This window comes from Schistocerca nitens, chromosome 9 (assembly GCF_023898315.1).
Source record: "Schistocerca nitens isolate TAMUIC-IGC-003100 chromosome 9, iqSchNite1.1, whole genome shotgun sequence".
Taxonomy (NCBI): domain Eukaryota; kingdom Metazoa; phylum Arthropoda; class Insecta; order Orthoptera; family Acrididae; genus Schistocerca; species Schistocerca nitens.
Genome location: NC_064622.1, coordinates 66691253 through 66829106, shown reverse-complemented (window position 1 = coordinate 66829106; position 137854 = coordinate 66691253). Strand labels below are relative to the sequence as shown.

The window sequence follows — 137854 nt, the reverse complement described above, 5'->3', positions numbered from 1 at the left end:
AAATTTTCAGTTTTGGAAAGAGATGGAAGTTTCAAGGAGACATATCAGGCGAATAAGGTGGGTGTGGCAACAACTCATACTTAGTTCATGTAATTTTGCCATGGTGACGGCACGTGTGCGGATGCGTGTCAAGATTTACGGCAGCCATCTTGCAGATAATTTTTTTCATTTTTAATTCTTCAGTTAAAATGTGATACACCCTTTCAGATGATGTCTGGCTGGCAAGCGTGAGCAATTTCATGCACTCTCAATCAGTGATCCTCCATGATCATTTTGTGCACTTTTGCAATACTTCTGGAGTACTTTTGGATGACCATTGTGCGGATCATCATCTTATCTCTCCCGACCAAATTTAAGTTAATTTGTCCAACTGACAACAGTTGAATATGAAGGAGCAGAGTCCCCCAGTGTATTCTGGAAATCAGCATGAATATCCTTTGCTTTCATATCTTTCTTTACGAAGTACTTAATCACTGATCGTATCTCGATTTTTTTTTTTTTTTCCACCTTCGCAAATCACTACGTGGGAACAACAACAAAGACACGTCACCAACACAGCTCTGTTCCAAGAGCACTGACATGGCACATGTTTACAGCAACAGTCCAATGAAGATCATGTGAACAACTCGTTCCACTACCACTGACCTCTCATCGTGATTCCGAGAACTTTTCAAACTACCCTCGTTTGTAAGACAAATAATCGGAAGCAAAATCTGCCTGGAACTAAAAAAACAAGTCTTATTTTGTTAAAAGGTTAAAACTGAAAGAACAGTACTAAAATTAGTGTTAAGAACTGTAAATTGATGGGATTATACAAGACTTGTGCCTCATTACTAAAGGAGGAGTGTTTTCTCTGTAACAAAAGTTCAATTACATTATGTAATTGTGTTTTATAGTATTATGTTATGAGAATTCATTTGTAACTAGCAGAGTGAAGAGTTGTCCGGACATCTTTCCTTTAAGCGGGGGAATCTGTAGTGTTATATGCCATTAAGGCAAACATTTCTCACTCCCTCTTTATGACATGTAAAAATTGATTGTGACAAAATAATAAAGTAGTATTAGGTAAGGAATAAGTGCAAAACACACATTGTGCACAGTCAGTTTGTTTCACATTTCTGGAGAGAGGTGTGATGGTGAGTAAGCGTCTTCACCGGCTGTGCATGGACCCTTTTATGTTTTGACTTCGCAGCTTGGTGTCTACTCCTTGACAGTCAAGAAACTGCCATCTCCAAGAATGAAGGCAGTAACAGGCAGGAGAGGCTCTAAAGTGGAGTTTCACTTATTTTTTGTTGAGCCTTCAAGACAGATGTTGTATTTAATATATATATATATATATTGTTATTTGTTCAAAGTTAAGAAGTAATTGTACTCTGTACACCCAGTGAAACAAATACACGACAGTCAATGAAGAAGTGGTGATATCATTTTATAATGAAAGTAGATACTGTTTTGAAGTCTTTCCGGGGCTACACTCGGTTCTGCAGAGATACAGCTTCACAGGACCTCCACATTACGAAGATAATTAATGACAACCAAGTTACATTAAAGGTAAATTCATACACGATACTTCGAGTGACAGATCAAATGTGAGTGTTCAGACTTGGCGTTTAACACAAAAGGAGAGGACATTGTCATCAGGAAAAGCAAAACTGGCATTCTTTGGGTTGGAGAATGGAAAGTTGGATCACTTAATTGGGTAAGTAGATTAAAGAATTTAAAAAGGGAAATGGATAGCTTGAAGTTGGATGTAATGCACATTAGTAATGTGTGGTGGCCGTAAGAACATGGCTTCTGGACAGTTTGGTACAAGGTTATCATCACAAAATCAAATAGGAGTAGGCCTAATAATGAATAATATAATAGGAATGCGGGTAAGCTACTATAAATAGCATAGTGAATCATTATCACAGTCAAGATAGACACGAAGCCAGCACTCACCACAGTAGCATAAGTTAACTAGCTCTGCAGATGACAATGAGATTGAAAGAATGTATGATGGCCTAAAGTAAATTATTCAAATACTTACGGGAGATGAAAACTGAATTGTGATGGGTGACAAATTTGATAGTAGGAAAATAATAGAACACTGACAGGGGCAAAGGAGTGAAACAGGAAGCTATTCGGTGGAATTTGGCACAGAGCATAATTTTAATTATCACTGAGACTTCATTTAAGAACCATGAGAGAAAACTGTTTATGTAAATTAGAGCTGGAGATACTGGAAGATTTCAGAGTACTCATAAAATAGTAAGACAGAGGTTTTGAAACCAGATTTTAAACTGGAAGACATTCCCAGGTGCAGATGTGGACTCTGACCACAATTGTTATTAATTGTAGATTAAAACGCTGTGAACTGCAAAAAATGTAGGAAGTAATGAAATGAGACCTGGTTAAACTGAAAGAACCAGAGGTTGTTGAGAGTTCCAGAGGGCACATTAGGCAAAACTGGACAGAAAGGATAAAGAAATCCAACAGAAGACAAATGGGTAGCTTTGGCAGATGAAACAAGGATGGGAGCAGAGGATCATATCGGTAAAAAGACAAGGTCTAGCAGAAATCATTGGATGATGCAGGATATACTGAATTTAATTGATGACAAGGCTGTAAAATTGTGCATGGCTAGGTAAAGGAAGATGCCACCTCTAGGAAAATTAAAGAGGCTTTTGGAAATAAGAAAATCAGCTGTATAAATATTGAGGGCTCAGATGACAAACCGCTGCTAAGCGAACAAGGGAAAGCTGAAAGGTAGAAGGAATATACATAGGGGAAACAAACTCGAGGACATCATTACAGAAAGAGCAGAAAAAGTAGGTGAAGATGAATAAATATATACGATACTGCAAGAAAATTTTGAGAAAGCTCTGAAAGGTCATTGTGGAAACAAGGCCACTGGAATAGACATCATTTTCGCAGAATTATTGAAATCCTTGGGAGAGCCAGCTATGACAAAACTATTCCACCTGCTGTGCAAGATGTATAAGACAGACGAAATACCCAGAGACCTTAAGAAGAATCTAATTATTCCAATTTTAAAGAAGGCGACAGCTGACAGATGTGAACATTGTCAAACTATCAGTTTAATAAGTCATTTATACAAAACACTGACGTACACTATTAACAGAAGACTGGAAAGAACTGATAGCTGACCATCAGGAACACCATTTAGAATTCCAGAGAAATAAAGGAACATAGGATGCAATACTGGCCCTACACCTTTCTTCAAAAACAGGCTGAAGAAAGGCAAACCTATGTTTGTAGCATTTGTAGACTTAGATAAAGTTTTGAAAGTGCTGCTTGAACTACTCTGAAATTGTGAAATTAATTGGGATAAAAAACGGGTGGCAAAAGATTATTTACTACTTGTACAGAAACAAAACTGCAGTTGTTACAGTCTAATGACATGAGAAGCAAGCCATAGTTGAGAATGAGTGACACAGGGTTGTAGCACATCCCCAATGTTATTCCTCTTGTATATTGAACACAATACATAGCAATGGTATGTCACCCCACTGTGCACGCTCATCTCACTAGTAATAAGTTGTTATAGTAAAATAATTAAGGAGAGAAATAATCAGGAGGAATCATAAAAGCCACATCATGACCTGCACGAAGAACCACAAGATACCTGAAAGCTCGATGGTCCAAATTCACATGTGCCAGTGGCAAGCGCAGACAACCACTGTCGAGGAGAAGCACTGGTGCACACGGACAAACAAATCAGCATGTAGCGAATACGGACTACAATGTCAAGAATTTTCGAAGGTTGGTGGGGAATACTAACCATAGCTTAAGTAAAAATACTGTGTAGTTTGGAGGGATGGATATCCTTTTGCTATGACTTGGTGGGAGAGAAGTAGGGAAGAGGAAAAATAGTAGCTACATGATAAAGTTATGGATTGTCATATTGAGGAAGTATGAGAAATTCTGAGTGTGCCATGGAGCCCTAGATTTAAGCTAGTATAATATTAGAAACATTAATACTTCTTAACATGTATGATGTGATATCACTGGTGACCACGACTGACAGCAGTGGGGGCGTCATGCCCATATTAGAAGCAACATGGAAGGGGTTGGAGGATCTCATACGTGCGGTGTACATCAGCTCCCGAGTTATGACATAACAAGCTTTGTTTTTGTTCATATTGAGTCAACAATGTATAATCAAGTAAACTCACATAGGAAGTCAATTTGTTTGGTGTTGACAAAGAATATTTCTATTTGTGACAGTATATGAAGACTTAGACAATGCTAGGTAATAAGCTCAGCTTATGCCGGGCAAGACACTGTCACTCCAGCTGATGTCGGTAAGTTAGTTACTTAGTCCATTGATCAATCCCATGGTAACGGTTATGTGGAACGTGTCGAGTGTGTAAGAAATGCATGCATGAATCAAGGGTGTTTTTCTTATTTTAATATTTAAATTTTTTTGCCTACCACATTCCCTTAAGTGGCAAAAAAGCATATATTAAACCTACAGATTTATTTACTCCTATTCAAGAATTCATCTGTGGCACAGGAGTTGTCAAGGCAATATGATTTCAGTTTATTTTTGAAACTATTACTGCTGTCTATCAGACATTTTCTTTCATCTGGTAATTTATTAAAAAGTTTTACAGCAGCATATTTTACCCCTTTCTGTGCCAAAGATAGGTTAAGTGGAGGACAGTGTAAGTCTTTCTTTCTTCCAGTATTATAATATGAATGTCACTGTTTTTAAACTAGTCCATATTGTTGAGAACAAATTTCATTACTGAGTAGATGAACTGTGAGGCTGTTGTAAGAATTGCTAACCTTTTAAACAGATGCCTAAAAGATGTGTGACTGAGCCCCCACACATTATTCTAACCACTTTTTGTGCAGTGAATACTTTATGCCTAAGTGTTGAGTTACCCCAACATATTAGCATGCAAAGTGTTTTAGCTTACTAGTTTCTATATCCTCAAACTTCACAATTATTCTGATTTCAAAAGTTACTGAACCTAGTCACTTTAGGAGATCCAAAATATGAATTTTCCAATTAAGACTCTCATCTCTATGTACACCCACAACTTAGTATGCTCTACCCTGGCTACTGACTTCTGTTGATGTGTTATACTTATTGAAGGAACTGGATGTAGTGTGTTTTTTGAAGTGCAGAGAAAGCCCATTTACACAAAACCAATCAATAACTTTCCAAAGACATTTGTATCATTTTTTTATTGGAGCTTCTCTTACTGGATTAATAATGATGCTTGTATCAGCAAAAGTGTCAGTTTAGCTTCTTGTTTCAGATAAGAAGGGAGGTCATTCACTTATATCAAGAACAGAAGGGGACCCATGATCAAACCCTGTGGAACACCTAATGTAATTTCATCCTGTTAGATGAAGTGGGGAACTTCCTTAAATCACTTAAACCATATACAGAAACTTTTTACATTCTGTTCTGCAGATATGAGTTAAACCACTCATATGCTGTTCCGTTTATACCATAGAATTGCAATTTCTGTAACATGTCATGCTTCACACAATCAAATGCTTTCAATAAGTCACAGAAAATTCCTATTGGTGACATTTTACTATTTAAAGACTCTTGTGTGGACAGTGAAATTGTATATTGCTGTCTCAGTGGAACAGAATTTTTTGAAAGACGAACTGTGATGGCCAACCACTCGAGTGCATTACTTTAATGATTTTTGAAAATGCTGTAAGCAAGGATATTAATTGACATGTGGGGTTGTCGTTTTTTTTTTTTTTGTTTGTTGTAGAGAGACTTGACAATGGCACATTTTAACCTGTTACTGATCCACATTGTTGTAATATCTTATTAGAGATGTTATCTACTCCAACAGACTCTTCCATATACTGCTTGGCTTTTTCTTTGGAATTATGCTCACCAATTTTTTTCACCGACACTTAAGAAATAGCTGTTAAAAACATCAGCTACTTGTGTACTGTTGGTTAAGATAGTATCATTCTCTAATAGCAATACTACCTACCCCAGTGGTTACTTTTCCTGTCTCCCTTCTAACAACATTCCACACTGATTTGATTTTTATTGCCCAAAATGTTAATTTCCATCTCATAAAATTATATATATTATTTCTTGATTTTCTAACAACTTTTCTCATAAGTAGAATGCTTCGACTATTCCAGTGTGTGTGTGCTGCGATTTTATCGTTGTCGCTGATAAAATGGTAACAGTGTTAGGCTTTGTTTATTTGTATCTCTTGGAAAATTTAGGTTTATTTATTGCCAACATATCCTAAGCTATACTGGAGTTGCAGTTTGAATTCCTGCACGGTGGCAGAAAGCTTAACTCATATGCCAGGTAGCATAGCAGAGCTGTGGTAGAGTAGATTTTTAATTTCAGGCATGAGTAACTTTTCTGTTTGTATTGGTGGTATGTCGAGAAGGGGTTACGGTTACATGGGCTGCACGAATTCTGATTAACACAATTGTTAACTTTGTGTAACTGATGTAACTAATTTACATCTACAAGATGGAATGACACTGGACCTCACCAATGTAGTACGATTTCACCAGATTTGTCTGCTATTCATTTACAGGTGTACAAACTTCTCACAAAGTGTTACTGTCTTGGAATCACCCATTATGAGAGTTCATATGTGGACGCAATCTACTAGAAGCTGCACTGTACGTAAAATCAGGCAAGTTTAACAGGTCGAGGATGTGCAGTATGACTATTCAATAGACTCATCCACACCTGTTAGCCTTCCTGATACAGGCAGTCTGTTTACAGTACGTTGTTGGTTAGGGTTTGGACATCACTTATTTTCTCTCCTTGTCAACCAATGCATTTTGTTTTGCTTGGCACTAAGAAGTCCCATGGCAAATTGACATAAAATACAAGAGGAAGCAGTGGAAATATGTTTCAAACAAGCCAGTAATGGAAACCAAGCAACAATTTCAAAAGGGAATTAAAGTTCAGTAAAAAGAGCTAAAAACTTTGAGGTTTGCCAATGACCCTGCAATTCTGTCAGATGGTAAAGAACTCTAAAGAGCAGTTGATGGAGTAGTGTCTTGAAAATAGATTGTATTTTGAATGCCAACAAAGGAAAACAAGGGTAATTGATTGTAGTTGAATTAAATTGAGCAGTACTGAGGACATTAGGGTAGAAAATGAAACAGTAAAAGTAGTAGATTATTTTTGCTATTTGGCAGCAGAACAACTGACAATTTCTGAAGTAGAGGGGTTTTAAATACAGACTGGCAATATCAAGAAAAGCATTTCTGAAAAAGAATTTGTCAACATCTAATATCAATTTAACCATTGCGAAGTATTTTCTGAATATATCTGTCTAAAGTGTAGCTTTGTATGAAAGTGAAATGTGGATGTTCATCAGTTCAGGCAAGATGACAATAGAAGATTTTTAAATGTTATATATTGTTGTTGTTGTTGTGGTCTTCAGTCCTGAGAGTGGTTTGATGCAGCTCTCCATGATACTCTATCCTGTGCAAGCTGCTTCATCTCCCAGTACCTACTGCAGCCTACATCCTTCTGAATCTGCTTAGTGTATTCATCTTTTGGTCTCCCTCTACGATTTTTACCCTCCCCGCTGCCTTCCAGTACTAAATTGGTGATCCCTTGATGCCTCAGAATATGTCCTACCAACCGATCCCTTCTTCTGGGCAAGTTGTGCCACAAACTCCTCTTCTCAATTCTATTCGATACCTCCTCAGTAGTTATGTGATCTACCCATCTAATCTTCAGCATTCTTCTGTAGCACCACATTTCAAAAGCTTCTATTCTCTTCTTGTCCAAACTATTTATCGTCCATGTTTCACTTCCATACATGGCTACACTCCATACAAATACTTTCAGAAACGGCTTCCTGACATTTAAATCTATACTCGATGTTAACAAATTTCTCTTCTTCAGAAACGATTTCCTTGCCATTGCCAGTCTACATTTTATATCGTCTCTACTTCGACCATCAGTTATTTTGCTCCCCAAATATCAAAACTCCTTTACTACTTTAAGTGTCTCATTTCCTAATCTAATTCCCTCAGCATCACCTGACTTAATTTGACTACGTTCCATTATCCTTGTTTTGCTTTTGTTGATGTTCATCTTATATCCTCCTTTCAAGACACTGTCCATTCCGTTCAACTGCTCTTCCAAGTCCTTTGCTGTCTCTGACAGAATTACAATGTCATCGGCGAACCTCAAAGTTTTTATTTCTTCTCCATGGATTTTAATACCTACTCCGAACTTTTCTTTTGTTTCCTTTATTGCTTGCTCAATATACAGATTGAATAGCATCGGGGAGAGGCTACAACCCTGTCTCACTCCCTTCCCAACCACTGCTTCCCTTTGATGTCCCTCGACTCTTATAACTGCCATCTGGTTTCTGTACAAATTGTAAATAGCCTTTCCCTCCCTATATTTTACCCCTGCCACCTTCAGAATTTGAAAGAGTATTCCAGTCAACATTGTCAAAAGCTTTCTCTAAGTCTACAAATGCTAGAAACGTAGGTTTGCCTTTCCTTAATCTTTCTTCTAAGATAAGTCGTAAGGTCAGTATTGCCTCACGTGTTCCAACATTTCTGTGGAATCCAAACTGATCTTCCTCGAGATCGGCTTCTACCAGTTTTTCCAGTCATCTGTAAAGAATTCGTGTTAGTATTTTGCAGCTGTGACTTATTAAACTGATAGTTCGGTAATTTCCACATCTTTCAACACCTGCTTTCTTTGGGATTGGAATCATTATATTCTTCTTGAAGTCTGAGGGAATTTCGCCTGTCTCATACATCTTGCTCACCAGATGGTAGAGTTTTGTCAGGACTGGCTCTCCCAAGGCCGTCAGTAGTTCTAATGGAATGTTGTCTACTCCCGGGTCCTTGTTTCGACTCAGGTCTTTCAGTGCTCTGTCAAACTCTTCACGCAGTATCATATCTCCCATTTCATCTACATCCTCTTCCATTTCCATAATATTGTCCTCAAGTACATCGCCCTTGTATAGACCCTCTGTATACTCATTCCATCTTTCTGCTTTCCCTTCTTTGCTTAGAACTGGGTTTCCATCTGAGCTATTGATATTCATGCAAGTGGTTCTCTTTTCTCCAAAGGTCTCTTTAATTTTCCTGTAGGCAGTATTTATCTTACCTCTCGTGAGAAGCCTCTACATCCTTATATTTGTCCTCTAGCCATCCCTGCTTAGCCATTTTGCACTTCCTGTCGATCTCATTTTTGAGACGTTTGTATTCCTTTTTGCCCGCTTCATTTACTGCATTTTTGTATTTTCTCCTTTCATCAATTAAAATCAGTATCTCTTCTGTTACCCAAGGATTTCTACCAACCCTTGTCTTTTACCTACTTAATCCTCTGCTGCCTTCACTATTTCATTCCTCAGAGCTACCCATTCTTCTTCTTCTTCTGTATTTCTTTCCCCCATTCCTGTCAATTGTTCCCTTATGCTCTTCCTGAAACTCTGTACAACCTCTGGTTCTTTCAGTTTATCCAAGTCCCATCTCCTTAAATTCCCACCTTTTTGCAGTTTCTTCAGTTTCAATCTGCAGGTCATAACCAATAGATTGCGGTCAGAATCCACATCTGCCCCTGGAAATGTCTTACAATTTAAAATCTGGTTCCTAAATCTGTCTTACCATTATATAAAATATCTGAAACCTTCTAGTATCTCCAGGGTTCTTCCATGTATACAATCTTCTTTCATGATTCTTGAACCAAGTGTTAGCTATGACTAAGTTATGCTCTGTGCAAAATTCTACCAGGCGGCTTCCTCTTGTATTTCTTAGCCCCAATCCATATTCACCTACTACGTTTCCTTCTCTTCCTTCTGTCGAATTCCAGTCACCCATGACTATTAAATTTTCGTATCCCTTCACTACCTGAATAATTTCTTTTATCTCATCATACATTTCCTCAATTTCTTCATCATCTGCTAGTTGGCATATAAACTTGTACTACTGTAGTAGGCGCGGGCTTCATGTATCTTGGCCACAATAATGCGTTCACTATGCTGTTTCTAGTAGTTTACCTGCACTCCTATTTTTTATTCATTATTAAACCTACTCCTGCATTACCCCTATTTGAATTTGTATTTATAACCCTGTATTCACCTGACCAAAAGTCTTGTTCCTCCTGCCACCGAACTTCACTAATTCCCACTATATCTAACTTTAACCTATCCATTTCCCTTTTTAAATTTTCTATCCTACCTTCCCAATTAAGGGATCTGACATTCCACGCTCCGATCCATAGAACGCCAGTCTTCTTTCTCCTGATAACAACGTCCTCCTGAGTAGTCCCCGCCATGAGATTCGAATGGGGTACTATTTTACCTCCGGAATATTTTGCTTAAGAGGATGCCATCATCATTTAACCATACAGTAAAGCTGCATGCCCTCAGGAAAAATTACGGCTGTAGTTTCCCCTTGCTTTCAGCAAGGCCATTTTGTTTAGTGTTACAAGGCCAGATCAGTCAATCATCCAGACTGTTGCCCCTGCAACTACTGAAAAGGCTGTTGTCCCTCTTCAGGAACCACACATTTGTCTGGCCTCTCAACAGATACCCCTCCATTGTGGTTGCACCTACGGTACGGCTATCTGTATCGTTGAGGCACGCAAGCCTCCCCACCAACGGCAAAGTCCATGGTTCATGGGGAAGGGGTGGTTCTATAGACAAACACTAAATATTAGATTGATACATCAAATAACAAATGTGGTGGTTCTGAAATGAACTGGGGAAAAGAAATACAGTATGTGGCATAATTTTCTAAAGGAAACTATCACTTGATATGACAGCAACAAGGAATGGAGGGAAGTATGGGGAAGGGGGATAAAAACTGGAGAGGGAGACATGGTAGGAGTATGGTAAGTACATTCGAACAGCTGCAAGTTCCAGTAGTTGTACTGAGCTAAAGAGGCATGAATGGGATAGACTAGAGAGGGGAGTTGCAACAAAGAATCCTTCGCCTGAAGACATTTAGTCATAGCATATGGAACCATTCTATGGGACCATACAAAAGGTGGCAGGGGGGGGGGGGTGTGCAAAAGTACTTAAATTACAAAGTAAGGCAATGAGGATAATTTGCAGCCTGGCACGAAGAGGTTATTGTAGACATAGATTCAGAAAACTAAAGATTATGTTCTACCATCATATCTTCTTGTGTGTAATGCACACAGCATTCATCAATCCCAAGGTTGTTTTTAACACCACAGTGCTTCACTAGACCTGGTCCTGTTGGAGGAGGTATGCTGCTGCCTTCCTATGGCCTTCGAACTGGCTAATGAAGCCAGTTATAAGAGTACCTACAGTTTAACATTGATTCTGAACCAATGTGCAACTCAGCATTTTTTTGCATCAACTAACATTGCCAGAGATGAAAAAAAGTGATAAGTGACAAAATCCTAGTTGTAGTCTGCCACTTTACCACATACCATACATAATTTAAAAAATGTATCAAGGTCTTTAATGAATCACCTCTGTGTATGAGTGAGCTACCAGATTTACTTTTATGAAACTGATGAATTTTTAATTAAGGCCTAGAATATGGCATGACTCGTGTTTATTACTGTATTTGAAGAATTAGCATGTAACATCAGTGAGCAGTACTATAACACAAACTTTCCTTTAACAGTATAATGAGAAGGATAGTTGCTCCTCACTGTACAGCGGAGATGCTGAGTCGCAGAAAGGCACAACAAAAAGACTGTCACACAATTAGTTTTCGGCCAACAAGGCCTTTGTCAAAGTTAGACAACACACACACACGACCACAGGTCTGACAACTGGACCCAGTGCTCCAGCTGCCAGACACTGTCGTGTCTCTCTCTCTCTCTCTCTCTCTCTCTCTCTCTTTGTGTGTGTGTGTGTGTGTGTGTGTGTGTGTGTGTGTGTGTTTTGGCTAATTTTGACAAAGGCCTTGTTGGCCAAAAGCTACTGTGTGGCAGTCTTTTTGTTGTGCCTTCCCATGTGTGCCTGTATGTTGAGTAACAACTACCCTTTTCGTTATATTGTAACATTCCTTCCTGCATTTTCAAATGTTTAAACTTTTCTTTAATGTTGTGAATGGTTTATAACTATTGGTAATATTAAAATACTGACATGTAATGCCACAAACTAATAATTTGTTTCATATGTAACACTTGACAATTATAATGCCTCAGATCACTATAAAAATAAAATTAAATTTGTTACAAGGGGCTTTCTTCTTTTGCCCTTGGGATGGAAGAAACTTACAGTGATTTCTGTCAGCTTTCTTTGTTAATTGCAGTATACTTTGAAGACCATTTCATCCTCCGATGAGTAGTCTTCTGGGTCATCAGTTATCCCCCAGTCAGATGTGACTGGATGTTTCCTGTGCAGACTTTTGGCTTCCTTGTATTATGTATTTATATTTTTAGGGGGGATTTTGGGGCAGTCACGAGACTTAGCTGAGTTTTTGTGTTTGCCTGTGTCTCCAGTTGAGGAGTGCTTACATGAACATCAGATTATTGTGGTGCTTTCTGGTTTTACCTTGGCTGATGTATTGCTGTAGGGGTGACTCACCTTTGCAATGACAGATGCAACTTTTGGAGCTGGCAGCAGTGGTGGCTCATGCAAAATTTTATCAATCTGCTACAATACTACAAAAATAAACCGACTGTTTCACAGTGTCGTCACGATAGGCAAAACTTAATATGGTTGCGATATTAGTTTTACCTAATGCACTAAGGTAAAGTATACTGTTTATATGTTTGATTTTTACCCTTTTTACTTCTTATTAATGCTTAATATCTTTAGCTCTTTGACTGTCGCTGTACCCCACCCATAACTGATCCTGAATGATGAATTCTGAAAGCAAAAAGTGCACTGCAACCATCACACCCACCGATCCAATTCTCTTCATAAACTGTAGAAGAAGACAGATTGCTACTTACCGTAAAGGAGACACGTCATGTTGCAGACAGGAAAAATTAAAAGACACTTACATATAGCTTTTGGCCACAGTCTTAGTCAGTAAACACACACACACACACACACACACACACACACACACACACGGAAGCACTCTTCATAGCCACTTATGACTCCTTAGCTGTAGCCGAGTGAGATATGGAACTGTCTTTATAATATGCCTATATCCTCAGCTAGGAGACAGCCATACTGCAGTGTCTCATTGTTCAGGTACTTACAAACAGAAACACCTACACAACTAAAATATTTTGTCTGATTTAATGATTACCCTCAAGTATTATTTCTAAATGTTGTCAGCCCTTGTGCAATACAGAGTTACTGTATTGTGTTTCATGCAAGTTCAGCAACAGTCCATTTGCATGGAAACAGTTATTACTTTTCAAGAAAATATAATTTACATTTCCAAGTGTTGATGTTTTCCACTGGGCTTGATAATAGTACTTGAATTTTCAGCAAAAATAATTTGTTTTTCCTTTTTGGTTCTATGGAAGCAAATCACTTATATACAACAACAACCAAAGTGGACCCAATATCTCTCCCTGTGGTACACTTGGGATTACTCCACATTCTGAAGATACTGTCCCTACTGAGAGCAGGATAAAATAGCACAAGGACTAGTAAGATATTTAAATGGAAGTTGGTTGGAAATATTATGGAAGTACAATGCAGGATTAATGTAACACACATTGGTTTCATAAAACTGTGAACTGAATATGTTAAATAAAGCACCTTGGCATAATTCTGCTCATCTGCTGAAGCAGCTCACAAAACACTGGTCATGATCCTTTTGCTACTACCACAGGGTGCCGCAGCTTCCTACAGTAATTACTGATATCTTGCAAGAAGTGCACAAACTATTTTGAGCGAGCATCCTTGATGCCTTGTAGGTTTTACTTTTAGACAAAAATTGATCTTTTTTCTTTTTTTCCCCGTATTCAGTCTTCAGTAATCGTTTGAATTCTCTCCTCTCACAAAATTCTCTTTCACCTTTACCACATTATATGCTCCCATTCTTTATGTTGATTTACCTATGTGATGACCACCTCAATTCTGTGTATATGAAGCCTACCAGCCTAAATATTTATGAAGCAAAGTGACTCAGGATAATGTTTAATGTAATGATAAGGGGCATACCAAGCATTTGAATCTTGAGTCAGAGCCCCTCCTTAATGATGTTTGCATAGTTCATATAATTTTGATAATCTCTTGATTTGCCACAGGTTTAATTTTTACCAATACACTTAGTGAAAACCCACAGTCCGCAATAGCCCACTAAAAAAACACACACACAATACAGTAAAAGAACTTTCAGTCTTCTTCCACAAATCACAATACACTAGGTGTCACAAATGCACAAAAGTTGTCTAAATGTATAACGGGTCTCCTAATCTGTCTTAATTCTGAATTACTCAAATTTTACAACTGCTTTTCAAGAATGTTTTACTTTTTCAGTAATTTCTGCTTATTTGTAGAGCAGAGCTATTGTTCACAAAAGTTTCTTACCACCAACCTTTGTCTTCATATAGGGGGCTTAAGATGAACACCGTTATCCATTTGGCAACGAATAATTGGACAGAGAACTGTTTTAAGTCTTATTGAGCTGCTTTGCACAAAACAAACGTAGTTAACCTGACATGCAGCCTTCATAACTAGAGACGAAAATTTTGCATTAGCAATAATGTGAAACCAAGAGTTTTTTCCATTGTAACAAAAAATCAGCAGTTTATGAAATAATGTGAAATTTCCCAAGTTTTACATTCTAGTGTAAGGATGTTGTAAATTTGAGGGCAGCAGTTTACAAACATTAGTAACTGATAGGTATTGACAGTTGACTCATTTTTTTATCATTTTCTCAAGAATGTGAACTTACAGGTGATATTAAAATGACAGTTTACCACATACAGAACTATGGCTCTAGATTTAATCTGAAGCAAAAATACCCTACTTATAATGAACTCCATTCCCATATCAGTTTTATGATGATGTCACATTTCCCAGACACTTATGCACAACAAATAATTTAAAAAAATGAAGTGTTTCTCAGACATCTGCAATACAATCCATCAACTCCATATTTTCATAGTTCATAAGTATACATATAAAAGCAATCACCAACTATGACAAATCATGTTTGCAAATAAATAACTGAACATTGTGTCTACTCCATTTGCTTCTGTTAACTACTCATAGCACAGGACACATTCTGTATTTGATGGTTTTTCTATTTATGTTTACATACTTTATAATATAAAGTTTAACTGATGCACCACATTATAAATCTTTCAAAAATGCATCTTCTTTCGCACAATTTATTCCAAAAAAATATTGGGAAATGTGAATCACCATACAAAACTATTACTTCTATTCCATGTTATTTGTTTCATTATTGTTGAAAAAGGAGTTATGATGAAACCATCAAGTTTGAGGCATACAGAGGGATGAATATGTCAGGCTGAGGCAAAGAAAAAAATTGAAACCCACTGGGTTGCACCTTAAAAACTAGGCTAACAACCCTAATGATCAAAGCACTAGGTTCTTGTTTCCATCACAGCACAATAATGATGAAGTGTCTTATGCTGATATGGCAAAGTCTTGTGCATAACTGGAATGGGAGGTCTCAGCCACATATTCTAAACAAGTCTAAAGTCTCTCACAATTTAGTGGGAAAGCATGTCAATGCCAGCACAAAATGTGGGCACTGTCAAGAGTCTGTTATGGCTGTTTTTCAAACTGTAATGAAGTACTGACAGATCAACAGCATAAAGTCTCAGAAGATAACTTTGATGCACAGTTGCAGAATTACTTTCTTCTTTAATTGATTAGATTTAGTGATATTAATTAATTTACTTTCTTTTCAGTAACTTAATTAAATGCGTTACAGTGCAAATAATTATGAAGTAACTGATAGGTTTTTTTTATCATTTTCAGCATAACACTGTAAAACAATGAAATAAAACTAAATAAAAAGTATATGGTACTTCAAAAATAAACCAGGATCTAATACCAAAATTTGCCATAAAATAAAGAGATTTTTCCTGTCTGTATTCATAACTTATTACAATTTGTGGGTTTTAATATGGTATTCATTTTTATATTTTAAAGAGCTCAACTCATTTTTAATTTAAAAAAATGCAAGAAATCCATATTAATTGCCCTTATATAATAGGTTTCAACATATTCAACTAATGTTTATAACACTCGGTACAAATGCAGTTTCTGCTAATTTTAAGTTATTTGTAAAAACTTAGACATACAGGGAAAGGTGCAATTGAAGTGCCTCTAAAGATGGTTATTTCATTTATTTCTATAACATTAGTTTTATTTAATAACTTAAAATTTGACACAAACACAACACATACACTAAGATTCTCTTTTAGGATTCTTTTTGAACATTTAAAGGTCATTGTATATGCTCCTATGAAGAACAATTTATGACAACAGTTAAGACTGCTCATGTAACTCACTTTATGACAGACATATCCAGTCAGTCACAGACATTAACATCCATCCATATAATACCCGGCAGTTTACAAAGTTACGCATCTGAAAGAGCAGCTACACCAGGGAGAACTTTACCTGTAAAGAGAAATGAAAGCCTCATAAATGCATAATTGAGGCTTAGTATATCAACAACAATAATAAATTTTTGAAAATATAATAGGAAAGACAAAAACATCTATTCACCAAATGGCAGCAGGAGAAAACACATACACAAGTTAATGATATGTGCAACCTTTCGGAGCCAGTGGATCCTCTTCCTGATGGAAGGGTTGAAAAATAAGGAACAGCGATGAGGGAAAAGGACTGGAGAGATTCAGGAAAAGGGAAAATTACAGAAAAGTCGCCCTGAAGCCCGAGATTTGAATACCTGAGAGCTTAAAGGTGGAAGATGGAGTAATAAGCAAGACAGATACTACTGACAAAACACTGTGCAAGAGTTAATAAGAGCTTGAGTTACTGAGAAAAAAATGCTGAGACTGAATAAATGAAGGTAAATTAAGCCCAGGTGAATGGTGAGAAACAAGAACATGTTTTAACACCAATTCCCATGTGCAGAGCTTTCAAAAACTAGTACTGGAAAGCGAGGTAGTGAACAAACCAAATGACACACACTGTGCAACAGCACATGCTCTGCAACGGGATATGGTGCCGCCTGTGTACACACCCTCTGCTTATCCCCATTCGTCCTACCTGTGGTAGTCATACCAAAGTAGAAGGCCAAACGTGTTTACATAACAGCTGGTCCACATCATGTGTCGTTTCACAGGTTACTCTCCTTGTGATAGTATATGTTTTGCCAGTTACATGGCTGGTATAAATGCCAGTAAGATGGTGCATAGGACAAGTCTTACAGCAGGGAAAGTCACAGGGGCAGGAGCCATACAGTGGGGAAATGGGTGCAGAAGCAGGATGTCATTTCAGGGTATGATTTTAGAAAATTATAGCCCTGTTGAAGAAGCTGATTAACACATTCAAGACCAGGATAGTACTGAGTGACAAGAGGTGTATTTCTGAATTGTATTTTAGAGGAATCAGCAGCACCAGTATTGGACGTGATGGCCTGAGAAATCTGCTTATGATCTAGGCTGGTGGGGTAATTACGCCCAGTGAAGGCTGAGGTGAGAATGGTGGTGTATTATTGTAAAACATCTGCATCTGAACAAATAATATGTTTGCTTTAAATGCTAAAGCTGTATGGGGGAGAGGAGACATTTGACATGGAGAGGATGGCAGCTGTCAAAATGTAAGTATGTTTTTTAGAAAGTTTAATTTGAACAAAAGTGTGAGCTGGCCCTCAGTGAGGAAGTGATCAACATCAAGGAAAGCGGAATGGGACCTGGAATAGGACCACATGAAATTTCATCAGGAGAAAGTATTTAGAGATTCTAAACAATTTAACAGGTCAGCCTCACCGTGAGTCCATATTGCAATGACGTCATCAATGTATCTAACACAAAATAGGGAAAGCCCCCTCCAAGTGACCCATGGAAAGGCTGGCAATGGAAGAAAACATCCTGGTACCCACGGCAGCACTCCTGATTTGTTTGTGTGCCTGCCAGTCAAAGGTGCCTGCCAGTCAAAGGTAAACTGTTAAGTATAAAGTTGGTTAAGGTGAGCAGGAAGGATGTCATATGTTTGGAGTCCGGTTGGTGCAGGTTGAAGTAATGTTCAGCAGCAGGCAGAAACACCATGTACATGGGGATGTTGGTATAGAGGGAGGTGGCATCAATGATGAACAGCAAGGTGTGTGATGGGAGCAGGATGGGCACACATTTCAGATGATCTGGGAAATGGTTGGCGTCTTTAATGCAGGAAGGAAGTCTGTACTATAGGTTGCATGTGTTGCTCAACTAAGGCAGATATACGTTCAGTGTGTGCTTTGAAGCCAGTAACTATGGTATTGCCAGGGCTTTGTTTTAGGGTGCAAGAACAACTAGTGTCATGCACAGGGATTGCTGAGGTGATTGGGGTTTTGGAGCTTAGGAACAAGGTAGAAGGTGGGAGGTGGTAGTGTGTGGTTTGGGTGGTGTAATAAGTTCATAGATTCAGGTGTTAGTGCTTGTGAAGTGCCTTAGGTTTTATTTCAACAAGTCAAGGACTTCCTATAATATGTTCTGAAATTAGGTCCATTCTGTGACACTTTGGCCACCACAACTAGAATAGTTTTCAACCCCCCCCCCCCCCAACACACACACACACACACACACACACACACACACACACACACACACACACACACACACACACACACACACACACACACACACACACACATCTCTGCAATACCCAGGTCAGACCCTATGCTCCTTCTGCGCCATTTCCCTGCGTTATAGCTCCTACCTCTGTGACTGTCCCTATGCTCCCTCCTACCACCACCTGTACTAGCCTCTTAACTGGCAAAACATACACTACCAAAGGTAGAGCCACCTGCAAAACACATGTTTACTAGTGTGGTCTTCTACATTGGTATGACTATCACCAAGTTAACAGCTAGGATGAATGGGCAGAGGGTGTATACTGGCAACACACAATATCCTGTTGCGTAACATGCATGCTCAACGTGACATTCGTGACCTTGGTGCATGTTTCACCACACATGCCATTTTGATTCTCCTCTGAGACACCAGTTTCTCAAAACCCTGCAGGTGGAAACTGCTGTTACAACATGTCCTTAGTCCTCTCAACCCACCTAGCCTTAATTTACATTAATTTCTTCAGTTTTAGCATTTCTTCACATTAACTATTTCTTTTTTCATTTCCTTTTAATATTCTGTATTTTTATTTTGTGACCCGTGTTTTCCCCACCTCCACCTCGTATTATGCACTTAGCTTTCTGCTCTTATTAACTCGTGATATTTCGTCAGTAACCTCTGTCTTACTTATTAACCTATCTTCCACCTTTAAACTCTTAGGTTTTCAAATCTCTTCTGATGAAGTCCACAACAATTAGTATTTCCTTCTCATCCCATTCAGTAAGTCTCTCTAAATCATAGTTCTGGGCAACTGTTGCCTAAGTCTCCCCATTTTCTAAACCTCATCAGCCCTTTCCCTTCATCCTTATTCCTCCCCCTTCATTCTTTCCGTCAGAAGAAGCCACTGCCTCCAAAAAGCTTCCATGTTTTGCTAACTTTTGTGTGTGTTTTCCTCCTGCCCCTGCTTGGTAAGTAGATATTTTTGTTCACCCAGTTACATTATATAAGGGGCGATCAAAAGGAACTAGCTGGAGACATAATTTCAGAAACCAGTGCCTGAATGTTAGAAGTATTGACACTGGCTGTTGAGACACTTGTCCCACTGTGACAAGGTGGTGAATGGCTGTCTCATACAATTCCTGGGGTTGCGATTTTAACCAGTTCCACACACACAGCTGGACGTTGTGGCCCGAGGTGGATCGTTTGTCCCTATGCTGCTGCTGTTCTTTGACCGAGATGGCCCCCTTCTGACACTTCCTGCAGCACAGGACAACAGTGATTGCCCAGCATTACTCGCACACCTTGACCACCCTTCACCAAGGGATCAAGTCAAAACGACCAGGCAATCTAACCTGTGGGGTATTTCAATGAAAAGCCTCATACGGCCAACTCAGTCGTGGCACTCTGCAGAAATTCAAATGGGAGGTTCTCGGCCACCCTCCATACAGTCCGGACCTCTCTCCCTGTAATTACACCATTTTTAGTCCCCTTAAAAAGGCTCTGAGGGGCAAACAATTCACCTCTGACGATGACGTATGTGCGGAACTGGTTAACATCGCAACACCGGGAATTTTATGAGACTGCCAGTCACCGCCTTGTGTCACAGTGGGGCAGGTGTCTCAACAGCCAGGGTCAATACTTCTAACATACAGGTACTGGGTTCTGTACTTATGCCTCCAGCTTGTTTCTTTTTGAATATCCATTATAATTAAGGCTATAGTCATTCAAGTGAGAAGCTTAGTACTGGAAAGAAATGTAGTTCTTCAAACGGACTAAGGGCCAACACTATGCAAAAGTCCAACACTAAACATCAACAACTTTCACGATGTTGGGACCCACGAAATCTAGAGAATGAAAAGATTGGCACCTCTGGTGTGTGGAGCTTGCCCAGATGAACTTTCAGATCTAGAGTGTATGATGCTGGGGTGTTCAGGATTGTGAAGTCAGTAGGACAGGTTTCTAGAGTATTAATAAAAGCAGTAATACCTGTACTTACCTGTATTACAACAATACTTCAACGATCATGCACATTTTTGGAAGGAGTGGGCATACAGTTCCCATAGTTTCAAGTTAACTTTATACTTTTTGTATAAGATGAGTGAGTGTCCTAATTACTTGACAAATCACACGTAAACTATCTTGACCGCCAATAATGGCTACATAATACGTGTCATGGTTATATGCATCAAGGCCAAATTAAATAATACTGCACAATTACATCAGAATGCCATCACACAACAGTCAGTTTTAGTCCATGACAAAGACGATGATGGATACCATCGAAAACTTTGAATTTTACCAGAATTTGACACGGCAAGTAAACCGAGAAAGTTTTATGCAAGGACTCTGCCATGAAAAACTTTGTAGCAATGACAGACTTGGTGGCTGCCACAAGTGCATTACACCTGTGGCTTTGTGTAATTATTGCTGGCACGGCAGTCTTCAAGGATGTGGAATGTGTCAATATATACATTAATAAAAGACAAGCAAATTACTGAAACTATCTGTATATTGTATTAAACTACCACTGCACTGGTTAACATTTTTTGTGATTAAGCCAGCTAAATTTGATCAAATAACTTAGAAAGGGAGCTGCTACTTTGAAAAAAGCTGTTAACTCATTTATACTAAATAACTGCACTATCTCCTACTAGAAGCTGAATATTTACTTTATTACATTAATATTTTTCAAAGAACATAGTTACCCACTTATGAAAGTTGAGTACAGTTCACAGTACATTACTATTTGTAAAGCAGATTTACAATGAACAATGCTACTTGCCTTGTAGCTAACATAACTTTTCAATTTTTGAATCTACATATTCACATAATTTGTAGGAAGAACAGCTTTAATTTTCTTCTGAACTGATTGGAAGTCCTAATATCTTGCTTTATGTTAGACTAGCAACCCACCCCAGGTTTTTATGGGTAGCACAACGTGTGTACTGCCAGACAACTTGTCTGGCATAGAGGTAAGTTTGTTTACACACCACTGTGTGGAGTTATTATTAAAATTCATAGAACAATGGTAGGTAACTGAATATCATCACTCTCGTGACAAATAATTTAAGCAGTGCACTGCAGGAAAGTTCTCAGGAAGCACAACTTAAATGACAATCATCATAGTTCAGCCCTTTTGCTTGAAATGTTTATATTTGAAAACCTTCCTCATTAAGCAGTCTATGTATTTGTGAGAACCATATAAAATTCCTACAGTAGTTTCTGAGATTAGCCAGAACATACAGGCAAATTGTGTGTGTGTGTGTGTGTGTGTGTGTGTGTGTGTGTAGAAGAAAGAAAAGTATGGAAAAATATGAAAGATGGGAGCTTGTTGAATACCTCTGCACCATAGTACATAACTCCACTGTGAACCACAGACAGGGAGGCAAAACATACATGAAAATCATTTTTGTGCCTTATTTTAACCGTGCAAAAACTACAGTTCAACTGAAACTGATTATTATCAGCAACAAAAAATCAATAAGCAGTTAATTATGATGGAAAGTGACTAAGAATTCCAAGATAATTAGAGAGACCCACAAGATGTTTGGTTATCTACGTTACACAATGTTATAACTGGTTCTGCTTCTGATAAATACTTCATTTAATTTGGTTGCACCGCTCCAGAAGACAATTCCACAATGCAATAAGGAGCGACAGTATGCAAAATTAAGCAGGCCCCTTCCTTCTCTTTAGACAACACAATGAGAGGTACTTCTAAGAACAAACCAAGCTGAACTAAGCTTGTTGATCAGTTTAGCTACATGTTGACTCCATTTTAATTTTTTATCCAGCTGGACTGCAAGAAATTTTAGACTGTGTTAAGTGTTTGACCATTAATGTTTACAAATCATTATTGTTTGTTTGAAATTGTATACCCCTCACAACCACCATCCTCCCACCATCCCCAATAACCAGCCACAAAAGAGTATCTCCATCACTCAGTACCATGCTGGATTGGAACAAGTGAACCACATCCTTGCCAGAGCTTTGATTACCAATCATCATGCCTTGAAATGAGGGACATCCTACTAGAGATACTTCCCATCCCTCCTAAAGTCATCATCTGTCTACCACCCAACCTCCACAACATCCTAGACCATCCCTATGCTACTCCCAATCCCAGCCCCTTACCACAAAGAACATATGCCAGTGGAATGCCCAGGTGCAAAACCTGCCCAATCCACCCACCCAGCATTTACTATTCCAATCCTGTCACAGGCTTATCCTACTCCATCAGGGGCCAGGCCACTGTGAAAGCAGCCGTGTCACTAGCTCTGCTTTTGAACACTACCTTGCCCAACACCTGAAGGATTCTAAACCTACAACCTCCTTCCTGGTTACCATGATCAACTACATCCTCACCCACATTTACTTCTCCTTTGAAAGCATCACCTACAAACAAAACCTGGGGTACTGCAGCAAGGGGCACCATCATGATACCACCCAATGGCAACCTGTTCATGGGTGGTATAGAGGAATCCTTCCTATCCAGCCAGAATCCGGAATCCTTCGCCTGGCTCAGATTAACTGATGATATCTTCATGATCTGGATCACAGGTGAGGACACACTATCCACATGCCTCCAGAATCTTAACACCACCTTCCCCATTCAATTCAGCTGGTCCTCCTCAACACAACAAGCCCCCTTCCTAGATGTTTAGCTCTTCCTCAAATACAGCTATATCAGTATCTCTGCCCATGTGAAACCTACCAATCCATATCAAACCTACAAACCACCAGCAAATTCTCTGCGTCAACAGTTGCCACCCATTGCACACCCATTCCATAGAGCCTACTAGCCACACGTGGCCATCAAAATACACCTAGTGTCTCACTGAGGCCTTCACATACTGTAATTACCCTCCTAACTTTGTACAAAAACAGATCTCCTGTGCCTTGTCTTTCCAATCACTCACCACCTCCCAAATTTCCACCATCCAGTCATAGACGAGCATTCCCCTCATGAGTCAGTACCACCCAGGGCTAGAGCAACTGAATCACATTCACTGCCAGTTTTTCAGCTACCTCTCATTGTGCCATGATATGAGGGATGTCCTACCCACTATCCTTCCCATCCCTCCTATAGGGGTATTCCACCACCCACTGAGCCTACACAATATCCTCATCCTTCCCTGCATACCCCTGCTCCCATCCTTTTGCTTCATGGCACATATTTCTGTAATAAACCTAGCTTCAAGACCTGTCCCATACATCCTCCCACCACTTATTCCAGTCCAGTCACAAGTGTTGCCTATCCTATCAAAGCTAGGACTACTCATGAAACCAATCACATGATCTACAAGCTAAGCTGCAACCACAGTGCTGCATTGCACATGGGCACAACAACCAACAAGCTGTCTGTCCACATGAATTGCCACCGGCAAACTGTGGCCCAGAAACAGCAGGACCACCCAGTTGCTGAGCATGCTGTCCAACACAATGTCCCAAAACAACATTACTCATTTCAATGACTGCTTCACAGCCTGTGCCATCTGACTTGTGCAAGTGTGAACCCTCCCTGCAATATATCCAACATTTCTGTAACTCTCCTGCCCTCAACCTCCAATAGCCCCTGTTCTTCATCTAGTATCCCCTTCCCTGTTCCCACTCTTAGCACTACACAGCCTTCTATTCCACCAATGCACCTACTGTCTTTACTTCTCTCCTCCCCTCCCCCCCCCCCTCCACCCCATCTTACCTCCTGGCTGTGCTTAGCTTCCCTACTCTCTCCCCACCTCGACCCCGCATGCTCCCACAGCCAGCACTTTACCATCCTCCACCCCTACCCTGCTTTCCCTCCCTACCCCAACCTCCTCCTTACCCTCACCAACCACACTGCAGCTTCTCCCATCAAGTATTGTTGCTTGCAGTCTGGCCTCATCAGACAGAGACAGTGGTTGTGTGTGTGTGGGCACACGCGCGTATGCATGTGTGCAAGAGTGCGTTTTGTCTGAGTCAGAATAAGGTCTTTTGGCTGAAAGCTCACTTGTTTAGTATTCTTTTTGTTGCGCCCACCTGCGACTCAACATCTCCACTATATGGTGAGCAGCAATCTATCCTTTTCAAAACACTGTCCTAGTTTGTTTCTTAGGCTACACGAAATTCTGGTACTGGTATCCCCAGATGACAACCTACTATCTCCAATCAACTGCTAAAACCCACAGAGAGAATATATTAGAATAGAGTTAACTGTTGAAACATTCACAGTCAAGTCCTAAAACTCATCTCTGAGAAAGTGCAAACTATTCACAATGATGAACCTACAATGAAGAAATTAAGACATGACAATTGAAGATTTCTGCCAGACTGACTAACTTAGATTTCCTGTCACAGTGTCTCTTGCTCTTTGTCATCCTCCTCCTTGTTGGTCCAGAGACTGGTTTGAAACAGCCCTCCATACCAATCTATCTTGTGAAAGCATCTTTACCTCTGCAGAACTACTTCAACCTCGATTGCTCACTGCAATTATGTATTTGTTTCTCTCTACAATTTACTTCCTCCCTTTCCCATCATCCCAACACTTTTCTCCATGGACAAATTGACCATTCCTTGATACCTCAGAATGTACACTATCAACCAAATCTTTGTTGTAATTAACAGCTTCTGTAAATTCTTTTCTACACAAATCAATACAGAACCTGTCAGTTATTGGATCTACATCTTCAGTATTCTTAAGTATCACATTTCAGAAGCTTGTATTCTCCTCCCCCTGGCTGTGTCTAAGCAAAGTATCTGCAATTTCTTCCAGAAGTGCTTGTCCTACAAGGTTTGCAGAACTTGAAACAGAAGTTTGGAAGGTAGGAGACGTGATGCTGGCAGAAGTACAGATGTGAGGACATGTTGCGAGTCATGCTTGGGTAGCTCAGTCAGTGGAGCACTTGCCCATGAAAGGTAATGGTCCCCCGACTTCAAGTTTTGGTCCAGTACATAGTTTTAATCTGCCAGGATTTTTTTACTTCTGTTCTTGTATGAATTGTATCATGCATGTTTCACTTGTACACCAGACATATACCATCAGAAAAGACTTCCTAACACAAATTTATATTCAATGCTAAATTTCTCTCTTTCAGAAACGCTTCTCTTGCTATTGCATCTGCATTTTGGTGAAAGTATAGCTCAGTGCCAGTGGGGGCCAGTGGCACACTTACATGTGTTTCAAGTAGTATTATCATCAGCACTCACTGTGAGGCATCATAGAAATGAAAGGGAGTTTGTCAACTGCTGGTTCTACACTTACAATGAAAGAGCAGTGACAGAAGACATGTTTTGAAGCAAGAGATGATGAAACATTGTCACATTTTCAGGCCATTATACTACAACCTTGTAAGTCTTAATACAGTCAAAGAAACAGTCAAATATTTGTGACAACCAAGACTATAAATTTATAATGATGCTCTTTTCACTCTCAGCAATTTCAATTTTGCTATTAGGTCTCAATCTAACTTCCTCTCTTAAATCATGACATATTAGAAAAAAAATGTGTCAAATATTTCTTATAATATCAAACAAGAGAAGGAAATAAATTGCCTCTTCTCTCACCTGTGATTGGTTACATGAAAATACCAGCCCACTGGCTACACAAAACCAACAGTCCCAACCTACGAGCAGTAAAGAAACACCACTGATTGCCATGGTCCTGAATCTAAACCTTAGCCCTGCATTTTACATCCTCTCAACTTTAACTGTCATCATGTTAAATTGCTACACAAGTAGCTACACTCTTCTACTTGTCTTATTTAGTTCCTTAACTAAGTAGCTCAGCATCACCTGATTTAGGTCTTCTATATTTCATCACCAGTTTCTGCTTTTGTTGACATCCAGCTTATAACCTCTTTTTATACCCTATACAATCCACTCAACTGACCTTACAGGTCCTTCACCATCTGGCAGTAATAGAATTTCAGCTACAAACACCTAAGTTATCATTTCTTCTACCCCAACTTTAATTCTATTTCTAAGTTTCTCTTTGGTTTCCTTTACTGCTTGCTCAATGTGCAGAGTAAATAACATGAGAGATAGGCTTCAATCCTTTCTCACTCACTTCTCAACCACTGCTACACATGTCCATGTCCATCTCTAGTAACAGCAGTCTGATTTCTGTACAAGTTTTGAACAACTGTTTTATGCCCAATACCTTCAGAAATTCAAAGAATATTCTTGTCAACATTGTTGACAGCAGTCTCCAATGAACAAATGTTCCGGTTTTCTCAGTCTGCTTTCTGCAATGTGTTTAAAATTAGTTGTTACTCGACTTTTGGCTCACTGGAGGGGACATGATTTCATTGATGAGCTGGCTTTCCCTATCGCACAGCCAGCGATGTGGCTGGTAAAACACTCATGCTGCTACACCATGGATAAACAGTATCGCTTTGTGTCACATATTAAATATATCAATGTTTGTCATGATCAATGTTTGTATTTTATGGCATTTTGTGTTCTGCAGTCATTAGATGTTGTGAACAAGTGTATTGTGTTGGCACTGCATTAATAACAACAGAGTAGCATGTCTGAGCACAAGCTTCACAAATGTCCAAGAACACATTCACTGGCTGCGAAGATATCTAGTGTTGGAAGGGGAATTACAATCCCTAGCAAAGCTCAAAATTCGTATGCTCTATGCACAATTATTTTGAACTCTAGTGCAATACTGGTGGTCCGATTGTAGATGCTACAAGAGTGGTGGACAGAACAGTTGCCGTGCTTAATGTTCACTGACCCACGGTACTGCAAATGATGGAGCAACACCAGATCATTCTTTACTTGAAACTTTGGGCAAGAAAAGAAGTTACAAAATGCGGGTAACCGAGATGGAAGCATTGAAAAGATCATCAGTGAATGGAAAACTCCACTTTAAGTAAAATTATTTTCAGCCTCAAACAACCAGAGCTGTTCAATGAAAGTAGGCAGTCCTTTGAAATTGTCTTTGGGAGGTTTGTTCTGGCACAAAAAGTTTTTGTCTCTGACATCTATCATTGACAAAAGTGAAATAATGGCCTGGAGAGGCCAATATCTGCATGCCATGAGGAGCTTTTTATTTTAACATTGTGTAACTGGATAAGATGTTGGTTAATGTATACCATATGCTGAGGAAAGGGTGGACTGACTGCACAGCACAAGGAACGACTAAAGCACAGTCAGACAAATGTTACAGGATAATCATCCTTCACACTGGCTCTGCTAGTGGCTTCACCGGAAATGTTTATTGCTGTTCGGTTCGAGGAAGCAAGGCAACTATCATGAGGAAATAAACACCAAAGTTTTCATGGAGTGGTTTTCTAATGTTCTGCTGGAAAACATTCCCCAAATTCAACAACAGTGATGGACAATGTGCCATACCACTCTGTAGTGATGGATAAAGTTATGACAATGCAATGGACGAAAGGATATAGTTTGTTCTAGGTTCAAACATATGTTCCACTGGATCAAATTTAACAAGGAATTAATAAGGCAGAGTTAATGGAATGTGTAGCACTGCTACCAGGTCGACAAACTGGCTAACGCTAAAGGGCACAGAGTAATCAGGCTCCTTCCAGATCACGCTCATTTAAATCAGGCAGAGGCGAGAGGTAATGTGGCAAGAAACAAAAAGTTTGCACTCAGTGAGGTTGAAACGCAACAAAGCCATCGCAAAGGTTACCTCACAGGACTGATCTGAAGTTGTCAGATATACCAAAAAGGTAGTTGAGGAGACGTGGATTTGTGAAGGATTACTGGAAGGACAGATTGAAGAGATGGTCATTTCAGTCAGCTCTGGTACCAATTGCAGGTCTGGGGAAGAGGACAGGGACAATTCTTCCCTTGGGATTGCTCCACTTACACTATAACTGTGAGTATGTACGAAAGATTGATTTCATAGCTCTGTTCAGTACTGTTTCTTTACTGGCAAAGAATGTTTGCCTGGCGGACAGCTAACGGTTGTGACCTAAAGTAGGTGTGAAATTATCTCCACCTGCTGACATGCTCAGCACACGCTGGCAACTACGATTCCCTGCACTCACTCTGTACTGAATTGTCAAAAGTTGCAACTTATTTTAAGTGCACTATAAGGTAAATAACAGGCTCAGTACTACCTCATGTGTTCGTAAATTTCTCAGGAACCCAGACTGATCTTCCCCAAGCTTGGTTCCTACAAACTTTTCCATTCTCCTACAAATAATCCAAGTCAGTATTTTGCAGCCATGCCTTATTAAACTAATATTTTAGTAATAAGCCTCTCTCCACTGGAAAACAACCATGTGAAACTTCAGTAAAGTCCTCCTTTGGTATGAGGTTCAACTGACAAGTCACATTCACACTACCATCATCTTAGTGACCCATCAGAGACGTATTCTGAGCATCATTTTGTGTTAGGTTCGTATGGATAAGACTAAGTCTTGATATCTGTGATTTCCTTTCTCCAAATAACTGTCCATGTTCTGCATTTTAATCAAGTCGTGGCCTGGAACACTTAATTTAGAGATTTTCTGTCCATTACTCCACTGCGATTTGCAACAACGAAAACACTGACATACTACAACCATACGTATCCACTACGTAACACTGACAGCTCTCAACCGATTGGTCAAATGTATACCCATTTTTACAGTTGTTTGCTCAAGCTGCAGCTGTAGTTACTGTGCTGACATTTTTATGCCAGAAAGAAAACCAGTCTCTGAACTCTTCGGATGAATGTTACCTTTCCCATAGTCATTGCTGCTTTTACAGTTCTGCATTTCTTCTCTAGCCATTTCAGCTTTGCCATTTTGCAGTTCTAGTTGATCTCATTTTTTTATTCTCTCTGGCCTGTTTCATTTGCTGGAATTTTAAGTTCTCTCCCTTTATCAAATTGCAATATGTATTTCCCAACGATGTCTAGTGGTCTTTGTATTTTTGCCCATTTGATCATCTGTTGTCTGCACTATTTCATTCCTTAAAGCTCCCCATTCACTTTACAATGTATTACTCTACCCCATTTCATTCCACAGTTGGCAAACATTCCCTTTGAAACTTCGCTGAAGGTATTTGTCAGGTGTGTAACCTTTGTACGGAAGTGAAACATGACTGATAAAAAGTGCACACAAAAAGAGAAAAGAATAATTTGAAATGTGGTGTTGCAGAAGACTGCTGCAGATTAAATGTGTAGATCAGATAAATAATGATTTACTGAATCATATTGGGAAGAAAAATTTATGACTACTTGATTAGGAGAAATGATAACTTGTTACAATGCATCAAAGAATCATGGATTTAGTGATGGAGGAAAGTGTGAGGGGATAAATGCATGAACCCGGTAAGCAGGTTCAAATTGCAGTAGTTATGCAAAGATGTATAGAGTGTTGCACAGGGCAGACTAGTGTGGAGAGCTGCAGCAAAACCAGTCTTCTCATTGAAGACAACTATATTACACAGAAGCTTGTCTTATCCATGTCTGTTCTCGGAAAGCAGCAGAGCAATTACAGCACTGTTACCGTTTTGGGTATTTCACAGAAATTCTGTAAACAGTTTTGTATGTTCCTTTAGTACTTGCCTCCAGCTTTAACGACTTCTAGTGACATAGTGACTGGCATCATTTCTAGAAATGTCATTTTCCTCGTTAACAGTGTATATTTCACATTTATCTTGGTACTGCACAAACATTTATTGAATGTTTTCATTTTTTTTTCATATTATTGTTTTCAATCCTTTTGCTACATAAATTAATCACCTCTTTCTTTAAGTATGTAACTGATATTTTCCAAGATACTTAACTTGTTGCTCAATTTAATCTGGTACACTTCTCTAACTTAAGTGATGAAGGTTTTCAGTTCTATCAACAGACAGGCAATTTGACAATGATGGGGAAGAATGGGACATGGAAACATCCTTGTGTTTTTCAAAGGTATCCTCTCGTAATTTATGTAAAGTGACTTACGAAATACATGAAAAATCTAAATGTGGATGGTTGTACAGGTACACTGCCCTTCTAAATGAGAATCCAATGTATAAAATCACTGCACTACCTAATTCCGTTACTCTTAGGTTAGCATACCCCATATATTTCTGATTCTCTGGCTGAAAACCAATGAAAACTAACTCTAGCTTCGTATCTACTATTACTCTGTGCCTTACTAGTCTGACCCTTGCAACTTAAACATTATTTAGGACACTGTTGATATTCGTTTTATGGGCATTAGGCTGCGGTCCAAAGCATCTGCCTAACGTTTCGTCTTCCAATGCTGGCGACATCATCACAGGCTTTAGTGACTCAAAGCAGTTCAAGAGTAATTAACTTAGAAAGCTGAACTATTTACAACTATCAACGCAACACAATGTTTGGTTCATGACATCATCAGAGCACTGCCTAAGATCGCAGTCACACTGACATATGCCATGGATCTTGTAGTGGGGAAAGAGTTGGCACCGAGTTTTATTTAGCATTAAGATACACAACTCATCTAATTTCAATTCTCCTTTTCTTTTGAAATTCTTTCTATGATCCTGTACTTCTATGGGCACTCTACACATTCTAGTGTGGTAACTATTAGATCTTGCTAAAACTACAGTGTCAGAGAAACGAATTTGGTGGTTTCCTGGTCCTCGTTTATTATCTGCTTACTGCTGATTTATCTGTCCTGTCCAGGTGACAACTGATCTCATGTACCTTAAAGGAGGTATTAATGCTTATTTTTGTAGTTCCTATGTACACTTGGCCGTGAGTGTAAAGGATTTTACATACTCCTGATGTGGCAAGTAGTGGGCCTTTGCAGAGTCCAAATATTCGTGCACCTTTCTCGTTGATTTAAACGCTGTATCAGTACAGTGTTTCCTGAGTACTTCACTGATTTGATCTGTGACAAGTAGAACTGAAATTATAGAAGTTGTGCGCCTTAGTGTGAAATAAAGAGTGCCAACTCTTCCTACATTCATTAGTATGACTCCTTGTCTTAGGCAGCAGTCTGGTGAAATCACGAATTGTCCGATGTGATGTGTTGATACCTTTAAACAGTTTGGCTTGCTGAGCTTTTAAAAGTCTTAACTGTTTTCAGAGTCATTAAACCCTCTGACGTCAACAGCATTGAAAGACAAAATAAACATTCGGCAGAGAAATGTGCACTGGATTGTGGTCTAATGCCCATGAAACAAATATCAGTAATGTCACAAATACCAGCTTTGAAAACTGTGCATTCTGATTATTTAGGACAGTCTCATTCTGAACAATTTCTTTGTTTGGTAAAATATAGTCAATGTCACTTCTAGGTTCATGTTATATTTGCTTTCTTCTAGAAGAAAGTGTCACCATGTTGTTCTCTGCAAATTCTACTAACGTACGACCTCTGCCACTTCTGCCAGCATATGACAACGTCTCCTACAAATATTTTTTAATATTTATCCTATTTTTTACATTTTATTGCCTGAAACAATAATTGTATCCTTAGATGACATTATACACTTCATTTCCTTTCTGTTTGGGTTAAGAACAGAATATAACTTTTTTTAGAAAGTTAATTGAACTTCTTATTTCTTGTCCAAACCAGTCAACTTTGGCTGCAAGAAAATATCTTAGTATTTTGTTTTTTGTCGGACTGAGCGTACTGATGCAATTATTCAGAAGCGATACTTATTTAAGTACACTTTCACACTGTGGTTTATAACCATTTAAGTGATGATTTAAAGAAGAGACAAAAAGATTTTAAATTTTTAAAAGAATGAAACAGGTTACGTATGTGGCCATCTAAAACGCACAGAGATTATAAAGATGACAAAGTAAGCATGGTAATGAAAGGGTCACAACTTTTATTGTTCTTTCACACTTACCTTCCAGCAACTCAAGGCTAGCACCACCACCTGTGCTTACGTGGCTGACTTTGTCTTCAGTGTCCCATTTGGCACAACACGTGGCAGTGTCACCACCGCCAATGATTGTGATGCAGCCTCTTCCTGTAGCTTCCACAACAGCATCCATCATTGCTTTTGTTCCCTTAGAAAAGTTGTTAAATTCAAACACACCTGCTGGGCTGAAAAAGCATCACTACATCACTGCAATATTCAGTTACTTTTCATGAGCAAGATTTGAGTGCTTGTATAATGTAAATCAATGTTCTTATTATATGTCTACTTTCAATCCATGCCAAGATATTTTGTGGTTCATTATTTGCTGCGAGAGCAAAATGCCTGTAGGTAAGAGCAGCAAGAGGTCATATTTTGTTTATTATAATGGTCTGAAAGAAGAATTATAACTAGAAGGAGAATGGAATGATGTACTAAGCGTCCCAACAAATGCAGAGAGAATGCTGTAGAGAATACTGAACACAATTTATAATCTCTTGTTTTAAGGTCATAGTTCTAGTTTGAGTATTAAAGTTATGGAAAAATGTTATATGGATTAGCTTTAATATTTTTATTCCTGTATACAGGATCTACAGAACCATTCCTTATCTGCTTTTTCACCCTCCAAATCTCCATTATATCATGTTAATCTGCCCCATAAATCACACCTGTCCCTTCACCCCACATCAAAATCTCACCAATGTCTGAGTTTCACTACTGAACATGTATCTGCTGGTAACACTGACTACTAGAAGTACCAGAAGTGAAAATAGTATAGTACAGATGCATGTGTAAACAAAAAACTTTAGTGACAGTTTCATCAAGAAAATAGTTCTCACCCATTCCACACTATAACTTTAGCCCTTCCTATAGGCTGTTTGAAGAGAACAATACTTTTTGGACCAACATCTAGTCCCATCCAACCATCAGGAATGCCTTCTTCCAGTGTAGCAGCTCCAACTTGTGCATCTTCAGCAAATTTATCTGCAGTTACAAAGTCTACTGGCAGGTGTATTAATACTTTGTTCTTCTCAGCCTTGGCTATAAGATCTTTTACAATGTTTGCACCATCTTCATCATACAATGAGTTCCCAATCTGTGAAACAGAAAGTAACAGGTAAGTACTAGGTTTGGTAAGGGAAGAAATGGTGCAGAAAATGACAGAAAAGGAAAAGTGAGAGTAAGCATACAGGAGTGGGAAGGCAACAAGCAGTTCAGACCAGGGGAACTGCAGGGACACAGGATCTGCAGCAATGGAGATGGTTTCCACCCATGTAGTTCTTCTCATGTAAATCTTTCCTAAAGTTTCCAAATACTTTGCACACTGTATATAAATTATTATGATGAACACATTAAACATGTTCAGATTGGTGCAAGCTGTAGTAGTCATTCAGAGGTGAAGGAGATGCATTAAACCAATCTTCAGACTGAAGACGACAACAGAAAAAATTAAGCAGATTACCCTACAATGGCTTAAATCATACTTATCAAACATAAAGCAAAGAGTTAGCAACTCTTTAAATGGGGCAAATTATAATTCTGACTGGAAAAAAAAAGAGCTCAGGACATACCAAAAGGCCACAAATTAGGCCTAGTCCTATCTCTTATATGTTAATGACTTATTAAAAACAGTCTCCCATCAGTTCTATTTGCAGATGCTACTGCTGTCTTAGATGAAAATCTGGATTCAGAAGAAATTCTCAAATCTGTGATCAGTACCCTCAGAACCTTAGAAACTTGGTTTCAGTTAAATGGTTGAATCTAAACATATCTAAGATTCACATAATGCAAATCATATGGACCTCAATACAAGAAAAGTATATGAGGCACTGACCTTGAAATGTTATTACTCAGTGGATGAATCCAAGCAAAACAAACTGCAAATTTAAGCTGGATACAATGTGTTACATACCCCCAAGAAATATCATTATAGTGTCATTATTTATTTAGTGCTGTTATTTATTAATGCAAAAATCATTGTAACTGTATTATAAATTTTTGACATGTTCCCATATGCAAACCAAATGGATAGCAAATGTACATCACAAGAAGAATGAACCACAATTCCACAACACCATCTCCGCTCCCAATCAGGTACCACTTGACATTCAAAGAATGGACACACTGTGCTGCCAGGTAGGATGTACGGGAAGACCAAGTTTTCTATCATGTGTTAACCCAAGAATATTGTGTTTTGATGACTGGAAGAGCAGTAGGACTGAGATACGAGAGTGTGAAATAAACTACTTTCACTGTAAAAAATTCATATAAACTTTTTGGGTGGAAATGTGGAAGCCTTGTCTATTCTGCATGAGTAGAGGTGGTCAAAACTGTGCTGAAGTTGCTGCCTGAGCAAACAAGTCCATAGAGAGCTGCAATAGATTGCTTAACTGTCAAAGAGAGGAGACAGTTGACTGCTACAACAAGTAAGGTTACATTCAGAGTGGAGCCCAGAGGTACACAGTTCTCCTGGTAAGTGTCCAACTGAAACAATTTGTCTCATACATTAAAAACCCAGTCTTTGAAAAACTTCTGCATACAATCATGCAGGCAATCTCAGATGGCCCATCTTCGCATTGTACAGAGGATTCCCATCCAACAGAATGTCTCTCTGACTGTTTACAAATAAAAGAAATACAGTCACAATCTGGCGATTCTGCAGAAAGTCATCCATGCTGTAGGTTGACAAGGTGACAAGATGGTTAACTAGAGATATACCTATAAAAGTCACACTGGATGTTTGCTTGCAATTTCTGAGACTCAAGTCACCATACCAGCTGCCCTTTCATCACTTGGTCCATTATCTGGTAGAAATTACTGGTAAGGAAGGCAGGATGGTAACTCAAAATCTCTGAAGTACTGACTCAAGGTGTTTGGATATATCAACAGCATCAAAATCATTTGCAGTGGCTGGGCAGGCTATTGGAAGATGGCCTCCTTGCCAGCAACACAACTATGTTCATCTCCAACAACAGCCAAGGGTGTAAAATGGTTAAAAGAATTTACAAAAGAGATACAAGAGACTTTTTTGCTAACTACCTACGATTATTTGACACCCTTTGCCTGCATTTGTTTATAACAGATACAGTTTTCTATCATGGTATGTCATTCAAAGACAAGGAGAACATGTCTCCATGTGCAAACAGCATCTTGACGTTCCTTGATCCATCAGGACATTGAGGTTCATTGCTGGTGGAAGACATTCGGGATAAGGAATGTTCAGTGGAAGAGACAGTAACATTCACAAGGCACTTTACTTGATCCTCACTGGTGCTGAATTATTGTTCGCCGGCCCCTAGTCTGCTTTGGAAAGTGCCAAATGGTCTTACATGTAAATTAACTACAAGCTGCAGTATCTTCGCCATGGTTCCACGAATGGAAATCTGACACAAACAGCTTGTAACCGGGTGTTAAAAGGAATGATCTGAGTATGGACATTTTACTGAATGAGCATCACACCCCCATGAGCTGGAGCTGCTTCCTCTGTAAGGAGGGTATAATGTATCAGGTGCAGTGTAAAAGATCAAAGTGGACTTGAATGCATGTTTTCGTTTCTTGCATGTGTAAATCTAGGGATTGTGATGTAATGGCAGCTGCCGTTCTGCCTTCCACAATTTGATGCATGCATTCCGACTGAGGACACTTATATTTAAGGAGGAGAGATGCCTATTTTGTTAGTGATGGTAGCCTCAGAGAACCTGGTTTCACATGTGTTTGACTGCTGGATTCAGAGCAGGAGTATCCTGCACTATTATTTCTTCACAGATCAGTAGAAGTTGGCCAGGCAATGTTTCATTGCAGTGTTGCGTCGAGAAGGATCTCAAGTTGGGCGAAGGGGAAATGGTCTTGTGCTGGTGAGAGACAAGCAAAAAACTGTCTCTGGAGCACTTCATCTTAAGTTTGCATTATTTTGTATGGATCATGAGAGTGAAGGTTTCTTAGCATGTTTTGCGGGTACAGTAGTGGTAGACAAAGATGCCACTTTAAGTACTGCGAGATTTTACAACTGCAGCACTAAAACGGAGGCTTTAGGTCCGTGTGGCCATACCCTTTTTAGCCATAACATAGCAACAATAGAGCTTTAACTGTACGATCATGGTACAGAAGGCTTTCTGACAGCAAATATTTTCTGGACAGCAGAATGGAAGACCTTTTCCCTCACCCAGCCCACTCATCAACGTACACGGGCCATTCGCGGAACAAAGTGGCATGGTCTCCTGTACAGTTACTGCAGAGAGTGATACACATCTCCCTCATGTGCATCTTTGCCTAAAGTTACACATTTGGCTGCATTTTTACAGGACATGCAAATATGATTGAAATGTTGCTGCTAGTAGCAACGTATCAGGTTGTATTGGACAGGCAGACAGTTTTAACTCCATACACATAATTTAGTACGTGATAAGTCTCTACACAAACAATATATTCATGGAGGAGTATAAATTTCAACCATTTTTGATCCTGAAAGGCAATGACTGCCCCTATTAGTAAAGATCCATTGTGTATGTGAGAACATGACATCACTGGGCTAGCAGTTGAGTACACTCCTTGGTAAATGATGAACTGATTTACTTTAACTGAACTCTACCTGCCTTCCATGTGTGATACTATTAGGTAGTGAGGTTCAACTGGAAAATTAATCATTTCCTTTGTTTCATTCAATTTCTATTTGTTGGGCGGATGTTGAATATGTTTGGTGTACTCATTTCAGTTTGATCTCCACAATTGCCAGCATTTCCAATAGAGCACTCCTGCCTTCTGGGTGGGAGTGGGTGATTCCACACAGGTATACTATTCTGCCTTAGGAGATTGTACAAATCTCAGGTCACATTCCCTAGACACCAAGTAGAGTCATCAATTGGCAACTGAGAAGGTACAAACTCAGGCAGTCACCCCTCTCTGGTCCTGGCCTTTACCAGAAGGTACAGCATAGAGAGACTGAGTAACAGTGTCAGAAGCAACCATAGAGGAGGAGATGAAGACTGAGGGCAGAAGCTGGCATGTGGAAGAGGAAGCAATGCCAGTACTGGCTGGGAACCCAGTGGGTGCCAACCACTTTTTCATTGGACATGAGTTTCACAGAGATTGGTGGTGGAGCAGAGTGAAGAAGAGGAAGACATATTTGCAGCATGTAAAATGAATTAATATTGCAAGGGCCAGTGAAGTGTCAGTAAGTGCACAAAGTAATCATGTTTATATTAGAGATCTGTAGACACCGAATATCTTATTATGGCTCCTTCAATGACCACACACAATTGGATTTCATTCGCTCTACTTTTGCGAGTGGCATGACAACAATGTAATGTAACATCGAAACTGGTACCTTCAAAACTTACAGTGAAAGTGTACTGCCCTTTAATTCATTCTTGATAGTTTCACTGATCAAATTAAGTTTTCTTGACAATTTTTTATTTTTGTTTTACTATGTAACTTTGTCATATACAAACCACCCATTCTATGTATGTAAAGAACAAATTATAGCTGGAAATATAAATGAAAAAGGCATAACTGTTAGATTAAGGAACAGATAATTTACAGGGTATGATGAAATATTTTTTATAAACACTATCACTTAACTTTCTGAGAGGCAGGTAAACGCTACAAAAATTTATCCTAACGGAGCATGAACAATAATTTACATTTTTCCAATTTGATCCATTTGTAAAGTTTTAGTTTTATTATTGTGGTATGTTTTCTACAGTAGGCTTGTAAAAATCAACCTCAACAACAATAAACTATGAGCATTATATGTAGTCATTGCAGCTAACCATCACCCCATTACAGTATACAAGTTCAATAGTTGGTGATTCAACTCTGGTATAACTTCCTTTTAATTTGTGTGGTATCTCTTGAAGCAGTTCTCGCCTGCTCTCAGGCAGGAAGGTACTTTGCACACTGAACATATCCACACAGTTTGGACCAGGTCTTTTCTTGAACTTCAAACTTTTTAAACGAGTGAATAAGCTGATGTTTATTGCTTTCATGGCAAATACTTTCTTCTATGAATGGCTTGTGTCCCTTGATATGAGATGACAAATTATATTTGTATACAAAGGATGAAGCAGCAGCCACTGAAATTACTACTGGAGCCAATTGTTTTTACATCTCTCAACAAAAGTGAATGTTGGGTCATTATTTTCACCACTGTCAACACTGTTGTCCCCTCCCAGAGGACACTGTCTTGTAGTAGGCACCTTCAGTGCCGGGCGGGAGGGCTTGCGTGCTTCCGTGAAGTTGAGAGCTGTGCTAGCATTAGCATAGCTACTGGCAGGGTCACCCAAGCCAGATTGGTCTCTACTGAGGTGTAGTGAAGCCAGCTTCCCTGTTGTTGTTGTTGTGGTCTTCAGTCCTAAGACTGGTTTGATGCAGCTCTCCATGCTACTCTATCCTGTGCAAGCTTCTTCATCTCCCAGTACCTACTGCAACCTACATCCTTCTGAATCTGCTTAGTGTATTCATCTCTTGGTCTCCCTCTACGATTTTTACCCTCCACGCTGCCCTCCAATGCTAAATTTGTGATCCCTTGATGCCTCAAAACATGTCCTACCAACCGATCCCTTCTTCTAGTCAAGTTGTGCCACAAACTTCTCTTCTCCCCAATCCTATTCAATACCTCCTCATTAGTTACATGATCTACCCACCTTATCTTCAGCATTCTTCTGCAGCACCACATTTCGAAAGCTTCTATTCTCTTCTTGTCCAAACTAGTTATCGTCCATGTTTCACTTCCATACATGGCTACACTCCATACAAATACTTTCAGAAACGACTTCCTGACACTTAAATCTATACTCAAAGTTAACAAATTTCTCTTCTTCAGAAACGATTTCCTTGCCATTGCCAGTCTACATTTTATATCCTCTCTACTTCGACCATCATCAGTTATTTTACTCCCTAAATAGCAAAACTCCTTTACTACTTTAAGTGTCATTTCCTAATCTAATCCCCTCAGCATCACCCAATTTAATTTGACTACATTCCATTATCCTCGTTTTGCTTTTGTTGATGTTCATCTTATATCCTCCTTTCAAGACACTGTCCATTCCGTTCAACTGCTCTTTCCAAGACCTTTGCTGTCTCTGACAGAATTACACTGTCATCGGCGAACCTCAAAAGTTTTTACTTCTTCTCCATGAATTTTAATACCTACTCCGAATTTTTCTTTTGTTTCCTTTACTGCTTGCTCAATATACAGATTGAATAACATCGGGGAGAGGCTACAACCCTGTCTCACTCCCTTCCCAACCACTGCTTCCCTTTCATGTCCCTCGACTCTTGTAACTGCCATCTGGTTTCTGTACAAATTGTAAATAGCCTTTCGCTCCCATTCCAGTTAACGTTGTCAAAAGCTTTCTCTAAGTCTACAAATGCTAGAAACGTAGGTTTGCCTTTTCTTAATCTTTCTTCTAAGATAAGTCGTAATGTTAGTATTGCCTCACGTGTTCCAACATTTCTACGGAATCCAAACTGATCTTCCCCGAGGTCCGCTTCTACCAGTTTTTCCATTCGTCTGTAAAGAATTCGCGTTAGTATTTTGCAGCTGTGACTTATTAAACTGATAGTTCGGTAATTTTCACATCTGTCAACACTTGCTTTCTTTGGGATTGGAATTATTATATTCTTCTTGAAGTCTGTGGGTATTTCGCCTGTCTCATACATCTTGCTCACCAGATGGTAGAGTTTTGTAATGACTGGTTCTCCCAAGGCCATCAGTAGTTCTAATGGAATGTTGTCTACTCCCAGGGCCTTGTTTCGACTCAGGTCTTTCAGTGCTCTGTCAAACTCTTCACGCAGTATCTTATCTCCCATTTCATCTTCATCTACATCCTCATCCATTTCCATAATATTGTCCTCAAGTACATCGCCCTTGCATAAACCCTCTATAAACTCCTTCCACCTTTCTGCCTTCCCTTCTTTGCTTAGAACTGGGTTGCCATCTGAGCTCTTGATATTCATACAATTGGTTCTCTTTTCTCCAAAGGTCTCTTTAATTTTCCTGTAGGCAGTATCTATCTTACCCCTAGTGAGACAAGTCTCTACATCCTTACATTTGTCCTCTAGCCATCCCTGCTTAGCCATTTTGCACATCCTGTCGATCTCATTTTTGAGACGTTTGTATTCCTTTTTGCCTGCTTCATTTACTGTGTTTTTATATTTTCTCCTTTCATCAATTAAATTCAATATTTCTTCTGTTACCCAAGGGGAGTAAATCTAATACAAATCCTGGTCCTCCAGGTTGTGAGTTGGGCATGGGGCTAACAAGCCTGCCTTGTAAAAATTTTATACCATTACCGAAACATTTAAGAGAGCAAACCAGATGGACACCTTGTTGACGACCTTTGGCTTTAAAACAAGAACAAGAATGAGGTTTTGGAATGTAAGAACGATGTTTGAGTAAGGAAATCTTGAACAAGTATCTAGGGAGATGGAATGATACAAAATGGTGATACTTGGACTGAGCGAAATGTGATAGAATGGTTTTGGGGGATTCAGGTTGAGAGACAAGAAGACACCTCCGTATTCAGGGAAAGAGGAAAGAAGACTATGAAAATGAAGTGAGTATACTACTGACAAGAGAAGCAAGGAGAAGCTTATTAGAGTGAAAGCTAATCTCAGATCATATTATTACAGTACAATTCGAGAGCTGAGTAAGAAATATATATCTTGTGCAGTGTTATGCACCCACAGAACATGCAGACACCCAAGAAAAGGACAACTTCTATGGACAATTGGGAGAGGTTCTGGCCAGGATCAAAAAGAAAGACATAAAAATTGTGATGGGAGACCTCAATGCCAACACTGATTGTGAAATGAAGGGTTAGAGAAAGTTATGGGAAAACACGGTGCTGGAGTCCAAAATGACAACAGGGCATTTTATTAATATGTGCCTAAACAACAGGCTGGTTATTGCAGGATCGATGTTCCCACACAAATGCTGCCATAAAATAACATGGCTCTCACAAGATGGCACGACACAAAATCAGATCGATCATTTTACAATTAGCCAGATGTGGAGGCGTTCTTGACATGCGAAACAGAAGAGGTGCTGACTGCAGAAGTGACCACCATCTTGTAATAGCTGAAGTGGTTAAAGATTGCTGTTATTTGTCATCAAGATGCAACCTGCAGGCAGAAAAGACTCAATATTAGAAAACTTCAAAACATGAACGTAAGAGAGTTTGTGCTGGAGTTGAAAAAAAAAAAAAACGATGTAGTCAGTTGGAGGTGGAGGATCAAAGTGAGGAATAGGCTAGTACACAAGTGGAGAGGAAGTGGAATAAAATCACGAAAACCTTCCTAAATTTCAGTGAGAAGGTATTAGGATTCCAAAACACCAGAAGGAAGCCATGGATATTTGATCATCCCAGTGTAGGGACAATTAAGAAAACAACGCCTGAGGGCAAGGTACAATGAAGTTCATCAGCAATTGAAGAGAAGCACAAGAACTGATAGAAGAAATTGGGTAGAACAGCTTGCAGAAAGCTCAAGAGGCAGCAGAAAGGGCATTTCTTAAGAGCTATATATCATAACCAAACAGCTGTCCCAGAAAAGCTTTAATGAAAGTAAGCCAGTGAAGTCTAAAGAGGGTGAACTGTTGACCAACAGTGAGGTATTCATGCAAATCAATACTCATCCTCTCAGCAAGAGCAAAATTATCAAGGCTCATTAAGGCTGCAAGAATAACAAGGAACCTGGTGTAGACAGTGTTGTGGAACAAATCCTGAAGGCAGACTATGAAGTAAGAGCAGATATGTTACTGCCCCTGTTCCAAGAAATTCTAGAATACAGACACCATCCCAAAAGATTGGAGGAAGGGAATCCTGATCAAGTTGCCCAAGAAAGGAGCTCTGAAGAAGTGCAACAACTGGTGTGGCCTCACACTTTTGGCAATACCCAGTAAAGTATTTTCAAGGATTGTTTTAAACTGTCTCAGAGTGCCCATGGATAGTAAGCTCAGGAAATAACAGGCTGGTTTCAGAGAAAGCAGATCATGCACAGACCAAATCAACACCTTGAGGATCATTATTAAGCACTCTATGGAATACTTGTCTCCTTTGTATCTGGCTTTTGTTGACTTTGAAAAAGCCTTTGATAGGGTACAGCGTGAAGCCATCTGGAAAACAAAGCACAGTTATGGAGTACCTCCAAAGATCATCACTATCGTTAAGATGATGTACAGAGAATATACTTGCCAGGTGAAACATGATGGAAATCTCTCAGCACCAGCCAGTTTAAATTCTGGAGTAGGGCAGGGTCGTTTGCTTTCGTCACTGCTGTTTTTTCTGACATTAGATGGTATCATGAAGAAGGTAACCTGAGAGAAGAGAAGTATACAGTGGACTCTTAAATGATCGCCTGGAGGACCTGGACTTTGCAGACAACATCTGCCTTCTGTCCCACACTTTCAAGGATATGAGTGAGAAGTTTAAGGAATTGGAAAGAGAAGCTCAGAGAGTTGGATTAAAAATAAACACGGCTAAGGCTAAAGAGCTTAGGACGAACAGTAAGAACAAGAATGTACTAGCCGTGAAAGAAAAGGAGATTGAGCAGGTGGAGAGCTTTTGTTATCTGGGAAATATTGTTTCCAAAATTGGAGGGGCGACAGAAGACGTCGAAAGTAGGATCAAAAAGGCAAAAGCTGCGACCAGTTTGGACACCTTGTGAAATATTGTTGAAGGTACAGCTTAAAATCTTTGACTCACATGTAAAATCTGTTCTCTTTCACTGGTGTGAGACGTGGAAGGTGACAGCACAAATTGAAACAGGAGTACAAACCTTCATAAACAAATGTTTGAGGACTATATTGGAAGTTCACTGGCCAAATATTATCTCAAACCCGGAATTATGGCAACACACCCAGCACTTCTGCCACTGGTCACAAGTTTTCTGGTGGTCCTGTTCTTTGAGTGTGTTTACACCACCAGCGATGCTTCTCGAATCCTCTCTAGAGTGTCGAACCAATGGCCTTTCAACATGAGTTTCAGTTTTCGGAATAGTGAGAAGTCGCAAAGTGCCATGTTGTTTTTTGCCAAAAAGGTCAGGGTGAGCAAGGATGTGTGACAGGGCGTGTTGTGATGCAGCAGCCAGTTCCCTTGTCGCCAAAGTTCGGGCTGTCATCGCCGTCACAAAACATCACAGTAGTAAGCAGAATTCACTGTTTGGTTGGGTGGGACAAATTCTTTGGGCACAATTCCCTTGGTATCAAAGAAAACGATGATCATGCTCTTCACTTTGCTCTTCACCTGTCTCATTTTTTTGGGTCTTTGAGAGCCCGGGCTCTTCCACTGGGATGATTGTTGCTTTGTCTCTGGGTCGTAACCGTAAATCCAGCTCTCGTCACCGGTGATAACCTGTGACAAGAAGGTTGGATCATCATATGCAGTCTGACGAAGGTCCGTGCACACTTCAACATGCTGTGCCTTCTGATCAGCAGTCAAGATCCTTGGCACAGATTTTGCGGCGCCACGATGCATGCCCAATTCATCAGTCAACATTTATTGACATAACCAACACTCACTTCACCTGCAAGGCCTTGAATGGTTCAATGTTGATCCGTATGAACCAATTTTTAAAGTTTGGCAACAATGTCTGGCGTTGTGCAGCTAACGGGCCTTCCAGTGTGAGCATAATCTTCGACATTTGTAGGGCCCGCCCTGAACCAACTATGTCACTCAAACAGACATGTATGGTTCATGCTCTGTCCCCCAAACACTTGCTGAATCATTGCAAGGGTCTCAGTAGCACTTTTCCCGAGATGCACACAGAATTTGATACACAAGCGCTATTCTGTTCGCGGATCCATTGTAAACTCGCCACACACCAGACACAGAGTATTACGGAAATCACTATGGACATGCAACGCGTCCTCCCAGCTGAATGCCACTCCACAAACTGACTCATCAAATATGCAGCTCTCGCCACCTAGCAATGCAAAGATCTACTACTTCTATTTTCCAAATGGCAGCACCAGTCCCGAAAATTTTGGATTCCACCTTGTACTGCATGTAGATTTATGGAGGATCAACACAAATATTACAATTACTATCAAAAACAGCTGTATAAAAGAGAAACTACAGAGAGAAATGCATGACACTTCCATGAACACCAACAATGCATGAAACATCAACTCGTGTCATAAAAACGTGGCAAAAGTACTGCACTGTGAGTTGCCTACCATCTAGTGAAACTTAATAGTCATCAATTAGTTGGTTAGTTGAGACCATTACCAACCCTGAAGAGTAAATTGAAAAATGCAGTTAGCCACAGTGAGCACCACCTTTTCAAAATGTCTACATATGTGGTAAGTTACAATGATGCCCACCCTTCAGAAAGTTATGGAATATTTGATACAATTGAAGTAATACAGTACTTCAGTAAAATTGATGGAATTGTTACTATCTACACAAAGCATACATTAAATTCAGCTTTCATTTGGCACTACTGTTTTCTTAAGTGTATGTTTTACATATTAGTTAATGAGTTATCGATAACTGCTTTTCCTTTGAGGGGAGGATATAAAAAGAAATCTGCTTGCTAGGCATGAGGACCATCCTGTACCACTCGGCAATCGAGAAGAAATGTCCCTAACCACTCAAAACCCTAAACCCCTGTATGGTTCAGATTCATTGCCAATATCTTTGTGATCTGCTTCCAGGAAAAAGTCACCCTAACCTCATTCTTCCACAGCCTTAATACTTTCTCTCTCTCATTTGTTTCACCTGGTTCTCCTCAGGCCCACATACTATTTTCCTGGATGTTTACCTCATTCTCTCATAACACCAGCCATACCTCTGCCCATATCAAGCCCACTAACCACAACAGCCTCTGCACTTTGATAGTTGTCATCCTTTCTGCAACAAAAACTCACTCCCATATAGTCAGCCAGCCAGTGCATCTGTAGTGAGAAAAATTCCTTGGCCCAGTATGCTTTCATAGACAAGCACGATACCTCAAACCTAGTCTGCAGATGACTTCCTGCACTCTTTATCCTGTAACAACCCCCAGAAACCTGCTGTGAAAGAGCACTCTGTAAAGTATCTTACCAGCCTATAACAACTGGATCATATCTTTTGCCAGGGCTTTCACTGTGTCATCATGCCCAGAAAGAACATCCAATTCACAGTCCTTCCCACCCCTTTGAAAGTGGTAATCCACTGCCCACCTAATCTATGCAACATCCTTGTCCATGCTTATGCCATACCCACTATGAATCTCTTCCCAGTGGTTGAAACCTCTGTGGAAGGCCCAAGAGCAAGATATGTCTGATCCACCTGCCCACCCACTATATCCTCCTCCAGCCTTGTGACAGGATTATCCTATTCTACCAGAGGTAGGGCCATACTTGAAAGCAGTCATGTCATACCAGCTACTATGTCAATTGTGCACATGATTTTATGTGGGCATCACCACCAAGCAGCTGACAACCTGAACGAAGGGCTACCATCAAACTCACCAAAGTTTGCAGCCTGTCTAGCATCTGTAATGAGAGGTGGCTGCCCAATCCCACAACATCTGAATGTGGTTTGTTTCGGCACGTGTTAAGGCACTCACCGCAGCACTCCTTGAACATCCAAAAGTCGTGTAGCTTCTGAAATGCCGTGCAAAGCCTTTGTGCCACTAAAATCTGCCCTCAGTCAAACTCGCATAGATCAAGCGCCTTCCCTATTCTACACACAGAGAGCACACTCACTGATACTACAGGCATCGTGTGTGTGTGTGACTAGCAGCCATTCCTCACCAGGTGACGTTGCTGCCATCAACTAGAGGGATTTATATCAATAGAAGTTCAGTGGTCATAATGTTCTGGTTGATCAGTCGTACAGTACATCATCAGAAATAATAGACAACTTACATTTTGTTGCAGGAAAGCAACGTCAAATGATAAAAACAGTAAAAGTCAAGCGGATTTCGGAAATTTTCACACCAAATGATGTCATGAGAAAAATGGGTATATCGTAATTATGAAAACTGTACAACTTGATACATTAAAACTGTTAACATGATTTAGCTTAAAAAGTATTATATTTTGACGTGTTTCACAATTGCATGTTTTTCCAAATAAAATGCTGAAAAAATTATTTGGGATTAATGAAAGTGTAAAATAGTTGCAATGAACAAGGACCACAAGTCAAGTACAAAATCTTTAAAGGAAGTTGTCAGTAACTGGGTGAAAGATATCTAAGAAATTGATGCTCTAATGTGCACTGCTCATTAAGCATCTTTTTCTTGGCTTTTTTCAGGTGAGTGTAAATTTCTCCCTCTTCCCTGTATGAAGGATTACAAGAGCTTTTTTTTATACAGTGTACCTTGTGACTATTTTGTATAAGGTGAGCTGCAAACGTGCATTTACTTCCTATGTTTTTCTTTTTAGTGCCACCTGTTCCTCATATCACATTTTGAAATTTCTTCCAGTATGCCTGATGTAAATTGCCTTACAGTCACAGCAGTGAATTTTGTACACTGCTACTATTTTGGTATACGCCACATGTGTTAATGACATGTATTAAAAGGCATAAAAGTGACAGTTGAGATTTGTGCGTAATTTGTACATTATATATATTTTTTTAAATTACTTAGTCTTTATGAGACCTGGTCACTGAAGAGCAACAATACAATTTTTTTTAATGTAGTACCTCATTTTGGATCAACTGATTCATTTCTACGCTAGGCAAATTTTACATTTATTAACAACCATGCTACAATAGCCATTATTCTGTGCTATATTTTGCAACCAGCCAAATTAATTCAACTTCCTTGGTATGTAGAGGCAATTTAAGCAGTCTGTTGATTGCTGAATGAAAAAAGGCCGTTTTATATTGGGCAATACGACAAGATGCAGCTGGAATAACAGCATCAGGAGATGAAGGTTTATGATAAATGCCAAAAACATGTCTGAGTTCAGTCATAGTGATGGAAAGATCTAAGAAATGAATAGTGTTATTTCACTGGTGCTCGACCGTGAAAGTAATATGATTGTGCATTTGACTAAATGTATTTGCGAATTGGTCAATTTCTTATTATGAGCCATGGACTAAGACCAGAATGTGATCAACACATAAGTAGCACACCATACAAGTGTTAATTTCAGCATTATTGACAAAAATATTTGCCAGTATACCTGCCAACAGAGATCCCATATCTAATGCATCTTTTGAAGGAAGATCTTGTCTCGAAACGAAGTAATAGTACTGTAGCGTGATTAGTACTGTAGTACGATTTCAAATAACTCTGTAATTTCTATGATTGTCCCACAGGAAAGTGTCTTGTGAATCAGCAAACTAGTTCTAGTAAGTTATTGTTTGTTCACAGAAAAATTAGCATGCATTCTTCCTTATACAGAGTGTTAGCAGTTACACAAATGTGTGTAATTGTTTCTGTAAGTTCTTAGTTGTTTGTACAGAGTAATCATTTTGGAAAGTATAATGATCTTTTAGTACTTCATTGAGTTATTTTTCCCAAATAAGTTGTTAGGTTTGTCTGTAACATTAACTATTGGACTGGACTACAGCCCACAACAGTTACTGGTGGTTTAAATTTTACTCATTAGAGATCATACCTTTACGCTCGACTTTGATACCTAGTTCACTGCAACTATATTACATTTTTATTAATTCCAAATAATTACTTTCAGCTTTTTATTTGAAAAATACACACTTACAATTCTGAAACATGCCAGTATTTAACTCTTTTTAAGCTAAAGCATGTTAACAGTTTTAATGTATCTGACTGTACAGTTTTTATAATTAAAACATGCCCATTTTTCTAGTGATCTCATTAGGCATGAAACATTTTTAAATCCACTCAATTTACTGTTTTTATCATTTTATGTAGCTTCTCTACAGAATAATGTAAGTTGTTTATTCTTTCTGAACTGAGTGTACGTATGTAAGTACTATCTCATTTCCTATTATACAAGAAGCATCTACAGACCCATCATATTATATAACATTTGGCAGTTTCAGATACACTTGATAATATCTACATCTACATGGATACACTGCAAATCACATTTAAGTAACTGGCAGAGGGTTCATCAAAATAGCCTAATACGAAGGTCAAAACTGGTCGTGTACTTAATAAAGCACTATTTAAATAACTGGACTGGCTTTTCGTTAATTGAACAACAGTTGCAGAATCGGCATCATCAAAACATGGACAAACTAACGAAACAAAGTGTGACACTGTGTATACTGTATTAGTCAGTCATAGCCAACAGATGGGAGTCCTGCATTTGATGTTTGTAAAGTACTGTAGCTGCATGTTAGAACTCATGGTAACAGAGTTCTTGTAGAACAAACTTAATTTGGATAATATTCACTGAACTGTGTAGATGAAGTTTAATTTTCATACATAAAGGTTTGACTCCAGCAAAAAATGTGCCTCAAAGTTACTTTTTGGAATACTAATGATCAGAGGATCCATTTCAACATTGATAAGAGAATCCAGAAATAAATTATAATGGGATTTGAACAACATATCTGTCACATAACAGTTAGAAAAACATAAGTAATTTTTCTATTACACTCTCACTTTGCTCATTTGATTTCATTTACTTAATATGCTATATACTCATTACTGTCTTGGGTACATCACTGACTTTGAATACTGAGTTGCTGATGGCAAAATTAGGAATTTACTTTCTTCTAGAAACTTCAGGTTGAAGTAGTTTTTCCTCCTCATAATATTCTAGGACATTCCAGTCTATCACACTATTGCAGAGAGTTTACTATATTGTATTACAAAGAACAGACACTACAATATAATGAGCCAAAGTGCTCTGAGCAAAGAATCTGTTGTAGCTAAGATAGTAAACTGCACAAACACAAAGTAAGAGAGTAGTATTTTACATTTTGGCCTTACTGTGACAATCAAAATGATCAATATTATTACCTGCATTCCCTTCAAGACTTTCAGGAATGTGTAAGCCATACCTCCTCCAATTATCATCTCATTTACTTTATCAAGCAAATTTTCTATTAGTTGGATTTTGTCTGCTACCTTTGCACCTCCCAGAATTGCTAAGAAGGGGCTGAAATTGAAAAACTATGTAGAAGCACACTCGTCGATTTCAACTATGAGAAAATATTTAAAAACCATTTGTGAATCACAGATTTCAGTTACCGTTCTGGGTTATCGAGGGCTTTAGCAAAGTACGCCAGCTCTTTCTTCAACAGAAAGCCAGATGCTCTCTGATCGAACCCCTCTCCCATCATAGAGCTGTGCGCTCTGTGTGCTGTTCCAAATGCATCATTTACATAAACATCACCCAGTTTCCTCAAAGATTCTCTGAACTTTGCAACATCTTCTGGGGTGGCTTTGATCTGCAAACAAACCATTACATTACATCATTATTACTCCAATCAAAAGATTTATTCATGAAACACAATAATAAAATAAACCTCCAGTCAGGACACTGTCGCTAAAATGCAGCAGCATAGTTTTCTTATCTCAAGATATTGTTTCACAAAATATGCTGCAATTAGTAGCATTTCTAAATGTTGTAACAGAATGCAATGGCACCAATGACACACAATTTTCAATTATAAAGGGCAGGTAAACTACAATCATATGCTGTACTGCATAGAGTGAAGTTACGGAGATCTTAGCTGCTCTACTTAGTTACAACTAATGCTCCTGGGAAAAATAATAAATAAATAAAAATATTAAAAAATAAATAAATAAAAATATAAAAAAAAATTCAACCACTATCTGTGCAGCATTGACACACATAATGTGAGTGTACTGAAACCACGCAATGTTGCCACATACTAAGAAGATTGTGAAGTAACAATACAATGAGATTATGTCACAGCATATGCCATTTTCTGCAAGTATTTTCTTAGTTAAATTAGTGCATAATGGACATTACATCATGTTTATGTCGCCAGGTAATGAAATGTGAGACCAGACAAAATAACAATCAGACATCACTCTTATTACATTGTGATCAATATCTTATTCAGTCAAACAGTGGTCAGCTCAGCTCTGTTTTTCAAGATGAAAATATTCATTTCAAATGTGTGTCTCCATTCACTAAATAGACTTCCACATAAAATACATTAAGAGCAATGACAGCTGAGTCAATGCATCATTCTCCAGCAATGTTTCAGCATGTTTCTTACTTATCTTCAGGCGAAGTGTGGGGTTCGTGGGGTTCATGTCTCATCTGGGTCTTTATATCTGCCAGGCAATGGGCTTCTCTGCATCCTTGGCACCAGCCAGGTTAATCAGGTGCGAGTGGAATCTGTGCAGTGGCGCGGGGCAGCCACAATCGCTGGGTCCTGGCATCTCGTCTCAGTGCAGCCTGTTTGTTCCATCAGCCACCACCATCCTGCCTCCATCAACAGGCTCTTGTCGTATTGTTGGTAATTTTGTGTCTCACTTGGTGCTGAGTTGGAAGCCACCATCCCGGTTGACCAGGTTATCAACACACACCTCCACTGCCTCTTTAATAACAGAGTCCCAGAAATATTTTGCTTTACACAGCATCTTTGTTCAAATTGTAACTTATGTTCTTCAGTGAGGTTGTGCTCCACTGCCATGGATTTTTCTTTTTGTCTGAGGATAATGCTTCTCACAGATGCAGAAATGCATTGTATAATGCAATGCTGCATGTGTCCAATATATTGTTTTCCACAGTGTTCTTAGATCCAAGCTGCCCTTCATTGAGCCCAGCATATTCCTGGTTTTTGCTGGAGGATGGGAGATGGTTTTGATCTTGTTCTTCAGTATCCTGGTAATCTGTGGCATTGTGGCCCTGCATGCTGGAGGAACACCAGGCCCTTGTTGTCCTTTTCTTCCTGAAGGTCCTTCTTGCACATCTTGAGAGCGCGTCTAATCTGAGTTTCAGTGTAGCCATTCCTCTGGAAGGTTTGCTTCAGGTACTGCATCTCAGTAGGTAGACTGTCCTTGTAGCATATGTCACGAGCTCTGTGGACAAGGGTAGTGGGCACAGATTTCCACTGTGCTGGGTGATAGCAGTTGTTGGTGTTGAGGTAAAAGTCCACGTGTGTAGATCAAGTGTCCCTGAGTGCCGTCAATTTTCTTCTTTATTAGGACATCGAGGAAAGGTAAGCACACATTTTCTTCTAATTCCATTGTGAACTTAACGCTCTAATGTATGCTATTCAGATGGTTGAGAAGCTCTTTTAGGTGTTCAGGCCAAGCAGCCAAACTGTGAAAGTATCATCCATGTACCGATAAGAGACCTTGGGTTTAAGATGTGCTGTTTCCAAGGCAATTTCTCGAAGTATTCCATATACAGATTGGCGATACATGGTGCCAGAGGGGATCCCACAGCAACTCCATCCACATGTTGGTAAAACTTGCCCCCACATTGGAAATATGTGGTTGTGTGCACATGGCGAAATAATTCCACTGTGTCTTCATCAAAATGATTCCCAAGTAGTTTCAACAAGTCCTCTAGCGGTACCCCTGTCGAGAGATATGTGACGTCAAAACTGCATTTTTGTCAAGAAGCCACTCCTTGAGTGTCTTAACAATCTCCGTGGAATTCTGGATGTGGTGGGGACATTTACACATGAGGGCTTGAGTAGTTGTGTCAGATGTTTGGCTGTACCATAGGTAAGAGAATTTATTGTGTGTACTAACAGAGGTAGCAGTACCTCCCTCTTGTGTATTTGGGGAGCACATATAACTGGTGAAACCAGAGCTCTGGGGTAAAGCCTTTCTACCAGGTCCTGGTTCAGACATGAGTTGTTGAGAAGACCGATGGTCTTTCTAGTCACAGCTGTTGTAGGGTCCTCCTCCACTAGTCTGTAGGCCTGGCCCTGCAACAGCGAATTAATCTTGTCCCAGTTGTCAGCCGCTCTTAGGAGCAGCATCGCTTTACCTTTCTCCGCTGGTAGAATGCCAGTATCCTCACCTTCTCTGAGGTGGCATATCATCCTGCTTTCCGCCGCCAAGAATGCCCAAAACCAACATCTCGGCAGCAGAAAGCAGGGTGGAACACAACCTCACAGAAGGTGAGGATATTGGTATTCTACCAGCACAAAAAGGGAACACAACACTGCTGCTAAGATTGGCTGACTACAGGGACAAGATTAATTCCCTGTTGAAGGACCAGGCCTACAAACAAGTGAAGAAGGACCCTACAACAGCTGTGACTAGAAAGATCATCGGTCTTCTCAAGATCTCAGGTCTGGATCAGGGCCTGGTAAAAAGGCTTCACCCCAGAGCTCCGATTCCAAAACAGTTATATGGGCTCCCCAAGATACACAAGAGGGAGGTACCACTACACCTGATAGTAGACTGATTAATTCTCCTACCTATGGTATAGCCAAACACCTGGCACAACTATTCAAGCCTCTTGTGTCGTGGGTAAATGTCCCCACCACACCCAGAATTCCACAGAGCTTGTTAAGACACTCAAGGAGTGGTGTCTTTACAAAAATGATATTACGGTCATCTTTGGCGTCACATCCTTCTTCACGAGGGTACTGTTAGAGGACTCCTTGAAACTGCTTGAGAATCATTTTGATGAAGACAGAGTGGAATTATTCAGCCACGCGCTCACAACCAAGTATTTCCAATCTGAGTGCAAGTTTTACCAATAGGTGGATAGAGTCACTATGGGATCCCCACTGGCACCATGTATCGCGAACCTGTACATGAAGTACTTCAAGGATATTGCTTAGGAAACAGCATGCCTTAAACCCAAGGTCTTACTGGTCAGTGGACGAGACTTTTGCAGTCTGGCCACATGGCGAGGACACCCCAAAAGAACTTCGAACTTCTCGACCATCTGAACAACATACACAAGAACATCAAGTTCACAATGGAATTAGAAGAAAATGGGCATCTATCCTTCCTCGATGTTCTGATAAAAAAGAAAACAGACGGCACACCAGGACATCTACAAAAGCGCGCACGCACACACACACAGACCTTCCTCAATGCCAACAGCTACCATCACCCAACAAAATGGAAACCTATTCTCACTACCCTTGTCCGCAGAGCTCATGACATGTGCGACAAGGCAGTCTACCTATTGAGATGCAGCACCTGAAGAAAATCTTCCAGAAGAATGGCTACACTGAAACACAGATTAGACACGCTCTCAATATGGGCAAGAAGGACCTTCAAGGGCTTGGAGTTCCTCCAGTGTGCAGGGCCACCCACGGCGAAGATTACCAGGATACTGGAGAAGAACAAGATAAAAAATTAGGAATATGCTGGACTCAATGAAGGACAACTTTGGTCTCAGAACACTGGGTGTTTACAGCATCTCTTGTGAATGTGGAAAACAATATATCGGACAGACACAGTGTTGCATCACACAACGCATCTCCAAACATGTGAGAAGCGCTATCCGCAGACAAAAGGAAAAATCTGCGATAGCGGAGTGCAGCCTCAGAGAAGAACGCACATTTCAATTTCAAAAAACCAAGATGCTATGTAAAGAGAAAGGTTTCTGGGACTATAAAGAGGTGGTGGAGATACGAGTCAACGATAACCTGGTCAACCGGGATAGTGGCTTCCAACTCGGCACCGCATGGGACACAAAATCAGCAAGAATACGAGGAGAGTGCACTGATGGAGGCATGACAGTGGCAACTGATGGAATAAGGCTGCAGTGCCGATTCTGCATGCATTTGATTGCCCAACCAGCACTGAGGAGGGAGAGAAGCCCGTGGTCCAGCAGATATGAAGATGCAGATGAGACATGAACCCAATACCTTGCCTGAAGATGGGAAGTAAGAAACTTGCTGAAATGTTGCCACAGAATGACATATTGACTCGGCTGTCAAATCGATACTTTAGCACCAAGATTCACTGAGAAAGCCTGCATTCTCATAATATTAAGAGCACTTTACAACTCTCAAAAGTGAGAAAAGGCAGACAGAAACAAACAGAAAACATAATAAACATGATGTTTTGGAATTTTCAAGACAGTTATTCCAGTAGAAGGAAAGACAAATAAGAAATAACTGCCAAAGAAAAGAATACACCATAGGCCAAGTGGCTGTGGAAGCATTCTGTACCCCATCCAGCATAGCTTAAGTGTTTTTGTTATGGCTCAGAACTATTAATAATCTGTAACAGCAGAAACACTAATTTCGATGCACAAACTGAAAATTTGTAGCTCAAACATCATGGCAGGTACTGGAAAAAAATTAGACTGCAAACATTAACTCAAGGCCATAGAAAGAAAAGATTTGAAACAAAGCCAAAATCAAAGAGATAAAAATATATACTGTATCAAACCAGTGACAAAGTCCGAAAACTGAAGCATGAAACAGAAGAGCACCAAGGCAGGAAAAGCAAGAACCTAGTTTGTAAAAAAACTTTTATACTGGGAATAGGTGGATGCCAAGAGCCAAGCAAGTGCTTTTGGCTCAATCTCTCCTCTCCAAAATTCAGATGCATTACTGACAACCACCTCATCTAAATGAAATCACTATCAAGCATCTGCTACTATGCTCCAGAATCTTTTCAATGACATAATTAAGCACTTTCATTATACAAATTTCTCTGTGGCCTTTCATTTACATAGTGCCAACAGTATTTGTCAATTAGTTGATAAATAACTTGCTTACTCCCTCAGATGTCACTCTTCATTTCACTGATTGTACTTAATCACTGATGGGTCAGCAGTACATGGTACTGAGCAGATTTTACAATAGGATGACTATTGTGCAGTATCATAGTGGGGACATTTGATATTCAACATTAAGGTCTGTCGCACCCTGGCTATTAAATCAAAGGTGCATTTAGATGAACTATATTTTATGGCAGTATTTTGCAGTAATAGTGATCCTGTCAACAATGCTGCAATGTGGCTCCAATAGACAGCACTTCTGCAGGATAGCTGGGCAATATTGCTTATGTTCAAAGTAGTTGCCAACATATTGCCCATGGGTTGCCAGTGTGGGTGGAGATTATTTCATGTTGCAGGGCAATATCTATATGTACTTGTCTGTAAATGCTTCCCTCTCACATTCACCTGCGTATCCTATTTCTCTCACTGAAAACAATGAAGTCACATGCCTGAGCGAAAACTGAATCATTTTGCTTTTGTTCGAATGTTTCCACTTGTACAAATAGGCATGTATTGTTTATTGTGCACAACAATATGGTAGCAGACAAACATGCTATAAGTGTGATTCTTTTCCTACCAGCTACCGGACATCACAATGTAGCCTTTATAGAGATTGCAGTCTGAAAAACCACAGTTCGCAAGCTATTGCCGAAGCTCTCTTGAATCATCTTTATGAAGCGCACAAAAATTTCTGAAGCCTTTGAACCTATGCCACATGCAAAGCAAAAAAGTTGCTCAAGAAAAATGGATGTGCAGGTGGCAGTGTGATGGTTTGCATTTGGCATCAGGAGTTTGTAGTGCTCTCCAATGGACAGATGGGAGAAGGCCAGGACTTCAAACCGAGAGATCAACGGCCGAACATGTGCCATGTGCCATACTGTAATGTTTGGGGGCACCTGTATTTAAGAGGCAGATGTCGAGTTGTGACAGTAAATTTTCGACATCTCTGCCTCAGCCAGTAAGCACAGTGCCACCCCACAAGGAGTTATGGGAGTTCAAATCTCCCAAAAGTAGGAAAGGTTTAGGGAGGGAGTTGATCAATCAGTGCAGCCAATGTGTTCAGGGGTACTGCACCAAGATATACATTAGGGGTACTGCACCATCTGGAGGAAGATATACATTGCAGACAGTTATTTCCTGTGTCGTCCTTATCCTGACAGTCACAGCTTCAAGAGAGGTTTGAAAGGGCACAGGTTCACTGCATACTGAGTTCAGGAACATAGATGCAAACTCCACCTTACACTCAATTATAGTTATTATGGTTCCTGTAGTATCCCTTAGAGCCATGAAGGGCAGGGGTCCACATTGCCAGGAAATAGGTTTCCTGGAGGGCAATGCAGAAAGCAGGTGTAAAGCTTAAGAGTTGCCGTAGCTCAGCCAGGTGGTGGATAAAAAATGCCGCAATTCCACTGGAAGATGGCGTTACCATGAGGCTGGGAAGGCAAGAAGCACCCAAGGTGGCGTGTTATGCCCTAGGGTTACCTGCTGCCACCGAGTGAGTATTTGTAGCCATTTCTAAAGTGGATGAGGCATCAGTGAGATCCAGGGCCACAGGGGACACTAAGATCTCCACTGCATCCTCAGATGCAGAATTGATAGATAGTGGTGGCATTGGGGCCACCAGAGGGTCCTGTTTCTTAGCAGACTACTACTTAGTTTGCTTGTTTGCTTACTTGCTCGCTTCTCTTTAGAGGCTTGCTGGGAAGATTTGTCTGAAGCAGCTTCAGGCATGGAGGAAGACCGTGAAGCTCTTCATCCAGCAGCTTTTGGCTCCTTGAGCGACTGACGAGTGTTTACTGAGGCATTAGCGGAGACCTTGGGAGAGATGGCTCCAAAGGACCCCTCCCGCCAAAGTAGGTGCTTTGGGAGCAACAGAGGAAGCTTTGTCCCCTACCAACAAGGGGGCGTATATATTCTGGTGGCCTGGAGGGCCCACTGTTCGTGGCACAGATTGAGGAACCACTGGCACTTGGGACAGCGACGGTGACTTAGCTACAGCATATGTCGACGTCAACCGAATGGGGTATAATCTTTCAAATATACATTTAGCCTCTGTATAAGTCAACCGGTCCAAGGTCTTTTACTCCATGATTTTCCGCTCTTTTTGGAGTACTGGGCAGTCTGACGAGCGGGGCGAGCGGTGCTCCCCACAGTTGATTCAAGTGGGAGGTGGCACACATGGAGTATCTGGGTGCAGTGGATGTCCGCTGTCTTGACATGTGGTGCTGGAAGTGCAGCGGGAAGACATGTGTCCGAACTTCCAGCACTTAAAGCACTGCACACGGGGAGGGACGTAGTGTTTAACGTCACAGAGCTAAACCATCACCTTGACCTTTTCAGGCAATGCATCACCTTCAAAGGCCAAGATGAAGGCACCAAGTCCCCTGTAAATGCACTGGATGAAATGGAGACCCCGCCGTTCTAGATTGGCACGGAGCTCGTTGTCAGACTGCAAGAGGAGATTGCGATGGAAAATGTCGTCGTAACTGCAGTCTGCTTCACATCTGCTGCGCAGCAAGCTACGTAAATTTAAGTATTAACTATGTTTTTCTTACTTGTCACTTCTTTTTCCGTGTGTTTTTGCTTTTAGGAAGCTTTAATTTTCAAATACTAGTAATATTGTTCCGTATATTTCATGTGTTTTGAATACAGTCTAGAGACAGTTAGTGCTTATTTTCATTGTTTCCAACAAGAAGTGTCTAGTAACCACAGTTTGGTCAGCTATCAGTCGCCTTTAGTGAATTAGCAGTCTAGTTAAAAGTTGATTACTTAATACTCTACAGTAATTTGTTGATTTCTTAGGATGGATAGGATGTGTGACTGCTGTGTACAGATGCAGGAGGAGCTGGCCACTGTTCGAGAACAGCTGAATGTGCTGATGGCTGCGGTCAGCCGTCTTCAGGCTGCTGCCTCTGAGTGTAGCGACAGTGGGGAGTCTGATGTGTCGCATGGTACACCCCCGGTGTTACGTGCTTCACCCACCGTCCCTGCTGTCGAGACATCTTTGTGGGTACTAGGTGCGGTTGGGCCACCCTCTCCCCAAGGGAAGTGGCGGGTTCAACGGCGTTCACGCCGCACGAGGCGGAGTGTCAATGTGGAGGCTGGTCGTGTGGCATCGCCCACTCTGCCTGTGAGTGGACATGTCGATGCTCCTTCAGCAAGATCCGAGCAGGCACATGGGGGTAGGGGTTTATTAGTGATTGGGAGCTCCAATGTTAGCAGGTGATGGAGCCCCTTAGGGAAATAGCGGAAAGGTCAGGGAAGAAGGCCAGTGTTCACAGTCTGCTTGCCAGGGGGTCTCATCCAAGATGTGGAGGAGGCCCTGCCAGCAGCAATAGAGAGCACTGGGTGCACCCGACTGCAAATTGTTGCTCATGTCAGCACTAATGACTCCTGCCATCTGGGTTCAGAGATCATCCTCAGTTCATACAGGCAGTTGGCGGAGTTGGTGAAGGTGGAAAGCCTCGCTCGTGGGATGGAATCTGAGCTAACTATTTGTAGTGTCGTTCCCAGAACCAATCGCGGTCCTCTGGTTTGGAGCCGAGTGGAAGGTTTAATCCAGAGGCTCAGACAATTCTGCAGAGATCTGGGGTGCAAATTTCTCAACCTCCGCTATCGGTTGGAGAAATGTAGGGTCCCCCTGAATAGGTCAGGCGTGCACTACACACAAAAAGCGGCTATAAGGGTAGCAGAGTACGTGAGGAATGCACATGCGGGTTTTTTAGGTTAGAGAATTCCCTCCCTAGGCCCGACAAGACGCCTCCTGAGATGTGACAAGGTAGCAGTAGGAAAAACGCAACAGGGAATGACAATATTAATGTGGTAATAGTAAACTGCTGGAGCATTTATAGAAAGGTCCCAGAACTGCTCTCATTAATAAACGGTCACAATGCCCACATAATACTAGGGACGGAAAGTTGGCTGAAACCAGATGTCAACAGTAATGAAATTCTAAACTCAGATTGGAATGTATACCGCAGAGACAGGCTGGACAGTGAAGGGGGAGGCATTTTTATACTGATAAAAAGTGCAATAGTATACAAGGAAATTGACAGAGATCCGAAATGTGAAATAATTTGGGTGAAGGTCACTGTTAAAGCAGGCTCAAACATAGTAATTGGATGTCTCTGTAGGCCCCCTGGCTCAACAGCTATTGTGGCAGAACACCTTAAGGAAAATTTGGAAAATATTTCGAGTAGATTTCTCGACCATGTTATAGTTCTGGGTGAAGATTTTAATTTACCAGATACAGATTGGGAGACTCAAACGCTTATAACAGGTGGCAGGGACGAAGAATCAAGTGAAATTTTTTTAAGTGCTTTATCTGAAAACTACCTTGAGCAGTTAAACAGAGAACCGACTCATAGCGATAACATATAAGACCTTCTGGTGACAAACAGACCCGAACTATTTGAAACAGTTAGTGCAGAACAGGGAATCAGCGATCATAAAGTAGATACAGCATCGATTATTTCAGCCGTAAATAGAGATATTAAAGAAGGTAGGAAGATTTTTCTGTTTAGCAAAAGTGACGAAAAGCAGATTTCAGAGCACTTGACAGCTCAACACAAAAGTGTTATCTCAAGTACAGATAGTGTTGAGGATCAGTGGACAAAATTCAAAACCATCGTACAACATGCATTAGATGAGTATGTGCCAAGCAAGATCATAAGAGATGGAGAAGAGCCACCATGGTACAACAACCGAGTTAGAAAACTGCTACAGAAGCAACTGAGTTAGAAAACTGCTACAGAAGCAAAGGAAACTTCACAGCAAATATAAACATAGCCAAAGCCTAGCAGACAAACAAAAATTACACGAAGCGAAATGTAGTGTGAGGAGGGATATGCGAGAGGCGTTCAATGAATTAAAAAGTACAGTTCTATGTTCTGATTTGGCAGAAAATCCTAACACTCTGTGACCAAAATGGTAATGAAACAGAGGACGACAGACTAAAGGCCGAAATACTAAATGTCTTTTTCCAAAGCTGTTTCACAGAGGAAGATTGCACTGTAGTTCCTTCTCTACATTGTCGCACAGATGACAAAATGTTAGATATTGAAATATATGACAGCGGGATAGAAAAACAATTAAAATCGCTCAAAAGAGGAAAGGCCACTGGACCTGATGGGATACCAGTTCGATTTTACACAGAGTACGCGAAGGAACTTGGCCCCTTTCTTGCAGCAGTGTACCGTATGTCTCTAGAAGAGCTTAGCGTTCCAAAAGATTGGAAAAGGGCACAGGTCATCCCCGTTTTCAAGAAAGGACATCTAACGATGTGCAGAACTATAGACTTATACCTCTAACGTCAATCAGTTGTAGAATTTTGGAACACTTATGTTCGAGTATAATGACTTTTCTGGAGACTAGAAATCTACTCTATAGGAATCAGCATGGGTTTCGAAAAAGATGATCGTGTGAAACCCAGCTTGCGCTATTTGTCCACGAGACTCAGAGGGCCATAGACACGGGTTCCCAGGTAGATGCTGTGTGTCTTGACTTCCGCAAGACACTTGATAGTTCCCCACAGTCGTTTAATGAACAAAGTAAGAGCATATGGACTATGAGACCAATTGTGTGATTGGATTGAACAGTTCCTAGATAACAGAACGCAGCATGTCATTCTCAATGGAGAGAAGTCTTCCGAAGTAAGCATGATTTCAGGCGTGCCGCAGGGGAGTGTCGTAGGACCGTCGCTATTCACAATATACATAAATGACCTTGTGGATAACATCGGAAGTTCACTAAGGCTTTTTGCGGATGATGTTGTAGTATATCTAGAGGTTGCAACAATGGAAAATTGTACTGAAATGCATGAGGATCTGCAACGAATTGACGCATGGTGCAGGGAATGGAAATTTAATCTCAATGTAGACAAGTGTAATGTGCTGCAAATACATGGAAAGAAAGATCCCTTATCATTTAGCTACAATATAGTAGGTCAGCAACTGGAAGCAGTTAATTCCATAAATTATCTGGCAGTAGGCATTAGGAGTGATCGAAAATGGAACAACCACATAAAATTAATCGTCAATAAAGCAGATTCCAGACAGATTCATTAGAAGAATCCTAAGGAAATGCAGTCCGAAAACAAAGGAAGTAGGTTACAGTACACTTGTTCGCCCACTGCTTTAATACTTCTCACAGGTGTGGGAGCCGAACCATATAGGGTTGATAGGAGAGAGAGATTCAATGGAGAGCAGCGGACTTCATTACAGGATCATTTAGTAATCACGACAGCATTACAGAGGTGACAGATAAACTCCAGTGGAAGATTCTGCAAGACAGACACTCAGTAGCTCGGTACGGGCTTTTGTTGAAGTTTTGAGAACACACCTTCACCGAGGAGTCAAGCAGTATATTCCTCCCTCCTACATATATATCGCGAAGAGACCACGGGGATAAAATCAGGGAGATTAAAGCCCACACAAAGGCATACCAACAATCTTTCTTTGCACGAACCATATGAGACTGGAATAGAAGGGAGAACCGATAGTGGTACACAAGGTACCCTCTGACACACACCGTCAGGTGGTTTGTGGAGTGCAGATGTAGATGTAGATGAAAATGATCCCCTGCACCATGTTGAGGCTTTTATGGAATATCACTCAGCTTTTCACAGGCGAGTAACGCTCAGGATTGGGCTGGGTTGCTGCCTGAATCAAGACTGTGCCATTTCGCATCGTGGACAGCGCTGTCACTTTTCCAAACTTATCCTCGAGGTGTTCAACAAAAAATTGAGGCTTTGTAGGTAGAAAGGGGACCCCATCAGTTATGCTACAGACTAAAAACCGAGGCGAATATGGCTCTCTCCGTTCTGTAGCCCTACGTTCCTCCCATGGTGTAGCGAGGGAGGGAAACAATTTAGGGCCACACCTGTTGGCATTGTATTCAAACTTTCCCTTCTTAGAGACTGCTGGTGCCATACGGTCACAAGCAAGAAATGACTTAGTCCACTTCAATGTGGGTCATCTGCCCTGATGACACCCACTCTCATCAGGGGCTCTTCCCATGGGCGCCCCCCAGCCACAGCAAAGGGCAACTGGCATGATGACCGTTGCTGGGAGTCCTGATGCCTCAGGAAGACCAGCATCTGCTCCTTGACATATGTGAGGAGTTTACAGCACAGGCATCAGCAGTGCGATCCCTGTGTTGTCAGGGGGCTACCACCAAATGGGTACATGATGGATCCACCACAACGAATTAGCTACCGTGCTGGATATTGGGTGCAGAGAAAGCCAATATTGTCACGGGGGCAAAAGGACGGGAGACAATGGAAGATGACATACCCCGGAAAGTGTCCTCACCCAAATAGTTGAATCGCAGGTGGAGATGCAAAGCCATGACGAGAGGTTCAGGAGATCATATCTAAGGGCACTGTGGATAACTCGTGCACCACATACGGCGTCCTTCCCCATATGGGCCGCACTTCTGTAGAATTTGGAAAGTCAAATCGTAATATGGGACCGGAACTCCTAGGGCCAAAAAGTGAGAGACTCCTTTTAGTCGCCTCTTACAACAGGCAGGAATACCTCGGGCCTATTCTAACCCCAGGACCTGCAGAGGGTTCTCCCGCTAGGGTCATCACTACTAAACATTAACTGGGTTACACGGAACACAATCCAAACTTCTCTCACAGGAAGTAATGAGCCTCTTTGTTGATGAGGCTTTCTTTGGTATTGTGTAAATGTTCTCTGTTCCAACTAACTGTTGCCCCTGGACTCTAAGACTGTCATCTGGTTTCTGTACAAACTGTAAATTGCCTTGCACTCTGTTTTTAGGGCTGCTATCTTCCGAATTTCAAAGAGTGTTTCCCAATCAACTTTGTCAAAAACTTTCCCTAAGTGTTCAAAAGCTATAAATGTTGGCTTTAACCTATCTTCTAATGTAAGTCATAGGGTAGTACTGCCTTGCGTGTTCCTACATTTCTATGGAATTCAAACTGATCTCACCTGTGGTCAACTCCTACCAGTATTTCTGCTCTTCTGTAAAGAATTTGTACTACTACTTTGTAATCACGACTTATTAAAATGAAATTCTTCTTGAAGTCCAAAGGTATTTTGCCCATCTCTAACATCTTGCACACCAGATGTAACAGTTTGGTCATGACTGGCTTTGCCAAGGCTATCAGCAGCTCTAACAGAATGTTGTCTACTTTCACAGCCTTGTTCTGAATGAGGTATCTGACTACTCTCAAATTATTCTCACAGTATCATATCTCCCATGTCATCTTCCTCTTCCCTTTCCAAAATATTGCCTTGAAGTCAATTTCCCTTGTATAGCACCTCCCTGTACACCTTCCACCATTCCCTTCTCTGTTTAGTACTGGTTTTCCACCTGAGCTCTTGATATTCATACAGCTGCCTCTCTTTTCTCCAATGTGTCTAATTTTCCTGTAGGTGGCATCTACTACCTTTTGCCTAGTGATAAATGCTTCCAAATCCTTACATTCTGCCTCTAGCCATTCCTGTTTAGCCATTTTGTACTTACTGTCAATCTATTTTTTTTTTTACACATTTATATTCTATCACTTGCTTCATTTGCTGATTTTTGCGTTCTCACCTTTCATAAATTACGCTGAATATCTCTTGTGATATCAAAGGATTCCTACAAGGCCTTGTATTTTACCCTGTTTCATACTCTGCTACTTTCACTATTTCATCTATCAAATCTATTAATTCATCTTCTACTGTATCCCCCCCCCCCACGTTTCAGTCAACTGTTGCATAATGATAATGTTCCCTCTGAAATATCAACAACATTTGGTTCTTTCAACTTATCCAGGACCTGTTTCCTCAATTTCCTACCTTTTAGCAGTTTCTTCAGTTTTAATCTACCGTTTATAACCAATAAATGTGATCAGAGTCCAAATCTGCCCCAGTAATGTCTTGCAATTTAAAATTTGGTTCCGAAACCTGTTATCATTATATAAGCACTATGAAACCTTCCAGTGTCTCCTCCACGCATACTATCTTCACTCATGATCCTTAAACTAAGTGTTAGCAATGACTAAATTATACCCTGTGGAAAATTCTACCACATGTCTCACTTTTTCATTCCTTTCCCCTAGTTCATATTCACTTACTTTTTTCCTATTATCGAATTTCAGTCCCCATCACAATGAAATTTTCATCTCCCTTAACTATCTGAATTTCTTTTATCTCATTGTACATTTCTTCAATCTCTTCATCTGCAGAGATAGTTGGCACACAATCTTTTAGTACTGTTGTCGGTGTTGGCTTCATGTCTAACTTGGCTACAATGATGTGTCCGCACTGTTCATAGTAGTTTATCCACATTCCTAAGTTCTTATTCACTGTTAGGCACACTCTTGTGTTACCTCCTACTTGATTTTGTATTTATCTGACCAGAAGTCCTGTTCCTCCCATCATCACGCTTGACTAGTTTCCACTATAACTTCAACCAATCCATTTCTGTTCCAATCGCAAACAGAGCAAGGGAGAAAAGGCATTGTGCCTGCATCATGGCCCCTTACACGAAATGTACATTGCAGCAGCAGGCTCATTCTGCAGTCAGGTTTAAATAATGGCTCTCCAATTTTTCTCAATAGCGCTCCTTGAAAAAATGTACCTGACCTCCAGGGATTCCCAATTGAGTTCTCACAAAGCTCAGTCCTGAATCGAATCCATGTCTCCTTTGAATTTGCCTGGGGAGGGTGAGGGGGGAAGATTCCAGACACTCAAACGGTACTCAAGAGTGAGTTGCACTACAGATCTTTACGTGGTCTCCTTTACAGATGAACTACACTTTCATGAAACTTTCCCAATAAACCAAAGCTGACTAGTTGCCTTCCCACAACCCTTACTTATTTAATTTTGAATCATTTTAAGTGTAAACCTACATATTCAATCAATCTGACTGTCAAGTAACAAACTACTAATGCTGTGTCTGAACATTACAGATTGTTTTTGCTACTTATCTGCACTAACTTACGTCTTTCTATTCATCACACCAACTAGAAATTTGTCAAGTCACCTTGTATCCTTCTACAGTCACTCAATGAAAATACTTTCCCATACACTACAGCATCAGCAGCAAACAGCTGCAGATTGCAGCTCACCCATCAGTCAGGGATTTATGCATGTAGGTAATAACAGAGGTCCGCAAGTAGGTAATAGTAGTGGTCCTATCAGATTTCCCCAGAGAACTTTTGATGATGCCCTTTTTTCTGACTAACACTCGATGTTGAGGAAAATGTATTAGGTCCTATTACTTCACAAGTCTTCAATTCACTCGCAGATCTAGGAACCTATTCTGTATGCTCATAATTTCATTAACAGTCTGCAGTGGGGCACCATGTCAAACTACTTTTTGGAAATCTAGAAATATGGAATCCACCTGCTGCCCTTCATCCATAGTTCACAGTATATCAAATGAGAAAAGGCAAGCCAAATTCTGCACGAGTGATCCTTGCTGAAAGTGGACAGAAGTTCTTCCGTCTCAAGGAAATGTATTAAACTCAGTGCATGTTCAAGAGTTCTGCAATACACTGAAGTTGAGGGTATTGGTCTGTAATTACTCGAGTCCATTTTTTTACCCTTCTTATATACAAGAATCATCAAGTTTTTTCCAGTCACTTGAGACTGAGCTTCGCAAGAGATTCACATTAAATGCAAGCTAAGTAAGGGACCAATGCCACAGAGTACTTTTTGTAACAGCGAAGTGGGATTCCATCCAGACCTGGTGACTTGTTTTCAACTCTGTCAGTTGCTTCTCTACGCCAGGGAGGCGTATTACTACATAAGCCATATGGGAGTCTGTGTGATGTTAAGATGGCACTATGTCTGTACAATCCTCAATTTCTTAAATGCGAAATTTAAAACTTCAGCTTTCCTTTTGCTATTTTCTATCACCACACCAGATCTGTCAACAAGAGAGTGGTTGGAAGTCTTTGACCCCCTAAGCCATTTTACGTAGGACCAATATTTTCTCGGGTTCTTGGCTAGTTCCTTTGCTAAAATATGGCAGTGACACTGGTTGCACGCTTCGTGCATTTATCTTTTTAATCACATGAATCTCTGCTAACTTTTGCCAGCCATAATTTGTGTGTTCTCTTTTGAACCATGAGTGCAATCATCTTTGTTTCCTCAGCACTTTTCGAAGTTTGTTATTAAACCACATTGGGTCTTCTCCATACTTAATCTGCTTACTCACTGCACACTTCTCCAGAGTGCAGCTTACAGTCTGTTTAAACTTTTCCTCTACTTCTATCATACTGGAACAAAACGATTTTCAGCCACTGTAACGCTAGCAACTGCTTATCTGCTCTTTCTAGCAAAAATACTTTCCTTGCCTGCTTGACTGATTTGTTAACATTAGTAACCATCATCACTGTGATGGCAGCATGATCACTAATCCCTGCCTCCATTCTGATACCATCAATAAGGTCAGGACTGTTGGTAGCTACAAGGTCTAAATACAAGGCCTCTTCAAAACCTATCAGGCTTATTTATAAGAACAGTCTTTATACAGATACAGTTGTCGGACGCTACAGCCACCTTCGAAGTAGCCCCCTTCAGCTTCTACAAATCTTTTCCAATGCTGCTGCCACTGCCAGAAAGCCTCTTTTGGTGTGGTACACAGGTCCTCCATCCAGTTCTTCATAATGTCTTCCCTGCTCTAAAATTGGGTCACCTTCACAGTCTATTTCGCTTTAGAAAAATGCTACTTGGTGCTAGGTCAGGGGAATGAAGAGAATGACAAACCTCAGCCATGGTGTGATTGGTCAAAAAATTTTAAACTATTTGAGAATGATGGGCGGGCACATTGTTGTGATGAAGGAGCAAACTGCCTGCTGCCCACAAGTCTGGTCATTTGCATCTCACTGCTTCATGAAGGCGACGCAGAACTCTGTGGTAGTACTCCTTACAGATATTAGTGCCTTATGAGATATACTCGTAAAGGACCATGACATTGGTGTCAAAAAAGGAGGTCAGTATGACTTTCACACTGCGGTAGACTTTCCATGCTTTTTCCGGTCTCGGAGATGCCAGATGCTTCCACTGCGATGACTGGAACTTTGTCTCTGCGTCATACCCATAAACCCAAGGCTCACCACCAATGGTCACTGTATTAAGTTGAGATTACTGTTGGCAGTATCCAGCATGTTCTGTGTGACCTCCAAAGTTGCTCCTGCTCAGTTGTTAGCAACTTTGGCAAAATTTTGTTGAGATCCTTCTGACGTCCAAATGTTCCATTAGAAAGGAATGAATGGATCCAAAACTAATTTAATCTCGTCTAAAACTTCTCTGGCCACGATTCATCTGTACCGTATCACCAGGGTCCTTATATGATCACTAACAACCTCATTCGCAGATGTCGAGGATAAATCTGAAAATGCTTCACTGTTCACTGATGAGAAGGGGTTGTACTACTCTTCTATCTGTGTGGAACCCATTGCTTCATCCCCAAACACTTGTTGATCTAGTGAATTGTTTCAACTTGAGAATCACCTAGCTTAAAACATTTGATGCAACAACGTTGTTCCACTTTTTCTGTCATATTGCCCACAATGCAAAATCTGCCAACTACCACTTACACATCTTCACTTGCCTATGGCTAGGCAGTGACTGGTTTCTGCAGTCATGAAAAAAAATCAGGTATGCGCACTTTGTATTTCTACAAACCTAGAGAGCACATGTGCTCCGATACAGTTGTTGGTTTCAAGTATAAAAAACAAGGCTGGATACTTTTGAACAGCACATATATATATATATATATATATATATATATATATATATATTATATATGAGAGAGAGAGAGAGAGAGATATATATATATATATATATATATATATATATATATAGATATAGAGAGAGAGAGAGAGAGAGAGAGACACCACACATGCTTGTTTGTGTGTTTTCTGTACTTTTACTCTAGACTGAGAATGGATTCATTTTAAACGTTATTGAGTTTTCTTTCTCTTTTGTGTGTGTATGGTGGTAACGAATGCTTCTGCTATTGTGTGAAAGGTCTCCTTTACTCTTAAATTATTTAGTCTATCAGAACTTTCCTATTACATTCATACATTAACATCACTCTCAACAAGCGATCTGCTGCAATCTGAACAGTTGCTACTGTTGACATAATTCCCAAATGAAAAATTTTGGTTATGATTTTTTCATACTGTGTTATCACGTATCAAACTACCCCCATGGGCGTCACAGCAACAGAATTTCAAGTTTGCGTCTGACACCAATAGCAGTCACGCAGGATCTGGTGGGCACAATGCTGCACACCTGCTCAGCCAGGCCTCCAGTGGCCCTGTACAATAAGCGTATCCTGCCACCGCAATATAGGACAGCCAGCAGCAGCCACTCAGTCCACTTGCACTGAACATCCAGACCCTTCCTTACAACAGGTTCTCCAGATTCCAGGTTATCAAGATCTCTGGAAAAGTGCAGCAGACAGTTTTGAGGAAGCACCTATCTGTTCTGTAGATAGCTGCAACAAACAGGCTTCGTCGCTGTCTTGCCAACAGCTGTCTGGCCAGCTGCAGTCACAGGGCTCCTGCCAACATGTGTGTCATCCAGCACAAGATGTTGAGTAGTGCCCTTGCTGTAATACGACACATTCTCGTCCCTGGTGTGAAGTGACATGCTTTATTTGCAGCAAATGGGGGACGTGTACACACTGTATGCTTACAGCAGTATAAGGAGCCCTCTTGAACTACTACTTCTCGCAAATCAAAGTCACAAACAGCGTGTAGTGTTTTCAAAGCCCCACAGTGTTGTTAGTGCAAAACAGAGTATCAGCCATTCATGAAAGCCTCCCAACTCATTGTATATGAAGACAAAACATTTTTGTTTCTTTTACTATTGTTAGACAATCAGTCCATTGGCAACTTGGCACTGATGCTTCAGTGACTTTGCTCAATCACAGCACTTACGAACTGCTTTGCAAAACTAAATTATTCACATCATGCCATACACTGAAAGTGTACAACAGCTAAGACATTCCTGTTTTAGGCACTTCTAGCCTTCCTACAACTTTCCGAAATTTGACATTTACACTGCTTTCCTCCTGAAACTGTGGTAATATTATTGGTCTAGGCTCTCTCTATTTGCGTGGGTTAAGCATTTAGAACAAATTACTTTTTGTTTCTTCCTTTGTTCCTTAGGACAGTGTTACTACATTACATGCAGAATTTTATGATTTCTTTTCTCAGGGGATAGGCAAAGCCAGTAATTTTGTTGCCCATGTCACAATGAAGGACAATGCACAGCCACATTTCGTTAAGGCTCGTCTTGTCCCTTAGGCTCACCGAGAACAGAGGCCTCAGGAACTTACTGCTTTGCAAAACAATGGGATCGTAGCACCCATTACTGCGTCAATAGATGTCCCCTCTTGTTACTCTAAAGGAACCGTCTGGCAGACTTTGGCTATGTGCTGATTTTAAGAAAACAAACCTCAAACAGTCATTGAAAGTTATCCCGTCACACCCGGAAAAACTGATTGATGAATTGGATGCCGGTTGTTACTTTTCAAAAATTGTTTTGCACGAAGCTTACTTGCGAATACTTCTAGATGACCAGATGCAACAATTTGCCATTAACACTCATGTGGGTCTCAACAAATTTCTGAGACTGTCATTTGGCAGTGCTTCCACACCTGCCATATTACAGCACTTTCTGGAGCAGCTGCCTGCAAATGTTCCTTTTTGCTCAAATTATTTAAATGAAACTGTCCTCAGGTCACACTCCTGAAGAACACATGAGCAATCTTCGCACTGTTTCAAGTGTTATCTGCAGCTGGTCTCAAATGGAACAGAGACAAATGCTTGCTTTTTCAGACTGAACTTGGGAACTTTTATCTTTAACTGCCAGGGTGTTCACCCATTTCAATCACAGCTGCTTGCTATCTGTGACCTACTACCCCCACACAATGTGCAGTAATTGCAGTTTGTGTTATGTAAACTTGTTTATTATATCCGATTTATACCAAATGCCACTCATATTGCAATTTCCCTGCACTGCTTGTGCAGGAAGAATGTTCCTTTTGTTTGGTTAAAAAGACTGTCAGTCTGCTTTCTAGAAGTTGAAAGACGCTTTGCCTAGTGATTGATGCCTTGTTCTTTCTGATCCAGCCAAACCTGTGGTCTTGGCTGTGGATGCTTCCTCTTACACCATTGGTGTAGCCTTGTCAAATAAATTTGGTGCTGTTGACAGGCTGACTGCCTCTGCTTCAAAATTGTTGAAAAGAGCTAAATGTAATTATTCACAAATTCAAAAGGATGCGCCCACCATTGTCTATGGTGTCACTAAGTTTCACCTGTGTCTTTTTGGCAGGAACTTTTGATCTGTGACGGAGTATAACCCCTACCCTTCTCAGTCAGTCCCCAACTCTGATAGCACTGAAGCTGCAATGATGGACTCATCTTTGGCCAAATTAGCAATACAAGATAGGGTAACGGTCCACTTTGAAGAATGGATGAAGATGCTCTCTCTCGCCTCCTTGTTGGTCCAGACTCGACACTCAACAAGTCCTCTGCTTATTGTTTCTACACAGGTGCAGAAGACAGACACTTTAAATAGTTCGCTGATCACTGGAAAGTTGCCCACGCCACAGCAGATTCTGCTGCACTACGTCCACACAGGTTGGCCATGTTGGCCAGGTTTGCAATGAGTCTTCATACACTTTGAGAAATACTAGTTGAGTAAATATTCTGTCTTCTGTGATTCTTGTTTGATAATCTACACCTATCCAGCATTCCAACAATGATTGTCACCACACCACTCTGTAGTCCACCCCTCCTTGTCATTGTGTACAAAATCTCACACAGTATATACCAGTGAATATACTGACCACAAAAGCTATCTTAACATACTGAGTACATCCAGAAAAAAAGGTACACTACACAGTATGGTCAATGAGGGAACAGTATGGTAAATGAGGGAATTTCTGACCACAAAAGCTATCTTAACATACTGAGTACATTCAGAAAAAAAGGTACACTACACAGTATGGTCAATGAGGGAACAGTATGGTCAATGAGGGAATTTGAAAGATTAATACAATGACATGAAGATGTAGTCAGTTACTGAGATTTCATTAGAAAACCAACAAACAATACATCCGATATTTCCAAGTAGAATTTTGGTCTTCTGCAATACAGTAATTATGATGTAAAGAAATTGTCATTACTATAACTGCTTTGACCAGAGACATTATTGTTGGCAATTTTCTTGAAATGAAGGGTATGACAGACTGAACTATAGCATGGCCTGATATCTAAATTAGTTTTGGAAGCAATAGTTCAGTAGAAAGTCAGTGAAGCTAACGAATGGATCATGAGAATCTATCCACTGCACATCCCTCTAATATCAAGGTTGCCACAAGTTTGGCCAAGTGAAACACTCCGAAATTTCCTTGATTTCCAGACAAGTTTTAGCATTTTTCCCTCAAATTTTGAGATATCAAGGGTAAGCAATGACATAAGTCGACAAAAAAATTTAGCACTTCTGTATTTCTCTCCAGTTTTCAACAAAAATCTTAAGTATTAACATCAACATATTTTGTAACGAACTGTTTTTAGATGGTGAAAGCAAGCCAAATGGTATGTGTGTTTCATTAAGACCACCTGTTACTCCAATAAAACAAAACACGTTTGGTGAAGAAAATATACGTTTCCTTGGAGTTGCAAGACAGGTTTAAAATACCTTCACTGATTTCAGAAAAAAGTAGGCCTCTTGAAAGAAGTGTATAACGCAGGGAAGAGTTGCGTAAACCAAAACTATATGTGATCACCAATAAAATGTTGGTTCTACTATGTTCGTTATCGTTGGCTGTTACCCACTGTGTTGTGTTTATTATTTTACGAGTATTGTGTGAATTTTCTTTTGAGAAGTATGTGAGTACATAGCACACAAACCGCCAATGATGGCCACAATTTCCTTCTTGTTATCATCCACACTTAATATACAAATTTCGGTATTTCCAAAGTGCTAAAATGTACTAGAATAAATAAAATGATTATAAAACACTGCACTGTACAATGTATTTGCGGTGACTGTGTCAATTCCTAAAAACTATCGCCTGTGGCCTCTGGCCTGCTGAGGAGCAGAGCGGTCATGAGTCCTTAGATAAACCATGAAAATCCACTGCATTATGCCACACACAAACAGACCCGGCATGTAGGCAGATTGGTGACACTACATCTGACAGGCAAGACCTGCACATTAGGGGGAACTGATAGGCTTCAGACTGGCAGGCCCAGCCAGCAATGATGCATGGCATCTCAGTAAACAAACCATTTCATCTACTGAGACAAAAACAAGATTTTTCCAGTGCTCTTTTCAAATTTCCCTGACATGTTGGAAATTCCCTGATTTCCAGAGCTTGTGGCAACCCTGGTTATATTGACCTAGTGACAACCCCTGTCTTTCTACTGTGGTCTGATATCAAGTTTTTGATATGTTTGAAGATATTAATAAATTCCATATATTCCCGTGTGGGCAGAGGGGGGAGGGGCCCCTGAGACTTTCATCATTACAACATACGTATCAGATTATGCAACATCATTATCCTAATAATAATAATAATAACACTGTGGATGAATTGTTGTTCACTAGTCACAGCTGGTGCATCGTATTGCATTCTTTGCCATATACACCAAGTATATGACCTGTAACATATATGAGTAAATTTATGCATGCATAGTGTCTGTACTGTGTTAAAATTTGTCAAAATGAAATAACTGTAAACATTATGCTACGATACTATTATATCTTATCACAATTTGTACTTTGCTTCAACAGCCGAACACTACTTTCAACATAATTTACAACTTTCAGCTACAATAAAGACTGGTGTTATCTCAACACAGATACAAAAGGAGTGCAGCTCTTGTATCACACACTTGCTCAATGCCTAGCGCAGAACTCTTCTTAAACCACACCTATTCTTTTGTTGTCAGAATACCTGCTAGCAGTTTATTCTTGCCAACTGCAAATGGAACTTGGATCTGTAGTGTAGGTAATTTACAAGAAGTATTGGGTATCGAAGTCACACCCTCACTACGGGTGATATATATCGAACGCCTGACTGTTGAAGCACACTGAATAAGTGGTGCGATGTTTTATAATTATATCATGGGAGGAGGTCCAAGGTTCGATCTTTATTAATAACAGCCACACATTCAATTTATTCATAAACATTGATCCACCTACCTTAGCCCCATGATTTAATTAAAAAAGCATAACCATCAAGAATGCTATACCACATTCATTTGTCAATACACATAACATCCCAAATTCCTGCCTCTACAGTATAGTATCTGATGTATATCGCTCACAGTGAGGGCGTGATTTCCAATACCCAAGGCTTGTTGGAAGTTACCATAGCCTATAATAACTTTGCGCAATGGTGCACAACAATAAAAGTGTAACATTACTACTGATTTTCAGCTTGTTAGTTTGGATATTCTGTTTACGCATAGAATGATAGGTTATAACTAAGCCTCAGTAACTGCCAGAGAAATAGACTTTGGGACTAGTGTGCTATTAATGTTGGTTTCAAAACTGATACAACCACATTAATAGATAACTAAGTTAAAACTAACCCTTTGACATATCTAACACAAAAAGAGCCCTTCCATTTCGATCAGGTCTACTTTATGATCTATAACCAATACACTTTTTCTAACTACGAATGTTCTTTCAATCGCATACAAGTATGATGGTCAATCTGGATTAACTATTAATGAATGGGAGAGATTTCTTTACAATTTCATTTTGAAGAGCCACATTCAAATTCGTATCTGCAACAAAGGTTACAGGTACACAGCAGTGTTAAGGTTCTTGTTTATCACTGACTGTCGTTTTCCTACTTCTCACAGTTTGATCCCACTATAGATCAACTGTTGATAATGGCTACTTCGAACAACCTATTCATCACCGACAACTGTTCCCCACTATTTGCTTCACCTTACTGTACAATACTACAATTTAAGGGCTCATTAATTGTAGCCACTAAATACTACATTGTGGAATATCTAACACAAAACAAGCTAAATAAATTCGAAACCTAATTACAGAAAATTAGCTGCTTAATACCTTGTTTCCTGCTTCGTCTACGCCTTTTCCCTCCTCCTCAACATAAAATCGCAAATTTTCTAAAAGAATAACAGATCCATCTGGAGGCGACGCACAGGCCGCTTCAACCTCGGGCCCCACACAGTCATTAAGGAACTGTACATCCCTGCAGAAAACACCGTCAGGAATGAAGTCTAACGAACAACATCTAACACTACAAATGTGACAAGACTGATATACCTATCTAGAAGTTTCTTCAACTCTTCTGCTACCGGCTGTAATGTGTACTTCAAATCTTTGTGTCCATCTGGCCGTCCAAGATGTGACATGAGAACAACTGACTTTGCCTTGTTATCAAGGGCATACTTTATTGTGTCCAATGCAGCCACTATACGCTGATTGTTGGTAATCTTCCCTTCTTTTAAAGGGACATTGAAATCCACCCTGAAATAATGCCGTAAATTGTCATTCTGTGAAGACACTACTTACATTTAACACAGTTTATATATTATCAGAATTTACCTCATTAAAACTCGTTTACCCGTCAGGTCTACCTTATCAATGCTCAATTTATTCAAAGACATGTTATTGCGTTCCAGATAATAAATACTCTGACGAAAAGTTGTACACAAGCGGAACGCCGGTTTCAAGCAAAATCCTACGACAACCTTCAGAAGGTCAACAACTGCGAACAGCATTTCCTATTGCAGCGCTGCCAACTTCTCTTCTGGTAAAGATGACCTTTGATTTGTTTTCTCATTTCCCTTTAGAGTTGAAAAAATTTTAATATTCTGAAGGATAATAACAATAAACAGGAGTAAGTTTCCTTGCAACGTTAAAATGACTTAGGGTCTACGCATTAACGCTATAAATGATAATCCAGAAATGTGTTTCAAATCAAATGTAAAGGCCCGTCCAAACACACATCGCAACGGCACAGACAGATCATCGAGTGTGAACGGGAGATTTGCGCATGTATGAGATGTGCGGAAACGGGGAAGTTGGAGGTTTGAGAGAAATTACTCAATCTGAGGGTTCAAATCATATCTGTGTAGACAAGTTGCAGCACGTGGGCAGGAGATTTTACGCAAATCTGGCGCGCGAAACATGTTTGAGTCAGAAGTTTCTAGAGTTTCTCGTTTGTGTGTGCACAGTGGATTTTAAAATATCAGAACAAGTCAGTCCTTTAGAGAGTTCATTGCCGAATTTACCGTAATATATACGAGTTATACATGTTCGTCGAAAATTAAGAGCAAAGAATACTGCGATAGAGACAAGAAAGCAGATGTTTGTAATTTTTTAATAGAGAAATTACGAGAGGTTGACCCTATGGCAAACAAGAGATACGGTAATAAAAAAAATTAATTCGTTGCCGAGTGTGTACGCAATACTTGTCTCGAAACTGCAGTAGAAACTTTCAGATCATGTAGCTCCTTCCTGTTGCCAGGAACCTTAACGCCACCATCGGGTATTCATGTGAACAAATTTCTATCGGCATATAAGTATTTTTCCGCATTATAGGAGGAGTTGTTGAGATTCAAAAGATAATTATACTTTTCCCAATGCATCCGCAAATAATTACACCAGTCGTCCCACTACTTCTGAAGAAGTTTCCAACACAGACCGTTACAGAATTTCCTCCAATTCTGAATAAATAGTCATTTGCGCAGAGGAACGGCTGCCTGATAACGGCCTTCAACTTATAGAACTTGCGAAAGCACATACAACTAAAATAAATCCGATGGCGGGTCTGAGCAATACATTAGTTACCATTTCTTAATTAAACTATAGATAAATATAACATAACTAAAGATAATAATAACCATAAATCGCTAAAAACGGAAAGCTGGCTGAAACCAAGGCAGAAGAGCAGCGAATCTTTAATCCTGATTAGATTATACATCACAAGGAAAGGCTATATGACACGCTGGACGGCATGCCATGCATGACTCCACGATATCTAGTGAAGTAGTAAATTCATCACTGTTCTTGAAAGAGTGCTACCCAAATTAGGCAACACACATGAAGCTGTTGTAAATCAACCACAAAGATACAATCTACCTTCTTGGCCATGCATAAATAAATTAATAGGAAGAGTAAACAAAGAGATAGATGAAGTATGCAAAAAATTTCTGTGTGTGAACTTAATAACTGTAAGCATGTTAGACAGATCCATGTGTACCAGCCATAGCCTTCATTTAAATCACAATGGGAAACAATTTTTGGTTGAAGAAATCTGCCATTTAGCAAATTTGAGTCAGAATAGGCATAGTATAGAAGAAGCCCAAAGTACTTTGGACAAATGGGTCATAAAGAAAGATACGCTGTCTTATAAAAAGGTCAAAGACATTTTTAGGGAAGTAGACTGTACCACAAAAAATGTGATGCAGAACTAAACTGTAAATACACACTGTAGATTGTACACCAGAATGTACAGTCATTAAAAAACAAAGTTGATGAAATAAATATACTCATCAATATTGAATGGAAAGATGTTTCTGTTTTATGTTTTTTTGAGCACTGCTTACAAAATGAGTATTTTCAATACTTAAAAATATTTCATTTTAACCTTGCAAACCGATTTTGTAGAATGGAATCGAAACATGTGGGAACTCATATATATGTAAAAGAAAATGTAGATTATAAGAGTATAGCCTCTGTTTGCAAACTAGGCTGTGAAAGAGACTTTGAAATCTCGACTGTTGAGTTAATGTCTGAAAAACCTGTTATTTCATGTGTGTATAGATCTCCTGTTAGCAATATTAGTGGTTTTTACAAAACAACTGGACCTTGCTTTAAGCAAAATCAAGGCAACTGGGAAAACAATGGTACTGTGTGGAGATTTTAATACTGACTTTTGAGCCATAGCCATCACAGGGAAAAGTTCTTAAATATTATAAAAGCCTAAAATCTGTCTGACTATTAGCTCTCCAACTCATGTAACAAACACTAGTGTCACTCTCCTTGATCCTAAAAGGGACAAGTATACATCAGAAAACTTTGATACTGGCTATAGTATCACCTTTCACAATTACTAACTATCTGTAAATCACATTTCGGCCAGTGTACAAAATGTTACTCATAAAAGGAGCTATAGTCAGAAAACTATTGAATACCTTGAGTAGCTAATCAGCAAATAATCTTGGAGAGGAGTATATGATACCTCTATTACCAATATACACATGGAAAATTTTTTGAACATTTTCAAGCATAACCTTGACATAGCTTCTCCATAAAGGACAGTGACTGCCAAAAGCACAGATAGATTCAAAAACTGGGTTACATCAGACATTGGAGTATCTTGTAAAAGAAAGTGGAAACTTTTTGTGCACTCAAAGCTGACAGCAGTCCAGAATTTCTTAGTTATTTAAAACAATACAAGTTAGTTTTGAAACACGCCACAAAAGAGGCAAAAAGTATGGAATATGACAAATACATTATGGAGTCATCCAATAAAATTAAGTCCATGAGGAAAGTTGTGCAGGATCTTACAGGGAAAAATATAACTCACAAAAATATTGTGATACTGCATGATGGCAAGAATGTCACTGACACTAGGGCAGTTGCAAACAACTTCAATTCTTTTTATGCAACTGTTGCTGGAAAATTAGTGAAGGAAAAATTTGGTAATCCATCTAATACAAAATTGAAAGAATTGTCATTTATTGAAATAAGTAATATATCCATGATCCTCAGTCTAATAGGCCCAACAGAGCTCCTAAATGCCATTTATTCACTGAAGAGTAATTATTCAATTGGTATTGATGGTATTCCAGATTATATTATAAAAATAGCAGCAAGACACATACTCTCTCCTGTATTAGGCATATGCAATTCATCCTAATCATATGGTGTCTTCTCACAGCTACTGAAAATGGCAGAAGTAATACTCCAATATAAAAAAGGTAATCAGCAATGCAAGGGTAATTATGGAACTGTGTCACTACTGTTAGGGTTTTCGAAAATTATTGAAAAATTATTCTTTTCATAACTAACTACATTTTTCGACAAGAATAACATTATTTGTGGATGTCAATAAGGCTTCAGACCATAGCAATCAACTGAAACAGCTACTTTCATCCTTATAAACCATGTCTTAAATACAGTGGACAACCACAGAAAAATCTCAGGTTTATTCTTGGACCTAACAAAAGCTTTTGATGTGATTGATCATTCTGTGCTCCCAAGAAAACTTAAACGGTATGGTGTAAGAGGTGTGCCAAATCAGTGGATTAAATCATATCTGCAAAATCTCTCTCTGCAAAATCTCTCTCACTGAAATTAAATACATGGAAGGAAATTTACTCCAAGTACACATTTAAGGCTGCGTCCTGCCTGGGATGCCTTAAGAACTATGCACGGGCAGACTGCCCTGACAGGTGGGCAGTGTCATCCGGCCAATGACCGTCAGGGCCCTATACCCGTGGATATCAACCAGGTACATGCTTTGGGATCTTCCAAGTTGATGATCGACGTTTAGGTCAACGGCCGGCCGCTGCAGATGCAGGTGGATACCGGAGAAGCAGTCTTACTGATCAACTATTCCTCTTATGCGAACATTGGGGCGCCCCCACCCCACCTGGCACCCACACCTCAGCGCCTCCTTGCTTATAATAAGCAAGCGATCACCATCTCGGGTCAGTTCACGGCTTCTGTCATGTACAAATCGGTTCCCCGCGAAGGTACCTTCCTTGTGGTCACCAATGCGGCAGCGGCGGATCTGTTCAGGTTGGATGCCTTCCGGGCCTTTAGCTTCGCCATTAACGACAATGTTCATCTGGTGTCTTTCCAGGTTCTGTTCCTGGCAGTTGATACCTTGTGCATGCAATTCCAGGACCTCTTCTTGGTGGGCGTCGGCTGTGCTCAAGATTTTCATGCATCACGCCAGCTGAAACCGTCTGCCCTCTCAAAGTACTTCCAGGCCCGGCAGGTTCCCCACAGGCAGCCTCTTCAACAAGAAATGGACCATCTCACCATGGAGGGAGTTGTCACTCCGGTCCGTTACAGTTCGTGGGTCGTCCTCAAGAGACCAGATGGATATCTTCGAGTCTGTGGCGACTTCAAGGCTACACTTAACGCTCAGCGACAGCTTGAAGACTATTTCCTCCTGCATTCCGAGGACCTGTTCTCCAAACTCACAGGGGGACAATTTTTTTCGAAGATCGATCTTGCCGAGGCCTACCTTCAAATACCTTTAGATGAGCCTTCTAGTCACTTGCCCGTCGTCAACACACCGTTTGGGCTGTTCCGGTTGAACTGCCTCATGTATGGCATCGCTAGTGCACCAGCCATCTTTCAGTATCACTTGGAACAGCTTCAAAAATGGCTCTGAGCACTATGGGACTTAACATCTGAGGTCATCAGTCCCCTAGAACTTAGAACTACTTAAACCTAACTAACCTAAGGACATCACACACATCCATGCCCGAGGCAGGATTCGAACCTGCGACCGTAGCAGTCACGCGGTTCCGGACTGAGCGCCTAGAACCGCTAGACCACCGCGGCCGGCACTTGGAACAGCTCTAGCGGGATGTGCCAGGTTGTATAAACTACCTCAACAACATTGTCGTCAATGGCTGTACCATGAATGAATATTTCAGTCATCTGCGACAATTGTTCCTGTGCCTGCGGACTGCGGGCCTAAAATGCAACCTTGCTAAATGCTCCTTTTTTCAACCTGCTATATCCTACCTGGGCCACATCATTTCCCACGGTGGCATGTCGCCTACCTCTTCCCACGTCGCCACTATAAAGGCCCTTCCTCGTCTGCGTGATGTCCACCAATTGCGGTCTTTCCTGGGTAAAATTGCTTACTATCGAAAGTTCATTCCCTCTGCCGCCCACATTGCGGCACCCCTCCATCACCTATGTCGAAAGAACGTGCCTTTTCATAGGCCCCCGGCTTGTGAATCAGCTTTCCAAAACTTAAAGCGGAGGTTGCACTCTGCAGTGTGTCTCATGCCATATAACCCCTCTCTTCCTCTCCTCTTGGCTACAGACGCCTCAGACTGTGGTGTTGGGGCTGTCCTTTTGCACTGTCTACCGGATGGATCAGAACTCCCAGTGGCATACAAATCTAAATCCCTTACAGATACCCAATGCAAATATTCCCAAATTGAGAAGGAGGCCCTAGCCTTTGCCTTTACCAAATTCCTCCCGTACCTTTATGGTACGTCTTTTCGCTTAGTCACTGACCATAAGCCCCTCATGGCCTTATTTTCCCCGTATCCACGAAGACTTCCCACCGCTTGCAGCGATGGGCCCTATTCCTTTCAAGTTTTTGGTACACCATCCATTTCTGGCGCACCTCCCAGCATGCCAATGCCGATGCCTTGTCTCGGCTCCCCTCTGGCCAGGATTCAGCATTGAATTCGTTGGACCTCCTAATTCTTCAGGTCGATGACGACATACAGGATGCGTTAGCTGCTTTCCCAGTCACAGCTGAGAGGGTGGCTGCAGCGATGACCACAGATCTGCTCCTCCAACTGTTGCGCCGCTATGTTCTCTGTGGCTGGCCAAAACTTCCTCCTCCTCATGCCCAGTCTGACCTCCGATTCTTCTTCTCCATCTACCATCAACTGGTGGCCGTCAATGGGGTGCTCCTCCATGCAGAAAATGACGTCAATCCACGAGTCATTATACCAACTTCCCTGTGGTCCTGGATTCTCCACATCTTACATCAAGGTCATTAGGGTATTGCCTGGACGAAAACCCTCGCATGTCGCCATGTCTTCTGGGTAGGCATGACTGGACATGGAGTGCATGGTCCAGGGTTGTCAGCAGTGTACCCAGGCCCTTCCCACACTACCCCAGACCTTCCAACCTGGCCAGCCACTTCCCTCCCATGGGATGCATCCATGTGGATTTTGTGGGACCCTTCCTCGACGCATACTGGTTACTCATCACGGATGCCCACTCCCACTTCCCTTTCATTATCCGATGCTCCTCTATCACCACAGAGAATACCATCATGACCCTGTCAAAAAATATTTTCCATTGAAGGCCTTCCCGTCACCTTCGTATCAGACAACGATCTGCAATTTCGCAGTCAAGAGTTCGCCAAATTCTGCCATGATAATGGCATCCACCACATCTTTACCCCTCCTCTCCATCCCCAATTTAATGGAGAGGTGGAGCACCTTGTTCGCACTTTTGAAACTCAGATGAAGAAGTACATGGATGACCATTCTCCAGAAGAAGCTGTTACATTATTTCTCAGTACCTACAGGGCCACACCAGTGGGTGTCAAGAGTCCAGCTGAACTGCTCCATGGTTGCCAGCCTTGCACACTCTCCATCTCCTCCTGCCACATGTTGGACCTCGTACTCTACCAGGCACTTCACGATATTCATCCAGCTCCATCCAAGGTGTGTGCTCACGGTTTTGGGCCCCAGCCCAGCTGGCTTCCAGGCGTCGTTATCTGGCCCTGTGGTTGACAACTGTTCGATGTACGCCTGGACGACAGGGTGGTTTTGCGTCACCATAACCAATTGCGTCCTTGTTTCCTTGAGCAGCCGCAGCCCCAAACGCCGGCTCCTCTCTCTCTACCATCGCCGGTCCCTTCTCTGGGGCCTATGTTGATGCCGTCTCCCCAGTTGGTGGATTATCTTCCCGGAGGTAGCCAGCAGATGCCAGCTGCTAGCCCTGCACCGCCACATTCTCTGGACCCAGGACAGCTCCAGGACCTTCCCCTGAACCCACTTCCCAGCCCCTCTTTGGCGCCACCACGGTTGGATGACGCAGACGTCCCCATGCCACATGCTCAGCCCAATGGCACCTCGCAACTGCCACTGCTGCAGCGTTCCACCCTCCTCACACGGAAAGGTGGCGCCCTGCTCTCCGGGGGCCGGGTTCCACCGCCTCCTTCAGGAGGACTTAGCTGCAGATCAGCCTATGGCACCGGGCTGTATTGGTACTTTCTCCCCATGGTCGCCCATGCCACACCAACTTTTCCAATGGGGAAGGCGTGTTATGCTGGAGCCACGGTAGCCCCTGAAGACCGGCAACCCGAATTACACCACAGAGGTTGAGGTTGTCTATGTCCAAGGCATACCAAAAGCACCATGGTAAACACTGGCTATTTACATACAAAATAATGGAAACAGACATTCTGAGCACTACTTCCTGCAGGGGGAGCTCGAGCCACGGCCTGCAGGAAGTATCATTACACCAAAACCTGATTGGCTGGAGACAGCTATTTAGGGGCTAGAACCAACCGTGAAGTTCAGTTCACTCCAGATGCCGACCTTGTGTACTTCGACCGCTGACGATTACGTCTTCGTCTCTGAATTGGACTCTTACTAGTGTGTGTGTGTGTGTTACCATGAACCTATGTGGAAAATTAGAAGTGAAGTTTTGTTTTCCTCAATTGGGAGACTTTGACTGGCATCGCTATTATTACCTTTCGTTTGTTGTTCCAACCTTGTGAACTTACATAAATAAAAGTTGTGTTTGTGAAAAATTGCGAATTGTCTGTCACAACAAGATCCAATGTGTTATAAAAATTTAAACAATGTTTGTTCGATGTTTCCAAAACCATTACATAAAAAGGTGTCCTGTCCAATATCCTGTGTATGATATATGTTACGGTATATGTACTGAAAAAGAGATTTATATGGACAAATAAATAAATAAATAAAGGTTATTACAATTTCGAATGCGGAATAATGTGGGTGAAGGCAAGTATTACTGGTCCCTCAAATATGATACCAGCCACCGAGTGCTTTCATAGATCATCTACCTCAGGTGCAATAGTGACTGAACATTTCAGAGAAAACTTGGAGAATACCATGAATGTATGCTATTTCCTGATGACATTGATGTAATAGGGAGAGGTTTCAACGTCTCAACTACAGAATCATAAAACCATGATATCAAAAGAGATACAGTGATGCATGTGGGAGTCTTCTGAACATCATTTCTGAAAAACTGCTTCAAGCAATTTGTTAACAAACCAGTTCGTGAGTACAACATCATAGATCTCTTAGTAACTATCAGACGAGAACTTTTAGAATTGCTGAAGTTAGAGGAAGGAAACAGAGTCCACTAGGCTATTATAACATCAGCGATGGCAGGTATTATGAGGGGTCTCACTCACTCACTCACTCACATGTGACTTCCATGGGCTTCCTGCCTCGTTTTATTGCAGGTTAAATGTTGCTGCTGTTCCTGCTTCTAACTTGGGTTGAATTTTGATGCCTCTCAGTGATGGTTGCTTTCTGTTGTTGTCACATTGTCTTTCTTCTCCCTTTTTGCTGTGTGGCAGGACTAGTCACACAACAGGTCCAGACATCTCATGTCTTGTCGCCAGTACATTTGGTTGCCCATTGCACTGATGAGTCAGCTCCCGCTCTGCTGCATAGAATCTTCTTGCAAATTGCTGGAATCTATCTTCGTGTGTCGGAATTCTGGCGGGAAGGTGCAGCGTCAGCCTAAGCCCTTTTTCTGCATCGGCTTCAGGATCATTATTATGTGTCACCATTGTTTCTCCTACACCATGGCAGCGTACTCGAGCACTGCTCTGGTAACAGCTAGGTACAACATGATGACACAATCTGAGGGCAGCGTCGTCGTGGGGTCCAGTAGGGGTTACAGTAAGCCCATACTGCCCAGCACTTCACCTCTCACCCTCCATATGTGCATCTTCCACAAGTGCCAGCAGTAGAAAGGCAAAGGGAGTATGAGCCCACTTTTGATACCAAATTGATATCAAATTAATTATGCAAATTAATTAATGGATCAATTCATTACTCTCACCTCTTGATAACATCATTTATTTTCTCAGCCAGCACGTGTCCCCTTCCCCCTACCCTCCCCTCCCCATGCCTCCCCTCCCCTCCTTCACCACCCACCCCTTACACCTAGAAAAATGGAATGAAATTCAAATTTTGGTGGGAAATTCAAAAAATGGCAGGAGATTCAAAATTTCGTGGTAAATTCGAATTTTGGCCGTAAATTCAAATTTATTGGAGGGAAAATCAAATTTTGTGTGTTCACCTTGAGGTTCAGAGACCAGCTGACATAGTTCACATCACCACCAGAGGGCGCTGTTGACCCTCCCCACTCCACTCCACTCCACTCCCCTCCCCCCACACCCCCTCCTCTCCACACTTGAGAGTGGGCTTCAGTCTGTGCAAAGCTGCCAGATAGGATGGAAATAAAGCTTTTTCTTGTACACATGGCGGAAAAGTGTAAATATCAGTTTTATACCATGTATCACTTAATAAATTCGGTAATATAACTGATTTTATTACAATGGTCATCTGTCCCTGAGTAGGTGGAAGATTGCAATTTCATCAAAAGATCTCACTGCAACGAAAAAACGGCTGATTGCAGCTCCAACTTTTGAATCATATCCATGGTACCCTGCCCCTCACTTCCATCTGCTTGGCACTACGTCAGGCCAGCCGGGGTGGCCGAACGGTTCTAGGCACTTCAGTCTGGAACCGCGCGACCGCTACGGTTGCAGGTTCGAATCCTGCCTCGGGCATGGATGTGTGTGATGTCCTTACGTTAGTTAGGTTTAAGAAGTTCTAAGTTCTAGGGGACTGATGACCTCAGATGCTAAGTCCCATAGTGATCAGAGCCATTTGAACCATTTGAAGCACCACGTCACTAGTATCAATTTGATAGGCTAATTAGTTAAATTGATCATGAGAGTCCCTTTGCATGGTGAGTAATTTTTCCTGTAGTCAGTTTACACTCGTCAGGTGTCTGTTACAGATGCTACTGTGGCGTCTTATGACAAAAATAAAATCTGAGCTACAACAGAGATCAACTTTGTACACATGTCAACTTCCTGTTGCAGATCGCCACATGATGGAGTGGAAGCGAAATGAACATGTAGAACAGTTCCCAGACTTTGAGTTTCCATCAAATGCAGCACTACATGAGTCTGATGACAAGCTCTCTGATGGGTCAGAGCAGTACACGGAATTATTTCCAGACTTCGAGTTTCCAATACATCCATCATCTGATATCACTCATTGAGCCTCATATAAGTATGAAGCGAAGGTTAGTATAATTTTCATTATCTTCCTATTCAAAATGCATGCCCGTGGCTCATTGGGGAGAGAGGAAGTCTTAGAACTTTTTAGTAAGTTGGGTTATAAGACGTGCAAATATTCTCGTAGAAACTCAAACAACACATGGGTATATGCCAGCAATCTGAACATTTACATATGGAAAACTGTCAAAAAATGTGAACAGTGACACAAAATCGGTAAAATTCGAGGAAAACTCGGTATAATCACGAAAAATTGATGTGAAATACGTAAAATTGAGGGGAATACGATGAAATATGTAAAATCGCGAAAACCTAACAAAATTATGGGAACTAATTGAAAATGCATAAAATTATAGAAAAAATACCATGAAATGGGTACTGGCCGAAATCAATAAAATTGCGTGTACTGGAGGAGAGTGGACTGATACTACATACACACATCTTAACAGTGGAAAGAGGAGGCATTCTAGAGACTTGGTGTCAAGGCAAAACGGTCATATTATCCCGCACATGAGCAATACAACGTAACATTGGACCATGACTTGTGTGTGGAAGATTAAGGTCACCAGGGGCGGTGGAAACCTGTGATAAGACTGCTACACCTCCTCTGGCTACTATGGTGTTATTTCCTCGTAAGATGTCACTGTTTCTTTGTACTCATTTTCAGTTGCCAATGATCATTTTATAGGACTGTCGTGAACATACCATAATTTATGAACCATAGTTGGGCTTGACATTCGTGAACAGCAGGTGTAATACACCTCTGGAAAACTGTTTTATAAATGTATCACAGAGAATATATGTTTTTCTTTGGTGTAGAAGGAAGTAGTTTTATCGTCTTAAAATTTATCACCACAGTGAGTGGGATAGAAAACTTGCAGGGTGGATGCATGTCAGATGTTGGACACATATGTCCTGTATTAGAGTATTAAGAGTGTTGCACTCTGCATGACTAAAATTTGGAAACCACATGGCTTTAACATTATAGTGTGTTTAAGTGCAGAACCGTGTAGTCTTTATGTTCTACAATCATTTCTCTCTTGGCTGGCATCTTCTTGCTACTGACCCCAGACACCAGAACAATACTTCAGAATTGATAACACAGTTGATTTACATGATATCCTTCAAACTCTGTCCACCTGGAGTTTCAGCACGCATAAACCACCTATTTCTTCTCAACCATCTGTTACATCAAAACAGCACTCTCAAATCCACTATACACCCATAAGGGGTGCTAACTCAACATGCGCACATCTGGAAAGATCTTGGGCACTTTGATTTGTGCCATGAGTAAGATTGGTGCGGAACAGTCTATGCTGAACAGCAGTTACAGATTCAGTTTGCTCTGATCCTTCACGAGACATGGATTGTGGTGACTACAGTACCTCCTACTTCTGGTCAGTTGCAAGTTAAATCGGTGAGTCTTGCAGAGAGGATTGATCAAAGACAAGTGGGGATATATTTCAGTTTCCAACTTTATCCTATGAATGTGAGAATATTCTTGACTCACATCCATGTATGGAAAAGATGGCCAATCGTAATCACAAATTCCGCACTGTGATCGAAGTGCTGGAAATATGTAGATAACCTAACTGCATCAGTATAGGACGGTGTCTGGGATACTTTGGTGTATATGTCCAATAATTAACCATGAATGGACGTACTGCACAGTCACCTATCTACATTCGCAATCTAGTATATGGCACTCGCAAAGTAGTGGAGGGATGTTTTGGAGAGATACAGAAATTGGGAAGCATGCTGCCATGTCACTGGCTGGTATTGAAATTACGGAAAAACTGCTAAAATTGATCGCACTATCAACTGTGGTGCTTATTGCAGTACATTGTCCCATATGGACGGTGTCTTTTCCATGCCATCTGTCCACTGGTACGCTGTTGATTACCACGTAATGATTGACTGACACCGACTGTTTGAGGTGGAGAGAGTCTTGGTGGGAGCAACACCATCCCGGGATGACCAGCACCCAAACAGTGGTCGTGTAGATGGCTGCAATATGAGGAATCAATGCCCTTGGTCTCTTCGAAATGGAACACCAAGAAATCTGCTAGGCTGTCAGTGTGAAAGATGAGATTAAATGTAGAGGTATAGCTGTACGGAAACGCTCCACAATGCCGAAATCGCTCCCGGTTTCCATATGCTGCGGTGTCTTCTACATTTTCGTCAATAAGAAACACGACATCTGTCCTTTAGAAACGTCTCAATATCAGTTTAACACTTGTCTCAGACCTCGAAGTCATGGTAGAAAAAAAGCGTGGCTGTGTACACAGCTTTAAACATACTCCGCTTCGATGTGTTACAGCAAAAACAGTGTATCAAACTGCTTATGAAAAAACAATATAAGAACCCTCTCTTTATAACTGATAATCAATATAATTTTCCTCCAGTTGTTGTTGTTGTGGTCTTCAGTTCAGAGACTGGTTTGATGCAGCTCTCCATGCTACTCTATCCTGTGCAAGCTGCTTCATCACCCAGTACCTACTGCAACCTACATCCTTCTGAATCTGTTTAGTGTATTCATCTCTCGTTCTCCCTCTACGATTTTTACCCTCCGCACTGCCCTCCAATACTAAATTGGTGATCCATTGATGCCTCAGAATATCTCCTACCAATCGATCCCTTCTTCTAGTCAAGTTGTGCCACAAATTTCTCTTCTCCCCAGTTCTGTTCAGTACTTCCTCATTAGTTATGTGGTCTACCCATCTACTCTTCAGCATCCTTCTGTAGCACCACATTTCGAAAGCTTGTATTCTCGTTTTGTCTAAACTGTTTATTGTTCACGTTTCACTTCCATACATGGCTACACTCCATACAAATACTTTCAGAAAAGACTTCCTGACGCTTAAATCTATACTCGATGTTAACAAATTTCTCTTCTTCAGAAACGCTTTCCTTGCCATTGCCAGTCTACATTTTATATCCTCTCTACTTCGACCATAAAGCTGCATGCCCTCGGGAAAAATTACGACTGTAGTTTCCCCTTGATTTCAGCTGTTCGCAGTACCAGCACAGCAAGGCCGTTTTTAGTTAGTGTTACAAGGCCAGATCAGTCAATCATCCAGACTGTTGCCCCTACAACTACTGAAAAGGCTGCTGCCCCTCTTCAGGAACCACACGTTTGTCTGGCCTCTCAACAGATACCCCTCCGTTGTGGTTGCACCTACGGTTCGGCTACGTGAATCGTTGAGGCATGCAAGCCTCACCACCAACGGCAAAGTCCATGTATAGGCGACAAAACTTTACCCATGTCCGTGGAAACGACTTAGATCACTGGTCGCCTTTCCAGTGGACCAATACATGTATATTTAATAGGGTCACGACATGTGGTCGATGTCAACATGCAGACGGTATTTGTTTTCAGATATATCGAAGGAGAGAGATATGATAAAATATTATTGAGTTCTCTCCCAGCTAACGTTAGCGAAGTTTTTATAAGAAACTTCCTGGCAGATTAAAGCTATGTGTTGGACTGAGACTCGAACTCGGGACCTTTGCCTTTCGCGGCAAAGGTAGAGCGGTAGAGCACTTTCCCGCGAAAGGCAAAGGTCCCGAGTTCGAGTCTCGGTCCGGCACACAGTTTTAATCTGCCAGTAAGTTTCAAATCAGAGCACACCCCGGAGCGGAGTGGAAATCTCATTCTGGAAGTTTTTATAGTTCGAAGTTTTACTCCGGTGGATGTCACAAAAATAGCGAGCAGAGAGAGAGAGAGAGAGAGAGAGAGAGAGAGAGAGAGAGAGAAGCAGAGAGAGAGAGAGAGAGAGAGGGAGTGCTGTCAATGAAGACTCGGACAGCATTACAACTGGATATTTGTAGACAGTCATTCGAGATCAACAAATTGTAGGTGTTCCAGTTCTGAATTTCTTTGGGCAGTCCATGTATACTCTGCACGGTTATGAATTTCCTCCTGTGAATTAGTGTCCTATTTTTCTCATTGTGATAGCTTTCTACAGTGATGGTTGGAGCACTAGACGGTCTTCTAACTAATAGAACAGTGCTGTCGGAATGAGATGGGATTTCGAGATAATTTGCAGGGTCTGTAACTTGGCGGGGACGTCTCTTACTTGTCGTAATCAGGTGGATTCAAATATTATTACGGCAGGTAAGCGTACTCTGACGAAAGGGGAGCTGAGAGGTGATCTCTATATCGTTTCTTCTAAGTATTTTGTGCAAACATGTTACAGCCTCTTACATACGTCTCTTGAAGTGACTGTAGTGAGAAAATCAGGGGCTAATACGAAGGTTTCTACAGAGAGACAATCAGCACCAGAAGTTCCATCTTTTTTTTTTTCTCGATAAATAAGAGACAACAGTCTTCCGTGAGTTTTGTGTGCCTATAACTGGAGGGACTGACACTTTGATAGGTAAACTAAGTTGACATCCACATCTATATGAATACCTCACAGGCGGAGGGTACCCTGAATCACTACTAGTCATTTCCTTTCATATTCCACTCGCAAATAGAGCAAGGGAGAAAAAGACTATCTATATGTCTCCATATGAGCGCAAATTTATGTTTTCTTACCTTCGTGGTCCATACGAGAAATGCATGTTGGCGACAATAGAGTCCTTCTGCAGTCAGCTTCAAATGTTGATTCTCAACAGTGTTCCTTGAAAAAAAAAAGTCACATTCCCTCCAGGGATTTCCATTTGAGTTCTCGAACTGTTTACCCACTAATTTGGCGGGAGCCAGTAGGAACGCTTCTATAGGGCTGTATTCTGAGGGAAACCTTGGTCTATAGACTCGTATATGTTTTGGATGTGGCGGTCAGTAGACAGGTATTTTGTAATTACTCACTGCGTCAGCCTTTACGGGACATTTCGAACACACATCTCACAACGTTTCGGTTTGCAGGAGGGATGAGTGGGAGCATATTGTTCAACATCCTGGTGTTTACCCTGGCGACATTTAAGTGCCCAGTCCTTCTGAGAAGGTTAGGACAACTTTTACGAATCTAGAATCATTAACAGCAGTCCAGCATGGCGAGCAGTGGGTTGTCCGACGGGTGCGGTACAGCTTTGACGTGAAGGTGGAGCTTCGCGACACGGAGGCAGTGGTGGCAGGTGTTCACATGCGACCCAGTGGTGGGGTGGGGATGGGCGGATGCGTCGCAGATGTGGAGAAGAGAATGAAACATCCTGCTGCCTCCATAGACTGCCAGATCTCGCAGGATTATTTCAGGAGCAGTATACCACAATGATTCTAAGTGACTTACTTCCAGTAGCATGATGAGGCAACTGTGAGACAGAACGCAATTAGCGTTGTTTGTCTTCAGATATCTGACGATGGTTACCACTCATTGTGGTATCGGTGGAAGTGACTACCTAGCCAGTGCGAAGCCTCCAGCAACATCATGGAAGCGTCTGTAATGGTTACCTGGCGAGTGCAATCCGCCTGCAATAAAAATTTCTCACTATGCAAAGGCACACTCATGATCAATTTAATTAACTAGCCCATCAATTTTATGTCAGTGATGTGGTATCGTGCAGGTTACAGCGAGGGCCAGAGTACCATGGATATGATTCAAGAGCTGGAGCGGAAATCAGGTGTTTTTTCGTCGCAGTGAGATCTTTTAACAGAATTTCAATCTTCCATCTATACAGGGAGAGATGACCATCGTAATAAAATCAGCTATATTATCGAATTTATAAAATGATACGTAGTATAAACGCCGTGCAGGATTAGCCGAGCGGTCTGAGGCGCTGCAGTCATGGACTGTGCGGCTGGTCCCGGCGGAGGTTCGAGTCCTCCCTCGGGCATTGGTGTGTGTGTGTTTGTCCTTAGGATAATTTAGGTTAACTAGTGTGTAAGTTTAGGGACTGATGACCTTGGCAGTTAAGTCCCATAATATTTCACACACATTTGAACATTTTTTTGAGTAGTATTAACCTGATATTTACAAATTCTGTGTGCTGTTAACCTTGAGACACTTCGTACGTGATGAGGCATTTGTTTTCGTTAAGAGATTTCGAAAGTGATGAGGCATCCTGTGACAGAGATAGAGCATGCTATTAGCACTTTGTCATGAGCCAAAAATGAGTTTAGTATTCTAGTCCTGTGATGCAGGATGTAGCTGATATTAAGCTGATAAGAAAAAATATTTTTTTACCTGATGAGAAAATACTTAGAGGAAATATGGTGTTTACCATAGTGCTGTACAAGACTTTCACAACAAATAACGATACTTTAGCGACGTGTCTTCGAAAATAACTCATATAAACATGAGGAATCTACACGTCATGTGAGGAACTCGAGATGTATTGACTAAACAACCTCCCCATTTCAGATTATGTAAAGTGGATTTTTTAAACTGAGTGACAGGTTACTGAGTTATTATTATTTCCCACCCTTCCCATATAGGGCTATTGGCTGGACTGGCTGGAGCAACTCTCTACTGCTAGACAAACAGTAGAAATATCCTCTCCACATCCAGCAGTAATTGGCGAAACTGGACAGAGCTATCATCTAGTGCTCAATCAATGGCCGCTACCTGCGCCCAACTCAAATTGATTAAATAACTAATATTGTACACTGCGTAAAAAAAAAGACTTATGTCCATCCTATTCAGCAGCGCAGCACAGACTGAAGCTCCAACACAAGCGGAGGAGGAGAGGTGGAATGGGGGGTAGGGGAGTGGAAGAGAGTGGAGTGGGGAGGGCCAGCAGTGTTATGAACTAGGTTAGCTGGTCTCCGAATGTCAAGGTATACATAAAAAATTTAATATCCCTGCCAATAAATTTGAATTTCCCACTAATATACGAATTTATCAAGAAGTTTTGAATCTCCCGCCATTTTCTTGAATTTTTCTGCAAAATTTAAACTTACCACCATTTTTCTGGGTGTGGGGGTGTCGGGGGAGGGTAGGGAAGGGGAGGGGGAGGGGGAAGGGGACACATACCAGCTGGGGAAAACCTATGATATCATCAGAGGTGGGGGTATTTCATTGATTAATTAATTAATTTGCGTAATTAATTTGATAGCAATTTGATATCAAAAAATGTGCTCATACCCCCTTTACCATACTACTGCCAGTTCAGACTGACTCCATGATATCTGCCAGTGTGAGACCAAGGGATAGGGCCACCCATGATACACAGGGCTGTAGATCGTCTGGCAGCCTCTTCTTGGAGACGATCGTTGCCTGGCTTGTGCCTGTGCTGAACTTGAGCTGCCTTTTGTGCCCGAGACTCCAAGCTCGTTGCAGGCCGGCTGCATTCGGTGGGGCAGCGACTGCATATTGAAGCTTCTTGTAAACAGTGCAACGTGCTACAGTGTATAATGCAACTGATTTCTCAGCATGTTTGTGATGTCAGTGGTGAAGAGGGAAATACCTGACGGGCCCAACAGCTGGCTGCTATGGCACTCCTGTTCTGATATGGCATGCTGTTGAGATTCCGCATCCATTCAAGTAGTACTGCGGCAAGCAGTCTTATGACAGAGATATTCCCTGCACAAGTAGCCTGTGCATGAGGTCGTTGTACTCATAAAAATGGTTCAAATGGCTCTGAGCACTGTGGGACTTAACAGCAGAGGTCTTCAGTCCCCTGGAACTTAGAACTACTTAAACCTAACCTAACCTAAGGACATCACACACATCCATGCCCGAGGCAGGATTCGAACCTGCGACCGTAGCGGTCGCGCGGTTCCAGACTGAAGCGCCTAGAACCGCTCGGCCACTCCGGCCGGCGGTCATTGTACTGCAGGTTATCGAAAGCTCTAGAGAAGTGAAGCAGCTCCGCCACTAGGTACTCATAGTGCGCCATTGGCCACGTCGCCTGCTTCATCGGCCATAGGAATCGATGATGTGTGGAGTGAATCCCTGGAAGCCAAACTGTGCATCACAGAGCAGGCCGTCGTCCTTGATGTGGCACCTGAGTTGCTTTGCATAGAGCCTTTCGAAATTGTTGCAGAGAGAGGGGAGCGAGTTGATAACACCTAATAGCAGTTAAATCAGTGTCTGTCGTAAGAGTCGTCAAAAGCGTTTTCTCTGGTGTTTCAGCAGATATTTGCAATTTAGTTTTTGCTTTGTGCTGCTGGATTCAGCCCTATCAAATACCGCTCACCACGTTTTTCATGTGACGTCCATTGTCTAGGGGAAGCGTCATTTTGTTTGCCGTTAAAAACTATATGAGTTTTCAACTAGAATTTCATGCGCCGATTCGTTAGAATGGTCCGAGATTTGTTTAGTCCGATATTCTTTTCATCGATATGTGTTAACAGGGAAGTTAAACATGAAAAACATCCAGTACTCCCGAAGCGAAGCTCTGCCCTGGTCCATGCTGACTTCTACTGCTATGTATCCAGCGCTACTGAGTTGGTACCTGACTGCAGTTTATTCTTCATGTTTTACTGTCCTTGTTAATACATATCGATGAAGCGAATATCGCATTAGACTAATTGGGAGCGCTCTGTCGCATAGGCATGTAAAATTCCGATTAAAAATAATTTTGATGGTAATAGGAAACAAACCGGTGCTTTCTGATGTCACTGGGCGTTGCATCAAAGATTTAACGAGCCATAATTGTTTTGATAACTGAGGGCAGCGCATTGAACAAAATTACACTAGTGTTTACATCATTTGCAGGCTAATAATTATAGCCATTATGAGCAGTATGTTTTTGGTGGGTTAGCATCTCCAAGCACATCTGGCACAAGTAAGCCATTAATGTTCATTTTCCTCTGGGCAGCTGATCAAGTACTGTGGACGCGTGACGGAAAATGGATAGTCTATAGTGATAGGCGTAGCCCACTTCGCGGTGCAGTTACGACTGTGCAGAAAACATCAGGTAGTAAATTATGTGACGTGGTTGTGGGAAGATGTTAGACACAGAGAAAAAAACAATTTACCACATTTTATTGGGTACATACTAAGGTGCCAATGATCACAGCATTTTTACCTATACCCCTAACACCCTATATGTGTATATACTGGGCGAGACAGCTAAGACTGGGCACCCCAGATATATCTAGAATGAATAAATACGCTACCCAACAAAATTAAAGAGTCACTTTCTTGAAACTCCATAACTGCCACCCACTGAGACGCTTAAGTTTAATATTTGGCTCAAAGGTGCGCAAAACGATCCTTTGTAACGGTACAAAAGCACATCGCCCTGCGATCTCATCCTCGGTTTCAATGATGCTTCAAGCAGCTAAGTCTCGACACTTGTGAAAAAAAAAAAAAAAAGGCCACAGCTTAGAAGCTCATGTGTCGTGTAATGTGGTTTAATGATGTTACGTTGGCATCAGATTTGACCAGGTTTCTGCCCAATGCCACCTCACACGCGCGACAGAAGGCCGTCACAGCCGCTCTTAACCACATTTCACGAAAGCCAGTGTTGAAATGACGCAGTTTTCTTATGAGTAGCCAAAGAAAACATTCCAAACACACCGCCGCTCAGAATCGGCGCGGGAAGGTAGCAGGGGGTGGTATCAAGGGCGTCAATTAAACTGTTGTTGTTGTTGTGGTCTTCAGTCCTGAGACTGGTTTGATGCAGCTCTCCATGCTACTCTATCTTGTGCAAGCTTCTTCATCTCCAAGTACCTACTGCAACCTACATCCTCCTGAATCTGCTTAGTGTGTTCATCTCTTGGTCTCCCTCTACGATATTTACCCTCCACACTGCCCTCCAATACTAAATTGGTGATCCCTTGATGCCTCAAAACATGTCCTACCAACCGATCCCTTCTTCTAGTCAAGTTGTGCCACAAACTCCTCTTCTCCCCAATCCTATTCAATACGTCCTCATTAGTTATGTGATCTACCCATCTCATCTTCAGCATTCTTCTGTAGCAACACATTTCGAAAGCTTCTATTCTCTTCTTGTCCAAACTATTTATCTTCCATGTTTCACTTCCATACATGGCTTCACTCCATACAAATACTTTCAGAAACGACTTCCTGACACTTAAATCTATACTCGATGTTAACAAATTTCTCTTCTTCAGAAACGCTTTCCTTGCCATTCCCAGTCTATATTTTATATCCTCTCTACTTCGACCATCATCAGTTATTTTGCTCCCCAAATAGCAAAGCTCCTTTACTACTTTAAGCGTCTCATTTCCTAATCTAATTTCCTCAGCATCACCCGAGTTAACTCGACTACATTCCATTATCCTCGTTTTGCTTTTGTTGATGTTCATCTTATATCCTCCTTTCAAGACACTATCCATTCAATTCAACTGCTCTTCTAGGTCCTTTGCTGTCTCTGACAGAATTACAATGTCATCGGCAAACCTTAAAGTTTTTATTTCCTCTCAATGGATTTTAATACCTACTCCGAATTTTTCTTTTGTTTCCTTCACTGCTTGCTCAATATACAGATTGAATAACATCGGGGAGAGGCTACAACCCTGTCTCACTCCCTTCCCAACCACTGCTTCCCTTTCATGCCCCTCGACTCTTATAACTGCCATCTGGTTTGTGTACGAATTGTAAACAACTTGCATACGGGAGCGAAAATGGCGGTGGTGCTGGGATCCTAATGGGCACGGCCACGTTCATTGGGGAAGCAGTCCCACAATTTCCTCAGAGAAGGGTTTATATGCCCGAGGGTGTCAGCAGTGTCAAAGGTTATGAAGAACGTCTTCTTCTTGCTCATAGCACTGCGAACTTTCCTTTTCGACCGCGGAAAGTGTGGAAATCGACGCCCCAGGGAAAGGTGTGGTTTCATTGACGTCCTTCGTGCCACCACTTGCGGCCTTTTCGTACCGATTCTGAGTGGCGGAGAGTTTGGAATGTTTTCCTTGGCTACTCATAAGAAAACCATGTGGGCTTCGCTGTTCTGTCTTCCATCGCAGAGTCAAAAGAAGGGGTTAAATGTGGGTGAAAAGGAGAATTACGACCTTCCGGTCGTGTGACACCTCCACGGTGGCACTGGGCAGCATTTTGGTGAAATTTGGTGACTATGTGACATTATTAACGCGCCTTACACGTCTCATGAACTTCTGAGCTGTGGGCATTTTTTGCAATTGTAGGCACCCTGTTGTTTTAAGCGTCGTCGAGTTTGTACGCACCTTCGAGCCGAATTTCAAAATTAAGGGTCGCAATGGGTGGGAATTACGAGGTTTAGAAAAAGTGATCTTTTAATTTCGTTGAGCAGTATACAGGGTGCGTCAAAAAAATTTATACACACTTTGAACTGTCACAGACAATTTATTTCCCGTTCTACAAGGTTAAATATCTGTGAGAAAGTAATGTTACGTTCCTAGGCAGGTGGCAGCAGTGGCAAGGAAGTAACTGCAACATGGCGGACGTGCGTTTGAGCTTTGAAGCGCGGAAGCAGATAATTAAGTGGTACTGGAAATTTGAGAATGTAGCTGCGGTTCGAAGACAGTGGAGAAGTGAGTATGGTACAGAATCACCTTCAAGGTTAACAATTACACGTCTACGAGACAAATTCGAAATTCGTGGAACAGTGTGTGATATGCATAAAGGTCGATCATGGCGACCTCATACAGCTACAAGTGATGATTTCACAACTGCGGTCTTGGAACTGTTTCAGCGTTCGCCTCAAAAATCTTCAAGGCAAGCGGCACGTGAGAGTAATGTAAGTGCTAGTAGTGTGCTACGCATTCTGAAGAAAGGCAAGTTTCGTGTGTACATTCCAAGGCTGGTGCAACATCTAAGTGACGGCGATCCAGATCGAAGGTTAGAATTTTATGCATGGGTTCAGGAGATGGTGAGACGTGAACCGGGATTTATGGGTAGCATAATTTGGTCGGATGAAGCCCAATTCAAACTCAATGGGACTGTCAATAGGCGCAATTGTGTGTATTGGGCTGAAGATAATGCTCACATTACAGTTGAAAAGGCTATGAATTTGCCTGGTGTAAATGTGTGGTGTGGTTTGTCTGCAAGGGGACTCATTGGGCCTTTCCGCTTTGAAGGTACTGTTACTGGAGAAACGTACCTAACAATGCTTACTGACTCCATATTCCCTGCCATTCGTGCATTATATGGTAATGATGAGTTTTATTTCCAACAAGATGGCGCCCCGCCGCACTGTCATAGGGACATACGAGCATACCTGGATTACAATGTGCCAGGCCAGTGGATAGGATGCAGGGGACCAATCGAGTTTCCTGCACGCTCTACAGACGTCACTCCGCTGGATTTCTTCTTATGGGGCACAGTAAAAGATGAGGTGTACAAATGTAAACCACGTAACCTGGACAAATTTTGGAATGAGATTCAGGCGGTGTGCGCAGAGATCTCATTGGACACTTTGGTACAATGTACGGAATCAGTGGTGACTCGTACTCAGAAATGTATTGATGCTGAAGGCCACCACCAGTTTGAACATTAATCACATTTGCAAAGTACATTTATTTTTCCAGTTGGACTTTAAGATTTCCATTTCCAGAAATTTAACATTGTAGAACGGGAAATAAATTTTCTATGACGCTTCAAAGTGTGTATACATTTTTTTGACACACCCTGTATATTGAGGTGCGGTTTCCGTCACGCTATAGCCGATAGTTTGGCGGATTTCAAGAGGTCCGCAAGTAATTTTTATCGTTTATAATCACCGAATTACAAACTAATTTTGTTTTTTTCCACATGGAACCATATACTTTTTTCTGTGGAGATTCAAAGGAGCTTCTGAGAGAACTTCAGCAGCAGAATATGTGTGGAAGTAAATCAAATAGTGTCAAGATAACAGCGACGTAATCCACTATCCCGCCATTAGGAGAAGAGGTTCCACAAGGGTCTGTGCTATTAAGCAAAAACGTGACTTAGGTATGTTGCTTGCATTTAACTGTGCGTCTGAATCCATACCAGTGCTAGCTAAGGTCGTGGAGCCCATAATGGAAGATCAGTTATTAAGTTATTTTGAAGTAAATAACGTCTTTTATTACACGCAGCACAGCTTTCAGAAGGACAAGTCCACTACAGCTCAGAACTTGACTTAGTTACAAATGGAAGTCAGGGCTTTAAAGGCAAAGAGTCTGTAGCACCGGTTCTCTATGACCTTAGAAAGTCATCCGTTTTATCCCACATAAGGCCTTGCTCATCAAACTAAGATCATATGGTGTTGAGGGAACTGTTCTATGAACTCTCGAATCCTAAGTAAATAACAGACGAAAGATTGTACAGTGCAAGGAGCAGGCTCAGGCGAAATGAAGTTAAAATGCGACGAGTAACAGGAATCCTTAACAGGGCCTCTGTAGTCCTTAATTTTTGTTAATGACATAGGCTTCAATGGTCATGTGATGCAGTTTGCAGCTGATACAGCTTTTGTCCTCAAAATGGGAGAATGTAGTTCAGGCTGTTCAGCAGGTAGAAGTATTCAGTGACGCCAAGGCCTGGTTGATCACGAACAAGACGAAAATTAATGGAGACAAAACAGACCATGTAGCCTCAGTGATACTGATCCACTCGTTGACAAAGCAGCTGTTAAGCTTCTGAACTTTTTCATTGATATGAATCTAACCTGGCAGCAGCACACTTAACATATATGTTCCAAACCCTCACAGGTTCTACACTTCTTGAGGAAACTAAAAAGTGCAATACTGTAAGGTGGTTGAATAAATGAAGGTCTGATTCGCACCTTACATGAGAGCTTTGTACATCGCAACGGAAAAGTGAATATGGCACCTAACTTAATTCGGCGGTAATGAGCAAATTTGCCTAGCAGTATGTAATGCAAAAAGGATGACATTCAATCGACGGTAATTAACGCACTGTTCCTATAATGCTTGTTTGAGTGGAAGGTGAAACAAGCAGCGAGAGGCGTTTTAGTTGGGAATTCAGAGGGATGATGCAGAGGCAAGGCCGCGCTATGGGGGGTACCATTGAAACCACTTAAAGGGGTGTCGCAGGCGGAAAGTCAACGACCGACCAGGTGACTCGGGGAGAGCGAGTGTAACGGCCCATCTGAGGGAGGACAGGGAAGAAAGCTTTTAGAAAACTGCATTTTGGAATTCCAAATGGATACCAAATGAGACCAGTGACGCATTTTCGATCACGTGTCCAGCGAGTGGACACACGTGAGAGAGTCAATGTACGCATTTAGGGGTCTAAAACGGGCACAAAACGTCCGATTGGAGCAAATGAGCTAAGAAGGAGAAAAGAGCCAAAGTTTTGATGCAGTTTACTGGTAGAAACCATGCAATTGGTAGAGAGAGTTTCCATAAAATTAGAGGAACGCTCCTATTGGTCGTAAAAAGCCATGGCATGAAGAACGAAACAACCCAGGTGGGGAGACAGTTCGGCTATGATGAAGACAAGACGGAAATTTTTGGTGACTCTTATCTGAATTGGGGTCAAGTGCAGAATGAAGCACATAACGCTCTGTATGATGCAAAGGAGTAATTAACGTGAACATTGCGTTCACAGCAGCTGATATCCAGCTAGAAATTAGCTGTAGCATCGTTTAGCTCGAATTGTGGAGAAACGAACCAGCCAATTAGTTAATTGTTCTTGCGAGAACTGAGAGGGCATTATAGTATGCACGCTGTGAGGCGTAGCGCCGTATAAACGATCCTGCCTTGGAGGCGGTTAAGTGGGAGATGTGTGTCAGAGTTGGATAGTGACAGATGGTGAAGCGAGACTGGACGTGCACGTAGTTTATGTATCAGCCGGTAGAGGACAGTATTGGATAGGGGGACTGTGATTTTAGTTTCGATTGTGCCCACTAGAACGCACTAAAGTAATTGATTTTTTTTCATAAACTGTTCTACTGTTTTCATAAAGTGTTATATGTCTTTTTATGTATGTAAAATATTGTAAATGTGTTTTAGCAGTATGAATGATGCGTGAGTGTGGTTTAAGGTTAATATGGAGATAATTGTTGAACGAGTTATGTAGTAGGATATAGTGTGGGAACATTTCGAAGAAGTATGGATATGGACAAAGGGGATTTTTGAAGAATAGATTTGTAAAGAAAGTTTATGGAAAAGGGAAAGTTAATTCAGGTATAAATAACAACAGTAAATAACTTTATGCATAAGCAAAACTTCAGCATATTAGATAATTACGTCGGCAAAAAGTGCAGTCGTAAGGTTTACTATTTTGCAATTGGTTATGGATGAAAAGCGCGGACTGACGCGGGAGAGTGTTGTTTTGCTATTGGCTGTTGAGTAAACTGACCAATGGTAAAGCAATATTCTTCGCGCGCCTTTTCTCTGCTGGTAGAGAAGACAGAGTATTCTTGGGAGGAGTCGAAGCCTAGCCATGAAACAGATCGGACATGTGTAGTAGTAGTTCCGATGGAAACGATAAGTTGCCGGATCTAGCAGTATTTCATACATCAAAAGTGTTGGAAAGTGGCGGCAGCTTGAGGTAAATACCGCAAGCAGAGGTGGAAACTTGTTGGTTCACCAGCTTGCGTCCACTGTAAACTCGAGCGACTTTGGGTAATCTTTTGCTCAATTTATCACATAACTAACCATCGATCATAGACTTGATTGGCGTCCTAAAAATAGTACCAAACTTTGAACCGGAATTGGACGATTTTCTCAGTACTGACCAACAAAATAACACAAGTGTAGGAACAATTTTGCAAAGAAACTTCTAGTTAAACTTCAATATTTTCGTGTTTAGGATAATTTGTCCTTCTGAGAGTTAATATTTAATATTGTTGTGTTTAGGATTATTTCACTTTTTGATGCTGTCGAGATGTGTTATCCTGACAACTGTTTTTTGTTGTCACATTGAAAACTGTGCAAAAGCGTGTATTTTTGTGCTAATATTGCGACATTAAACATGTCATTTCAACTTACACATTTGTCTTCAATCCTAGAATAAGTGAACCACAAAAATATTGCACCTACTAACAATATACTTTGCAATGTTTCATAGCCACATCAGCTATGGACTATTACTATGTTACTGTGGGGCCATTTTGCAAGCTACAAGTATGGGCTTTTATTGCAAAAGAAACCATTGACGATCATTACCTCAAGCAAAAAAAAAAAAACTGACCAATTTTTCCAGGTTAGTAGTTCTGATTTTTCTCAGTTGCCTTGTTCACACAAAGACAAATCATGAGAATTAAATGTTCACTCTGCAGCGGAGTGTGCGCTGACATGAAACCTCCTGGCAGATTAAAACTGTGTGCCAGACCAAGACTCGAACTCAGGATCTATGCCTTTCGTGAGCAAGTGCTCTACCATCTTAGCCACCGACGCATGACTCACGACCCGCCCTCACAGCTTTACTTTCACCATTACCCCGTCTCCTACCTTCCAATATTCACTCCGCTGCAGAGTGAAAATTTCATTCTGGAAACATCCCCCAGGCTGTGTCAATATCCTTTCTTCCAGAAGTGGTTGTCTTGCAAGTTTCGAAGGAGAGTTTCTGTGAAGTTTGGAAAGTTGGAGACGAGGTACTGGCGGAAGTAAAGCTGTGAGGAGAGGTCGTGAGTCGTGCTTGGGTATCTCAGATGGTAAGGCACTTGTCTGCAAAAGGCAGAGGTCCTGAGTTTGAGTTTCGGTCCGACACACAGTATTAATCTGCCAGGAAGTTTCACAGATCATGAGACCTACAAAAAGAGAAATGAAATTCATCAACACGGCACTCGATATAAAGACAGTATAGACAGGCTAAGATGTCGATTAACTCAGGCACAGAACAGCTTAGATTAGATTAGTTTTTCGTTCCATAGATCCATGCTGAGGAGATCCTCGTGGAAGTGGAACATGTCATTTTTTTAAAAAAAAGCTGAAATAACAATACTAATTGTATGAATATATACAATACATCATTTGTTTCTATTAAAAAATTCGTCAGTGGAGTAGAATTGAGTTGGCCACTAGTAAGTCTTTCAGGCTCCTTTTAAACTGATCTTTATTTGTAACTAAATTTTTTATGTTTGCTGGCAAATTATTGAAGATGAGTGTTCCTGAGTAGTGGACCCCTTTTTGAACTAAAGTAAGTGCTTTTAAGTCCTTGTGCGGATCATTTTTGTTCCTGGTATTGTATGTATGAACTGAGCTGTTTGTTGGAGAAAGAGATATATTATTTAGGACAAATTTCATTAAGGAGTAAATATACTGAGAGGCAGTAGCTTCACTATGGTGGCCCTAAAATCATTTAATACTGTACCTAAGGATATTGAGTCATTACCAAGCGAACATTTTGGAACTAAAATTTTGTGTATAGTAATAGAGCAACCTTTGCACAGTATTTAAAGATACTTCTCTGTTAACAGAACAGTCAGCATCTGGGCTGCAACGCAATGCCAACGAAAAGAGCTGCAGCTCTGCTATTTTACAACACTGTGTTCTGATATTGATTGTCTTATTATTGTAAAGTAATTTGTTATCTAGTTTTTAACTTAAAGTTTAATGCTATTCGTTTTAATATTATTATTTAGACTGCAATATTGTATTTTATTGCAGCAATATTAATGTAAACTTGTAATTTTCTGTCGTGCCATGACCGGTGAATGACACAGAATTGGTTATAAAGGAAATAACATCTTCTTGGGTAAAATATTCCGGAGGTAAAATAGTCACCCATTCAGATCTCTGGGTGGCAACTACACAGGAGGATGTCATTATCAGGAGAAACAAAATTGGCGTTCTACAGATCACAGCGTGGAATGTTAGATCCCTTAATCAGGCAGGTAGGTTAGAAAATTTAAAACGAGAAATGGATAGGTTAAAGTTAGATATTGTGGAAATTAGAGAAGGTCGGTGGCAGGAGGAAGAAGACTTCTGGGCAGATGAATAAGGGGCTATAAATACAAAATCAAATAACAGTAATGCAGGTTTAGTAATCAATATAAAAAATAAGAGCACAGGGTAAGCTACTACGAACAGCATAGTGAACTCATTATTGTAGCCAAGATAGACACGAAGCCCATGCCTACCACAGTAGAACAAGCTTAAATGCCAAGTAGCTCCGCAGATTATGAAGAAATTGAAGAAATGTATGATGCGATAAAAGAAATTATTCATTTAGTAAAGGAAGACGAAAATTTAGTATTCATGGGGGACTGGAATTCGATAGTAGGGAAAGGAAGGAAAAGTAATATGTGAATATGGACTGGGGGTAAGGAATGAAAGAGGAAGACGCCTGGTAGAACTTTGCGCAGAGCATAACTAAATCATGGCTAACACTTGGATTAAGAATCGTGAAAGAAAGTTTTATATGTGGAAGGGGCCTGGAAACACTGGAAGGCTTCAGATGGATTATATAATGGTAAGATGGAGATTTAGGAAACAGGTCTTAAACTGTAAGACATTTCCAGGTACACATGTGGACCCTGACCACAATTTATTGGTTATGAACTGTAGATTAAAACTGAAGAAACTGCGAAAAGGTAGGAATTTAAGGAGATGGGACCTCGATAAACTGACAGAACCAGAGGTTGTAGAGAGTTTCAGAGAGAACATTGGGGAATGATTGACAAATACAGGGGAAAGAAATACAAAAGAAGAAGAATGGGTAGCTTTGAGAGATGAAACAGTGAAGGCCGCAGAGGATCAAGTAGGTAAAAAGACGAGAGCTAGTAGAAATCCTTGAATTAACAAAAGAGATATTGAATTTAATTGGTGAAAGGAGAAATTATAAAAATGCAGTAAATGAAGCAGGCGAAAAGGAATACAAACGTCTCAAAAATTAGATTGACAGGAAGTGCAAAATGGCTAAGCAAGGATGGCTAGAGGACAATGTAAAGAGGTCACTAGGGCTAAGATAGATACTGCCTACAGAAAAATTAAAGAGACCTTTGGAGAAAAGAGAACCACTTGACTATCAAAAGCTCAGACGGAAAACCAGTCATAAGCAAATATGGGAAAGCAGAAAGATGGAAGGAGTATATTGAGCGTCTATACAAGGGCGATGTACTTGAGGGCAATATTATGGAAATGAAAGAGGACATAGATGAAGATGAGATGAGAGATATGATACTGCGTGAAGAATTTGACAGAGCACTGAAAGACCTAAGTCAAAAAAAGGCTGCAGGAATAAACAACACTTCATTAGAACTACTGATAGACTTGGGAGAACCAGCCTTGACAAAACTCTACCATCTGATGAGTAAGATGTATGAGACTTCAAAAAGAATATAATAATTCAAATCCCAAAGAAAGCAGGTGTGGACAGATGTGAATTATACTGAACTTTCAGTTTAATAAGTCATGGTTGCAAAATACTAACAGGAATTACTTACAGGCTAATGGAAAAACTGGTAGAAGTAGAACTTGGGGAAGATCAGTTTGGATTCCATAGAAATGTTGGAACACGCGAGGCAATACTGACTCTATGACATATCTTAGAAGATAGAGTAAGGAAAGACAAACCTACGTTTCTAGCATTTGTAGACTTGGAAAAAGCTTTTGTCAATGTTGACTGGAATACTCTCTTTAAAATTTTGAAGGTGGCAGGGGTAAAATACAGGGAGCGAAAGGCTGTTTACAATTTGTACAAAAACCAGGTGGCAGTTATAAAAGTAGAGGGGCATGAAAGGGAAGTAGTGATTGAGAAGGGAGTGAGACAGGGTTGTATTCTATCACTGATATTATTCAATCTGTATATTGAGAAGCAGTAAAGGAAACAAAATAAAAATTGGGAGCAGGAATGAACATCTATGGAGAAGAAATAAAGATGTTGGGGTTTGCCGATGACATTGTAATTCTGTCAGAGACAGCAAAGGACCTGGAAGAGCAGGTGAACGGAATGGACAGTGTCTTGAGAGGAGGGAATAAGATGAACATCAATAAAAGCAAATCGAGGATAAGGGAATGTAGTGGAATGAAGTAAGGTGATGCTGAGGGAATTAGATTAGGAAATGAGACACTTTAAGTAGTAGATGAGTTTTGCTATTTGGGGAGCAAAATAACTGATGATGGTCGACGTAGAGAGGATATAAAATGTAGACTAGCTATGGCAAGGAAAGCGTTTCTGAAGAAGAGAAATTTGTTAATATCGAATATAGATTTAAGTGTCAGGAAGTCTTTTCTGGAAGTAATTGTACGGAGTGCAGCCATGTATGGAAGTGAAACATGGACGATAAATAGTTTAGACAAGAAGAGAATAGAAGCTTTCGAAATGTGTTGCTACAGAAGAATGCTGAAGATGAGATGGGTAGATCTCATAACTAATGAGGAGGTATTGAATATAATTGGGGAGAAGAGAAATTTGTGGCACAACTTGACTAGATGAAGGGATTGGTTGGTAGGACATATTGTGAGGCATCAAGGGATCACCAGTTTAGTATTGGAGGGCAGCGTGGAGGGTAAAAATCGTAGAGGGAGACCAAGAGATGAACACACTAAACAAATTAAGAAGGATGTAGGTTGCATTAGTTAGTCGGAGATGCAAAAGCTTGCACAGGATTGAGTAGCATGGAGAGCTGCATCAAATCAGTCTCTGGACTGAAGACACCAACAACAACAAGTTTCACGTTTTGTTGTTACAGTCATTAGCACTTCATTCTTTTAGACACTAACACTACAACATCATCACTAGCAACAGTGTAGTCTTCATCTCTTCTTCTTCTTCTTCGTCTTCTTCAGTATCTTCACTGTCGTCGTCATGCCTGCTGCACCACCCTTCTGAGTTCGATTCCCGATGCCCACTATGCTCTTAGGTTCTCTTTTATTCTTCTGAGCCCACACTGATACCCCGTGGTACAAAAATTCCCTCAGCTTTATCCGTCTCTGGTGGATGCGATAGCCAGAACCCAACTCTTGTTTCAATAGAAATCTCTGTCCCAGTCTTTTAGGTCTTCTGACAGCTTTATATTATTATACTCCTTAATCATGCTGTTCAATAAATTTGACCTTTACACCACAATATTGGTTTCAATGTGTTCCATTTCATAGTTATATTCAATGCAGCACTCTAAGACAACTGATCGTTTAACATAATTCTCATTTATTGTTCCGTGTCAGTTGCACATTGTTAATTAGATTAGAAGTTTCGATCACTTTGGATCATCTTCAGATCTAAGTAGTTGCGTCAGCAACCCCTTTTGTGTACTCAGAACCACATATCAGAGTACCCCTGAGTAGTAGTTGACTGATGTAATGTAAAAAGTCAGCATAGTTGCAAATGTGCTGTTTGCAGTTCTTCACATGTTCGGCAGCTGGTATGTAGATGTGTACTCTGATATATGACCCCCCCCTCCCCCCATATAAGACATGCCGTATTCGCATAGTATGCGATTCACACCCGGATTTCGGAGATCTGGATCGCTTTTAACATTGCAAAGAAGACTTTTAATGTAACGTACTGGCAGATTAAAATTTGGTAGTTCGCGTCTCGGTCTGGCCCGCAGTTTTGGTCTGCCAGGAAGTTTCATACCAGTGCACATTCCACTACAAAGAGAAAATTTCATTGTCAGATTTTTTATCTTTGTTGAAGCGAGCGAAATACACTGTATGCTACGTCTCTGCAAGAGTCTGCCGATTTTTCTGGATACAGGGCCAGCGTAAGGTAGATCAAGGAGCGTTTCCTGGCTTCTCTTCCTCAGTTTGAGTGAGTCTCAGTCTCTTTCTCAGGAGTTCTTGATTCTGACTGCAATGCCCATTAAGCATGACGGTTAGTATGTATTCTTTCGGAACACTATTCATAAGCGTTTCAAGTCCTTGGGGGATTTTCTCCTTGTCTGCGCGTGTTTGAGCTTTATGGGCCAGACTGTGGAGGGTGAAGGCCCAGATCACGATTCTCACGTGATCTGGGGTGAAGGCATCGAGATTGATGTCAGTATGCATAGATTTTCTATATACACTGTGACCCAGGAATCCGTCCATTTGCGGTAGCGTTCTCGCTTCCCACGCCCGGGTTCCCGGGTCGATTCCCGGCGGGGTCAGGGATTTTCTCTGCCTCGTGATGGCTGGGTGTTGTGTGATGTCCTTAGGTTAGTTAGGTTTAAGTAGTTCTAAGTTCTAGGGGACTGATGACCATAGATGTTAAGTCCCATAGTGCTCAGAGCCATTTTTTTTAAAAAAAATCCGTCCATTCTCCTCTTAACTAACGCATCGAGGTAAGGGAACTGGTCCTCTTTTTAAATCTCTTAGCAAATTTTATATTACTATAGACAGAGATTAAATGTTTCAGGGACTCTTCAAAATTTTTCCGCTTCATGTGGCCACACCACAAACTTGTCGTCCACGTAGCTATAGAAACACGTTTGTTTCAACTTGACGGAATTTAGTGCATTTGTGTCCAACTTTTACACTTGTTCGTCACGATATGCGATAATGGACTACCATTTGCTTCGCCATCGGTTTGTTCATAATAATTTCCATCGAAGGGAAAATTTGATGAGGGCCGTCTGTGCCTTAAAAGTTCTGTGAAACAATCTTCGGACTTTTCTGTGATTAGTTCCAAGGAATCAGAAAGTGGAACTCTAAAAAAGAGGGAGACTACATCGAAACTGAGCTCAGTGTCACTATCCCTGAATAGTAGCTGACTGACGTGATGTACAAAGTCAATGTAGTTGCTGTTGCCAACATATTCGCCAACTGGTATGTGGACGTGTCAGTACTACGAACTGTTTGTCTTCGAGCAGTGATTTTCCTCTGGGCCTCCATTCACGATGAAAAATAGTGTCAAGAACCCCCCCCCCCCCCCCCGCCAGCCTATTTGATTAATAAAAATAGTAATTTTCATATATTCTTCACATATTGTCTGTATTACCAAATTCAGTTTGGAAGGACTTTACGCTACAGAAACAAAACTACATGAATTGTTATAACAAAAATGCGGAACAAATTGTTTATTTTTGTCACATTTTCATTTTTTCGTAATATACGCAATGAACAAAATTTACAATTCAGCAAACCAAGTTAACAAGAGCATAAAAAAAATTTAAATTACATAATTTAACGTGATGGTTGAGATTGCTTATGAGAATACAGTTTCTGAAGATGCTGTGTAATAGTTAAAACAGCCACTCAAAATTCTTTGCTTACAATCAGCATTGACTTTATAGCTGCCAAAGCCGAAAGCTAGTCTTGCACAAGTATGTTTGCTGCAAAAGGAATCTGTATCTTCATGGCATTTTGGCTGAGTGTTGAGAATTCTTCCCTAATATGTATCTAAAACCCCAACAAAGACATTTCGTTAAATTTACTCTTCAATAAAGTCTCACAAGTGAGATCAATAAGTTTTTCTTGCTCTTTTATATTTAGATATGATGGTCCAGGAACATTTTTGAATGGATTTTTAATCCAATTAAATTTATCAAAATCGTCTCTGAAGTACTTTCCGAAATGAGGTTTTGGTGTTGCAAAATGATGAAGAAGTAGGCTTTCATCTGCTTTGGAAAGATCGGATTATCTGTGTCCTCTAACAGTGAGACTAGAGTGGGAAATATATCTAGTTTTCCACTTTCCATTCGGTTTTGCCACAGAACTGATTTCTTTATTGACCCATTGACTTTTTCATTCTGAGATAGTTCAGTTGCCTGATTACTTTGAAATGATGTGTTAACAATATTCAGTTTCTCAAAAATGTCACTGAGGTAAGCCATATTCAGCAGAATACCTCCGTTGCTGAAAGTCTCCCAAAGAGTGACTTTTCTCGTTTAAGAAACAGAATACTTCATTCCTCAGTTCAAACATTCTCTTTAGTATTTTACTTCTTGAAAGACATCGAGCATTACTAAAAAAAGAGCAACTGACTGTCTTCAGCATACATCTACTCACATAGCATTTTAAGAGTAATTGAATTTATGAAATTTTCCTTAATAATATGAGCTGTTTCTAAAACCCTTTGGAGCACTTCATGTATGGGAGAGATAAGTTCTTTGGCGGCCAGAGCCTCCCAACATATGCAGTGAGTCCATAGCGCATCAGGAGATACAGCTCTTAACTTTCGCTTGCAGCCGACCATGAATTTGAGACAATGAAAGAGCTTTGTCTGCATACTCCTAAGCATTTATTACATGATATCCTGTTTTAATTAAAAAAGGTATTGATCATGTGAGAAAGGCTTTGAGCTGTAGCTGTTTTCAGTACTGGCTCATAGAAAAAAAAAAATCCTCTCGAATGTTAAGCTCATCAACGAAACAAACATAAGCAATCAAATCAGCATATTTATGAATATCGGTTGCTTTGTCCACTTGAAGTGGAAACAGTTGTTGCGCATTCTGTAGGTTAACTGCTCGAGTGAGTCGTTGGAAACGTCTGAAATTCTTCTATGTACTGTGTTGTTAAAGATAGGAGTACTTTTCAGCCGTTGAGCAAATGAGTCATCAAACATTGTCGGTGCTATATCAATCGCTGCTGATAAAAGCAGAATTTCTGGAACAGTGTGTGATTTCTTGAGTTTAGCAATCCTATGGGAAATCTGGAAAGAGTCTAAAAGGGACTTAGAAGTCGTATTCGTCATTTTAGCAACGTTCTTTGGGGTAGTAAATAAAACATTTAGTTTCCTGACAACAAATTCTTTTGGTTTTCCCGTTAATTCAGGATGTTGGGTTTCAAGATGTCTTTATAACTTGTTAGGCCTTATGCTAGCAGGAGCTGTAACGGTTAAACAAATTACACAATGCGGACTCTCTTCACCACTGATTGTATTTTTCGTGAAGGGCACCAATAAATAGTTGTTCTCACAGCTTCTCGTTTTCGCCTTTGGAGTAACTCTGTCCCCTCCGCCAGTTGACAGACCACTGGTGTCTTTATGTCTAGCACTGACCAGCAACCACTTCAGGCTGCAGTCAGGTCTTCCTCTTGAAGTCTGAAGGACTGTAAGGAGGCACCAGTAGTAGGACAATGGGGGCACAACCCAACTCTGCATTGTTCCCAAATTTATTCGAGATGGCGGATCCAAGATTGTGGTCACAGATGTTGCAACATAGCAGTGACATCATGGTGGGAATTCAAATTTTACTAGGCAGATAGGACAACTGGATTACCTCCACTAACGTAACTACCCTCAACCCCTCGCCTCCCCTCCCCTCATCTCCCCTCCCTCCTCCATCTGGAAACTGATGAGAAAAGGACTCAGTCAGTGCTGAGCTGCTGCATAGGATGGACATAAGTCTTTATTTTGTATGCATTACCCCCCACCCCTGCCCCCCCTCTCCCATCTCACAATAGGTGAGAGAAGGACTCAGTTTGTGCTGGGCTGTCAATTAGGATGGATGTCAGTCTTTATTTTGTATGCATTGTTTATTTAAACAGTTCAGATTGTTATAGGCAGTAGCTCCATCAACTGTGTTCACCATGAGGTCCAGAGTCCAACTGACCTAATTCACAACACAGCTACCAGAGGGCAGTGTCGCCCCTCCCACTCTCCCCTATCGTGATGCAATCCAAAGTAGCGGTCTGTGGGAAAAATGGCGGGAAAAGGACTCAGTCCGTGTCTAGCTGCTGGACTGGGAGGACGGACCTAATTGTTTACTGTGTTCAGTGGATGAGATGTCTGTGCTGGAGGAGGAGGAGTAAATTAGCTGTTGCCATGCATGTGAGGAATGTGTTGATAGCAATGATGTTTCACGAAATAATGAAGATGCGGCAGGATGGGGCTAAGCTATATTTCACGACTCATGCTGATAAATGCGTGAGCTGTAGCCGTAGATCGTTTATGAAAGTCTAGTCAGTGTTTTGAAGCACAAGAGGCAAGACATTCACCCACTTCAGTGTGTGGCCTCTTCTAACAGGCAGGGAGCGCACTGGCTTACGGCACAACCATGCGGTAGCCGCAGTGCAACGCACTTTCTGTGGCGTAAGAAATACCTGCAGCTCTCCTCCTCTTTCCCATCCCTAGTGCATGGATACCCTCTGTCATTGACCACAGACTGCTTCAGGAGTTGTTACATATGGTATTGCGGAGTATTGTCACATACATAACTTGAAGTTGTCAAAGGGACTAAATGTACAAACAGCCAAAGAGTGAGAGCTTTGCAGATGGTGTGAGAGAATTTAAAGAATTACACGTTTTTTATTCCGAGAAATACCACCATCGCCACACTTGAACACAGACTCTAAAAAGTTCTCGACACACTTGCGAAACTGTTCCTGAAACACTTTGCGCGCTTTTGTGGGAAATATTCTTGTCTTTGAGCACAATCTGCTTCAAGAGTTACTAAATCGAATCGAATATGTCTCTAAAATCACTTTCAAAGACATCACTGCACAGTAGTTTGCTTCAATTTTGCGGTGTATACCGCCACACTCGAACACAGATACTAAAACAACATCACAATACTTGTGAAACCTGCCTGAGATACTTCATATGCTTTTGTAAGAAACAGATCCCGAAAACTGTATCAGCTGGAATATCTGATTTTACACACCAAATCGATGCTATTAGGAAGTAGAAACAAATTGTAACTCTAAACACAATGTACACTGCTTTTCGAGTCTTAGCTGCTTGTTTGAAGGCACTGCCGGAGAGAGCGAAATTTCTGAGTCCTACTGCTTCTGTGGTGTTCATCACATTACTGAATCTGTGAATGAGCTTAGTTTATATTTGCTACTGTTGTAGTCAGGGATGTTATTTTCCACAATTCTCGAAGCGAACACTGGTGTCTGAGCACAGATGGGAAAATCAGAACAATTCGAAGCACTGTCCTACAGTCGAGAAAAATGGCTGGAATTTTCGGTGAATTTCCTACAGCTGCTGGTCTGGAGATGCTCTACAGCCACAATGGTGGATGAGGGACAGCATCTCACCAGAGGTGGATGGTCTACTTGGATGTGTCTCGGATCACTCGAACAAAGAAGATGTCGCGTGACTCTGAGACGCCACAGAACTTTCTGTAGATCCCATCTTGTTCAACATTCTCTGTAGAGGCTCCTATCCACCGCACAAAGGATGTCTTATGAATAGAGTATTCTGATTGGTTCTTACTGAATTTATCTGCCAAATTGCTGCTGCTGCCAGTGTGGGAGCACTCTCCGCCATTTTTTTCTGCAGTCGGACAAATTACGAGACTTTCAGCGGCAAAAATATTTTGTACACATCGAAAACAACATACAGCAGTCATATCGTACTGACAGTTAAACCGTACAAAAGTGGTCCAGTCAAATACATTCTTCAGTTACACTGCTATGCTACTGTCGAGGAAAACTTAAATTTTTCAGCGTGAAACCGATCTCGAATCGGGCTCTATCACAACATACCATATCGATATATTAAACACTATTCGTTTCCTCAACCATACAAAATCATCACTTCTGCATCCTGCATATAGCTATCGACCACCAGTCACCCGTACATAGACTGCAAGGACGGACAGATCACAAAAAACAATAATGCTTGCGCCGTATATAGTCCTTGCAGCACTAAATATTTCTTGCGTGCTCTGTCGGTCACCAACTGTGGTAGTCATGAGTCAAATGCCCAGCTCACACGCTGAGCCCGACAAGTGATGAGAGCGCCCTCAGTGGACCGCAGTCATTCTCAAAACTGGTGTACAAAGGCTGGGCTGGTTCCCGTCGGCATAGAGATTTTAGTGTTTCCGGCCCTGACCTACTTGTTTGCTTGCTGCCATACTTTCGACAGCCATCTCCAGACTCTGGGATTACAAGAACATATGTATTTTCACATGGTTTGCCAGAATATCATACCATTTACGCGATAATTCTCGGTAAAAATCGCACAGCAGTATGCTACCCTTTGCTGACAGTATAATTCCGAAGATAAAGACTGAAAATTATATCTCTAGAAACCCGAAACTTTAGCGAGGTCCAGCGAGATGGAAAGTAATGCAAACCACTGAGTAACAAAAAACTTATCTTGTCTGTGAAGATCTTTACGTAAAAACTCGAAAAAACATAGAGGAAACTGGTTGTTCCATTCGTATTTTTTTAACGAATACCAGTGACAGTGACATAACAGATTCCAAATCATCCTTGTACTTTATACGCTCAACTAAGGTGTATCTCATTTCTAGAGAACCTTCAAACGACGTCTCTTCCAGCTTTGTTCCCTATCTAGCTGCACACAACACACACCACAACCAATGCTCTCTCAAGAAAATTAAGACGGGGAAATGGCAGAAGCAGTCGACTGGACAATTTACATTGGAGGGAATAACTGTACAGCGCAAAAACTCGCCTATATTGAATCTTCTCAAAGAACACACGCGATCTCAAAGACTGCCTCACAATTACTGAGTATCAATTTGCTATTCAGCTGTCTAGAGGGTGATACGGTTAGCTCAGCTACATTCCTGCACTCCAGCCATCCAATTCGGATGGCTCCCGCCGTAAGCTGGAAATAGCTGGAAATGTCAATCGTTCCAGTCACGGGCTACCGCTGCAACGCGCGCTCTTGTTCCCAGGCAGAATCGTTATAGGAAACCAGCCACATGCGTTTTATCACTGAACCTACAATTAAATATTGCGATTATAGCCTCATACTGATGACATTCGGCAATGAGCGAAGTATCGGAAATACCGCCTCCTGACGACGGTGGCTCTGGAAATAGCAAAATATGTAGGAGTCTTATGACTGGACATAATTTGCCATGTGAAAAAATCTTTCATTCCCTTATGGCTATTGCATTTTTCCACGTCAAATCCATACCTTCCTTACGACAGGAGACAGCTATTTTCTTTGCACATTTAGGAACACACATACTTTATAAGCCTGCTGATCACAGTGAATCTGTCACATATCCCCTACTAACAATAACACTTCTCCAGTAACCGAACACTGGTAAGGTCGAACAATACTGATCGAAAATCTGCGATGGATGGATATGTCTTATTTGTTTTTTTTCTTGCGAGTGGTATCAGTATGTCTTAGGAAGAGAGATGTAATCGTCTTATAAGCGACCGGCTATTGAAAAACACGATCGCTCCGACTATGTTACTCCCACAAGTGGTCTTGGTTCTGCCAGAGCACACAAACATCCATGTTACAAACTATACAATCTTCAGAAATCGAGGTATGGTATGCTTCCTAGTGAAGTGGTTTTCCACACAAATAATGTGACATTGAATATAGATTGTGATCGCTGGGGTGTGTAATAACAGACCGAAAGTGTGGGTCACGCCGCTAGTGGTGTAAGTTCGTAATAAAATCAGCGAATTTAGAAAGTGATTCGGCTTAGGAACGTGGTACGAAGCTGACATTTGCACCTCCCTCATGCCGTCACTAGATACATCTCCAGTATTTCTAACACATTCTATCTCGATGCCATGTACAGATTCTGCGAAATATCCACTGGATTATAGTCAAGGGAGGATGATGGCTGATTGAGAATGATCACATACAGCAGATGGTGTGCTATGTAACGAATGAATTAAAAAATGCAACGCTAGAAATGTACAAAATCCTCTGGCCAATATACTGGCTTTTCAGATTTATAGTGTTACACTTTCTGGTAGAAACGCTGTCTGCAATTTGGGATACAGTCTTTCCATTTACCCACAAATCTGGGTTGGGTCCTATGGAGATGTCTTTTAATGATTACAGCCACTAGTGAATCATATTCGTGGCACTCTCTTATCTTGAAATCTGTCACGTTTTCGAACCTATCTGCTAAAATAAAATTCCAATGTGGTTTTTTAGGTATCCCCTGTACATCTTGTAGCTGGCACATAGTCTCTGCCCCACCCTCTCTGATTAGGCGTTTTAAACCGTAAAAAACAGTATTTACAATGCGCTTCTCTGTACTCACTGCGAGTCATAACCTTGCGGTGTTGGCTAACAAACAGTTGCTGTATGGCAGCATTCTACTGTATGTCTATTGAGGTAATAGTTACACATCCGATTTGATTTGGAAGAAAGAGGACCATCTGCCTCTAACTTGGCTTGCATCTGCGTTAAAGGATGACAGAAAATGGATGGAGTGATCGGTTGTGATAGGTTTGTAACGAGGTGTGATTTAACGGCAGACTAATGAATCATTCTAGAGAGAGGGAGATGTTGCTGCAAGTCATTTAACCATTTTTTCCATTGTTTTGTCAGGATGAATCAGATGTGTGGCATGACCTGCATTCTACGTGTGACTTAGGGGACTGTCTACCTGCGATGGTCAACACCAAACCTCCCAGTCATCAGAGGACCTCCAACTTAAGTGCGATGATGATGAAACATGTCCATCCTGTTTCAGTACCCTGCTCTAGACGAATGAAGATTTATGTGACGTACTCCATTCCCCTGCCTCATCTTGAGCATAAAATCTATTCTTCACTTTCATAACTACGGTGATTCTAAGTTAGTGAGAGATGTTTGTGAGGTACTGCAATCCCTGTGTATAAATCTGCTTGACAGATGTCATGTTTATGTAGTTAGTGGCAGTATGACTGCTGCTAAGGGTTTGTCTGTTTCCTTGTAAGAGGTATTCTCTGTTACTAACGATCTTTTTTTTTTTATAGGACTAATGCGAGATTATTATAATTTCTGAACCGTGATTGGATGTGAACAATGGGTGCTATACACCTCTGGAAAGTTATAATGCACTTGTGTCACAAAGAATCAATGTTTTAAGGTAGCAGTTTCTTCATTTTACAGTTTGTCACCATAGTTTGTCATAGAGAAACCTCCAAGGAGAATGTATATCAAGCACTGGAAATATATTTATTACATTGGAATTTTAACAGCCCTGCATTCCACACGACTAATAGGTCGAAAACCGCACCTCTCTGACAGTATAGCGTGTCTTAAGTGTGGAACCAGATAGCCGTAAGAATACATGTGTTTATTGCTGTCATCCAAACAAGACACAGCCAAGAAGGAAAGATGCGAGCTGGGGCCAGTGCCATAGCGACTCACCACTTGTGCGAGTTCCACCAAGGCCACAGATGGCGCTGTAGACCGAGTGGGGTGGCGCAGTGGTCAGCGCACTGGACTCGCATTCGGGAGGACGACGGTTCAGTCCCGCGTCCGGCCATCCTGATTTAGGTTTTCCATGATTTCCCTAAATCGCTCCAGGCAAATGCCGAGATGGTTCCTTTGAAAGGGCATGGCTGACTTCCTTCTCCATCCTTCCCTAATTCGATGCGACCGATGACCTCACTGTTTGGTCTCTTCCCCCAAACAACCCAAGCCAACCCAACGGACGGTGCTGAGGACGAAGATATCGACTTCACCTCGACCAATTGTCGGCCGAGTACAATCTGCCAATGACCAGGCGACAACGGACAGAAGCCTACTTGGGAGAGGGAAGAGCAGCTCTAAGCCACGTGGTTGTAGATCTTCGTCCAGGGCTGGCATAGACAGGGAACATCGTTTAGTGAACTCTGAGAAGTGAACAGACAGTTGTTGTGTGTGTGTGTGTGAAATCTTATGGGACTTAACTGCTAAGGTCATCAGTCCCTAAGCTTACGCACTACTTAACCTAAATTATCCTAAGGACAAACACACACACCTATGCCCGACTGAGGACTCGAACCTCCGCCGGGACCAGCCGCACAGCCCATGACTGCAGCGCCTCAGACCGCTCGGCTAATCCCGCGTGGCGACAGTTGCTGTAAATTGCATTTGCTATGTACTATGAAGTTTACTTACGAGTATTTGCACTTAGCCATTGACAGCCTTTTTGTGTTATATTACATGCAGTACTGCACTCCGTCTTCAGGCTACAAGTGGCCCATCGGGACCATCCGACCGCCGTGTCATCCTCAGATGAGGATGCGGTTAGGAGGAGTGTGTGGTCAGCACACCGCACTCCCGGTCGTTATGATGGTTTTCTTTCACCGGAGCCGCTACTATTCGGTCGAGTAGTTCCTCAGTTGGCATCACGAGGCTGAGTGCACCTCGAGAAACGGCAACAGCGCATGGCGGCTCGGATGGCCACCCATCCAAGTGCCGGCCACGCCCGACAGCGCTTAACTTCGGTGATCTGACGGGAACCGGTGTATCCACTGCGGCAAGGCCGTTGCCCACATGCAGTGCTGCACACTTCATTATTCAACTAGTCACAAAAACGACACAGCATTTATATTCTCTCTTACCAATACCTTCTTGGTACTGACACAGGACACCAGAACAATACTTTAGAACTGATAGCTCAGTTGATTTATGAAAATGCTTCACACTACATCTGCCTGGACCTCCATCAAGCATTAAACCTAATGTTTCTTCTTATTCTTAACCATCTGTTATATCATCACAACACTTTCATATCTACTGTACGCCGATAAGAGGTGCTAACCTCCTCGACATGTGTTCATCTGGAGAAATGGGTGCTGTGAGTAAGATTGGTGCATAACAGCACTTACAGACTCAGTTTGCTCTGTTCCTTCACGAGACGTGGAATTTAGCGGTCTACTTCTGGTCAGCTGCAAATTAAATCGGTGACAGTGTTGCAGGGAGGGTTGCTCAAAGACAATGTGAGGAGATCTTTCAATCTCTAACTTTATGCTAAGAATGTGAGAAAGCTCTGTGACTCCATCCACATAGGGAAACATCGTACATCACGCGCTATGATCAATGTTCTAGAAATATGTAGGATGGTGTCTGGTATATGTTCGAGAATTAACAATGAATGGGTGAACTGCACAGTCATCTGTCTACATTCGTAAGCTAGTGTATGGTACTCTCAAAGTAGAGGAGGGGTGGTTTTAGCGATGATGCAGAAATTGGGAGGCATGCTGCTGCACCATTTGTTAGCATTGAAATTGCTAAAATTTGTTTGTTGTTGTGGTCTTCAGTCCTGAGACTGGTTTGATGCAGCTCTCCATGCTACTCTATCCTGTGCAAGCTTCTTCATCTCCCAGTAACTACTGCAACCTACGTCCTTCTGAATCTGCTTAGTGTATTCATCTCTTGGTCTCCCTCTACGATTTTTACCCTCCACGCTGCCCTCCAATACTAAATTGGTGATCCCTTGACGCCTCATAACATGTCCTACCAACCGATCCCTTCTTCTAGTCAAGTTGTGCCACAAATTTCTCTTCTCCCCAATCCTATTCAATACCTCCTCATTATTTATGTGATCTACCCATCTAATCTTCAGCATTCTTCTGTAATTCTTGCTAAAATTGATCACGCTATCAACTTTGTTGTTGTTTATTGACATACATCGACGGTGTCTTTTCCATCCCATCCACCCAGTGGTATGCTGTTGATTAGCACATAATAACAGACTGACATCTCTTTTTTGAGATGGGGGAAGAGTCTATGTGGAGGGGCAAAACTTTCTGGGGATGGGTAGCCCCCAGACAGTGATAGCATACATGACAGCAGTTTGAGGAATCGATCGAAATGGAACACTGAGCCATCTGCTATACCATCACTGTGAAAGATGAGTTTAAATTCCTTTCATCTTTCCCTCTCCTTCCCTCTTTCCTGACGAAGCAACCGTTTGTTGCGAAAGCTAGAATTTTGTGTGTATGTATGTGTATGTTTGTTTGTGTGTCTATCGACCTGCCAGCGCTTTTGTTTGGTAAGTCTCATCACTTTCTTTCTTTTTAGATATATTTTTTCCACGTGGAATGTTTCCCTCTGTTGACAGGGATGCAGTAAAAACTTATCAATTTCTCTACCAGATGACGTTAGCAGAGTTTTTATAGTTCACAGTTTTTATGCTTCATTGGATTGTACAAAATATCAACGATAGAGAGAACGTTTGGGCGACAGACGTGAATACACCATCAGGGACGCAGATCTCCTTCGAACTGCAGTACCTGTATGAGTTTGGGAACGCACTTCAATGCAGTAGAAAAATCCTCGTCCTTCTTCTTCCTGATCTCGTACTGTCTTTTTCTACTACTACCTCACGCTGCAGGAGGAAGCTTCATTTGGTATTGGCCTTACACATCGTACATACGAGGGTCACTCCAAAAGAAATTCACACATTTTTTTAAAATCCATCTTTTATTCTAAATGTTTGAAAATTTTAGTGTGTAGATACATCCTTTAGGAACAATATTTTCATTTCTCCACATAATTTCCATCCCTCTCAACTGCCTTACGCCATCTTGGAACCAGCGCCTGTATACCCACACGGTAAAATTCTGGACCAACCTGTTGGAGCCACTGTTTGGCAGCATGCACAAGGGAGTCATCATCTTCAAACCTTGTTCCGTGAAGAGAGTCTTTCAGTTTCCCAAAGAGATGATAGTCACATGGAGCCAGGTCAGGGCTGTAAGGTGGGTGTTTCAGTGTTGTCCATCCAAGTTTTGTGATAGCTTCCATGGTTTTTTGACTGACATGTGGCCGTGCATTGTCGTGCAACAGCAAAACATCCTGCTTTTGCTCATGTGGTCGAACACGACTCAGTTGAGCTTGAAGTTTCTTCAGTGTCGTCACATATGCATCAGAATTTATGGTGGTTCCACTTGGGATGGTGTCCACAAGCAAGAGTCCTTCAGAAACGAAAAACACCGTAGCCATAACTTTTCCAGCAGAAGGTGTGGTTTTGAATTTTTTTTTTCTTGGGTGAATTTGCATGCTGCCATTCCATTGATTGCCTCTTCATCTCTGGTGAAAAGTGATGGAGCCATGTTTCATCACCTGTCACAGTTATTCCAAGAAATTCATCTCCACCATTCTCGTACTGTTCCAAAAGTTCACTGCATACCGTTTTTCTTGTTTCTTTGTGAGCCACTGTCAACAGCCTGGGAACCCACCTGGCACAAACCTTTTTTAACGCCAACGCTTTCAGTATTCTGCAAACACTTTCTTCCCCTATCCCAACGTTGTGTGACAATTTGTTCACTGTGATGCGTATGTGAGAAGTCACCAATTCGTTAACTCTCTGCACATTGTCTGGTGTGTGTGCAGTACGAGGCCTACCATTGCGAGGACAATCCTCAATATTGCCGCTTTCATCACGTAATCTGCTTGCCCCCCGACTAACTGTACTGCGATTGACAGCAGCACCTCCATACACATTTGTCGACCTCTTGTGGATGTTTCCCACTGTCTCGTTTTCACAGCACAGGAATTCTATGACAGCGCATTGCTTCTGACAAACGTCAAGTGTAGCAGCCATCTTGAAGACATGCTGTGACGGCGCCACTCACGGGAACAGGTTGAACTAAGTTTGAAAACAAGCGGGAAGGATGTATCTACACACTGTAAAACTTTCACACATGCAGAATGAAAACTGTATTTTTACAAAAATAGCGTGCATTTCTTTTGGAGTGACCTCGTAGTTGCCGGAACTATGACAAGATTTTCACATTTCCACCAAATAGTCAAAACGTGGTCCTGTCACGTTGACTCAGCGCACCCAGTTTCTACACATGTTGCAGAAGGTGGCAGGTATCATTCTCTCTCACTTCTGCTCATTTCTGACTTAAATTGGAACGATCACATGCAGAAAGCTGCAGGGAGGGTGGGGCAGGAACGGAGGAACAGTTACAAGATGCATAGGGGCAGCCTACAATACCTTGTTGGAGTTTTACTGTAGCATATAGGTTCAAAAAAGGTGACCCATTTCGAGACATGAAATAATAGTCGTTGCTATCGTGTTTTTTTAATAGCTGGTCGCTTATAAGACGATTACCACTAGTGGCCGTAATCATACAATGTAAGTACAATGTAGCTATACCACACCTCGATTTCTAACGCTTGTATGTGTTTGACATGGGTATTCATGTGTACCAGCAGAACGAAGACCGCTTGTGACAGTAACATAGTCGTTGCTATCGTGTTTTTTTAATAGCTGGTCGCTTATAAGACGATTACATCTCTCTTCCTAAGACTTACTGATACCACTCGCAAGAAATAACAAATGAGACATATCCATCCATCGCAGATTTTCATCAGTATTGTTATAAAGTATGTGTGTGTTCCTAAATGTGCAAAGAAAATAGCTGTCTCCTGTCGTAAGGAAGGTATGGATTTGACGTGGAAAAATGCGATAGCCATAATGGAATGAAAGATTTTTTTTTACATGGCAAATTATGTCCAGTCATAAGACTCCTACATATTTTGCTATTTCCAGAGCCACCGTCGTCAGGAGGCGGTACTTCCGACACTTCGCTCATTGCTGAATGTTATCAGTATGAGGCTTTAATCTCAATATTTAATTGTAAGTACAGTGATAAAACGCATGTGGCTGGTTTCCTAGAACGATTCTGTCTGGGAACGAGAGCGCGCGTTGCAGCGGTAGCCCGTGACTGGAACGATTGACATTTCCAACTATTTTCAGCTTACGGCGGGAGTCATCCGAATTGGATGGCTGGAGTACAGGAATGAAGTTGGGCTAACCGTGTCACCCTCTAGACAGCTGAATAGCAAATTGATACTCAGCAAGTGTGACGCACCCTTTGTGATCGCGTGTGTTCTCTATCGATATTTGAGAAGATTCAATGTGGGCGTGTCTTTGCGCTGGACAGTTATTCCCTCCAATGTAAATTGTCCAGTTGACTGCTTCTGCCATTTCCCCGTCTTAATTTGCTTGAGAGAGCATTGGTTGTGGTGTGTGTTGTGTGCAGCTAGATAGGGAACAAAGCTGGAAGAGACGTCGTTTGCAGGTTCTCTAGAAATGAGATACACCTTAGTTGAGCGTGTTTAGTACAAGGATGATTTGGAATCTGTTATGTCACTGACACTGGTAATCGTTAAAAAAAATACTAATGGAACAACCAGTTTCCTCTATATTTTTTCGAGTTTTTACGTAAAGATCTTCACACACAAGATAAGTTTTTTGCTATTCAGTGGTTTGCATTACTTTCCATCTAGCTGGACCTCGCTAAAGTTTCGGGTTTGTAGAGCTATAATTTTCAGTCTTCAACTTCGGAATTATACTGTTAGCGATGGGTAGCATATTGCTGTGTGACTGTTACCGAGAATTATCGCGTAAATGGTATGATATTCTGGCAAACCACTTGAAAAAACAAATGTTCTTGTAATCACAGAGTCTGGAGATGGCTGTAGCAAGCATGACAGCAAGCACACAAGTAGGTCTGGGCCGGAAACACTAAAATCTCTGTGCAAGGGGAACCAGCCCAGCCTTTGTACACCAGTTTTGAGAATGAGGGCACTCTGATCACTTGTCGGGTCAGCGTATGAGCGGGGCATTTGACTCATGACTACCACAGTGGGTGACTGTCAGAGCTCGCAAGAAATATTTAGTGCTGCAAGGACTATATACGGTGCAAGCATTTATGTTTTTGTGATCTGTCCGTCCTTGCAGTCTATGTATGAGTGACTGGTGGTCGATAGCTATATGCAGGATGCAGAAGTGATGATTTTGTATGGTGCAGAAAACGAATAGTGTTTATTACATCGATATGGTATGTAGTGATACAGCACGGTTGGAGATGGGTTTCGCACTGAAAAATTCATGCTTTCCTCGACAGTAGTATAGCAGTGCAATTGAAGAAGTGTCTTTGGTGGTAGTTTCCGTATTTCACTAGACCACTTTTGTACAGTTTAACTGTCAGTACGATATGACTGCTGTATGTTGTTTTCAATGTGTACAAAATATTTTTGCCGCTGAAAGTCTCGTAAATTGTCCGACTGCAGAAAAAAAATGGCGGAGAGTGCTCCCACACTGGCAGCAGCAGCAATTTGGCAGATAAATTCAGTAAGAACCAATCAGAATACTCTATTCATAAGACATCCTTTGTGCGGTGGATAGGAGCCTCTACAGAGAATGTTGAACAAGATGGGATCTACAGAAAGTTCTGTGGCGTCTCAGAGTCACGCGACATCTTCTTTGTTCGAGTGATCCGAGACACATCCAAGTAGACCATCCACCTCTGGTGAGATGCTGTCCCTCATCCGCCATTGTGGCTGTAGAGCATCTCCAGACCACAGACCAGCAGCTGTAGGAAATTCACCGAAAATTCCAGCCATTTTTCTCGACTGTAGGACAGTGCTTCGAATTGTTCTGATTTTCCCATCTGTGCTCAGACACCAGTGTTCGCTTCGAGAATTGTGTAAAATAACAACCCTGACTACAGCAGTAGCAAATATAAACTAAGCCCATTCACCGTTTCAGTAATGTGATGAACACCACAGAAGCAGTAGGACTCAGAAATCTCTCTCTCTCGCAGTGCCTTCAAACAAGCAGCTAAGACTCTAAAAGTAGTGTGCATTCTGTTTAGAGTTACAATTTGTTTCTACTTCCAAATATCATGTTTTGGTGTGTAAAATCAGATATTGCAGCTGATATCGTTTTCGGGATCTGTTTCTTACAAAAGCGTATGATTTGTCTCAGGCAGATTTCACAAGTGTGCCGTGATGTTTTTTTTTAGAATCTGTGTTCAAGTGTGGCGATATACATCGCAAAATTGAAGCAAACTACTGTGCAGCGATATTTTTGAAAGTGCTTTTAGAGAGATATTCGATTGGATTCAGCAACTCCTGGAGGAGCTTGTGCTCAAAGACAAGGGTATTTTCCAGAAAAGCGCGCAAAGTGTCTCAGAACCGGTTTCGCAAGTGTGTCATGAACTTTTTAGAGTCTGTGTTCAGGTGCGCCATTGGTGATATTTCTCGGAGTAAAAAACACGTAATTGTTTAAGTATTCTCACATCATCCGCGAAGCTCCCTCTCTCTTTTTATGCAGTGGCATATTGAGTTCCCGTGACACTTTCAAATTATGTATGTGACAATATTTTGCAACACCAGATGTAATAACTCCTGAAGCAGTTCATGTCAGCGACAAACGGTATCTGTGCACTATTGATGGGAAGCAGGAGCAGGGTGTTTCCAATGCAGCAGGAAGTGCTTAGCGTGTGGCTCTGCAGCTACCGCACGGCCATGCCGTGAGCCAGTACGCTCCCTGCCCAAGTCTCCACGCCGGTTCGAAGAGGCCACGCCCCGGTGTGGGCGAACGTCTTGCCTCTTGCGCTTCGTAACCCTGACTAGACTTTTATTGAATGACCTACAGTTAACAGCACAAGTATTTATCGGTATGTGTTGTGACATGTAGCTTAGCCCAATTTGGCTGCATCTTCATTATTTCATGAAACATATCCATCTTCACCAAATGTCACTGCTATTGACAAGTCCTCACACGTATGGCTACAGCTAGTATACTCCTCATTTTCCTGCACAGACAACTCATCCATTGAACACAGTAAACAATTACGTCCATCCTGCCAGGCCAGCAGCTGGACACAGAGTGAGTCCTTTTCCCTCCATTTTTCCCACAGATCGCCATCTTGTGCTGTGTCATGGGAGGGGAGAGGGGAGGGACAACATCACTCTCTGACAGTTGTGTTGTGAATTAGGTCAATTGGAATCTGGACCTCATGGTGAACACACTGGATAGACCTACTGCCTATGACAACTCAAATTGTTCAAATAAACAATGCGTACAAAATGAAGATGTATGTCCATCCTATCCAGCAGCCCAGCACAGACTGTGTCCTATTCCCACCAATTACGATATGGAGAGGGCAGGGAGGGGGGAAATGCATACAAAATAAAGCTGTTCTACAGGATCCTGCGTGGACGAGTCCGAGGTCTACATGTGAGTGGGCCGGGGCAGGTTGGAATCTGCTGATGCTGATGTCACGGGTGCAGCTACAGGACAGGACCGGGACAGGCTGGAACCTGTCACGGGTGCAGCTACAGGACAAAGACGAATATTCATAAGCATCATATGTTGTTGGCATAGAAATAATAATAATAATATTAATAATAATAATAATTTTGGAATTTAATTTTCTGCTGCTTCTTCCTCCTATTCTGCTGTGGCGAGTGACGCTTCATCTTGACTGACTGACTGGAACAAAGATCAAGGAGCTGCTGAGTCCTTCTTGTATACAAGCCACCTACGTCATCATGGTGCTGTGCTCCTATTAGCTGAATGATGTGACTACGTGACCTATTGAAGTGTACTCTAGCGGTGAACTCGTGAACTAGACCAGTTCTTCGCTCTGCTGGATAAGAGGCAGTTGTCTCTTCTGGGTTGGGAGCTTAGATGTAGGCTTTAGAAAAGGCAAGCAGTTCCAACAGTAACAGATGTTTCCATGAGATGGGGAATGCATTTTTATAGCATCTCGCTGCAAAGAATTTATTTGGAGGACAGTATTTTTGTTCATGTGTTGGAGCATTAATGAGCGCTTCCATTCCACATGTAGGAGGCTATGGAGGCAGTCCTCGGCTGTATGCTTGCAAACTACACAGCTGTTAAACTCATCACGGTCAAACACCAATAACTCATCGATAGAACACATTCTGCAGGATGGTCTTCAATGGTATATATGGAGTATACGAATATGTTTAGACCAAAGTGAATTGACATCAACTGGACGTCTCTTGCATTTTGGAAGAGTGAATGCTTGATGGTAAATATGTCTGCAGTTTGCACATGCACATGAGCATATGCTGCTTACGGGATGCATCCCGCCTCCATCCCTCTGCATTGCCGAAATCTGCTGAACAGAATTCTTGTACTAATTCCTCCGACACTCCTCCATTATCATACGCTTCCCCACCTCATGTAGTGAACTGTGGCTACAGTCCTGCCTCGATTGTCTACATGAAATGCAGTTATTGAAAGCTGCCCTATCACCCACATTCATCTCGATGATCGAACGCATGGCGATTGTTTGACAATGACTGAATGTGCAGGAGAATTTAAGGTCATAACGGTAGTTGAGTGGATGTGGCCCAATCGGCTTTCTCCCCGCCAAAATCCGCCATCTTGAATGACGTCACAGTGGCACTCCTTGGTGGCTGAGATATGGACTAAGCCAGTTGGACTGCATACACATGTGCATGATATAAATAATAATAAATAATAATAATGGATAATGAATGTTAATAGATGATAATCAATAATAATGAATAATAACAAAGACAAGTACAGTTTTGCAGGCATTATCATGTTGGAATTTGAATTTGGTGCCAATTTTTTCTGGAGGGTTAGGTTAGTGGACAAAGCCCAATTGACCTATTTTCCCGCCAAAATTCAAATTTACCACCTTTTTTCTGGAGAGTTTGTTTAGTGGAGATAGCCCAATTGGCCTATTTTCCCGCCAAAATCCGCCATATTGGATGACATCATGCATTGTTGCCAAGTCTACACGCCGCCATCTTGGATGACGTCATCGCCGCCATCTTGAATAAATTTGGCAACAATGGAAAGTGGGGTGGCACGAACCTTGTCCCACTACTATGTGCTGCTGCACACCCCTCAGAGACAAAGTCCCATGATACCACACAACGCGAAAGTTGTTTCACTTTGCAACAGTTTAAAGACCGACTGTCCGATTTCACGTGTCTCCAGCCGACCTGTCAGCTTTTGCGTCTGCACCAGCACTGTCCCTCTGCCTGTCCCCGACCGCGTTTCCCGCGCCCCGAATATCCTTGCTCAACTGACTGGGGCAGTTCCCTTTCCTGAGGCTATCCATCTGATTGGCTACAACTTATTCTACATTATTTACATTTTAACATATTTAAATAATCAAAGCTTGACCACTTTCATGTTCTAAATAAAGTAACAATAATATCCATTACATAATAAACGTTAAATTCTTTTACATAAATCAATACAATTTCCTTCTTAGCTTTTTGAATGCCACGGCCAGTAGCCTTGCACCAATGTACTTTCTTAAAAATAAATAAAGAACAAAAGTAACTATAGTGCACTAAACTCTACAACAAATATTCTATTATCCAAAGATTCAATAAGGTTTCATGCTGTCAGCATTCAATATGTTTTTTGTGGAGGGAATGATGATCTGATGCTTACCTAAAAATACTGATAGTTTAAATTTACTATATCTTTTAAGCAAATAAGGTTATAAAATTGATATTTACAATATTTGTCATTTTAGTGATGCGCTTCTGTATGAAAGGTCGATCGTTAAGATCAAGAGAGAGCGTTCAAATTTTAGTATTCAGGTCTTTGTTACAAAACATGTTAATTTCACTTTAACAGTAAATCCTAAGCTATTATAGATATAACCGATATTCAAGTTTTATTGGGATCACCATGAAATTTTATGAAGGATGGTAGATTAAAATTACTGAGGTTTCATTCCCTGCATTACTACAGAATTAAATAGTTTTTATAAATATTTCCCTTTATTGCCGATCTTAGGTCTGCCATATTTGACACTGCTATGTCTCCTTGGCCACAAACGGCTTCTACTGGGTTTCCCTATAGTGTAGGTTCTCGACTGTCTCACACACACACTACAGTGCTTAGGCCTCAATAGGCAATAGACGTCTGTGAGTTTCCCCAACTCGTAGTAAATCTGTGCTCATTGTGGCACATGGTCCTTAATGACAGGGTTCGTTTCACAATTCCTGAAGTCCTGCTCTTTCGGCCATATATTTAAATGAGTACAAAATGCTCGTTAGCTTACAGTTGGCTAGTAGACCTACAGTTTGCTTGTCCAACTGCAGATTTCTGGATGCTACTTAGCGACTGTAACGGTACTGATATATTGAAATAACATTTGTCTCAAAATTAAATAACATCTTGCAGTACTGCAGTCGGGGGAGAATGTGGACGCCTTCTTATCTTTTATATAACAATCAAAGGCCTAGAAGGGTGAGCCAGTCACTGGTGGAAAGCTTGAAAGGCAGATTCAAAAAACACCTCTTTATGTAGTTTTATTAGTTTTATAAACCTTAAAATGGTTAAATTTTTGACCAAATAAGAATGTAATGTTCTGTTTTAAACCCAATTAGTTTCTACAATATTTTGAATCATGCAAGATTATAAAATTATTACGTAAAGAAGTAGGTAAAAAAACCGAATAATGAAAACATTTCTTGGTGGGGGAAGGAGTGGTGGAAAGGATGCGACAGCGTGAGTAGTGAAGCAGAGCAGGTTTCAACACAATTATTTACGTCCCTCATGCAAGCAAAACCCACCTCTCATCGTTATCTCCGAACTTTCCCCTCCACTGCCCCCTCCTCTGTCTACAAGAAGGCCACTTGTGCTGCTATGCTACGGTTATTTGGGATCTAACTTATGAACCAAGGTGGCTGCCTGATATTTTTCCAAGATAGCCTTTTCTTAAATAACATAATTTATGATCCAATATGGCTGGCTGTACATTTGTGCCAACCTAATCTTTATCGCTACAATGCATGACTCAGTATGAGTGACACACTGTGAAATCACTATCACACATAGCTGCCAAAGGTAAGTCAGACACTATGACATTACAGTGGACACAGTCTAGTGTAAAAAAATGGTGGGTAAATTAAAACAATCCACGAGAGATAGTATAGTCTGTTTATGTAGGAACGTTTCTCCAGACGTGTGTGTACCAGTATTAAGTTGAAAACGCCATAAAGACATCACCAAAGCTGTGCTAAGTATACACTCGTATGAAATGTGAGATAGTTTCCTTGTCAAAGAGACTTCATGATATATTTTAGTGTATTATAACATTTAGCTTTGTTAAACATGGATAAGGAACTTTTGAAAACCCATAGCCACTGTAAGGAGCTTGTGCTCACACCAGACAACATCATCAGGATTACTTTTCAAATTCATCATCCAAAGACACATGCAGATTATTGTAAATAATGTTTAAGCAATTACTACTGCATGCATGTTGCAGGGTGGAATGGGAAAGGAATATTTTATTATCTAAGCAAATACCACGATGGGAAGCCCTCACGTGCTGCTACCACTCCGTTGCCTGTCATGAGATGCCTGCAGGATAGGTGGCACTTGGCGCCATGCTAGCCACAGCAGTGACTGACCCCACCAGCCTCAGGCGGTGTGCATGCGGCCAGCACCTCTAGCTGACTCGGACCTCCAGTGTGCAATGGCTGTACACATGAGGGAGGGCAGCAGCCAGCAGTGTACCTGATTAAACACTTTAAGTTGCTCACCATACACCAGGTACAGGTAAGACTAGTCTGTGAGCTACCTCTCCACTAGCCTTAGGCAGCTGACTGTAGGCTATTTGCAGTAAATGCAGATATCTTGAGTTTCCCTTTTGTTTCTATATTTTTTCGTGTCATTGTTGTTGTCTTCAATCCAAAGACTGGTATTATACAGCTGTCCAATCTACTCTATCCTGTGCAAGCCTCTTCATCTTCGAATAACAACTGCAACTTACATCTTTCTGAAACTGCTTACTATATTCATCTCTTGGTCTCCCTCTATAATTTTTGCCCCCCCACACTTTCCTCCAATACCAAGCTGGTGATCCCTTGATATCTCAGAATGTGTCCTGTCATCTGATCCCTTCTTCTAGTCAGGCTGTGCCACAAATATATTTTCTCCCCAATTCTGTCCATTACCTCATCATTGGTTATATGATCTACCCACCTTATCTTCAGCATTGTTTTATCTTTAATTTTATTTACACATCAAGTTCCATAGAACCAAATTGAGGACCAAATCTCCAAGGTCATGGAACGCGTCAGTACATGAAATTACAACATAAAAGTAAAGACAGATAAAAATAAATGTTTATGAACCCAAAAAAAGTCAGTCCATAAGTTTAAGTAAACGCAATCAACAATACAATAAGAATCAGCTTAATTTTTCAAGGAACTCCTTGACAGAATTGAAGAAGTGACCCATGAGGAAACTCTTCAGTTTCGATTTGAAAGCTCTTGAATTACTGCGAAGATTTTTGTATTCGAGTGGTAGCTTACTGAAAATGGATGCAGCAGTATACTGCAGACCTTTCTCCACAAGAGTTGCCCGCATCTCGTGGTCGTGCAGTAGCGTTCTCGCTTCCCACGCCCGGGTTCCCGGGTTAGATTCCCGGCGGGGTCAGGGATTTTCTCTGCCTCGTGATGGCTGGGTGTTGTGTGCTGTCCTTAGGTTAGTTAGGTTTAAGTAGTTCTACGTTCTAGGGGACTTATGACCACAGCAGTTGAGTCCCATAGTGCTCAGAGCCATTTGAACCATTTTTTTGCACAAGAGTTAAGGAAGTCCGATCCAAATGCAGGTTTCATTTCTGCGAGTATTAACCGAGTGATAGCTGCTTATTCTTGGGAATAAGCTAATATTGTTACAAGAAATGACAGTAAGGAATATATGTATTGAGAGGCCAGTGTCAAAATACCCAGACTTGTGAACAGCAGTTGACAAGAGTTTTGTGAACTTACCCCACTTATTGCCCTAACCGCCTGTTTCTGAGCCAAAAATATCCTTTTAGATTGGGAAGAGTTACCCCAAAATATAAAACCATACAACATAAGCAAATGAAAAAAGCAAAGTAGACTAATTTTTGTGTCGAACGATAACTCACTTCTGATACCGTTCGAATAGTAAAAATAGCAATATTAAGTCTTAGAAGAAGATCTTGAATGTGGGCTTTCCACGACAGCCTACTATCTATCTGAACACCTAGAAATTTGAACTGTTCAGTTTCACTAATCATATGCCCATCCTGTGAAATTAAAACATCAGGTTTTGTTGAATTGTGTGTTAGAAACTTTAAAAACTGAGTCTTACTGTGATTTAGTTTTACTTTATTTTCTACAAGCCATGAACTTAGGTCATAAACTGCACTATTTGAAACCGAGCCAATGTTGCACACAACATCCTTTACTACCAAGCTAGTGTCATCAGCAAACAGAAATATTTTAGAGTTACCTGTAATACTAGAGGTCATATCATTTATATAAATAAGGAACAGGAGTGGCCCCAACACTGGTCCCTGGGGCACCCCCCACTTGACAGTACCCCACTCAGACCCCACATCATAGCCGTTATCAACATTGTGAATAATGACCTTTTGGTGCCTGTTGCTAAAGTAAGAGGTGAACCAATTGTGAGTTACTCCCTGTATTCAGTAATGGTCTTCTGCAGCACCACATTCCAAAAGCTTCTCTTGTCTAAACTGTCTATCGTCCACATTTCACTTCCTTACAAGCCTACACTCTGCACACAAATAAATTAAAAAAAAAGACTTCCTATCACTTAAATCTATATTCATAGCTAATTCATTTCTTTTCTTCAGAAACACTTTTCTTGCCATTGTCAATCCACATTCGATCATCATCAGTTATTTTGCTGCCCCAATAGCAAAACTTATCTACTACTTTAACTGTCTCATTTCCTAATCTAATTTCCTTAGCATCACCTGATTTAATTCAATTACATTTAATTATCCTTGTTTTGATTTTGCTGACGTTCATCTTATAGCCTCCTTTCAAGATGCTGTCTATTTCATCCAATTGCTCTTCCAAGTCTTTTCCTGTCTCTGACAGAATTAGCATGTCTTTGGCAAACCTCAAAGTTGTTCTCCCTGAACTATATTTCCATCCACAAATTTTACTTTGGTTTCCCACAGTGCTCGCTCAGTGCACAGATTGAATAACATTGGGGTTATGCTACAACTCTGTCTCACTCCCTTCTCAACCACTGCTTCCCTTTCATTCCCTCGGCTCTTATATTTGCCATCTGGTTACTGTTCATGTTGTGAACAGCCTTTCGCTCCCTGTATTTTACCCCTGCTACCTTCAGAATTTTGAAGAGTGTATTCCAGCTAGCATTGTCAAACGCTTTCTCTGAGTCTACAAATGCTATAAACTTCTTTAACCTGCTTGTCTAAAATAAATCGTAACGTCATTATTGCCTTGCGTGTTCCTATATTTCTCTGTAATCCAAACCAATCTTCCCCGAGGTCGGCTTCTACCAGTTTTTCCATTCTTCTATACAGAATTCGTGTCAGTATTTTGCAGCCGTGAACCTTGAATTATTAAACTGATAGCTCGATAATATTCAAACCAGTGAGCACTTGATTTCTTTGGAACTGGAATTATTAAATTCTTCTTGAAGTCTGAGGGTATTTCGTGTGTCTCATACATCTTCCACACCAGATGAAAGAGTTTTGTCATGGCTGGCTGTCCTAAGGCTGTCATTAATTCTGACTGAATGTCGTCTACTCCTGGAGCCTTGCTTTGACTTAGGTCATTCAATGCTCTGTCAAATTCTTTTCACAGTATCATATCTCTCATCTCATTCTCATCTATGTCTTCTTCCATTTGTATAACACTGCCTTCAAGTTCTTCTCCATTGTGTAGACTCTCTATACACTCCTTCCACCTTTCAGCACTCCCTTCTTTGCTTAGGACTGGTTTTCTATCTGAGCTCTTGATATTCAGACATTTACTTCTCTTTTCTCCAAACACCTCTTTCATTTTACTGTAGGCAGTATCTATCTTTCCCCTAGTGTAGATCCTTACATTTGTCCTCTAGCCATTCCTGCTTAGCCATTTTGCACTTCCTGTCAACACTGTGTTCGAAGTAATTTGTAAACCCTGCTTACACATCTGTAATGCCCTCGTCTTTTTCCAGTAGCTGTTTGTATTCTTATTTTGTGGCAGTTGTCTTTGCTATATATTTCAGTTTTCGTTGTTTGACTTCGATTCTTCTATTTCCAGTTGCATTATCTTGACATAAAGAAATAATTTATTTAAAAGAGAATGATTTAACTCCAGGAATTAAAATAGTAGATACAATCTCTCTTCATAATGTGACTGCTGCTCAACGTTACATAAACACTATCACATGAATTGGTGACTATATGATCATGTACCTAAATTCCACTACATGGTTCCATGATTATACTCCCACTGCCAGCTAACTACAGAATCCCGTAATTCTATATTGCTTGTGGCAGATTCGGGAACTACACACTGATAGTCACATATAACTGGAAGCCATTGAAGTGCATTATATGATGAACTCACAAGATGGGCTGCACCGCTCACACTAATATTATCATATGATCTACAAGGTCATTTAATGGCATTTCAGTCACATAGTCATTTGAAATATGCTGATGTGTACTGTTGAAGTGTTAATCATTCAGTTCAATTACTTGCAACACACAAGTACATACAATCCACTTCCCAAATACACTGAAGGGCCAAAGAAACTGGTACACCTGCCTAATATTGTGTAGGCCCCAAAGAGCACACACAAGTGCTGCATCACAACGTGGCTTGGATTCGACTAATGTCTGAAGTTGTGCTTGAGGGAACTGACACCATGAATCCTGCGGGGCTGTCCTTAAATCCGTAAGAGCACGAGGAGGTGGATATCTCTTCTGAACAGTACGCTGCACGGCATCCCAGATGTGCACAGTAATGTCCATGTCTGGGAGTTTGGTGGCCAGTGGAAGTGTCGTCGTAACTGCCGTCTGCTTCACGTCTGCTGTGCAGCGAGCTACGTTAATTTAAGTATTAACTGTATTTTCCTTACCTGCCACTTCTTCTTCCGTGTGTTTTTGCTTTTAGGAAGCTTTAATTGTCGAGTGCTAGTAATAGTGTTCCATAGATTTCGTGTTTGTTTTGAATACAGTCAGAGAGAGTCTCTTTAGTCAACCATAGTGCCAGTAGTGCTAGTGTTTGTTTTCAATACAGTCCAGAGACAGGTAGTGCTATTTTCATTGTTTTCTACAAGAAGTGTCTAGCAACCACAGTTTAGTCAACTATCAGTCGCCTTTAGTGAATTAGCAGTCCAGTTAAAAGTTGATTAACTCTCTACAGTAAATTAATTTCTTAGGATGGATAGGACGTGTGACTGCTGTGTACGGACGCAGGAGGAGCTGGCCACTGTTCGCGAACAGCTGAACGTGTTGATGGCCGCGGTCAGCCGTCTCCAGGCTGCTGCCTCGGAGTGTAGCGGCAGTGGGGAGTCTGGTGCGTCGCAAGGTACACCCCAGGTGTTACATGCTTCACTCACTGTCCCTGCTGTCGAGACATCTTCGCGGGTACCGGGCGCGGTTGGGCCACCCTCTCCCCAAGGGGAGTGGCGGGTTCAGCGGCGTTCGCGGCGCACGAGGCGGAGGGCCAATGTGGAGGCTGGCCGTCTGACATCGCCCGCTCTGCCTTTGAGTGGACATGTGGCCGCTCCTTCAGCAATGTCCGAGTAGGCACACGTGGGGAGCCTTGCTGACAAACAAAAATTATGCGAAGCGAAATGTAGTGTGAGGAGGGCTATGCGAGAGGCGTTCTGACTTGGCAGAAAATCCTAAGAAATTTTGGTCTTATGTCAAAGCGGTAGGTGGATCAAAACAAAATGGTACAGACACTCTGTCACCAAAATGGTACTGAAACAGAGGATGACAGCCTAAAGGCCGAAATACTAAATGTCTTTTTCCAAAGCTGTTTCACAGAGGAAGACTGCACTGTAGTTCCTTTTCTAGATTGTCGCACAGATGTCAAAATGGTAGATAGCGAAAGAGACGACAGAGGGATAGAGAAACAATTAAAATCGCTCAAAAGAGGAAAGGCCGCTGGACCTGATGGGGTACCAGTTCGATTTTACACAGAGTACGCGAAGGAACTTGCCCCCCTTCTTGCAGCGGTGTACCGTAGGTCTCTAGAAGAGCGTAACGTTCCAAAGGATTGGTAAAGGGCACAGGTCATCCCCGTTTTCAAGAAGGGACGTCGAACAGATGTGCAGAACTATAGGCCTATATCTCTAACGCCTATCAGTTGTAGAATTTTGGAACACGTATTATGTTCGAGTATAATGGCTTTTCTGGAGACTAGAAATCTACTCTGTAGGAATCAGCATGGGTTTCGAAAAAGACGATCGTGTGAAACCCAGCTCGTGCTATTCGTCCACGAGACTCAGAGGGCCATAGACACGGGTTCCCAGGTCGATGCCATGTTTCTTGACTTCCGCAAGGCGTTCGATACAGTTCCCCACAGTCGTTTAATGAACAAAGTAAGAGCATATGGACTATGAGACCAATTGTGTGATTGGATTGAAGAGTTCCTAGATAACAGAACGCAGCATGTCATTCTCAATGGAGAGAAGTCTTCCGAAGTAAGAGTGATTTCGGGTGTGCTGCAGGGGAGTGTCGTAGGACCCTTGCTATTCACAATATACATAAATGACCTTGTGGATGACATCGGATGTTCACTGAGGCTTTTTGCGGATGATGACATGGTATATCGAGAGGTTGTAACAATGGAAAATTGTACTGAAATGCAGCAGGATCTGCAGCGAATTGACGCATGGTGCAGGGAATGGCAATTGAATCTCAAGGTAGACAAGTGTAATGTGCTGCGAATACATACAAAGAAATATCCTTTATCATTTAGCTACAATATAGCAGATCAGCAACTGGAAGCAGTTAACTCCATAAATTATCTGGGAGTAGGTATTAGGTGTGATTTAAAATGGAATGACCATATAAAATTACACGAGTTGGCCTTCAGCTCCGAAAGCCCATATCGATGTCGTTTCGTTGAATTGTTCACACGATGATACTTGTTGATGGCCCAGTAATGAAATCTCCAGCTATTTGCTGAAGAGATGCACTTCTGTCACGTTGAACGATTGTCTTCAGTCGTCATTGGTCCGGTTCTTGCAAGATCTTTTTCCGGCCACAGCAATGTCGGAGATCTGATGTTTTACCGGATTCCTGATATTCACGGTAGACTCGTGAAATGGTTCTACAGGAAAATCCCCACTTCATCATTACCTCGGAGATGCTGTGTCCTGTCGCTCGTGCGCCGACTATAACACCACGTTGAAACCCACTTCCGGCCACAGCAATGTCGGAGATCTGATGTTTTACCGGATTCCTGATATTCACGGTAGACTCGTGAAATGGTTCTACAGGAAAATCCCCACTTCATCATTACCTCGGAGATGCTGTGTCCTGTCGCTCGTGCGCCGACTATAACACCACGTTGAAACCCACTTAAATCTTATCAGCCTGCCATTGTAGCAGCAATAACCGATCTAACAACGGCGCCAGACACTTTTTGTGTTACATAGGCGTTGTCAACCGCAGCGCCGTATTCTGCCTGCTTACATATCTCTGTACTTGAATACGTGTGACTATACCAGTTTATGGCTCTTCAGTGTAGGCTGCTATAATTTTAGATATGTAACATAGTTCTTGCAGTTAACATTAATCCAGCATAGTCACATTACTAATAATTTTCAAGAGTGCATATATGAGTGTTTATGATGCAGCTGTTTGACAGTTTATTGGCTCAAATGGCTCTGAGCACTATGGGACTTAACATCTGAGGTCATCAGTCCCCTAGAACTTAGAACTACTTAAACCTAACTAACCTAAGGACAGCACATACATCCATGCCCGAGGCATGATTCGTACCTGCGACCATAGCGGTCGCGCGGTTCCAGGCTGAAGTGGCTAGAACCGCTCGGCCACACCGGCCGGCATAGTTTATTGGTATAGTTCTCAAAATAAAGGTATCTATTCTCATGGGTTTTGACAAATTATACGTCTCTCTTTTGCTCAGCATATTCACTTAGATTTAACCCAGTCCGTGGTACTTGTTCCATAGCTGTTATGACAGTGGTGATTATTGTCTCATGACATGACATAAGCACGATTTCAGAATATTCTGAACTCAAATAACTCACTAATACTGAGCAGTCAACACTGATGTAAGCAACTTCTGTAGTAAAGACTTTAATTAATTCATGAAAATGCTGCAAACTGCACTTATGCAGACAGAATGTTGGCACTCCATGTGACACACTTCATGGAGCCTGAACCATGAGTCTGAACAACCACTATCTGCGCTCTCCAAGAGGCGACTATCTATGCTGCCATGAGATAGGTGAAACTTCAATATGCTTAAATTCCAACACAGAAATGTTTTCGAATTCTGGAGAAAATTGCGAAAAACAAGAAATAATGTCCCTCCAGTAGCAGAGACGAGAGAGCAGAGTACACTGTCCCATGAATGCAGCCACAGCTGGTTAATAACCACGTATGTATACCATGAAAATTAGACTAAAATTAAGAAAATATAAAATTATAATTCATGTCAAAGAAATTATATACATATGCAGATCTATCTGGAGTGCTGCCCATTATAAGGAAAACGAAATTACATTATTACTCAGATATAAGTCACAAAGGCAAAGAAAGAATATACAACAAAATATATTATTATTTAAGTCCCTGAAAAGGAAGTACAATTACACAAGCTCCACAAAGAATACAGTCATATTATATGTAGCTGATAGTACCGAAAAAATTATGCACTCGCATATGAGCTCACAGCCATCCACACAAGCAAAATTTTCGCTGCTCACTGCTCACACCAATGGACGTTTGTTTACTGGAAGAAGTGAGGAGGGATGATTTGTTGTGGCACCAGCCACGCAGATTCAGAGGCTGCTGTTAGAGAATATGACAGTTTCAACACCCACTCAGTATATCAGCACCTCTGCCTCACTGTAATCCATCCACCATGTACATGAAACAATTGTTTCAGTGCTCTATCAGTGCTGACCTACACCTAACCTACACATCATACATTCAGTTTACATTTGACAATATTAGCCCTTGCAGTGCACTCAACTAATATTAAGTAACAAAAAATGAAATTAAGTAACATAGGAAAACCATCAAATGAACTTGTACACATCACAAATATTGTGCACTTTGCAAATATACACTATCTTGCTGAACGATTATAGTAATTAACATCTATAATCCAACCATCTATCTCCCTCGAAGCAAAAATGCATACACATTACAAATCTTATTATATACAGGTTGCCCCAGGGAGAATCGTCAGTATTGAAGATTAAGATGGGAACGATTTTTCCAAGCAAAAAAGTATAATAATGATGGGCTCTAAGATTTATACCTTAACGGCCATGACCACATGTTCGATATTTTGAAACAAGTTTATTCTACTTTGCATTTCATATTTTCGGAGGGACAGTATGGACCAGAACTAGAAAACATTGTACAGTAAACATTGGCTCTAAAATGCATTCCTTAAGAACTATGAGCACTTGTTCAGCAGAACAGATGTGTTTCACAGTAGCAAAGATGAACAAATGCTCATAGCTCTTAGGACATTCATTTTAGAACCCATGTTTACCGGAGCTTTTATGTTATTTTGGTCCACAGTACCTCCTCCCAAAATATTAAAAAACAAGGAGCATACAGTAGCAGACATTTTTTCACACTATCGAAGATGAAGCGGCACTCATAGCTCGTAAAGTGTGTGTTTTATAGCCCATGTTTACTTGATTTTCTTACTTCGAGTGATCATTCCTATCATATCCCTGAGCACTGACCATTCGGGACTAGTGCAGCAGGGGATACAACCCGTCGGCTTTGAACAATGACGTCACAAGTCGCCAGA

General features: G+C 41.2%; 1 protein-coding gene and 1 pseudogene across 1 annotated transcript; both read right to left on the bottom strand.

Annotated features, from left to right (window-relative positions):
- Positions 1–16207: 16207 nt before the first annotated feature.
- Positions 16208–74722, bottom strand: LOC126203042 (phosphoglycerate kinase). Its single transcript, XM_049937280.1, has 8 exons — positions 74543–74722; positions 74261–74464; positions 74042–74186; positions 49526–49725; positions 49295–49433; positions 33244–33500; positions 32393–32592; positions 16208–16499 (listed from the first exon to the last, which is right to left on the bottom strand). Exons 1-8 carry the CDS (start codon positions 74716–74718, stop codon positions 16459–16461), a joined length of 1362 nt encoding a protein of 453 aa, XP_049793237.1. The 5' UTR covers positions 74719–74722; the 3' UTR covers positions 16208–16458.
- A 41945-nt stretch (positions 74723–116667) lies between these two features.
- LOC126204486 (5S ribosomal RNA) lies at positions 116668–116785 on the bottom strand (annotated as a pseudogene).
- Positions 116786–137854: the final 21069 nt, after the last annotated feature.

What these genes read in the sequence shown, in the direction of transcription:
- LOC126203042 (XM_049937280.1), bottom strand. Translation starts at nt 74,718, where the DNA reads ATGCTGTTCGCAGTTGTTGACCTTCTGAAGGTTGTCGTAGGATTTTGC. An exon ending in GGTAAACGAGTTTTAATGAG is followed by an intron (nt 74,465 to 74,542) that starts GTAAATTCTGAT and finishes GCATTATTTCAG; the next exon opens with GGTGGATTTCAATGTCCCTT. An exon ending in AAGTCTTGAAGGGAATGCAG is followed by an intron (nt 33,501 to 49,294) that starts GTAATAATATTG and finishes TCTGTTTCACAG; the next exon opens with ATTGGGAACTCATTGTATGA.